The sequence below is a fragment of the Alligator mississippiensis genome, chromosome 9 (genome assembly GCF_030867095.1).
Source record: "Alligator mississippiensis isolate rAllMis1 chromosome 9, rAllMis1, whole genome shotgun sequence".
NCBI lineage: Eukaryota > Metazoa > Chordata > Crocodylia > Alligatoridae > Alligator > Alligator mississippiensis.
Genome location: NC_081832.1, coordinates 76780157 through 76902052, shown reverse-complemented (window position 1 = coordinate 76902052; position 121896 = coordinate 76780157). Strand labels below are relative to the sequence as shown.

At 48.0% G+C, this 121896-nt stretch overlaps 2 protein-coding genes across 2 annotated transcripts; both read right to left on the bottom strand.

The window, feature by feature from the left end:
* Positions 1 to 1108: 1108 nt before the first annotated feature.
* SAP30L (SAP30 like) lies at positions 1109 to 15914 on the bottom strand. The gene is given in 5 exon segments (XM_059733424.1): positions 1109 to 4349; positions 6553 to 6651; positions 8608 to 8683; positions 8685 to 8723; positions 15892 to 15914. Coding segments are annotated over 5 exon segments (351 nt in total). The 3' UTR covers positions 1109 to 4235.
* GALNT10 (polypeptide N-acetylgalactosaminyltransferase 10) lies at positions 14952 to 113112 on the bottom strand. The gene is made up of 12 exons (XM_014609916.3): positions 112894 to 113112; positions 70028 to 70130; positions 68991 to 69129; positions 64256 to 64422; positions 43101 to 43286; positions 40812 to 40995; positions 39903 to 40020; positions 29057 to 29164; positions 26968 to 27189; positions 25887 to 26003; positions 24173 to 24322; positions 14952 to 21872 (listed from the first exon to the last, which is right to left on the bottom strand). The coding sequence occupies exons 1-12, from the start codon at positions 113026 to 113028 to the stop codon at positions 21705 to 21707; spliced, it is 1797 nt and encodes a 598-aa protein (XP_014465402.1). The 5' UTR covers positions 113029 to 113112; the 3' UTR covers positions 14952 to 21704.
* Between the last annotated feature and the right edge of the window lie 8784 nt (positions 113113 to 121896).

Here is a 121896-nt window from a genome sequence, read left to right as displayed (position 1 = left end):
AGAAGACCCTGCAGTTTGCCATGCAGCCCCCTCCTTGATTTCCATGGATCCCTGCTCCCTTACCACTTCCAATTACCTGCCAAGACTTCCCCTGAGACTTTACCTTTGCATGTACCAGGAGACAAGTGCACGGACCCTCCCATTCCCACATCTATGTTTGGCATAAAACACCCATTGCAAACCCAGCGCCCCGTCCTGCTGCAGCGATGGGTTGCTGTCTGGACCGCTCTCTTTGCTATCACAACTCTTCTGAAATAAGCTCCTGCTCTGGGCTCTGTTGGCTCTAGATTTCCTATCAGAACAGCTCTGAGCCCAGCCGACCAAGTCCGGCTTTCAAAAGCCACGCGTGGTATTTTGCAGACCAGACTGGTGAACTATACCGAGGAGAGCGCTCCTAAATCCCCTGAGAGGTGTGACCACACGCACTGGGCTACAAGAGGAAAGCTGGTTCAGCCCTTGCGCTCTGCCCTTTTGCATCTCAACTGCCCAAGAAACACCGCGTTTCAGTGCAGCGGCTTGCTTGGGTCCGATAGGCAAGACCCGGGGATGCAGGCATCGCAGACTGGGCTTTCTCCCCCTCCTTCCCTCGCTGATTTGGCTAATTTAGCAACTGCACTTTCCATTCCTCAAAATGCCACCACCCCAGCCCAATTCCCTCGTTGCACACTTCGAGCTGCCCTGCTCACCCCCTGCAAGATCAAGGCATGAACTCTCCAGTGATTTTTTTGCTCCCCTCAACAAAAACTGATGAAGAGCAGAGGAGCACCGTTGCAGGATGAGATTAGCCCCCTGTGGGAAGCACGTCGGTGCCGAGCTCTACACCCAAGGGCTTTGCCTCTGAGAAAAAGCCCCGTAAAGCCAACTGAACTGCTTAAGGAGAACTGGACCCAGTGCTTAATTGTGGTGGAGGCCTTCTGCACCGGGGAGCTTCCACCCACCGAGAGCTTGGACCAAACCATCTTCCGAGGCCCTGCCACCCCCGCCCAAGTGCGTGGCCCATAGCCCTCTAGACAGAAACAAGTTTGTAAAACTGAACCCCCCCCCCCCCCCCAAAATAATAAAAGAAAAAAAAATCGAAACAATAAAAATGCAAATTTCAACCCTCCCCTTTGTGTGAGTGAACCAGGCCAACTAGAGCAACTTCTGCTCTCCCACCTGTCAACCAAACCCCATCCCAAAGCTGCTCCCCGTGTGGTTTCACACCTCTGAGCCTCAAAAACATTGAGGGTTTTCAAAAAAGGATTTATAAAAAGGCAAGGAAAGTTGGGAAGTACTTGTGATTGGGATGTGACGTAAGGAACCCAATATGCATGATGGCATGACACACGGTGACAACCGCATTGTTGCGTTTCTGGTAATCAAGCACTGAAGACTCTTCAAGAACCACAGGTTCCCCTGAATATGGTTGTTGCTGCTGAATTGATGTGCAAGTTCATGTTTTAGCATGGGAGCCACACATATACCCCCCCAAACGTGCCGGCGGTGCTCTTGCTGCTGTTTCTTTGCTCCGTCTACATTGAGAACAAGAGTAAGGCATTTGCCAATGTCTACGAGGCAAGAGGGTGCCAGGGACCCGACAACCCAAGGTTTCTCTGCTGCCAAGCTGTCTACCTTGACTGCTAAAGGCTGGTAAACAGCCCTTCCTTCACCATCCCAGCTCACAAGGCCGGTCTGTGAAGGATAACAGTTTGCAGAGTGAAAGCCACGATCCAAATGTGCATCATTTGCAGAAAAAGGAAGTTTTCTGGATCCTGTCTCTGCTCAAAAGCATTTGCGTGGACACCCCTGGAGCAGATGGAGCCTGCCCCTGTATTTGCTTGAAAAGAAGCATTTTGCTCCTGGCTGTTAAACAAGAGTGTGAGGGCGACACACTCATTGATGTGTGAAAACGAGGGGTGTTGTTTAATTTGGGTCTAGGCAAACCTGCTCCTGAACTCACTGACTGATTTTCATTGAGTCCGGCCCTCTGCTTACGTAAGCAGACTCTGCAGAAAACCACAAAGACCCTGCAAGGTGTCTGTCCTGACTCCTTTTAAATCAAGTCTCTTTTGATCGATGGAGTGATTTTGCCTGTTCATTATCAAAGGGACCACCATGGTGTCAAACATTTATGAAATACCAGTGCAAGACACTCCCTCGCCAACCTGCAGTCTCCTTTGCTGTTTGTGCCAAAGTCCTTTCAAGATAAATAGTAAGATGTTAAAATCCATGCTGAATCAAGCCTGTGAGGATGTCTGAAACAACCTGCACTGCCCAGAGCTTTGGATTAAAAGGGGACAGTCCTGCGACAGGACGTCATTCCTGCTCATAACACAGGGCTTTTGAAAATTGCTGATGTTTCTTCGACTTCCTTTGGGAATATAAGCAGACCCTTTGAAGCCGTTACAAATGAACTCGACTGGCTTCAAGCGGTATCACCTTCGCAGATGCATCTATTTATAAGTTCACGAAGTTAATGCTGGAGCTCTCCAGGTCTTGTTATGCGGCACCGAGTTGAGCTTGCAACTCTTATGTCGAGTTATTCACCAAAGCTAGATCCAATTTCAGAGTATTGAAATGCACTGCCAGCAAAGTGCTCACGAGGTGCAAAAATGAAGTTTATTTCCTACCTATGGGGACTTTTTACCATTTTGTGCCATCTACATGTTTCCCAGAGCCTGACGAAGGGACTTTGATCCTGAAAGCTTGCAGAAAAGGACAATTTTCTTGCCATTTTCCAGTTGGTCTAATAAAAGGTATAATTTTGGAACCACGAGTTCTAGTTTTTTGCATGTCACCAGGTTTCTCCACTTTTACTTGGCTGCTGAAGGCTCATTTGAGAATATGCTCACGAGGCAGAGTCCTGGCAGATCAGAAATGAATGGAGACATGAAGGTCAGACCAGCCGGGGAAAGGAGTGATGCTGGGAATCACAAGGCTCATCTTGAGTGGACTGGAGGTCACTGGAGAGCTGTAAGTCACAACGCACTCTCTTTTAGTCCCTTTTGGCAAAATAGCATTCTGTTGCAAAGGCTGGTAAGAGTACCACGGCTTGACATGACAAAAAAAATCAGCGTAATTTCAACTTCGTAACATTTAAAACATGCACTTGCAAAGAGGACCGGTGTGCTATGCAGGATTCGTCTTAGGAAAGGTATGTCTGATGCTTGTGAAACATTGCCAAAGACAGCGCAGGTAGATCCCGTCTCAAATATCATCCACTCGGGCCAATACACTGGACTCCCGAATGGCGACAGATCTACTAACCCTGTCCTGAGATGTCTGAAACCGAGGCAGCAGGTGTGTGATGTGGATTTGCTAAAGGCCAGATTGGGTATGAAAATTCAAGTCACTTGTGACTTATACCTGATTTGACACAAAGATTAAAGGCTGGTGCCTCACCCTGATGCTTCACCGACTGCCACTGAGCCTCGAATTCAAGAAATACAAATGAACTTGTGCAGACTAACAGGGACATCGCTAACAATACAATTAAACCAGGGTATTAATCTGTACCGTTGGCCTTAATAACTGCATGTTCTGAGAAAAAGCAGACATTTGCAAATGTCTATCTGAATTTAGTTGAGTACTGAGTTCTTAAATAAGGTAAAGCAGGTAGAAAAGTTTGGGAAGAGCTGTTTAACTTCCCTATTACACCAAATGAAAAATTAATTGTGGATTCAGCAGACGGTGCTCACCGCAGCAGGTCTGCTGAACTGAAGCACTGGCCAAAGTTGGGGATTTGAAGCACTGCCTTAAGGCAAGGTACTGCGGGTTCAGGTGGGAGCAAGCCTCAGACACGCTTCCAACCTGCGCACCTCGGTTTTGAATTATTCCTCCCCTGCTGTTTCAACCTTGTGCCAAAACAGGTGCCAGCTTTCGGGGTGCAAGCTGAGACCATGGAACAAGTCTTCCTTGTGACCTAAATTACATTCAGAAGATTTCCAGAAGTATGTGACTGCACCGCCTCCACAAACTCCGTCGTAAAAATCCCACCGATTTCTTTCCTACATCCTATGATCTTTATTTCTTCGTTCTAATGGCGCTGAAATGGCAAGTCAGTCTTCACACACATGCATGTTTTAACATACTCCTGGCCAAGAGTGTCTATATTTTTCAGTTATTCATATTTACTGCTTTTTAAAAAAGAAACCTCAATATTGTTTAATAGTCCATATAGGCCTAAAATGCATAGGATACAACCTGCTTTTTCAACACCTCACTTCTTCTTGTCCAAAGTCCATCTACTTTTCATTCTAGCTGCCTTCTGATTTCTGGTCCCGTCTGCTCTTGTTCTTCACCACGTAGATGAAGTAAGGAAGCGTCTCCTTCTCATTCACGGGGATATTCCCAAAGCGATGGCCGAGGGTCTAAAAGGACAACATTTAAAGAGGGAAAAGTTTGTGAATGAGAGGCAGAAAGAGTCAGAGCTACAGCATCATCTTTGGTCCTTGCGAGATGGATTTTAACTCGCCAAGCGTAACACACTTTTTATGCAAACATGCACCAATTACAACGGTCGGTTCTCATTTCCCTCTTCATTATAGCTGAAACGTGCGTGTGAAGAATTGCCTTGCTCGGTTAACAGTATCAGTACCCATTTACAAGTGGAATTTGGAAGCCAGGATCTCCTTCTGCCATAGTGAAATCATCTCTTCTAGGAAAGCATTACCAGAGATAACTTTGCATTATTAGTAGAAATCCCCTCAACTCCACTCCATGCTCAGTAAGCTTGGAGAGTATGTTTTCCCTGTAACTTGGTATCCTAGGGAAAGCTGATGAAGAGCTAAATCACCAAGCTTTGCTACGTGACCCAGAAGTGGCAGAGATTAATCACATCTTTGTCCAGATGAAAACGTGTTGGGGAAGCTTTCGCTGGAAGGAGCGCAAGGGGGATCCGCAATGCAGAAAAAGCAGGGATGCCAGCGGGAACGCTTCACCAGAGACCCTGGACTATTAGGCTGCTTTTTTCCCCCCGTGAATGTAAAAACCACATCATGAGGGCAGAATTACAAGATGCGTTTTCTCCTCTGGAGGAAGCGCCTCTTTTGGTACCCGACAGCTCCAGAACTGGCTGTGGATGCAGGTTGAACAATATGAATCTCTCCAAGAAGACTTACGAAAGTTGGAGTTTTTCTTACGGTGGGTTAGAAGCAGATGTCCAAGTCTCAGGCAGAAGAGATTCAAGTGCGGGAGCCGGACAGGGATAGTTTCATAGTTCCTAGGTTTCATAGGATCCAGCGTAGGGTCAAAGCTGCTCAAACTGCACAGGAAATCTGGGAAATGTTGGACAATTTTAAGTTAAGTTCCCCTTAAGGTTAATCTCTGCATGCATAATATTTTTGCTGGGGCAAGCAATGGGAATGCACTTCAGTACGCAGCGTTTGATGGCGGGGGGCGGTAGTTGAAAAGCTACTTACTATTTAGATAAAATGCCGGATCCACATGAACGAGGATGCAGACCTCACCCTTTACAATCCACTCTCTCACACCATGCTGCATAATATTATGACCTGTCATTCTGTACTTTAGCTTGAAAAAGAGCAATAAAACATTTAATAAAAACTGCTTGGATGCGCCTAAAGGCCTGTCAACTCAGCCAGAACAACACGAGCCATATGGTGGTAAAAGCCCTAGCCTGCAAAAGCAGGATTTCTTGAAAAAGGCAATCAGGACTCAGAATAGAGATGATCTCTTTTATTAGACCAACAAGATTTTTGAAAAAAAGAAAAATCTTTAATTTTTTTGCAAAAATCTTGGTCTAATAAAAGAAATCATCTCTACTACCTATGAGTCCTGATTGCCTTTTCCTTTAGACCAATACAGCTACAACATGGATACCCGATTGCTTTAAAGGCAGGGTTACCCTGAGCTAAGAGCAGATCTTCCCTCAGGACACGTTCAGAGGAAGTCAGGGCAGCAAGCAGAGATGCTGGCAGTAGCCTGAAGCAAAAGAGCTGGCTTTAGCCCCAGACAGTTTCCTTAAGGATCATCCCCAGGTGAAAACCATTCATTCCCATGTCTCTGGTGCAGGACTGAAGCAAACATCTCTTAAATGGGTTACCAGGCAGGTACCGGACGTCTGGATCATGGGAGGATTGGGCTAATGACTTTTCCAATAACAAGTGGGTATTAACAGATAATATGGACATTTAAAGTGACTGTTAAAATGTGAGCCAGGGCTTTGCTTTACAGTTGTCCCTAGCTAATGCTTGTAAAACTGCAAACAGTGGCCAGAAGAGCATCCCATTTTTTTTTATTCTATTTGCTGTTCCATTAAATTCACTTCTTTAGTGAAAAAGTAAGGGGAGGAAAAAAAAAAAAGTCCACGTCAAGATACCCTTTAGGAACTGACTTCTAAATCTGTTTGTCTCCTAGCAGGGGAGAGAGTTTATAGTTTTCTAGGAGGACATTTGCTGGAAATTCATGGTGAACCATCCCATACTTGCTAGTGAGAGAGTTGCAGCAGGGGTCAGTGGCCAGGAAGGCTGTGTTTGATAGGGATCATGGGATATACATTTTTGATAAGGGGAGAAAATACCACCCTGCTCTCTACTCTCTACTCCCACTTACTTCTGCTAGCTGCACCTCGTTGAGGCCGGGCCTAGTTTGTACTTCATAATGCCTTTTGTAACGTCCCAGTGTGTTCACCTGGAGCTGGAATCGGTCAACCTGGTAGAGATACAACAGGATAGGCAGGGAAAAACGGGATGAAAACTCGCTTCAAGGTGTCGGTCCATAATGGCTCTAAAAATAGCACTTGCTGACTTGACCTGGCTGCTCCTCATCTACCTTCAGAGCCACAGCTGCTTGCATTAGTGACAAACATAAGTATTCTTCATGCCCGTTAATGCCATCCAGCCAAAACAGCCTCAAGGTGAACGGGAAACTCTCTCGCGCACCATCAGCAGGGCTGTTAGCCAACACCCAGCCATGGGGACAAGCTCAATGACGCTTTTGCAACCTTGGCAATCCTTCTGCTCCCGGGGAGCTTAGATTTGCACATAAAATATTAGTTTAGCAGCCACTAAGGAAATTGCTTATGACAACACACACACACAGGGCTTTTTATACTGTGAAGAATCAAAGTCATGGATATTTCAAGCTGTCAACACGTGATTTCTACAGAGTGAAAGCAACCATCCATGGAGAAAGGGGAGGTGGAAAGCACATACAACTACAACAGGAGATCCTGCCAAAAGGCCAGGAAGGATGGAGGAGCCACTACTATGAAGGATGAACTGCAAAGTGTCTTCTCTTTCTGTTTGAAAGCAGTCACTTTTGCAATGAAATGCTGAACGTCACTTCCCTCTTCCCATCTAAGGCAGCGACTGCCAGACCACGGCACATGCTGCACGTGGCATGGGCAGCCTGTGTGCGTGGTGCGTAGTAGACTGGGGAAAAGGACAGGGATAGATAGGGCAGGGAGCAGAAAGCAGAGCAGAGCAAGTGGGGAGCATAGGGCAGTAAGCAGTGCAGATCCAGCAAGGGAAGGGGACTGGAGTGATGCTTTGGGAGGATGCAGGATTAATTTGTTGCATGCCTACCAAAAAAGCTGGCCCCCTCTGCTCTGGCTCACGAAGCCTAGCAAGTGAGCTTGTGCAGTCGCTATATTTTAGGGGCCAACTGGTGCCTGGCTCCTGTTGTAACTGAACCCAGCTCTGCATTGCAAAGCTTTGCTGGAGCGGTGGTGTCAGTGAGGAGGGCGAAGACCAGCCCCTTGCTCCAGCTGACAGTCATTCGGCGTGCACACCCAAAGCCATGCTGGCGCACGAGCACTTCTGCCAGGTTGGTTAACACCGTTTGGGGAGACGGTGTGATATACCAGCAGAAAACATCCCGGCCGCATCTTCTGGTACCCGCTAGAGGGCTCTGCGGGCACAGCTACAGCCGCAGGGGCGGTCAAACAGCCCAGTCCTCAACAGCGTTGTCAGCTGTATGCCAGAAACACAGCAAAAGTGAGCAAGCCTAAGGGTGCAGGGAGAAGCTTATTGCATATTGCAGCATCCCAGAGCGTAGCCACAAGTGCGTTGCATTCAAGGTGTAGTCTCAAGCCCTGTGTGGGCTGCCTCTGTCTCTGTAGTGGGATTGGTGGTAGCCATGACTTTCCAAAACGATGTATGCTGTGAAAAGAAGAGGACCCGATCAGTGCTAAAAAGATCTTTTTTGCATGTGCGTGTGCTAATGCCAGAACTGGAACAACAGGCCGAATGCCTCCAACACACTCGGCTGCGGCTGTGCACACTGGGTTGCAGAGTTGCATGGTTTCCAAACGTTTTTTTAACTCCCTTTCCATAAAAAGCGCTGAATGAAAAGTATCAGAGAAGATGCAAAGCTAGGGACTGACCCATCCAGGGGCAATGAAAGACAATAGAAAATGCTTTCAACGCACCAGGATCCTTCCCATCAAAATAAAAATTCTTCTTCAAGACACTAAACGCCTGTGGAAGTAACTCGGCTGCAGTTTAAGTGGAAAGGAAATATTTTTCCTGGCCATGCGAGAGCACTCTAATCCAATACACAGTTTTCCCCCCCGATTTCAGTGACTTAATGAGACACAGGCTTCATGAGACATAGCAAGCATCACGCAATTTCAACAGAGAAGACACCGTCTGGCGCGATGCTTACCTCTGGGACATCTATTGCATGCTCAGGAGAGTCTCCCCCATCATCGCTGGTCCGCCTCTTCCTTTTGTTTCGGACGCCGAATGAAATGCTTGTGGAAATCACTGATGTACAGGTGCCTTCACCTACGGGTCACAAGCGGCAAGGTAAGCTAGCACAACAGACACTGTAGTCAATTAGACACCAATACACACAGGACATCTATTTTAAACACGGTGCAGCAGCATGCAACATCATCCAAAATCATCCTGAATGACAGAAATGTGTGCGTGCACCGTTAGGACTGATGAAGGGAAATACAAGCTAATGAAGGACTTTTCCTAGTGGGGTAAACTTCGTGAAAAGCATGATTTTCTTTGAAAAAAAGGTAGTTAATTATTCAGCCCCTTTTTCTGTGCTTGGCAGGGGGGTTGTGCCTTCCCTTGAAAACTATTAGTGGCCTCACCGCCTTGAATGGGACCATCCATGTAGATAAAAATGCAGTAGGACAGACCCTTATTACTCCTATCACGACTATTTTTTGATCCCCAAATGCAGACACACTCCTGCAAAAAACGCATTATTTTTTACATTCGAACGCGGTCATGGAAGTGAATGTCACAGCGTAAATCCAGGGTTTTTACAACAGGTTGCTTCAGCTGGAGCTCCTAAAGTGTCCGTCACAGTAGGATGATCTTTAAGCAAGCTCCTTCTTTAGGATATATTTCCTGATAAGAGTTAGCATAGTCCTAAAAGGAATTTAATGACGTGAGGAAGCTGATGCTAGCGGACCACAGATTCTTTACCCCATCTCATATCCGTGCATTTCCAAGCATGGCGTATGCCCTTAATTCCATCTTTTCCACCTGTATTGTTATGTCAGTGGTCTGACTTCCCTTTCCACTTCTGTGGATGGTTCACACAGCCACAAAAAACATGTTCCTAAATGGAAAGACATGAGCGTGCTATGGTCAGGGTGAAATACCCAATTAAAAAAAAAAAAGACTAGATCTGAAGCTAAGTGATTCTCCTTAAAGTGATACTTTTTTCCTCTCCTGCCCTGTGAAAGAGCCTACTAACTGACCATCCATATCGTGGACAAATTCAGCTTAAAATATCTTCTAATTTTTTTTCAGGCATCTCAATCTCACGAGCTGCTACAGCAACAGGTTAAATGGACAGAGGATGCAATGCGTGCGGATGGAGTCCCGTGAAAGAAACCGCTGCTGAAGGGTGTTCGTACCCGAAAGTTTGCAACACACAATTTCTCCAGCTATTTAGCTGGTCTCGTAAAAGATACCACATGTACCCAAAACACCTCATCTGCTACTGAAGCCATGCGCTTTCACCCACGTGCAGCCGGATGCGACAAGACACCGCCTCATGCTGTCGCTACCTGGCTGGCAGCAGACACGCTCTGTACCCAGCAATGAACGTGCTTCTGATTCTTCCTTTTTTTAAACAAAAAAGAGATTGCATGCAATATTCAGAACAGATTGGGACTGTTTTTAAACTACCTGCTTCAAGAGAAGCCCAGGGTTTCAAGAATGCAAATACTTCCAAGGTAACTGCAGCAAGCTCAAGCGGGGGGAGAAGAATTGAAACCTCCAGGAGCGTAGCATTGTGCTCTTATCCTTATTGCATTTCCTCCTCTTAATTTCTCTTATTAATTTTGAAGCCTGACCCTATGCACCAAAGTGCTGGTAACCACTCCCTGTTTGGTGTGTACTCCCCAATTTTATACGTGTGCTCCTCATTTCACCATCTAGGTTATCAGAGACAGTATTGAATAGAGCTGGGCCTGAACAGCCCCTGAAAACAACCTCCCGGTCTGAGAGCATAATCGGGGCTAACTATCCTCTCGAACGTGATTTTTTCTGGGCAGTTATACACTCACCTTATGGCAACTTCATCTAGATCGTATTCTCCTTGTTCAGTTTGGAGAACATCGCATGGGACTGTTTCAATGGGATCAAGGCGTATTACACATACCGCTTCCCCCTGGCTACACCAGCTGCTCTGTCCAGCGCCGATAGAAATGAGATTGGTTTGATGCAATTTGTTCTTGACAAATCCACGTCGGCTGCTTCCATCACCTTGGTATCTTCGAGGTGCTTGGACATTGATTGCTAACATTTTTTTTTGTTTTTATAAGCATCTTTCCTGATACTCAAGTTAGCCCGGCTGATCTCGATTTTCCCACAACCTTCTTTTGTCTTTTTTTTTTTTAAAGATAAGTCTTTCCCCGATCCTCTGGGATCTTTCCTGTGCTCCAGGAGCACTTGAAAATAATCTTAGGAACGATTCCTCCAGTGACATGTGCTGAATTACCTTCAGACTTCTTCTTTCCTCATCGAATCCCTCCTCATCGGGTCTGAATCTCACCTCGTTTTGCATTGCTCTTTTACAAGAGCCAACCCGCATTTGTGCAATGAATTATTTACTCAGCTCGAATACACGCAGGCCAACATTTTCCACAAAGCCCTATGCGCTGCTGTGGTTATTGAGAACCAGAGAAAGGAGAACCAGTACAGAAAGAGGCAATTTATGCTCTTATTTGGCATTTGTATTTCTCCCCGTTGGTGACATCCGGCAGCCCGACTCCGGGGCAGGGGCCCAGGCCCTCATGCAGAAGCTGACCCCGCCACGTGTGCTGCATCCACACGCTCAGATGCCAGGACCTGTAGTTTCAGCAGTGGAGAAGACAGATAGAAATTGTTACTGCTCCAGCATTCATTGAGCTCAAGTTTAAAGTCTGCAAGCTGAAGCCATGACTGTTGCTAATCCAATGGTCACCGCAGGACACTCATTTCCATCCCCCCCAAAATACTAGCAACCCCCATCCCTACCTTGACGTACTCATACTGGCAAGAACTCCCATCAGATCACACAGAGCAATCCCAACTTTTGAGCATCTTTGTGGACAAAATAACGTAAAGATGCATTATGATAAATGCAAAATAATGTCTTGGGTAAGTCATTTGATGAAATATCCATGGAATATGGGGGTGGAATTAAACTTGAAGTTGTTAAAACCTACAGACACTTGGGTGTGATGTTTGCAGCTTCTCCATCAATGGTCACCAGGGTGTCTCGAGACGCAGGCCTCCCCATCACAAGTCATTCAAGTTGCAGGTTGAGAAGTTGATTTTCCCTTCACTCACCCAGGCAGTCTTTGTGGCAAGGAGCAAACAGCTGGTTCCTGGGCTCTTCTTACTCAAGGAGTGGTGCATGAATGTGGTTGCTTTTCCTGACTTGACTTGCAGGCTTACTTTGGAGAAAGGGGGGGGAGCTGCAACAGCGGCAGACAGTCTCAGTGTGCTAAAAGGGGAAGCAATCCCAGGTTAACTGCCCAGGTGTGTTTCTAACCCTGAATCAGCTTCCAGCAGGGAAGACTCTTGGAGAAGCTGGTCTGGATGCCCTGTCCTGGCTACCCTCGGTTATTTGCCATAAACATGAACCCGGGCAAACATCTCCAGGCGTCAAGTGGTGGCCTAACCCTCATCGTTCTCAGTGCAAACCAGGGGCCCTTGCTGGCATCAGGATATAGAGGGTTTTTCTTCTGCATCCCTGCTGGTGCAATAAGTGGGCTGTGGGCAAGACATTTCTATAAGCATATCCACTCCCCCCAAATCCCCACTCTTTATTTAAGCTCTGCATTTAATCAAGCTGTGGATTCAGCGTGACCACTGAAGACTGTTTTAATCTCTGGAGCATTTTATTGCTGTATCCACCGTCACCCTAGATCGGGCAACACCCAGCACAAGTGCCAGAGCATGGCACGCAAAGGCACGCACTGCCACAACAAGGATCAGGCCCCACCGCCCAGCCCGGCATGCCAACTTCTTACAAATGGAGGTTGCCAATGGGTGTTTTTGGCACTGCCTCAGATGGACGGCTACAAAGAGGGGAGAGTCTCCCCCCTTGGTACAGCTGAAATAATAAGATAGGTTTGCTCCAACGCTGTTCCCAAAGGGAAATTGCTAAATTGAATGTTAAATACCTGCAGGAACTGCACACACAACGATAGCTAGATTGAAAAATCTATCTGGGGGAAAAAAAAGAAAGAAAAGCAGGGAGGTCTGGTACAATTACAGTATCCTCTGGCATATTTATCTTCATGAGCTTTTGAGATTTGTCACTCCGCTCGACTAAAACTAGCTGCCTGTAAAATAAACTGCTTTGTGGAGACATTCTTTATTGGGTTCATCTCGCCAGCCGGATCGAGTAATTCTCTGTGCAAACAGCAAGGGGGTGAAAAACAACGTTTCATAAACCCATCAGAACAGAGGCAGCTTTATACCGCCGGAGCTGTAATAATGGTCTGCCCATCCCAGTCTCCCTAATTTGGTTAGGACGCGCGCTGCTCGGACTTCGAAATCTAACCGCGGCACTTGCCGCTGAAACGGAGAATTGGTCGGAAGGATCAACACGCCGCCCGCTCCTCCCTGGGGTGTTTTGATGCATTCACGCAAAATTTGGGCTATCCACCCTGCTCTTGTCCAAGGTGCTTGCCGGTGGGGTTTTCTAGCCAGTGGACACTCAGCTTACTGCAAACAGGGGAATTTCTTCTCGCTCCGCTCACTGGATCTCCCCTTTTCCATTAAAAGTGTGTGTTCAATTCAGGCTTTGTGTAGGGCGGAGCGAGAGCAAGACCTGGGCTTTGCCTTGCACCTCCAGCCTCCTGCAGATCTCAGGTTTTCTTTTTCCAGACCAGGCCTGGGAAGGACAACACGTTTGGTCATGCAGTTGTGTGCAAGCACATTAAGTGCATAAAAAACCACGGTGTGGCAGAATAGTCTCCCTCAGCACAGCGCAGGTGAGCAGTGAGCAAATTACACCAATACATTTCTGACACGCTTCTGAAGCCAGGGCTGGGTCACGACTTGGACCCTATAACAGGCCTTGGACAAGTCCTACACACTGATTTTTTCCACCTACCTGTGCAACCGCCAGTGTGGACACAGCTGGAGAGCTCACCACGGACGTGGGGCATTTATTTGCATTGGGCAGCATCTCTGTCTGTTGTACCTTTACCAGACGTCACCCGCCTCTCCCGCTGGGAACAGCTCTTGGCTGCGGAGCATCTGCAGCACGGCTGTACACGCATCGCACGCCTTCTAATCCGGGCACACAACTGAAGTGAAAACAGGGGTGGTCCAGATGAGCAAATCCCCAGGGTGTTTGCAAGGACAGAGCATGGGTATATCAAACCCGGCGGTCCCTGCTAGAGCGGCAGGCTCTTTTTTGGAAAGGACACTGTACCGTGAAAGAACCAGGGCCAGGTAGGACTGGGCACCATCACCGCGGGGAAGGGAAAACAGTAATGCAAGTGGGCAGTCTGTGGTGTAAGCAGAGCTGTCCTAACCTTGCAGGAAAAGGATACGAGCTACGGGAAGTCAGACGCATATGGGCTTCTGGGCTTTAGCTCTTTCCTCCCATAGCTACATACCTATGGGCAAACAGAAGAAATGTTTCAAAGCTGTTGAGTGCGGCTTTAAAATCGGAAGCTCCTGGAGAAAAACTTCCCACCTCCTGGCAGGTGTCACGCTGCCAGGGGCCCATCACGCTCCCATGGATGGGGGTGCCCAGGCCGCCACGGGCCCATCACGCTCCCATGGATGGGGGTGCCCAGGCCGCCACGGGCCCATCACACTCCCATGGATGGGGGTGCCCAGGCCGCCACGGGCCCATCACGCTCCCATGGATGGGGGTGCCCAGGCCGCCACGGGCCCATCACACTCCCATGGATGGGGGTGCCCAGGCCGCCACGGGCCCATCACACTCCCATGGATGGGGGTGCCCAGGCCGCCACGGGCCCATCACGCTCCCATGGATGGGGGTGCCCAGGCCGCCACGGGCCCATCACGCTCCCATGGATGGGGGTGCCCAGGCCGCCACGGGCCCATCACGCTCCCATGGATGGGGGTGCCCAGGCGAACTGCTGGGTTGCACCCTGCAGAAGGGCAAAGGAAATAGAAAGCCTGTCCCACTGAGTGCCACCCTCCCATATCTGGCAGGAAAGCCCCACGTTCAACACCCCCTTCTTAAGTCTTGATTACAGCAGCTTGCAGACTGAGAAGAAACAAAAACCACGTGGGCTTTTTCTAGGCAGAGTGACCCTACGGCCGGGCAGCGGCCAAAGCCCTCGTGTCTGATGGCTCTGGTGTTCCCAGGAGCGTAGGTGGGAAAGACGTTTCCCAGGAGGGTGACACAAGGCTGCCCAATGATCCAAGCGTGAGGGTGGCAGCAAAACCATGCTCTTGGCATGCCCCGACCAGGGCATCTGCTCCGTGAGAAGCAGGTGGGGGAGAAAGGGGAGCAAACAATTGCCGCAGCAAGAGCGAGTCACTTCTGCAGACATCGAGTGTCAGAAAACACATTAAAAATTTATTTTAAATATATTATAAAAGGAAGTCCATTCAACTTTTAAAAACACTATGCATTCTATCCGAACGATCTCCGACGTATGAAAGCGACTACATTAAAGTGCTAGACATCCTTTGCCCTCCCCGGCTGTTAGGAGCTTGGTCCTAATACGCGCAGAAATAAATATACACTGCTTTAAGAGGCACCGTCCAGTTTGAAAGTCAATAAGTTAAAATGCATGCAGTACAAGGAGTGAATGAACTCAGATCGTACCACCGAGGCCCCGGAGGCTGCATTTTAAACTGACATCCTAAAAGTTAAGGCTATTTGTTATTACCCTAAGGGCTAATGTTTTAATCTATTAGCTCGATTAGTTTGTATATCATTTCTTGAGCCACATTCACATTCATCTGCTTGCTAGCTGGGATAAGCGCTTTCCTCCTCATGCTGAACGAGTGGTTTTAAGACCTTGTGGTTCCTCCGTGGCGAAGAGCGAAACCTCATGCAACTGCTGGAATCGCTGCAGCCTCCTGGGCAACGCAGAAGCATCGGGAAAGTTGAGGACACAATGTGAAGAGAGGAAGAGCCTGGTCAGCGAGCCCAAAACACCCGAACAAAGCTACTCGACTCTGGTTTTTACGACGGCTCATGCGTGGGTCTCGGGGTGACGCGTGACACTGAGCGCGGCGCAGGGGCAGGTCACTTTGGGATGGTTCCACCTAGAAGCTGCAACCCAGACAAGGCAAGCACGCAGCTTAGTCGACGGGCGACGAGCCTGCAAGCGAAGACGACCCTGTGCCGCGGGATCTTCGCCTCTCGGCATCCCCAGTCTGGACGCGCCACACCGTTCCTCCGACGTCGCTCCGAATTGCATTCGCCAATTGTCACTTGGATTGAATCGCGCGACCCCTCTTCATCGGTACGTGGCAGGGCACTTACCGGAGGAGGTAAATATTACCCATGTTTACAGATGGGGGCACTGGGCACTCAACCAGCCGACCAGTAGCTGAGCTGGGAGCAGAGCCCCGGGGCACTGGGCCAGGCCGTCTCCCCTGCAAGTACTTGAAGCTTTGCAGAAACCCCGGCGGTGGCCGATACGCCTCTCCCGTAGGTTGACGACGCTGCTTTGCCACGTTATTAATCCGTATAAAATAAAACAAAAACAAACCATTAGAAGATCTTTGTGGCAAACGATCCTTTCAGAATGGAAACAGCAAAGCGCTTTGCTGGTTTTTATGTTTGGTAACGGCTGCCTTGGGCATTTAATGCTCCCTCCGCCGTGGGCTGTTAACTCACAAGTGCGGCACTCAGCCTTCAGCGTTCGGGTGCATCTCATTACTCGTCTGCTTGCGGGAACGCAGGGGCCGGGAAGGGCAGTAACGCGGCACAACGTGCACCCCTGACCCTCACGCACTAATGAGCCAAAACACAGCCAGCCGGAGGGGTGAACCCCTGCCAGGCTTGGGGGTTCGTTTCTCGCCCAGCGTTACGGGCCGATGGCTCCCAGCTGTCCCCACAGCCCAGCCACAAACATTTTCCATCCTGATTGCAGCAAAAAAAAAAAAAAGACAAATGAAAAGCCTGCTCCCCTTCAGCCAAGCGCTCCTCCAGGTCGCCCGCGTGGCTTCTACGCGAGCAAACCCACTGCAGTCGCTTGGCTCTGCAATCGCTCTGGGGACATGGTGCTTACGCCAGGCGGCTGTGCACCGAGCTCACAAGTGTCTTGTAGGCTTTGAAACAGGCCGGCTCCCAGAGAAGCACAGGGAAAGCTTGCTGAACTGCCTGATCCAGTTTAAATGCCGCGAGCAGCTGCAGAGCGGAGGGAAGACGACGAAGGATCAGAGGAAAGCACGACTGGAAGGGACCTTGCCAACTCGTCTAGTTCAGCCACCTGCTCAGGGCAGGAGCATCCCTGACTCGATCATCCCACCCATGGGTCTGTCCAACCTGCTCTTGAGAACTGCCCAGGATGGAGATGCCACCGTGTCTACCCATCTGTCCAACGCTTGACCACCTTCAGAGTCAGAAATGTCTTCATTTCCGACCTAAATTTCCGCTGCTGCAGATTTAATATCAGTAGGCCACTGCTGCTAGTCCTGTCCCCTTGGTCACAGAGAAAAGCCCATCTCCATGCAGGTATCTAAAGAGACTTATCAAACCATCCCCCACTGTCTTCTCTTTTCCAGACTAAATGACCCTAGTTCTTTCAGCTTTTCCTTGCAAGTCTGACTTCCCAGGCCCCTAAGTGTCATTTTTGTTGCTCCGTGCTAGACTTTCCATTCTGTCCACATGCTTCTTGAAGTGTGGGAGCCAAAACTGGACACAGGACTGCAGGGGAGGTCTCCCAGGGGCTGAATGAGCGGAAGAATCACTTCCTTTGATTTGCAAGTGATACATGCTCCTTTTGAAACAACCCAGGATGCTGTTGGCTTGCTTTTTTTTTTTTTTTTTTTGCAACAAGAGCACACTGTTGGCTCATATTCAGCTCATGGTCCACTGCTTTCTTGTTACTTCTGCATTACGGCATTTAAATGTTTTCCCCACGCTTCCCACGGATCCACGGTGCCGACTTTATAGAAGTCATCTCATTAGCCTTTCGCTTCGGTGGACGGACCTGTGGGACTGTCGGATAGAGACCTCGTGTCTGAACAGTTCAAGTATAAAATTGCAAAATCCTGGATGCAGGTTGAACAGATAAATACATGTGCCTTTGCCAGGGAGATCAACACAAACAGCAGCCAGCCGAGAAATCCTGCAATTCAACATCTGCTTAACTCCTACTCGGGGCCGAGAAGAGGCTTCCATCTTCAGCCTTCACATCGAGTGTGATGAAAAGCAATTCGTAGACAACCCAGTGCATGTAGAAACCCAGGGGCCTCTGCATCTTCCGACCCCACCTTGCAGCCTCTTGCCCTCCTCCCGTTTGCACATAAAACTGGACATTTAAAAACACGCACACGCACACACCCGAATGGTAATTGCACAATGCATCAAGCTTTCTTGCAGCTCCCTGCCCCCCCGCCCTCCCTCCCTCCCCCTAGCCCCCTTCACTCTTGTCCAGCAAGGCACTAGGAATTGGTTCAAGTTTAAGCATTTGCTGTCCATTTGCATTTAAAAAGGCACGTCTTTATTTTAAGGATGCTGTATTCCTCTTCCATGAAGCCCAGCCCATCATTCCTCTTGGGGAAGGGGAGAAAAAAGAAAAAAAACCCCAAAACACTCCTTTCTAAAGCGCACAGGACACCAACCCCGTCTTGTCTGCTCGCAGGGTCGGGCGTTAGCACCGCTATGAAACAAGCACGAGCTGGAAGAGCGTTCGGTGCCCACCTACGTCCATGCAGGTCCCAGAGCACCTCGCGGGCATGATGCCCAGTGGTGCTTCAAGCAGCGTGACTTATGCAGCCAAGGGTAACGCTGTAAATAACCATTTTGGGGGTAAAAACAAAGAGCATGTGCTTCCCATTAAGGGCTCGATGGCGTGAAAGCCCCAAACTTGACTCACATGCAAACATGAGGATGTCTATGGATTCATGCCTAAGCAATTTTACTTATAAATAACTAAAAGTAATTGGAATAATTAACTGGCCTGCCCAGCAGAAGCTCAATTAAAGATGTGGATGGTGAAATACAGTTTCTATTTCTCAGTCAGCAGGGGGGCTGGCAATGGTAATACTACCCATTAGTCAACAAAGCCTGTGGGGTACCGACACGTATAATTAATGCCAGTAAATTAACAGATTGAGGAAACCACCAAACCAGCAGGCAGAGACGCTGGGAATTCACAGGATGCTCCACCCAAAACCCAGTGCTTTGTCAAATGGGTCAGCAACACACCTGGATGGGTTAGTTTTGGAGAGGACAGCTTCTCGGCTTCTGTGCCGAGTCTGATAGCCACGGTGCCGGTGTTAGCGGGCACGTGTGCATCAAGCAGGGACTGCGTTAAGCCCACCTACCCATCGGGCGCAGGCTGCCAGCCAGTTTCTCTGAGCGCAATTCAGATTGCTGACTGGGAGGCAAAAGGCTGCCTTTCCTATCGCTACCTCCTCTCTGCAGCCAGCATCTGCCAAAAGCTGAGCAATGGAGAGCTCCAAACTTTGCTCGCAAGGTGAGCCCAAGTACAAAGCCAGTCACATAACTCAAACAGAAGCGGATCCTTTCATTAGGTGAGGAACTAAAATGCAGGCACTAATGTTACTAGCTGCAGGGGAATGACCTGCCATAGATTTATAGATCATTTACCGACTTGGTGTCCCTATTATAATAAACTGGTGCCATTCTCATACAAACGGCTTCTTGTTCCATGGGTACTAAAACATTCATAAAGACATCTCGTCAGGCCATTTAGCGCTCGGCAGTCAGTACCGCCAGGCTAACGAAAGCATTAATAACTTTGAGGAAGCACCCAACAGACATGCAAAGCTCTGGAAATCAGTGCTCTCCCCCAGGGAAGAGGAAGGGCTCCCCCCTACAGACACTCTCAAAGCAAAAGGGTCCCTTAATCAGCTAACGGTGACCCGGTGCAACGTGGGTCTGGGCCCTACAGCCTCCACCGCTGGAGCTGGCTGCTGCTCTTGGGGGACCAGAAACACGGCTCAAGAAAGGGCACTCGTGTGTGCCACGCTCTCCTCTCCGCCCTCCCAATGGGGCACAACACAGCAAGCGGCAGCATCCTAAAATGAAACCTCCACCCACTCCCATGCACGAGTAACCTGCACTGAAGTATGTAGGCATGCCAAGAGGCATCTGAGGCCCTCCCAAAGTGTTGCAGCATGAACGGCTGAAGTCCTGCCTTGTAGGAGAGAGGGGAGCTGCCAGGGAGCAACCTCGTGCAGCATGGTGAGGAAGAAGCCTGGATCATGGAGCTTTTTTTGTTGCTGTTATCAGGTCTTCCTGCAACCTCATGGCTGCTCTTCCCAAGCCAGTGGTTCAGCCCTTCCTGATGCCCATGCCTTCCTTTCCTATTATGCCTGTGGAGACAGCAGGTCAAACTGAGAGCTGGGCAATGGCATGGCAAATGTGTGTGGGCAGCATCTTGGCAAGAGTTAACTGTGGGGTGACTTATGAGTCCTGCCATCACCTAGAGCTGGTCACTGCTCACTCTCTGCTGCAAGCATCTACCACGAAGGTTTCCTAGGACATGAGTCGAAGAGTGGATGCCCCACCTGACAGTGTGGCCAGAGGCCCAGCTCACCAGCAAATCCCAGCAAAACCCTCTGGCTATTTTCGTTACCAATAAATCAAGATGAGCTAGTCCCAAATCCCTATTGCCCAGCACCCAGTATACTCCAGACAGCATATTAACTTGCTGCAGACATCCAAGAGGCAGAGCCCACCATGTCCTTAGCCTGCACTTTCCTTCCTTTCATCCCAGTTCTGAATCCTGCTTGAAGCAAAGAGGCTGCCCATCACATGAAGGGTACGTGGCAGTGTGACACGGGCACGAAGACTAATGCTCTGAAGCAGTGGCTCTCAACCTTGTCAGATCCCAGGCACCCTCCATAACACTTTGGCATTCAGCAGCACCATTGCTTGAAATCTCTGGGTCTATCTTGGCAATCACGTGTAGGTGTTTATGCACCGAATAGTGCTAGTATTGCGTGGCATCTTGAAAAGGGTCTCGTGGCATCCCAGGTGAGAACCGCTGCTCTAAAGCCGTGTCCTCCTGGGGGGCTCCCTAACAGTGGTGTAAGCTCCAGTATTTACAAGGGGAACAGCCACAAACTACAGACAGATGAACGATAGGGTCATGGAAGACCAAGGCCCATGTATAGCCCTGGAGCTGGATTCAGCAAAGTGCAGCTGTCTGTACTCCGTATGAATTTGGCTTTAAGCCTTGAAAAGAAAGTGGGGCTGCTCCCTGGAGCGGGCTTTTCCTGCACAAAGCCCTGGGGTGCTCTCAGGCTGCCTCCTGCTCCCCGGGGGCTTGTACTCGGTGCTTTTCGTCCTTTAGAAGTACAAGGTGCCACGACTACCCGAGCTGCAGCCTGCAACATTGACAAGAAAACCCTTCCCTGCTCCTTGGCACGGCAAGACCCAGTAATGGGAGGCAGACAGTAAGATGCACGGATGTTTCCCACTGCTGCCCACCATTTACAGAAATGTGTTTCAACACCTGGCCCTGCCGCCCCATGCAATACATCCCTCGTACTCATGTCTTCCTCTGGAAGATGCTGAGGAGGTCCGAGCTGCCCTGGGTGTATTTTAAACCGGGCGGCACAGAAGACATGCTCCGTGCCACGTTTGTTCTCTGTTCTGCTGCACTGGAAGCCCGTGTCTATGTGCCAAGGTCTCCATTACACGGGCCCTGGGCTGTATGCTCGAGTGCAAGGGATGCCTAGAGGTAAAGTGCCTATCTGGAACCGTGGTGGCAGAAGGGGAGGGCAGCACTGAACTGCGTGCAGGGCACAGCGATCGCTCGTGGCCACCCCAGCTGGGGAAGGAAGGACCCCATCCGCACTCAGAGCATATCCTGCAGTGCCCTCTAAATCCAGAGCTCCGGCTCCCACCTCGGCCCCGGAAACAACTCTGGCCAAGCCGCCTGCAATCTCACCGTCCCCGCAAGAGGATGCAGCATCTTCAAAATAAAGCCTGGCCTGCCCGCCATGCCCCCTCCTGAGATTCTCCCTTTTACCTTAATTACCTATTGTTTTTAAAAAAAATTACTCTTAGAAAAATTTTTCTGTCACCCTCCCCAGTAAAAACGTAGAGCTGTAAAATAGAGAGAGCAAGAGCACGAGAGAGATCTGCAGTCTTTAAAGGTCGAGGTTCCGGTTAAATTTTTCCAGGACTGTTGAGTTCATGTGTTCAAAGAGCCACTGCTGGGTGGGAGAGGAGGGGTTGCAGGTGTTCATGAAGATCTTACGGTCGCTCTCGCTGCAGTCCATGCAGCTGCTGCTCACTGGGTGGTAGAGCGTCTTGTCCTGAGGAAGAGAGATGGGGAATGAGTGTGCTGGGCAGGTTTGGTAAGGAGAGCTCTTGAATGTGGGAGTTAGGGATTAAACCTCGATGTCAGAACTTCCTAGACCTTAACTGCTGGAGGCTGCAAGTGAGAGAGGAACAAGGGAAAAAACTCTGGCCATGCCCTATTCACTCTCCCGTTCAGCATCCGCTGTCTGCCCCTGTGCGATGCAGAAGACTGGGCAAGATGGACCCAGGACTCATGAGAGGCCCATTTGACTACCATTGACCTAGCACTATAAAGTTTTCAGGGGAGGGTGGAGGGAAATTTCCTTGGCTTTTCCCCCTCCAGCTGTTTTACCCCTCACATTCTCTTTCCCTCTTTCCATCCTACTCGCGAGCTTCTTGGGGGCGGCATCCGTACAAGATGGAAAGGACCTGGGGATTACAGCATTTAGCCAAAAGCCTTGCTTAAAGGTTTATGCTCTTGAGGAACAAAACCTGTCTAACTGGTCTTAAATGTTGCAGCACTTGACACTGCCTGTATTAATGGATACCACCTTTCCTGTGCAGGACCATCCTTTGCATTTATAATGCTGCACCCAGCCTGCATGTGGGTTTCTCCAGGCGTGGTTTCCTTTGGGAGCCTGGGTTGACCGTGACTGGCCCCTTGCCTCACTCCTACCTGCAGTGGCGTACATCAGATCTCCTAACCCCAGCGCCAGCCCTCGAAATACCCCAGGTCAGCTCTGCCTGTGCACTCAAAATACCAGAGCAGCGCACAGCTGCTTGGATTCATCTGTCACCATGCTGCCTTCCTCCCCCCCCGGGAGCCAGGGCCAGGTCCGGGTCTCATGACATCTGCTCTGGAAAGCAGAGCGAACTCGAAAGCTGCCTCCTGCTGCCTGCAGGCAGATGTTCTGCCCCAGCCTTGCCTTGTGCTGCACATACTGATCAGAGAGGCTGCGAGGGAAAAGCCTTTTAATTAAGAGCCTATTCACCTGTTGCTGCACAAACACCATTTGCAAGGTATTAATAAAGCTCAGCTGTTTGCGGCAAGATCCTCCGTGTTACTGAGCAGCGGATGTGACCGGCTGCAGACCAGGCTCTGGGCACAGGCAGTACTGTGCAGGCAGCCAGACAGGGAGAGGAGGCACAGGTGGGATGCCCCCTCCTTGTGCAACGGGTCCCAGAGGGCCTGGGCTTCTTGCTGCTCCTTTCCCTTTCCGAAGGGAGCAGCAGGGAGCCGGTTCTCGCAATAAGGGACACCAAAGGGGATATCAGAAGCCTACCCCTGTATGAGCAACAAGGGTAGAGCTACCTGCCTCCTGAGCGAGGCCAACTGCACTCTTGTGAGCGCACGTGACACGCATCTGTATTGAGCTGTGAAGACCAGGCAAAGCAAGGACAGACCCTGAGCTGGGGATGCAGGTGCTCCGCCGGAGTCCTGGGTCTGGTTTTGGGGCCTGAACTTCAAGAAGGGTGTGCACAGAATGGAAAGAGTCCAGCAGAGCAATGAAAATGATGATTAGGGGCCTGGGAGACAAGACTTACAATGAAAGGCTGAAAGATCTGGGGTTACTTAGTTTGGAGAACAGATGACTGAATGGGGGGTGTTGATTACGGTCGTCAAATAACTGAAGGGTGATTACAGGGAGAATGGAGACGGACTTTTCTCTGTGGCTGTAGGGGACAGGACTAGGAGCAATGGACTAGAGCGACAGCAGAGAAAGCAGATGGGAGATGAGGAGGAACTTTCTGACCCTGAGGATGGTCAAGCATTAGAGGGGGCTGCCTAGAGAAGTGGTGCAATCTCCGTCCTTGGAAGTTTTCAAGAGCAGGCAGGACGGACCTTGGGCTGGGATGGTTTAGTCAGGTTCGAGTAGGGGCTTGACTAAAAGCCCCGGCGAGGTCCCTTCCAGCCCTATGTTCCTATGCACTCAGGGCTGCTGTGTACGCCAGTGGCTCCTGGCCTGGCACTCACAGCACCAGAGCGGAGGGTACTGGCAGCTGCGCTCTGCAAAACAACCATGTGTGCACATTGCTTTCACTCTCTCCAGTGACAAGTGGCTTTAATGTTCTCCCTACTCATAAGCTGTGCTCCTGGAGGAGTCCTGCCTTCAGGCACATAAAGGCTATGCCCACACCCCTCCTGATAGCACCACCTTTGTTACTGCCAAAGCGACAAGGATCTGCCTAGAGAGTCTCTTGTCACAGCTACATGACTAGCTAGAGAATAAAACATGAGCTGTTCTCATAAGGAGCCCCGGGAGACCACCGAACAGCCTGACATGTTCATAAGGAAGTGCACGCATGCACTCACTTTTCTGTATCGCCAGAGCTGGTTCCCCTTCATCCCGTGGCAGTCGTAGAGGGTCACGGGACTGCTGTGGGAAATGGCGTCGAAGCAGAACTTCTTGGTGTGCTGCGGGTCCCCGGGACGGATGTCCTCTCGCCAGCTGAACGTGAACACCTGCCAGGACACCAGCATGTCTCCATCAGCACGTGGGAAGTGAGGAAGACCCAAAGTTGAGGAGCTGAGGGGGTGTTATTTTGCCTACAGAGTAGGCTGCTCTTTATCTGGGAAGCTCTTTTCTAGGAGGGGAGGGAATAAGCCACTGCTATGCTTGGAAGCTCTGGTGTTGGATGCAGGGGTCGGGAGGCTGGGGTACGTCTGCACTGCAGCCGGCCCAGTCTCCATGCTGCTGCTGCCGACACCAAGACCCGGTGTTGCTGACTTGGGGTCTAACGATGCCTGTGGTCTGCCCATGCAGCCGCTTGTGGGATCTGAGATCAGGCTGGTGCTCCTCAGGCCGTGAGAAGCTGTGCCATCCGCCTGGCAGGAAAGGCAGCTCTCAAGCGGCCCTGCACCAACACCTGCCTTTCTCTGATCCATGCACATGCCGCCCTGATGATGGACCGAAGGCTGTGGCAGGGAACAAAAGGACCAAAGAGACTTGTGGTGATATTAGACAGGGCAGCAGCTCTAGGCAAAGCCTGGACGCTGGGGTAGCAACACGCACAGAGCCGAGTCCGGCTGGGAGTGAGTGGTCTGCAGGGAAAGGAGCTGGAGATGGGAGATTGCAAGGGAGCAGGAACACTTCCTGGAGCAGCAGAGAAGTGGCGTGGCTTCCTCATGCTGCTTTGAATCCAGGTGGTCAGTCCTGCTCTGCTCTCCCCCAGCCCAAGGCAGTTTGCATCCAAAAGAAAAGACCATTATCATTTAGGAGCCAGTTAAACACAACCCAAATCACGGTCCTCCTAGACGCACACACCCACACACCCACCGCTGCAGCCAACTGCTCCTGGAATCCACTACCAGAGCTACAGCCCCTTTTTGATCCCCCCCCCCCCCCGCCCAAAACTAGTTTCATTCCCAGCTTCCTTGCATCCAAGTGCGTGTACAGCAGCCTCCGATCTCCTCATACTGAATCCACTTCCACAGTCACAGATTGCTCCATCACCGGCCCTTGGCTTTCTAGATCTCTTTTCAGCTCAGCTGCTCCACGGTACACAAACTAAGCCTCCCCTCCCGGTTTGTGACAATAAAGCTGTCATTTCTGGCATGTCGTGCACCCAAAGGGCAAGTCGATCATCTGGCTAGTTTCATCTCTCGCCAGCAATGACCAGTAAGTGGTTACTGAGAGTGCCTGCAGGCTCATTCATATGCATGAGGCATCTCTTATCACATCTTCCAGCGGAGCCTTTGAAGTTAATATTCACTTTGTTACCTATCATGACTGCCTTGTTACCCGCTGCTGTCATGATGTTGGCATGTTGTTTTCTCCTGCTTCAACATCAGGGTGAAAAACTCCCTAAGCAGCCTCCGAGGCTCCAGACCCCTTCCCCCTGATCTTTCCTACGACACCAAGAGCCAGAGCCTGCACCAGAGACTGTCGGTTCGTCTGGTCCTTAGGCCAGTGGGTAAGAACCCTTTCCATTGCCCTGCGCTCCCATGAGAAGTGGAGCCACTGCAATATTTACAGCCCCAGGTGAACATTTAAGGACAGTTAAAGATGGAAGGAGGGTTCAGGTACCTGCACGTTGTTCCAAGCTGCCTCCCCTCTGCCTTTCACACAGGTTTCCAGCCGCAGCGGGGCTCCCAACGCGCCGTGTTTCGTGTCTACACACAGGCCGGTGCCCAGATTCCGGATCTGCAACGTTAAGCGACTTATTAGTTCTGCCGTTGTAATCTTTGTCCAAGCGACGGTTGAGAAGCAGGATGATTTGAGCATCTGCCTCCAACAGTGGCTGGCTGCGCGACAGCCCAGTGCCAGACCCCTTCTGCTATTACACAAGCGAGCTGGCGGCACTTCAGCTGCCGGGAGGCATGCAAGATTGATAAGGCAAAAATACGATCAATCTTAAATAGCCCAATAATCTGCCTTGGGTGTCCTGCGCGCTGCAGACGTGTAAAACCTATTATTTCATCATGCGCCGCGGACCGAACCTGCATGCTTATAGCACTGTTTATCTCTAGACCAGGAGCGCGTGGGGATCCAGGGATACTTGGATAAGCTGTTAGGAAATAACCGTTACATCTGCACATTACTACAGTGATAGGCATGGAGCAAAACTGTAACTCATACCCCAGTACAAGGTTTAGCCACCTGTTGTTGCTTGAGAAGTTGCATCGTAACAGCTGATGTCTGCACCTGACTCTCCCCATCACTTTTAATGCTATATCTGTCTACAGCTAGAAATCACCGTCCTTGCTGACCTCCATTTTTGCAGAGGGAAAAGCAAAGGTGCAAAGCTAAATGACTCACCTAAGCTCTGCCCAGACACCTGGGTTGTTTCTAGCTCTCCTGCCGAGCACCAGGGAATCGTTCTGCCTCCCCCGGTGTCACGCGCTGTACAGAAGTGGGTCAGTATGCCACATCTCCCCGTGGCTAAGCACTCAGGGAATGTCATCTAGGGCATCTGCTCTGTTCCCCAAGCTGGCCGGAGCAACCAGAACAGGAACGCCGCTCTCTGAATCACCGAGAGCCGGGGCTGGGGAACACTGATGCACGGTCTGCTTGCGGGAAGGGGGCAGAGCGGTATCAGAGCTCCCAAGAAGCTCTCCTACAACCCCGTGGCCAGTCAGCCCCAGCCGGGCACGTTCAGCGGCCTCACCTCTCCCCACGCTGCAGCTGGGGGCTCCACCGGTGGGTAAAACTTGGGCAGGTCCCAGGCCACCTCGTTCATGAACCACTTGAAGCTCTTGCAGTTGAGGTTGCTGCGCAGCTCCTTCTGGGAAGCCACGTCCCCGGCGGAGAGGTGCCGGTACTCCGGCCTCCGCTGGTAGATGTACTCGGCGTACTCGTCCATCCACACCTCGGCCACACGTTTCAGGTTCTGCGCAGGCAAGAGAGCGGGGAACAGGGGGAAAAGGGTGAAACGACTGTCTACATGCCTATGAGGATCCCAAGAAGAGTCAGTGCCTGGGCTTGGAAAGGCTTTTTATTTAGATGCACACTGCCTCTCAAGCTGGAGAAAGCAAGCCCATTTTTATTACACCCTTGTACCCAGGGGCTTATAGGAAAAGATTTTTTTGGCTGAGGTCAAGACAGACTTCTGGAATTCAGCCATCGTGTCCGGCTCCCCGCAGTGATGAGAACAGCATTAGTCACAAGTTGTTAAAAAAAAAATAACAAGCCTGAGAGCAGAACGAGCGACACCAGTAAATGCCACCAGACATTTAAAGGCCTGAGATGAAAGCTTCCTGCCTCTCCCGCTCTAATTCAGGCTGCTGCATCCTTTCTGTCTTCCTTTCTGAAGCCGATTTGCGGTGCCCGCTCCAGCAAGCATCGGCTCACACTGCTCTCTTCTCCACCTTCAGCTCTGCTATAGAAAGAGCTATTTAAGGGAAACGGGTCTCACATGCTGCATTCAATGAAAATAACGCCGAAAAGCCCAGCAGCCACGAGATCCTTTTGTGAGCTAACTCGAGCTCTGTGCTATCCCTGGAACAAGAGTCCTGCCTGTATCTGGGAGAAATATGGCTATTGACAGAGATGCAGCAGCTAATGGCACATCTGGAACGACGGTCACTGGATGGCTCCGTCAGTCTTCCCAAATGTTGCGTGTGAACAGCTGGATGGACATCGGCACTGACCGCCACAACTGAGCTGCCCAGTGACAACAGGCCAACACGGACAGCCTGATACCACAGGTACAGCAGGACCTGAGGGTGCCATGGGGCACATCTCCGAGCCACACACACAAACTACCCGATAGTTTCCAGGGAGGGTTCGAGCGTAGCGCAGGTGGCACTCGCTCACCACTGCATCGTACAGCTGCACTGCACCAGGCCCGAACTGAGCCCCAGGTGGATGCACACTTTAGCCAAAACCATCCCCTCATCTGGCTTGTTTCCACAGCTTCCCACTGGACTGCCCTGCCTGTCCCCAATTCCCTTTGATGTCCTGGAGGAGCTAAGGAGGAACATCGAAGCATTGCAAGAGACTGTGCGCTGTGAAGACTTCTGATGTCTAAGAAGGCAGAGGACAGAAGAGCACAGGCTCGCTTCGGGAGGGAGCCACATGGTCCAAATCCCTCGTTAGCCCAAAGCCCATTTCAGCCCGTCAGGACAGGGGCAGGAGGCAAGCTCGTTCTGGGTGTTGCTTTGCAGCCTTGTTCCTATAAAACCCGTTCCCAGCAGAGGGCACCATCGCCCCTTCCCAAAATCTGCGCTCCGCGGCCAATTTTAGAGAGCTGGCGCGCAGCGTGCAGGCTTACTGCCCTCCCTCCCTCTCCGAGCTAAACTAATTAAGAAATCAGACTGGACAGGCCTTTGCATCCTGCAGAATTATAGCTTGCTTCTCCCGTGCACTGTGAGGCTCGCGGCAGATATGTCTTTCAGCGCCTAAGCGGTGCTACCCCTACTCCGAAACGTGCCGCTCCCAGTTTTTAGCTCTCGGGCAATTGGCATTTCCTCCTGAGAAAGCCACACTGTACCTTTTGGTGGGGATGGCGGTCCAAGTCACAACTATATTGGCCCTAAGACTTTCCATCACGGCCAAAGTTAGCTTCCAGATGCAATCAGACATGCTCTCAGCAAGGGCGATGGGGAGAAGTGTGCCTGCCCTCGGAAGACGGGTTTGCTGTTGCTATCTCCATGCATGAGACAGCTTAGATGAAGCTCAGCCTGGTCAGCTCCCCAGACGTAGCTGCCCCTTTGGCACCCAAAGCTGCAAAGGAAGTTAATGAGGAGTGTGCTCACCCGTGCCAGGCTGACTCCGGTCGGGACCTTGTATGGCACATATTTCCTGTAGATATGGCCCACTCGGGAGCAAGGGATGTCCTCCATGCGGCCGCTGCACATCCACACCTGCGGGAGGGCAGAGAGGGGCAGACATGCAGTGAGAACTCGCTCCCGATCCAAAGCCCAGCTTCCAAAAGCCAGAGAAGAAAAAAAACATTCAACCCATCTCTGTGCTTTAAGTCGCATCTTCTTTGCCAAACGCCCTCTTGGTATTTTGCAAACCTGACTCCCATTGCCCTGGCGCTCTCAATTTAGGCAACGTGTTAGCCAACTGGCTGCACAGGCGCTGCCTGTATACTCGGCCATCAGTTGGCAAGGCCCAAACAATGTTGAGCATCGCAGCCCAGTGCTGGCTTAAGTTAACGGGGGTGGTTATGGCACACAGGAGTCATGCCGATTAAAAACTGGACCCTTGTGCAAAACCCTGTGCTCCATATCCAATAGCCCAAGGCAAGCAAGACAGCCCTGTAGTTCAGATAGTGTGGTGCACAAACTCCTTTGAAGGAATTATTCATAAGCCTGCCTAAGCTTCAAACCAGAAAATACTGGCTCCTACATGCCTCTGTGCTCTCGCTGGGTACCAGGGTAAGGTCTTGGAAGTTGCCACTGTGATTTTAGTGCTGGCATGTGCCCTTACAATTAGAGGAAGTCCCTGCCTGGTGAAATGCAATTACCTTTAAAAGCCCTCAAAGTCAATGGGAGAGAACATGAGTTGCAGAATAACGACCTGATGCTTGATTAACGTCAAGGTGAGGCCAAGAAGTTTATTTTCCAGGCAGAAAGCATCGAATCTGTGCCAACATCCTGCAACAACTTTCTTTGATTCCTAGAATCATGGCTGCAGTCAGAGGGAATGAAGTACAGCGACTGCCGGTCTCTGGGCAAGCAGAAGAAAGCTTTTGCAGGGGTGGAAGGAATACATCTGCATGCTTCGTCAGAAAATATCTAATCTATTATTGACCAAAGCACCTTACATTTTTAGAAAGGGGCTGCTTTATGACTCTGTTTGTATGTTTTTCCCTCTAAAATGCTGCCTCAGCAAAAGAGCTGGGCAAACATTTTAACATCCCGATGGATGCTCCATTAAGGGTATTGCTGGCTCCTGCTGACTTTTTAAACAGCTCCTTCCAGCTTTTGTTCCCTACAAATGAGTCACCGCTGTCTTGCCCTTCATCCCCTCTTCGTACCCAAAAGCACTATGCACATTTCATAGCTGATGTTACAAGTCGACAGTGTTATTGGTCCCTCCATTAGTCACGCCTGATTTGCGCTGCTGCAATTCACTGGACAGTGAGCGTAGTAAAACAGTCTCATGTAGGGAAGGCCATTCATTAAATGTCCAGGGCTACAATATTCACTATGTGGCAAGGACAAGCAATGTTTGGCCAATGCTTCTGCATAGTCCCTAGCCACGACTCTCACGTCTGTTGAGTGTTGTCTTTAGCCAACCTCCCCCCGCCATGCCTAACTGCATCAAGCTAATGAAGTTTTGTCTCTGTTGGGTCAGTTCCTGCGGGCAAAATCCCACCAACTCGGTGCAGACACACGTAACAATTATACCAAGTGACGGGGGTATACGTTGCTCTGATGCCACTTACATCTGCATGTTCCTACAGCAATGCAAGAGTCGCAAAACCCCTGCAACCATTTCAGTCCGGGTCAGCTACAGCAACTTAGCTGGCTTAATACACTGCCGGAGGATGCAGGACTTCTCACTGATGCTCAGGCCTACAAAATGGCGTTTTCAGTCTGATCCTAATTGCTGCCGGTCCATCTTGGGCGCTGAGCACAGGGCAGCTGCTACAGATGAACATGGTCTGAAATCACCGTTATAACTTCATGCTCTTCTATCAATAGGTGCTGTTGCAGACGAAGAAACTCCTCTCTCTGCAGTGCAAGAGGGCCTGCGGCTGGAACAGGATTCTGCAGCTTGGACGTACCGGAGGAAGCACTAGCAACTGAGAAGCCTGCAAAGATAGGCGGGTGCCAGCCCATGAGCTGACTCAAAGACCACCTTCTCCACCCAGAAGCATGGCCTACCTGTGAGGTGAACAGGGGCCTCTCTCACCCAGCCTACGTTGAACCTCCGCTGTCCTCTGACCATGGGCCAGATGCTCTCCAGCACTCTTCTAGTGGGGATGAGCAAGCTTGGAGAAGCCAGGCGAGAAAAGCAGGCTTGGCCTATGCAGCCTGGCAAAGAAGATCTCAGCCACGATGGGAAAATACCATGCATGATACCGTGTGATGACACGCAGCTATACGAGGTCAGGTGCTGAAAATGCATGGGGCAAGAGATGGGGCTATGGACCTACTTTCCGCTCGCACTGTAAAACATCTGGCTGGCGTGAGTCTATAGCATTAGGCAGATGCAACGGCAAAGGCCAGCTGGGTCCTCTGAAACTTTCCAGCAGCTCCATGTGCTCCAAGTGCCGCCGCAGCCCTCCAGAAGCACGCCCGCTTCCCATTCACTCGTTGCTGCTTTGATTTATTTTATTAGCGAGCTGCTTTGTGCGGTGACAGAACTCGTCGCAGCCTGCATAAAGACAATTACCAGTCCTTATCTATAAAATGGGAAGGAAATGGCAGGGGGAGTGTGACATTCATCAGCAAAACAGAGCTAACAAAAAGCAGCAGAAAGTTAGTACTAACGGGAGGAGGGAACCCCCCAGATAATTAAGGACTTGTCGAGGAATACATGGAGGGGAAACAAACCCTGAGCGCCAGAGCGAAGGGAGGAAGGCAACGCGCTCTGCTTGGTTGTTTTAAAATAAGGGCACGGCTCATCTTCGAGACATCAAGCTCTGTAACAGCGCTGGAGCAAAGTGCAGAAGACGCCTTCCCTTTCCGTCAGGCGGTGTCCTGGGAGTGCACAGCCTTTATCCGGACTGACTGCTGTCTCCCCATTAACATCGGAGCTGGGGTTTTCTGCACGGCGCCTGAGCAAATATAATCTCTCTTGGTTGACGAGACGGCAGACATCCGAGTTCCGGTTTGATGAGCTGCGCTTCTCAGCTCAAACAGCCATTTGCTAAAGCTCCTCGAGGACAGCTAAATCCAGTCAGGGAAGCCAGTGATTTATGCAGGGAGCTCATCAGGTCGCTTAAGAGAAGCGGGGCCCTGCCATTTCCGAAGTCCTGAGCTCAGAGGCTAATGCACACGACTTCAGTGCAGCTGGGAGTCCTTCTGCCTCTGAAGTCAGTGGGAGTTTTGCAGATGACTTGATCGCAGCTAGGACTAGAAACAAGGCTGAAACCATGGGCTTGTTCACGTGCTTGCACAAGGGACACCATTCCCATCTGTTCCCGGGGACCGAGAGCGACAACCCGTATACGCAAAGCCATGGGGGGTCTTGAAAGGAAGCACAAGGCAAACCTTCAACCCCTCTCCCCTACCCCGATGTTCAGCAGCTCCACTCCCCTTCTGCCGCTGCAAAAAGCAGCATCAGACAAGACTTCAGGAAAAAAATACAGCTGCCATTAGTGCAGGAATCCAAGTGATTTGGGCACACGGGGTTTGCAGGTCCTGAAGGCTGTGTCATGATGACATGCTTCCCTAGAGGGAAGTCAAGAAGTTAGCCAGGACCGAGAGAGAACGGTTTTCTTCAGCCCAGCATGGGAAAAAGAAAGCAAGGGGCCTGGGAGCAGGAAAGGGAGAAAGTTGCGGCTTGTGCAGGTGCTGTTGTGAGGCCCGTGGAAAGGAAAGGAGGATCACAGCTCTCCGACGAAGGGAAGGCGAAAGCCACGGGAGCAGCAGGGAAGAGCAGCTAGGACCGGTCTCAGCCCCACCGCTGTGAGCATCAGCTGCCCCCAGAGCTATGAACTTCTTCATCCTCCCCTGACAAGACACTAAGGTCGTTCAAAGACTCGGCACAACACGCCTTCCCCAGCAGCAGGCTGCTCGCTGCCATCGGGAGCATTTTACACCATGCCAGTAGCAGCTCCCGATAATTGCTTCCTGGGTTGACACCCATCTCCTACCTGGTGCTAGGTCAGAGCCTCCTTTGGGACCAACCTGATGGAGAGGCCACCTCTCTACTCCAAATGAATGGAGGAGGAGAGATCCCTTCCCCACTTTTCATGGGAAGCGGAGACTGCACAGAAGGAAGGAAGATCTGCTTGGACTCAAGGAAGCGACAGAAAGCCTGGCCTGGTCGAGGCCGGGCCAACGCAAGAGAGCCGACGACTCGGCGGTGCATGAAACCGCTGGATGGAGGCCACCCCCTCCACAGCTGTGCCCGAAGCCTGGCACCTGCGGAGAGGCCAGCGGAGATGGAAATCAGCCAGCTGCTGCTCCAGCAGCTGGAAGGGGAAGGGGAGCGAGGCAGGCAGCACTGCAGAGTCCCATTCACCGGAGAACACGCCACCTGATTTATTGCTGTCGGCAGCAGAGAAGTGTTCACACGTGTGCTTCTCGGGGAGCACGGGGACTTGTGACCCCCAGAACCAGCGCAGAAGGCATTACCGCTGCTGACCAAGACAGCAGGGCACTCGACATACAAGCACAATATTTCCTTGTCCCCGCACCACCTCGGCACCCTTGGACGGGAACAGCGGGTGCTTGGATTTCTGTATAGGGTGACAGCCTCCTTATTTATAGCCAGATGATCCCAATATGGAGCCCTAAAAATATGGTTCAGACCGAGGCATCAAGGTCAGGTGCTTCCCAACCTCCAAGTCCAGGTGATAACGAAAAAAAATGCAAGGAGGCTGGCGAGCCATGCCTTTGCCCTTCAGAGGCTGCATGCACTCAGCCCTGGGACTGTCCACATGCAGCTTCGACTTCTCATCTGCTCCCCCTGGCCTAGGCATCAGCACTGGGATCACCTTTCCTGTGCCCTTGATTTAGGCAGTGCAGTGCAGACTATGCACATCTGGGAACAAGAGCCCTAGAAGGACTAACGTAAGCAGAGGATGGGATGGCAGATGAAATCAGGTGTTGGCAAACGCTCGACAAGGTAACAGGCTGGCTGGATCTATTTAAATGCCTGGCACATGCTGGGGTGTTCTGAATTAGCTTTAATCTTGGGAAGAAAGTATTTAGATATCTGCGCAGGCTGCACAGCATGGGCATCTGTTGAATTTAAAGCAGTGTTCAAAAAAAAAAAAATATATATATATATATATAGCGGTGCTATTAAAGCCACGTTCAGGCAAAGACATAATGCTTCAATTCCAATGCCAGTTTCTACAGCGATGACGCATCCTCACCCCACCTTTGGGTAGTCACGTCCTCTCCAAAGAGGTAACGCAGGGGTGTTGGATGTATGGCCTGTGGAGCCAAGTCATGCAGCCTGTGGGCTCTTGGAGAGCCCGGAAATTTGGGGTGTGGCGGTGTTGACCCTCACAGCAGCTTCGGAGCATGCATCCTCTTGCCTCTTCCTCCTGAGCTGGCCTCATTCTCCTGTTTTCCATCCATGTGGTCTGGGCAGAGCAGGGGGAAGGGACAGTCATTGCATGGACAGGACATTTCCACACTTACTATACGAATACCCAGGACAAACCCTAGCACAGCCTAGGAGCTTCATCTTGGCCCCCAGCTGAAACTTAAGCCTCTACTAAACACGAGCTGCATCCTCCTCGCCATTCAGGCTTATCATCGCATCAGATTTGGGTGGATTTGCACACAGATGGCAAGGGGCAGGTTCCTAATCAACAGGCACACTTTGTGCCAAAGTTTCGAGTCCTGCTCCAGAGCGCAGGGGCATCACAGCTCTGCAGGCAAGTAAAAATGCCAGAACTGGACCGGGGCAAAGCATTTTCCCCTCCAAAACAAATCAATGGGCTTGGCTAGCAGCTTCCAAAACAAGCCAGCCTGGAGACACCATCCAGCCCGGGCGATTGCAGCCTGAATTAAGGTTGGCAAACCGCAGAAGGCCCTGTTTGCAGTTGCTTAGAAATAAAAAGCACCAGGTAAGCATGGCAGAGTTGCCAAAATGCACCCATCTTGTGCTCTCAGGAAAGGCTCCCATCTCTGCGCCGTACCTGGGCGCCCAACCTGCTCCAGCTGAAGGTGGAGGGTTTTCCTGCCGCTGCTCATCACGCTGCAGGCGAGCGCAACACTTTGCGCAGGTCCTCCATGAAGCACATTATTTTCGTGTCATTGCTACCATTACCCTAATCTGTACCCGGCAATTAGGGATGCTCAGATAACAGCCCAGGCCTCTGCACAGGTTCCAGGGATTTTATTCTTCCCCTGCCCTTGCCTCTCTCAACCTGTTACTGCTGTACAAACAAATCTCTCACTTTTGATAGGCATCAGTGTTTTCAGTCTTCCACATGGACACATAGCTTTCCTATTGTTTGACAGTTAATTACTTGTTAATGAGCCCTGCTGCTCTGGGATCTATTAGCTGGTATGTTTACACTGACTTACGGCAGCTGAGGAAAATGAAATACTGCAGGTTTTTGCAGAGGCAAGCAAAAATTGTGACTTACAAAGTTTTTAACTGCCTGGAGACAGACTTTTCTCCTCCCCTCTGCACTCCTTTTCCTTGTACTTCCCGGTCGTGGCTCTGGACACTTTTGGATGACTCTTCTCCTGTACTTCGACAGAAAGCTCTTGCTCTGTTTGTACCATACCTAGCACGGCGGGTCCTGGGCTTTGACAAGGGCTCCTAGCTGTTAGTGACCTCCCCACCCCAATTTAAAAGACAAGATGGCAAGCGATTCAGGAGACCTGTAGCTAAACTGGCTACTCGTGATAGTTTTCAAAGCAGAAATGCAGGGAAAGATTCAGCTGGACAAAAGTGGTCATAAATCTTCATGGTCTTCTGCAGCAAACACTTCCAGTCCACCTGCATGCAGGATCTTTGTCCCACCACTGATGACCTTCTCCGGTGCATACCGCATGTTCCCCAAAATCTGGAGGACCTCTCCTTCCCCCCACTCGGGTCACAACACGCACCAGCCTAGTTAAGCCAATTCTCCCTTTCCTGTCAAGACCAACAAAGGCATTAAAGGACCAAAGCAACTCCTCTTTGGTGTCAAGGAAACAACCGTTCCATTTCTGACCAGAAAGGGCAACCCTCTTTTCTTCTTCCCCCACGTTGGGGTTATTGGACTTGTACCATGATGCTCCACGGGTTACCAGCCATGAACGTCTCAATGGAGAACATCCCAGCCCACATTTTCTACATCAAATACCAATTGCACAATCCCTTAAGCTATTAGCAAGGGGCAGGAGCAGGACAAAGCCTTGCATTACAGCGCTGAACATGAAAGGAGCATCCTCTGTGAATAATCTCTGGAGCAGAGGATCTGGAGAGCTGGCCAGTTGTGATCTGCATCTGAAGACTTGCCCCAGCTTGGAGCAGTTCAACCCCCTTCCCTTGCTCATCTGCCCACTTTGAAGATCTCACTTCTCTTAATAAAATTAAATCCCTCTCCTGGTTCAGGCCGAGTGCTGTTTGCCAAGCACCAATACATTGCCTGCTGCATTTCCTACAGAGAAGCCAATGCACTGCCGCTTGCTTTCCGAATGGAAAAGCAACTCGAGGACACCGGTTTGTCTCCTCAAGAAAGCAAAAAGCCACGGCACTGCCAGTTCCTGTGCGAATGCTGGCTCGTTATTCTGCTTTTAACGGTGCTGGTTATTAAAATAAAAACATAAGCTGCGAGAATCAGAGCACAGGTGCAAATGGATTTGCAAAGTGTGAACTGCAGCGTGTACATGCCTGGCGGGTGGAGGGGGATGGAGGCAGCTGTGAAAGCAAGAACCACCACACGCAGGCATTGGTAGCAGAGGCAGCCTGGTGCAGGGGTCCGAAGGGCCTGTGCCCACAACACAACCGGCCTGTACGTGCCGCTTGGATTAGGCTAGGCTAGAAATCTGGCACTTATCTAACAGCAAATGCTTTTCATTGCCATATAATCTGAAGCTACATAGGGCTTTTGACAGGCATCCATGTCCATACATAAGCACATACATTGAAGGCTGCACCCAGGGCCTTAAATGATTTGACAGCATCTCTCTTAACTGTAAAATCTCAGCTTGCTCCTCTAGGTACAAACATAGCCCTAAGCTTGCCAGGAAGTGTCAGAGCTTCATAAATTCTCTGAACAAACCTCCTATTCTTGCCATGCCGGCAGAATTATTAAATCTATCAGCCACAGATGAATGTATCAATTTATCTTAATTTCTGAAAATACACTGAGCCTCTTTCAGTTAAAACCTCATTTTTCTGCCACACAATGGAAGAAGAAAGGGGGTCTTTGCTGAGATTAATTAGAGGGAATTTAGCCCGCCATAAATTACCATCTCTGGACTGAAATAAAACGCACTGTGTTTCAGAAAGGATAAGCAAACAGATGAATGAAGTAGTCTTATTTCCTGCAGATCAAGCAGCACGACTGTCTGTGAAGGCATTAGAAAGACAAAGGGCTTGCATAACCACTGTCATCATTCTCGGAAACTAGCGTTTTCAAAGGGGACCAAGGGAAAGAGGATGAATGCCACCTCTGCCCCCTCCTGCAGGGAATTGCATTACGACACAATTTCTTTACACATAACACGGAGCAGATAAATGGATCCGACTGTAATGGCATCTCCAAGGGAGGATTTATTCTTCCTCCTCCCAACCAAGCGAGGACAAGAGACCTCCAATATGGCTTTATTACTTTGCCTTCTGTAAAGAATAGGAGAAAAAAGCGTTGTTTGTTGTGCGGTAATTGCCCGATGAATGCAGCTCGATCGGTCTCTGAATGCCATCGAGTCGCTCCGATTTGGGAAGCGACTTGGTGAAAGAAAGAAACAAGACAGGACTGTTCGCTGGGGGAGGGACTCTGGCTGCTTCCCCCAGACTGTGCATTGTCTGTCTAATCGCCCCCACCATCTGTTGGACCCATGCTGAGGCCATCTAGTTCATTTTGGTGGCACCCCAGACCATACGCCCGAGAAACCCTAATGGTGTCTCTAAAAGGGAACTGTAAATTAAACCCCCCGAAAAGCAGAATTAAGCAGATTTCTTTGCCGAATTCCTCCCAGGCTCAGGGCGGGGCAGGGACGAGGATGACGTTCAGCACAGAAGTCAGCTTGCACGAAGCAGGGGAGTTGGTGAACCCTCAAACTAGAGTGCATTTCGACTGGCTCAGTCTCTCAACAAGTAACCGAACCTCCCCTAAGCCAGGTGAACAGTCAAAGTCATCATACGCTACTCTACCTTCCAGTTCCTGGGGGTTTCTGCAAGCAGAGTTAGTGGTCACCATCTAGTTCCTAGCAGACAGGCACCAAATCAATCGCTCCGAATGGTCTAAACTGGTCTCGCTTTTCTACATCAGGACAGAGACCAGCAGCTGGGTCAGTACGGCAGTGCCTGCATGCTGGGCCTTGTCCAGGTGACAAAAAGGATTGCACTCTTTGGGGTATGTATGTCCACATTGCACAGGGCAGGATACTGCAGACACACCAGGGCTAGCTCAGGTTATGGGAGCATGCTTCTTGGGTAGGATTTTCCCCAGTGGGGCTCTGTACTAACACGGCGAGGAGGCTCCTGGTACCCGAGATCAGTTGGCATCTGGAACTCTTACAGGAGTTAAATATACCGTTGCATTGGGTATTGCATTTAAAAGCTGCAAGATTTGCGACTAGGAAGACAGCGTGGACATATACTGTTGCATTGGGTATTGTACTTAAAAACTAAGAGAGCAATAAAATGCAGTGCTTCAGGATAAGAACTGGCCCCCAAGGTGAGCAGCACAGAAGAAATTCCCCTTGCTGTCACGTGTCTCGTGCTTCCTGCCAGGGTCCAGGTACTGGCCTCAGCGAAGGACTGGTTTCATCCAGGGTGGCAGTTCCCAACTCTTACAGGAGCTCCAGAGCCAGGACAAAATGCACCAAAGCAAAGCATCCCAACATGCACGGTGAGAGGAGGGGAGGGTTTCTATACACCCAAGGCTGACAAAGCACGCAAGATACAGGGCACTGCAGCAGCATCGATAATAGCAGGTTTCCTGAGATCTGGGAGCGTCTGGGTGTTTAGCAGTCAGTCACTTCTAGGCCAGGAATAGCTCCTTTGTACGATGATAACTGTGCCCTGTCAGAGCTGCTCTCAGAAATTTGGGAATTGCCCCCCTGGATGAAACAAGTTCCCACTGAGGCCAGTACCTGGACTCTGGCAGCGGCCAGACGCAGAAAGCACGAGACACGGGACAGCAAGGGGAATTTCTTCTGTGCTGCTCGCCCGGGGGCCAGTTCCTATCCTGAAGCATGGTAGTTTACTGCTCTCTTAGCTTTTAAATACAATGCCCAATGCAATGGTATATGCTCACACTGTCTTGCGGGAATTCCAATAAACTCATGGCTTTGTGACATCCAGCGGCAGCGGGTTCCAGTTTGATGGGGTCGTGTACATGCTACTTTACCCATGAGCTTTTGCATGTTGGGTTTAATGAATGTCCCTCTGTTCTTGGGCTGTATTTCCATTTACTTCTTCTTATACCCATTTTAAATATTCTCTTCCTTCCTTTGCTAATCCATGGTCAGACAGCCTCACTAACTGGCGTTAGGACCAGCCCCCTCCTCTGTAAATGCTGCTCCTAGCTTAGACCCTGGCGGTGCCCCTGACATTTGTTCTGTTCACTATAAATTGACTAGATCATTAATGCTTCTTTGTTTTAAACATCCTTTTATTACTGTGCCAGTTCTCTTGCACATTATTCCTTCACCTCCCGGCCCCGACCCTTCAAACATCCTTTCGTTACATCCACACATGCAAGTTCACGAGATAATTTGTGCTCTGTGCCTCAGAGCCTTTCTTTTCAAGATCTTTTCAAAGCAAAAAAGTAGTTTCCAGAGAAATGTGGCTCACCTTAAAGGATATTTCATACTGTTCTCCTCCCCATATCTCCAGACCTGCATCATACCCTCCCAGCTCCCAGAACCACTTTCTATCGACTGCAAACAGTCCTCCAGCCATTACAGGAGACCTGGAGGAAAAACCAGACTCCGCATTACAAACATTAAAAGACACAGAGCCCCCGCTCGACATCATTAACAAGGAAAGAGATCCCATAAATATTTCTTGCCTCCCGCTCCTGCCAACCGAGGAGCTAAGCTCCCTTTGGAGTGACTAAAAGCCACTACTCGGGCTGCGTGGTTCACTCTCGAGTGACACAAAGCCTGCTCTTACCGACAGGGACTCAGGTTACAGATCCCCTGCAAGAGGCCACAAACCAAACCCGGGTCCCATGGCAGGATTGCGGTTCTCCAGCCTTCGGGTGCAGAAGTTTGACAAGATGCTGCTGTCCTTTAATGCCGGCAGCAGGGCAATTTGTTAGAAAAATGATTTCTGCAATGCACTGTAATCATCACAATTCCCCCTAATTAGCATTCTGCCCCCCCCTTTTTTTTTGAACCAGGGAACAACATACTTCACTGGCTGCAGCGTGTTTGCTGTTTTTGGCACAGCGTTGGGGGTGCTAACGTGTCTTTGAAGGATCCTGGTAGTAATTGACTGTATTAAATGTTATGCATTACGACTTTAATGAAATATTAACTTCTGCAGAGATTAGGTCTGCAAAAAAACAGCCGTAAAAAGGAGAGTGTTCACAGCCACTGGCCTGATTGAAGCCTATTACCTAACAACATAAGTAACTGAGAGAGACAAGGGTACCTGACTGCCAACTCGCGACTCCCAGAAGACCGAGGTGTAAGCCAACCCTGTAACAGGGCACCTTTTGTTAGCCAGCTATGAGCACGCTGCATTTCGACAACTTACTCGAAAGGGTCACTGGGATCAGGTTTCTGTAACTCGGGTGGAATAGGGATCCGCTTGTAATACATCTCCCAGTCAAATGCCCCCCGCATCGCATCACCCGCTTGGGTCTCGTAGCCAAAGTGGTCGTGGTCAATCACGTCGATCATCGGGCACACGATCGTCTTGCGGTTCCGGGCGATGCGGTCTGGGGGAAAAAAAATTGACAAGACTGTTAGGAAAGGTCCTACCAGGTGCTCCCCTTCGCCGCTAATTAGAAAATATTACATCTACAGCTTTAGGTTGGCTCCTCTTAATACATCTTCATGAATCATGGAAGCTGCCTCAATCAGCATGGAGGACTGCTTCATTTTACTGTATTTCTATTGTTCCCCCCAACTGCAGGTGGGCAATTTGGTGAATATAACAGTCTAGTACGGGCTAGAGCTAGGTGCCATGAGACGCCCGACACACCTCCGCTTTGATCTGGGATATTGCTGGTTCCCAGGAGGCTCCTGCTTCTCTTGGACAGAGGAACCACCTTGCACCAACTTACCTGGCGTTTCATGCATTTGACATCCCTGAAGCATTTAAGTCATGCTGATTCTACAGAAATATCAGGCGCTAATACTACAGTGAGCGTCACTAAGGTAGCAGAGAGAGAAAAAACCCAAACCTCTCTCAAACCCACCTGCTACTGCTTCACGTGGCACGGTACATACACAGTGACTTGCACGTACTCAGTCCATTGTCCCTGTTTTGCCATGAGACCTGGATGGGAACCCTGCTTGCACTGGTCCAAAGCTACCGCGACAGCACACTGTGCCACTTCACCCCAATCACCTTTCCAGTGCTGTGCTCGAATTGGGCAGGAAGCAATTCAGACTAATGGCATAACGAATCTTAGCAGCATCTAGAAATACAGCTGTGCCTCCCCCTCAACCTCTTCTTTCAGCTGAACAGTGCAAGACAGGACTCATTTCTGCCTAAACATCTGGAACTTCTTAAACACTGTTTTTCTTAGCTAGATGTTGCCTTAACTAGGGGTTGGCTTGTTTAAGAGCTGAAGCAGCAGATAATATATTTTAGACTCCATTGCACTTTTGCAACAAAAGCCCTTTTTTATATAAATATAAATAAAATTTGAACGGCATTTCGGCTAATTTTGTTCCTATTCCCTGGGGTGCAGGAAACTGCAAATATTTTACGCTGTGCAGAATTAATACTCAGTGCAAACCTGACGGGCTGTGAAAGCAGCAGCATTACCATTTGAGAATCCAGCTGACAAGTCTTCAGCTACGTTTTTCTCTCCATGTGCCTCCTATTGCTGTGTCTTACTAGACCGCTAAAATTCCCACCTCAAGGGTGGTTGCATTTTAATGGCACAAGTCACTTGCGGCAGGGTTGTGAAGCACCTGGATTAAAAATGATGTCAAAAACCGACCGCCGTGCAACCTGAAGTTGACTGGATGTTGGAATCAGGCGACTGGCTTCGTGGGCCCAGTCCTAGGAGGATCTCCAGCACCAGTCCTGGCACGGCTCACGCAGCGAAAGGAGATTAAGTGGCATCATCCCGCTCAAGTTGATTGCTGTGCTAAACTAGGTAGCAATTTGGCATGAGTAGGAGCCTCTTTTCAAGGAAGTCCCAGGATCAGCGAAGTAAATGGGCGGCAGGTCAGAACTAAGATGTGCAGGAAATGGGCAGAGGATGTCCTTTGTTTAACAAGTTACGTGCAAAAGGAGTTCTCCTTATGGAGACTGAACACACAGGTTCAGGGCATACGTTCCACCTCTTTGTACTGCCCGTCCCCCAAATAGTTCCCACGTGCCTGCAGGCTATGAAGATACTTTAAACGTATTTCTCCATAAACAGAGTTGAGTGCTTTTCAAAACAAAAAAAAAAAGAGAGAAACACCAGATCCACTTTGCGCCCAGCCACCAGTTCCTCTCCCCAAGCTACAGAGTGACCACTTAAATGGCCTGTTTTTCCAAGAAACTATCAATTATGCAAGATTTCTCTTACAGGGGAGACAGGCAAACATGATCTCTGCTTTTAATTCAACAAAACCAATTTAGGAGGCTATTGGGAGCTTTATGACTTGCACGGAGAAATGCACCGCGCTGGAGGCTACAAGGTGCTGACCGTTCTCCTTGGGTTTTCTTTAGAAAGCCAGGTTTCTGGCTAGTCATTTATTGCCTTCTTCAGACGCTTCTGAAAGAAAAGGGCAGAGACCTGGACAAACAGCAAACCAAACGCTGAGGTCTATCAGGCCGAAGAGCAACTTTGGACAACGTTTCCAGTCGCTTCCTTACCTAGCAGAGGCGGTAGCCAGTTGACGTTGGCCTCGCAGTGAGAGTCCAAGAAGGTGATAACGTCTCCGATTGCCACAGAGGCACCCAGCATTCGCGTTCTTATTAATCCTTCTCTCTTCTTGGTTCGGAGGATCCTCACGCTTGGAAACTGGGCCATATAATCCTCCAGGCGCTTCTTGAGATGTTCTGTGGGTAAAAGAACCGAAAATTCAAGGTGGCAGCAACTGCGCCTTTAAAATGTCTTTATTTTCTCCCCATACCTAAAGGCTATTTTTTGGGATACAGTACAGAGCAGCTTTTAACTACTGCTTTAACAGGAAAGAGCTCCTAAACAAGGCAGAAGGGGAACAGCAGCATGTATTTCAGCCCACAAAGTTGAAAGTTCACTTGCGATCTGGACTTTTGGAGATGGACGCGAGAACAAGGCAAGTAGTGACTCGATCCTCTAGAACAGCTTAGAGAAAGCCAAAAACCTCATGGGATTAGTTTTCCTTGAATCTTGTCAAGCACCCAACGTTCACGGTCGCTTCTGCACAAGTAGAAAGTGAACCCCTCTCTCCCCTGCCAAGCCCTCCTCTTCTACAAACCGGCAAGAGAAAGGGATGTGGGTAAGTGTGGGCAAGGCACTCGGATGCTCTAGTGCCCAGGGTCGTACAAGCAACTCCAGATGCAGGTATGGGGAGAGGCGTTTCCTGGGATGCAGGGAAATCCTCGTGCCACTGCGCACGCTCCTGGCCAGCCCTCGGCTGGGGTATCACGGGCCGTTCTGGTCAATCCCCTTCCAGAAACATGAATTCAAAACCAGCCCAGGGGCAGAGAAGGACTACAGGAGCAGTTCTCAGCCTTTCTGGACTCGAGACACCCCTCCATCATCTGTGAGCTGAGTGGCACCCAGAGTCCAACACAAATTTAGTGATTACAGATTTATCTGTCCTCTTTGCAGAGGGGCTGGAGGGATCATTCAGGCCTGAGACTGCATTTATCTATTTAGCTTTATCTGTGCATCTCCTCCTAGATCCTGGCACTCTTCAAAGGATCTGGTGGCACCCTGGGGTGCCCCATCATCCTGCCTGAGAACTACTGGGCTACGGAGATGGACGGCTCCTTGCGGGGAAACTAACCAGGCTTGGCTTGCTCGGCCTAGCAAAAATGAAAAGCAGAGAGGGGATGTGATTGCTATCTATAAATACATCATGGCAGTAAGCCCCAGGGGGGAGAAGAGAGCTACTTACACTGAAGGACAATGTTGGCAGAAGAACAAATGGGTATGAACTGGCCAGGAATAAATTTGGGCTGGAAATGAGGTTTCGGCTGATTAGAAAGGTCTGGAACGACTTCCCAAGGGGAGCTGCGGGTACAACTGCTAGTTCGACGGTGAAAGGGATCATCCGACGTGGCTGCCCGCAACTGCAGGGCGCTGGACCGGAGCCAGAGGGGTCACATCGACTCTCTCTCGGGGCTGGCTGTGTGCATGCTAGCTCCGCTCCTACCAAGCACTCGGGAGAGGCTTTTATTCCTCCTCTAAGCCCTGGCGTCTTATTTTGGGCAAGCACAGGCAATCATGGGAGCTAATACATACCTTGCATTTCAGCTCTGATGCTGCCATCATCTTCAGTTAGTGCAAACCCTCTTGAGTATTCAGCCCTTAAAGTACTCCTGGTAGCAAAGTACCCCCCCCCCACCCCCAACCAAAACCTCCTTTTTGGGGCCTGATTTAAAACCTCTGGTAGCTTTTCATGGGACCAAGCTCATTTTCATGTTTGTCTGATGTATCTGTACAGCCGGAGCAATTAAAATATATGCACAGGTTGGGTGCCTCAGTAAAACCTTTACTGCTTCATACTTTCTAGCAAAGACTAATTCTTTCTCCTTCCTCTTTTCAAGTCACTTCTGAATAGATCCTCTGCAGCAAGCGGGACTTAATTTTCTCTAATTGAGTGGCTAAATCTTTCAAAAAAGGGACTCTGAGACAAGACAAGATATTTATAGTATAATAGTCCTCATGCAGCACTGAACAGGCAGTGACTGATTGGTTTTGTTTGCTTTAAATGATTAGCAAAAGAAAAAAAAAACCCAACAACTTTTTGTTATAGCACAGACTGATGCGACTACATTAAGAAAGCAAAAATCCCCCAGCCCCACTCTACGTTAAGAAAGAAAGCAAAATCCCCAAAGCCAGCCAAACCCACACTCAAGCTATAAACTCTGCTTGGTCCCAGCTGCCCCGTGCACAGACCAAAGCAACCATCACTGACAGAGCTGACACCAATTTATATAATAATAAAAAGAGGAATGCAAGAGCTATAGGTCTTGACCCTCCCTATACCGACTCATCGGGATCACTGCATTTGCTTCATTACAGGCCCATGGTCATTACTGCATCCCATGAGCTGGACATAAAACGTTAACGAGTCTCAGCAGATCTGTTGGAGCGTCCCAGGAATGCAAGTGTTGAGGGGCCATGAAACCACCTCTCCTTCTCTATGAGAGGATGAAGGAACAGGGCAAATGTCTCATGCTAAAGAGCTCCGGTCCCTCTTGCTTCTTCCCTGCACATACTGTCACGCTTTGTACGTGCTGGTGTTTGACATCTTGCAGGCACGCTCCACATCGGGGCAGGTGCACCAAGGGCGACATAGGCAGCCAGACTAAAGGACACGTGCTTCCAGCAGTGCCTACCTGCAAGGGCATTACTCCGACTCGCTTGATGATGCTGGTGGTGACAGCAAGTGGGAGAGCCGAAGAGAAACAGCCGAGGCCTCGCCACGGCTCTGGATGCAGCGTGAAGGCTGCTTTACAAGTAACTATTGCCAGAGATGCGTGGATAATTAGCAGTCATTAATGAAGAGTTAAAAATGAAGGGTTCACTCTGCTAGCACAAGACAAAAGGGTGTTGGAGGAGCAGAATTTTGTCCAAGATCCTGTTTTCGCCAAGGCACCAGCAATTTTGCCCCCTAGGTCCTGGTACAGCAGCATCCCAGGGTCGGGTTTTTCAGGGGCATTATAGTCGGGATAAGCAGCAACGAGCACTTCCTTCCTCCTTATCAAATTGCTCCTATGGAGCATCCATATAAATGCATCTGGGGGCAATGCAGCAGGTGATGTTATAGGTAGTATTGTCTGCAGAGGTAAGTGAACTTTAAAACAGCCTTCTACTGCTGGCTGTCTGGATAAGGGCCGATTCGCAGGAGCAAAAAAGCCCCGTTTAAGACGCTCTCTCTTTGTATTTACTGTCCTCGGCATGTAGCTGGACCTCCCACCTCATTGTTTTGCTTCTAACCATCAAACTGAGTAAATAAAAGAGCAGCTTGGAGCTACAAAAATCATTAGACTGGTCTTTTCTTCACGAGTTAGAGTCCCTTGGAAAGGTAAAACGTGCAAGAATTCTCCCCCAACAACCAGGACGGATTTACAGCTACCCACAACGGCTCAAGCCTGCCTGGCTGCTAGCACTGCATCGTGCATGGCCAAGTAATGCAAAGCCACACAAGCTAGGGCGATCCTTAACCTGTTGCAGTTGATAGGAGAGGCTCTGAAAAATTAGGAGCTACGGGCCTTCCTGCCCAGGTGGTGCCCGTGCACGGGATGCGGCGCTCCGTCCTCTGCCGAGTGCGAGAGGCGATTCCCCATGGCTCCATCCAGCTGCTACGCAATATTTCACTAAACACTAATCCTAAATTTGTGATGAAAGGCAGGAGGAGCTAGCAAGGTGCTCCTGCATGCTTTCCTCTGCTCAAGAAAGGTGACAGCGCTTATTAGACAGTCCTACACCAAACTGAGCTGCTGCTTTGAACGGGAAAGAACAAAAGGAAACCATGCCCGAGCTACCGTTTCTCTCACCCCCTCCTCCATCTTCCATCTCTAGCAACATCATTATGACAGCATTTTCAAATTTTTGTTTTTTAAGAAGCCTCAAACAAACACGTTTTTATAAGTCGGCATTAACCGCTACAAAATTTTATGGGGCTTTAAAAAAATATATTATGGCACCTTGTCAGACTGAGTGATTTTTATTACAAGGGCAATTTTCTTTAATGAAAGTTGTTAGGTAAACTGGATGAATTCCAGTGGCTGCACACAGCGCGCAGAGTAATACAGCATATAAACGAGTGTAAGATTATCTGTAGATTAAAAAAAATAGGCTGGTAGCAGGCTGACAGGCTTTGTAATAAATATGATATACAATTTATATATTAACATGACTAGTCAGGACTACTTAAATCGTTTGTTTGCTTGATTTTGAGCTGTAAATAAAGCTTCGCCCAGAGGAGGAGCAGCAGCTCCAATAAAAAGGACTGCTTTCAAATTTCACCCGCTGAAAATTGGGCACAAGAGGTCTTCTCCTGGCTCAGGTCCGTGTGCATCCTTCATCCCTTCCCTTCCCTGGAAGCATGGCATCCCGGTGCAAGAGCTGCTTCCAAGTGGCACGAGGCTCATTGCAGCACGGACAGCCTTCCCGGGCTGGCCATGACTCCGCTCCGCTCGCCCAGCTTGTGGTCAGGATATTGCATCCTTACCCAGTCAAATGGTGCCTGGCTGTCAGGAGGAGAAAGGGTATTTTGTAATCTAAGTCGCTCTTCAAAGGCCCGACGGGTTCCAGATTCGATGGGTCGTCTTCTCCCAATTTCACTGAAAAAAGAAAAATCGGCTCAGTCGGCAAGTAAGGAGAATAAACGCTATTTATCCTCGTTGCCAACTGTGCCGAGTCGGCATCTGACAGTCGATTTGGGTCCATTCCACGTCGTGCCGCCATGCAGGATAATGGAGCTATTGCCCTTGCTGACTCCCATGCAAGCCCAGGGGTGGGTCGATAGCTTGTTTTTGCTGCGACGGGAGTTTCTGAGTAAGTTGGTTTCTCACAAAGGAGCTAGAGAAAGAGAGCCTGCAATCCTTCACCTTACAACATGGTTTTAAGCGGCAGTTCTGCCACTGCTTTGACTCAGAAACAGATATTCCCCTCACATGGGCTGCTTCGGAGGTACCAAAGGATTATCTCCATTTTGGGCTCAGCGTGGTTCCAAGCAGCTTGGCAGACCAGAGCAGACCGCTACGTGAAGCTTCACCAGGTTATCTCACCACAGGCCAGGAGCTGGAGATAGTTGGTATGAAATATCAAACGAATATATGCTCAGAAACAGCACTGAATGATATCAGGTGCATGCCCTTCCTTCACCCGTACGGCCCTCGGACGGCAACGCAGAATACGCACACCGTACTTTACAGGAGAGCTGCGGTCATGCCACCTGCGGCTGCTGCTATTAGCTTAAGGGGCCTTGAAAAATTAAGCCGTGTCAGGCCTGATGAATACTTGAGATGCTTCAAGGAAGAGGCCTGCGCTTCAGAGAGAAGGTGCTATTCTTCACTGAGGTACAAGGGCTGGGGAAGATGCATCACAAGGGAGATTTAAGCACAGGATGCATCTCAGCTAACAGGTACGCCTCCCCAGAGCAGAGAGGCTGGGAAATGGGGAATGCAATTTGTGGTTAACAGACACCAGGAGCGCTGAGGTGCCATAAAGCATCATCAACTCTTGCTGGTTTTGTGTTTCAGAGGAAGAGAGCTAAGTGCTCTGTGCAATTCCCCATCACTCAGCTTTTGACCATTAACCTTACACCACTAATAGCTCCCACCACTGGCTCGTGCATTCGTCCCACTGCACTTGGACAATCATCTTCACAACGGATGCATTCAGCGGTGCAAACACTTGAAGTCTAGTCAGGAAAACACCACCTGCTGAGGAGGGACACGTGCAAAACAGGGCTAAATGGCAGTGCTTTGGCTGGTGTGAGCTCCAAGGCCAGGTGTGCACAGCCCCTCAAATCGCTTTGCTTCCTGCCAAGTGGAGTGGAAACGCAGGCAAAGTATTAACACTGATTTCAGACGCAACTCCATCCTTGTGCAAGTCAGCTGAAAACGTTAGGTATGCTGGATTTTTACAGCCGGAGCATGGGAGAAGTTACCTCGCCACCTTTTTAGAGCCAGGAGGAAGTTTCTTTTCAGGCGTTCAATTTGACCTGCAAGGTTCACGCAGCAGAAAGCACGGGCTGCGTTCTTCATCCGCGGGAGCCTCCACCTTCCATTCCTCGAATTCATCTGCCATATACAAATTTACATGCCCCCAAGCACTTTGCATTCAGAAAATGCTGTCCTGAAAGAGGAAGAGGGCCAACATCTCCTTGATAACGGCTGGCTTCTTGCATCCCGGAGCAACGTATCATTTCCGATGTGTGTGGAACCAGCGAAGAGCGGGCTGTCGAAGCACTATCAGGAGAGACTGCCAAGCTGTGCTTTTACAGGTCCAGAAAACTGCTTCTGCACGCAGCTGAATAGCATCAAGGGGACACGGGGGCTGGAACAGGACTGATACGGGTCCCGTTTTGTGCTCCGAGCCTCCGCCACGGGCCAGCAGTGCCAACTCCAGCCAAAGCGGAAAGCTGCATTTTCTCCAGGGGTTGCTTTGGCCAAACCTAAAATGCAACTGTCTGCTTTTCATTTGCTTTCCCATTATACCTCCCAAGTTTGCCCCTTTGCTTCCAAACGCATACTTTTAAGATCACAAATGGTTTCATTTATTTAGATACTTGGTTGGGCTGAAGGTGCTGTTCAACAATCGAAGGTTGAATTTCTCCCCTTCCTGAATCTAACCACACATCTACAAGACAAGAGCTCCCTGAAATAAAAAGCATTTTATCATTGAAATTAACTCCTCTTCCCTGGTTTGGCAAAGATGATTAATCCTTTTAAACACGGAAACGTGCTCTTATCCAAACAGACGGCAGCTACGCTACTCTTCATTTTCTTTCAATGTTTTCATGCTCCATGCTGTTGGTGGGAAGGATAATAAATTGGTTTAATAATCACCAGGCTAACACCATTTCCAATAATAGCAGGTGATCAAGCTGCTCATAACCTTTCCCATTTTTCCTTCAGCCTTCCATGCCACGTTGCTCTGGGATGCAAGAAGCTGGCCATTATCAAGGAGATGTTGGCCCTCTTCCTCTTTCAGGACAGCATTTTCTGAATGCAAAGTGCTTGGGGGCATGTAAATTTGTATATGGCAGATGAATTTGAGGAACGGAAGGTGGAGGCTCCCGCGGATGAAGAATGCAGCCCGTGCTTTCCTGCTGCATGAACCTCGCAGGTCAAATCTTCATAGAAACCACGCGTGCTCACCTGGATGGGGCGAAATAATGACACCTGCTTCTCTGAAGGGGTTCCTACCGCAGAAGTGCATGCATGGAAGTCAAGTCCTCCACGGGATTTGCAATCCCAGCTAACACGGGGCAGGTCACAGAGGAGTTTCAGCAGCTTCAGAAGCCCCTGACTTCCATGCCCCGTCCGCAGCACAGGAGGGTGGGTCTGAAGAAAGACGGCCAAAAAACCTTTACACGTGTTGACCAAGGAGCTTGTTGGCATCACCACTCCCTGGTTGATTTGTACTAAGATTAAACCAGACAAGACAGTTCTGAAGATCTTCACATTTGCTTCATCTCCTTCCAGCCAAGGCTGGCATGCTTTAGAGCCCTATTGAGGAGAAACAAAGCCCTTCCTTTAAAAAGAGGCACAAGTCTTGAAGATCAGGATTCAGATGCCTGTGAAACGAGATGCATCTCCTCCACATCCAGTTCTGGTTATCTTCGAACAAAATGAACCCTGGCTGGATAGTGCATGAATGCACCTAGGTGCTATACAAAGCTGTAGATGGGCACAGAGTATGGAAGGGCATACCCATGTCGCTCCCTCAGTAGATGCCTTTTATCTCTTCCTTGCATACACACTCCCATGGGAGTTTCCTCCTCTCTCTCGGGAGGAAATGATATATCTACTTATCCTTCCTCTGTTTGAGTTTTCACACTGAAACCAACAGATCATGAAAAGGTGAAGTCCAATTACGTTGGCTCCATCCGTTCGTAGCTTCTGTGAGCATCGACTCTAATCACCATGTCGTAGTACCATGAAGGGAAAACACATAACACCGTTAACTTATTCTGGAGTTAAAATTCTCGTTAGTTAACAAGCACTCTTCATTTCCCTTCCTGTTTTTATTAAATATACATCAAGATTGAAGTATACAATTAAAAGCTGCTTCAAATCAAATGGAGTCAGTAGAAAAAGATGATCTTTATGCGTGGTTAAGCAGTCTTATTTTTTTACTGATTGCTTTTAGCATTCAAAAGAACACTCTCTGTTGCCATAAAAATGAGACGGGTCCTGTTTTCTGGTTGAGAAAGGTGTTTGATATGTCACAGTACAGCACATAAGTCACCTAATGCTCAGGACTCGTACACCTGTGACCCGGTCCTGCTCAGAGCCCTTGAATTGGCATTTATATCCAGTGACCCCTCAACCCTTTCCAAACAGTTGTTCCTGATTAGCCAGTTCCTTAATGAGAGGGAATGTGTGCATTCCCATTCAATGCCAATATCCCTTTCCCGCACCTAAACACTTTGTGACCACGTAATGCTGATGCTTTGATGCATTAATAGTCTGAGCCATGACTTGATGCCCATGGTATCCGTGCTTGGTGCCTTCAACACTTCTGCAACTGGGTTAGAAGAATGAGAGATCAAGCTATACCACATCTGAAGAGATGAACCACCCTTATTTTGCATTAACAACTACATTTTTGCACCTATTAGAAATGAACACCAAATACTGGAAGATTGAATATTTGATAGTGTATCAAGGACGTCAGAAACCCCCCCTCAGATTTGCTGGTGTTGTAGCTGGGTGCTTAGAGAGCTAGACCTGATTTTCACATGATTCAGACAGACTCAGGAACAGATCAGAAACCCAGGGAGAAAGGTCTGGCCGGTTGCAACAGCGGAGCTGGTACAAATGAGCATTTCACGAGAACAGCTGGTCCTAGCCAGGGCTACCTGCTCTTTCACCATTAAAAAAGAAAATTAACTATGCCTTGAACTCGTAGAGTAACAGCATAAGGCCAAGATGGGCAGGGAGGGATGTGGGGGAGTCAACTGAAGATCTATGGATGAAGAATTAAGACATTTAAAGTATTAGGAGTATGTTGCAAGTTGTTCAAGATTTTGGGGATTAGAAATCTTAGAAACTTGCATAAGCTTTCTGCAAAAGGCAGTCCTTACTGATTCAAGTGGTGCAACTATTCGCTTTTACCACCTCTATTCAGCATTTCTTAGCAAAAGGGATTGGACCTTATCCAAAACAGTACAGCAATGGGAAATTAAAAACCAGCACATACGTTTAATGAAAAGAAAAAAATCTATTCAGGGCGTCAACCTTGAGACAGGATAACTTTACTTGGAAGTAACTCCAACATGCAATTTAGGGCCAAAATTTAAACCTGCCTGTGCTCTGATGCGGCAACAGATTTTAAACGCTTCTTTTCATATTTAAGCGACACAGGAAGATCCATGAGCAATAGTGGATTTACAGTGATTTTTGCTCTATAGCTACAACACAGTCTCAAATTAGCCAAAGCCTGGTTACAGGAACAGGAATTATTAGAGTATGCTAACTTAATTAATATCCACAAATGGGAAGAAAACAAAGCAAAGCCATGTTTGGCTTGTGCTCCATATGTTAGAAACAGAAAACATTATTTGGCAAATAGAAAGATACCCAATCTGGTAGGAGAAAAAAAACCACCCCTCAGTCAAACATCTGACATGTTACTGCAAACACTGCCGTGTCAAAAGCAGGATTTTATAGCTTTGGAAAAGACTTGACAATTTTCTTCAAAAACAGATTTTTTTTCCTTTACCACCCCTTCTTAACTCATTTTTGGAAAACAAAGATAGCTAGTAGAAGAGGAAGCTGCAGACGTCCAAGCCACTTACATATGCACGATGGGTCTTTCATTTGCTAAGTGCACTCAGTCCTGAAGTGCGTCTTGGGTTGAAGCAACCCGCGCTGATACCAGAACCAGAATGCCCGGAAACTAAACTAAATTAAATAAAAATTGCCTGGTCAACTACCATATTCGCTTGAACCGCGTGGTATAAGGCCAGGGGTCTGAGAGGGTTTGCAGGAAGCTATTAAGTTTGACTTATTCCCAGGTGTTGTTTCTTCTTTTTTTTAAACCTGTTCTGGCCTGTGTTTTCCAGCTTGTCCCGTGGGAGACCACACGAGCACCACACGTAGTGCATTTGGGAACAGGACAGCAACCTGAACCAGATTATGCAATGATTTTGTAGCAGCTATGAGCAGAGCAAGTTGGGACTTTTTTCACAGATTTGTCCAAGCGTCACTCTGGTTCCAACAGTCTCGATGCAAAGATTTTTAATTACAGAAAATTTGGGGGTTGAAACGAGTTGGCTTTGAAATTTAAACAAATTTGCTATTAAGCAAAAGTTTCTAGAGCCAAGATTTGCAATGCTGATTAGAAGAGCTTTACTGTTCCTGCCATTTCCAACCGGCTCATAGGAAGGGGAGCCCACCTCCGTCCCGACTCTACCTACAAGCAAGCTTTGTGACGGGGACAAGGACCAACGGAGCCGACACCAACCAACTTCAAGGGCTCCACCGCAGAGCACGGCTGCTTCTATCAAAATCCCTGCATTACAATTCATGCTTTACCAAGGCTGTCAGTAATGCCTGTTTAGAAAACACACTATGATTAATCGATAATAGACATCACACATATAAAATATAACTGAGGGTGCTTGCATCACATTTCTAATTAACTACTACAAAGAAACTGCTGTAAAGCATGAAAGTACTGATTTGAACTGCAGCTGGCAGTTATGACGCTATCTTATTTCTAGCAGACGAGGACACTTACTTCAAGGTGAGGTGAATAAATTAAAGATGTTTTGCTACAATCCACCACTAATGGAAGCTACATCCATAGCAGTGTTCACAGCAGCAAACAACGTCGTTAGCCGATGTTTAATAAGCTGTAACAAGAATGAAAAACCTGCTTCAAAACAATCTCGCTTAGTTAGCCAGACATCCTTCCAATGGCATGGTAATTAGCTTAGAAGGACATCGTTTGACTGTAATAAACTGGGACCCTTTTTATCCACCCCCATAGCTCCCCTCTCCCGAAGAGTCTTCCAGCAGTGGGCAAATGATCTTCCACTAATTAACTGTACGAACTAAAAAGTAAACTGCTGGTAAGCATAAAACGCACATACCTGGCTTTGCGACACGCTTGCTAGGAAACATACTGGGGGCTCTCTCAATGCCCACACCTCCTTTCACGTGCCTGGGAACCCAGACAATATTTTTAATGCTCTCTGGCTATTTATGAGATTTTAAATGCTCCAGTTCTCATTTCAATGACTTTCTATCAAGGCACATGCACATTTGGGTGCAGAAATAATACTAACCATCTTCTAGGTTGGAAGAGTTCACATGAAGAACGAGGCAATATTACGCCAAGATGAAACATCTGTCAAATGAGATCATATTGCTACAGTGGATTTTGGATCCAGTGCCAGATCGACTGGTTATTAACAGGAATCTAAAGTCACATCTATAAAATAGCAGTCAGAGGGAAGAGAGAGGGAGAATAAATTGGTTAGACCCTCTCTGCAAGGCAAAGCAAGCATCCTCGCTGGACCGTTAGCTAACGTAGCTGGGACACCCCAGGATGCCAGACGTGCTTAGTTCACAAATTTTACTACCACGCCAATAAATGATGTGCTGCCTCTTTGCAATGCTGCTGCAATGTAGAAAACTACTGCTGCTTCGAGATGGTGGGTAACATTTCCAAAAAGGGCTCAGGTGATTTATGGGCCCGAGGCTCATTAGACTTGCAGCAATGATCCCTTTTGAAGATGGGACTTAGGCTCCACAACTAAACTTACTCTTGAATTAGCCATCTCCACACCGGTAAAAACGCTTTCTTACACAAATGGCTAATGCATTCAGCACCTTCCTTCTAAAGCGTTTAAGGGCTTGCAGTGTTCGAATACGACTTCAGATCATTGCAGCTCTGATCATCAGCTCTGGCTCTAATATTTTGCTCCCACCTACAAAACCAGCTGCACGATGAGGGCAATAGCGAATCCCTCTGGTTGTCCTCTACGGCCCCAGCTGCAACGCATCATTCGTGTCCTCCAACCCCTCCTGGCAATGATGGCTGTCTCAAGGTAGTCATAAGGAATAAAGCTGAGACAGATGCCCCCTTCCTTGAAAGGCATCTCTCAAAAACAGGTGAGTAAACTCTGATTCTCACTGAAGTAGCAGACCTTGCAATGCAAGTTGGCCGAACAACATGGATTATAATGTCTGAAGCTCATTCACCTGCAGCTCGACTGAGGTGCTATACGCCGTCACCTGCTCACAGTGCTCCTCTGCTGTCTACATTGGGCAGACGGGGCGATCGCCACGTGAAAGAGTGAATGGGCATCAATCTGACGTCCAGTCTAGCAAGACACACGAGGCTGTGGCAGAACACTTTAACGTCCTGGACTTTCCATCGCTGACCTCCGATTTATACGGCAAAACTTTAAAAGCAAACCCAACTATGAAACTGCAAAACAAGGAGCCATCCACAGACTGGACTGTGTTAGGTGGGGTCTGAACCAGGACTACCGATTCTTATCCCATTACCCAGATTAGCTTTTGGGAAACCCTATGGGTTTATTACTTGTTTGCCTCTCCCCATCCTGCCCCCTCTTCCCACCCCATTTTTCTATTCAAATCACACTCTACTTGATGCGCTGCTCTGTGCGAGTCCCTTCACAGCATCTGATGAAGCGAGCTCAGGCTCATGAAAGCTTAGGCTATATGTCTCCAATTTAATTAGTCTATAAAGTGCATCTCTTCCCTGCCTTCTGCCTGACTTCAGACTAACACGATTAACTACCTCTCACACCCGCTGTCAGATCTCAGTACAAGGTACTGAGCCCAGAAACAGGCAATGGGAGGCTGGTGGTTTGACACAAAAATATTAGCAAGAATATGTTCTACAATAGCAAAGAAATCCACTCCAATGAAAGACAAGCCGAGGAATGTCCGATTTGGTCATATTTCCAGTTTCCTTCAATATCCGAAAGCGTCAATCAAGCGCGGCACGCAGAAGACAAGGGCACACGTCTCTTTAAAATGTATCCAGGAGCCTTCCTAGGAGTCAAAATAAATTTGAAGGAGTCTAGAACTACTTCCCAAGGGAAGACAACTGCTTTCCTTCTTTGACTTTTAATTTACAAAAAAGAAAAGAAAAGGAAATTGATCTTTTGACAGGTCCTTAGAGAAAGCAACCTCAGAGTAGTAACTGAGAGTTTTGTTCCTAGGCATTGCTAATAAAGACAGGCTGACATCCTTTAAGAAAGAATACAATAATGTTAAAAAACAGACTGCTGGCAACAGAAACATTTTTACAAGAGGCAGCATGTTAGCATGATTTATGTCAACTGTGAGTGGACAGCATAGTAAGGGTTAAAAAAAAGAAAAAAAGAAACTTAAAAGGATGAATTCAACATTTAGTAAGGACAAACTGGCAACAGGCAATTGTGATCCATGTATAATTGCTGCACATTTATAAAGATGTACTAACTGCATGCACTCCAGCGCATCTGAGAGAGAGAGAAAAAAAAAGCCTGCCTTGTAAAATGGCTGTGTCTACAGATGAAAAGATAATCCTTTTAGCTAGGTAAATCCTTTGCCATTCCATTTAAAGATTAAAAAGAAATTAAAGCATTAAACCTTTCCCCATTTGAGATATTAAAAACATGGTTTCTCTCAATTAAAACCCGGCACTCGCGTCTAATGGACTCGGGCTATCTTCGAAACGCACCTGATGTTGCGCAGATGTCAGATGGGCCGTAGGTTCGACGCATGCCGCCTCTGACAGCGCCTACCCACCTCCGACGCCTGGGCTCGCTGGAGAGAAAGCAGACTACCACATGGCTGTAACTGCCCGAGCCGCCTTGCCCACGCCTGCTTTCCTATTCAGGCAATTCCCTTTGTGCATCTATAAAAGTCGCTGTTAAGGGGATGGGAAGGAAGGAGACTAACAAGTCGAATAAGGACAAAGGACTGGTTGCGAGCGTCTCTGGCCCAACAGGTGACAACCACCCAAGGTAATCGAGCCTTCCCCCGAATGACGTATGGACAAGGCTAGAACGCGGGACGAAGCTGGAAAGGGTTACGAGGCCGCGGTATGCGAAGGCTGTAACGGAGAAAAGAGCCCCTATCCCCGAGGTGAGGAGCATTTCCAAGATGCTTTTCAAAGTTTTGGGACAACTAGAACTTGGAGCACCGAGGTCCCCAGTAAACGGCAAGGTCTATAATACTCAACGCAGCTTGCTGTCGAAACAAAACCTGGAAGAAGCGGTGAAGGCAAGGCGACAGGGTGGGGTGGTGGTGGGAATGGGAGTGGGGGAGGCTAGAAGGACAGAGATTCCCATGACTCTCCAGCTGTGTTTGCAGAGAAAAAAACAAAACAAAAAAACCCTCTTGGAGGTAGATGAGAAAGTTCAAAGGATCCAAAGAAAATGTCAGTTTTAGGCAACGGGGAGGGAAAAATGCTCAGTTCCAGCTTCCAGGAGGTGCAAAGTCAAGGGGTTACCCAAGGAGAGCCCCCACCCAGTCCCAGAGGCAGGACTAAAACAGCAGGTTAGTGCTGTCCCATCCCTTGCATTTACCCCAAGCCCTTTTTTGACCATTACCAACATACGTGCACACAAAAAAAGGCTAAACAACAATGTTCACTCTCCCCTTACTTGAGCTTTTAGCTCACTTTGAACGCCTGCTCTCAGTTTTATTACAGCATAAAAGGCCCCCCGTCTCATATTTGATCTGTGCAAACGAAGGTACAACACCGCTACGAGTCCCAAGTGATGCTCTAATTCTCATTCCTTAACAAGGGGCGATCCCCAAACCTCGCACGCTCTGCCAGTTGCACAAAAGCTGCATTAAAAGCGAGCGAGCGCGGGATGTCAGTCATCGGGCAAGTGACTGAGCATCGAAACGCGACTGATGTACGGAGTTTCAATGCCGAACAGAAGCCATTGATTTCTCTTCTATTAAGCTGCGTAGTGAAATAAATAGGATTTATCAGAGGCGCTTGCGAACCCCCTGCGTGGTTTATACATTTCCATTTGCACATGGTGTGTTTTTTTTAAAAAGCCAGCTTGCACAGCAAGACAGCTCTTCAAATGATTTTCAGCAATTACATCACAGCCCTCCAGCAGACAGCAAAGCTTCGTCTTGAATAATTTAAAAGTTTCCAGTGCTATGAAAGGTGAAAAGGGAGAAATACACCATGTTTTGCATTTATGACGAGGCTGCCAAATCCAAGGCCGTTTCATTCCAGACAGAAAAAATTATATGCCGGTAATTACTGTAGCATTTCAGAGACCACAGGCTCCCCTAGATTGTTTTACTTCTTGATGACTGACTCAACTTCTTCTCTGGGATAAGTGTGGCAATGAGAATTATGGGCAGGCACAAGTGTAGCAGGTAACTCAGTGTCATCTTCCAAGATGTTCCAACTCCCTAACTCCAAAGTTTCCCCTTTCCTGAAAACAGCACTCTGCTGGTGTTCAAGTCTCGTCCCTGGCTGGAAGAGTTTTTGCTTGTGAAAGAACACGAACAACACGCACCACCGACGGGACAGAAGAGTGTGACCTCCGGCACGTAACGGTAGCCCGTGGGGTGTTCCCCAGCTGCACGTGCTACAATGCTCCACAGACCAGGGAGGAGCCAGAAGGAGCCAGAGGCTGATGTTCGTCAGACCAGGCTGTGCAACCTCAGCGTAGGAGAGGCAGCTTCCCAACTTGGCAGGCATGCACCTGTTAAGGGCAGCTAATTTGGGAGAGGAAAACCCAGAGCAAATGACACCAGAGTAACTGCGCTGTGTGTCTGCATGCTGCTGGCAGTGCGAATACCACTCCTATTTCCATTCAGTCCCTTTGTGAACTTACCGCAAGCTCCTGGGGGGTGGAAATGCAATCAAGAGGACAGCTCATGCAACACGGATGGTGTAATCGCACGGGCGCACACAGGAGACAAACTATTTGCTTCGCTCAGGACCAAGAGGCACCAGGTGGATCACAGCTTCTGACCTTTTGCCATCAGGACCTGGCTCTGAGCAGTGACCTAGAAATAACTAGCTCCCTTGGCCATGATCTAAGCAAAAGCAAAGCCGGCTTGCGTGTTAACTCCTCGCCCACCTTCCCCATACAGTAGTATGGACACCTTTACCAGTCAGCAGCATTATGAAGCAATCAAAAGGCAAACAAATTCAACATCTGATAGTCCCCAGGAGACGAGTGATGTACATAGGAGGGGGGAGGAAGAAAAAGAGACTCTTCGTTGACTTAGGGCCATTCCGATAACAACAGGCTCACAGGGATGTAATTAGTGCCCCGCAAGCCAGGATATGAAAGAGCTTAATTTAACTCAGATCAGAATTAATGAATCACTGTTGAAATTAAAACATGAAGCCATAAATCCACGTAGAGCTACCTTAGCTAAGCTTTATGATCAGGAATTCTGAAGTCACGATGCACGCTTCAGGCATCTGGATTTTCTGCTCACCCAGAAGGGCTGATGCTATTAGGTTTACGAGCACCTGCAATAATGAAGTGGATGTGTGCGGGGCCTGGGAAATGCATGAGTCCTGTTAAGTCTCTCTACCTGCACACTCAACTGAATACCAAAGTGTCTGCTGAGAGGTGTATGCTGGACAGATTGGGGCCTCATCTTCCAACAACATTTTACTGCTCCTCCATTGCAGCTAACAGAAGTGACTGAACCTACTTTAAATGTCAAACATTCGTGGTTTGTGCTAAATGACTACAAACATGTCCAAGGAAAGGGTTCTTTTCTGTTCAGGAACAGACATACTAACTTGGTTTATCAGGAAACAGCATGAGGGCTATAATGCTCTGGTTGCCTTACCAGGAATGTGGCTTAAATGCTGGCAACCAGCTGTGTCCAGGTAGAATATGGGCAGGCAATTATTTCGGGCGGAGGGCCGCTTACCAAGTTTTGGCAAGCTGTCAAGGGCCACATTTTCCTCTGTGGTGCTAGGCAGGGGCTTCTGGTTGTGGGTGAGGTGGGGCTGGGCAGGCATTGCTGCTGGGTCCTGCCACTGGTGTCCCCTGGGTCCTACTGCCCCTGGCTCCTGTCATCTTTGACAGGCAGCCAGGAGCAAATAAATACTAGTTTTCTAAATTTTTAGGGGCCCTGCGGGACAGATAGAATGGCCTAGTGGGCTGGATCTGGCCCCTGGGCTGTATTTTGCCTGCCCCTGAGGTAGAAGCATCTTTCAAATAACAGCTCCAAGTCACATTTTTTTTCCCCCAATAACAGAGCTGAGAGACTAAACTAATTGTTTTTAACTACTGTTTCATAATCCTGCTTTGGATCATGACAACCTGGTGAAGAAAGTTAGGGCCACAAATTCCATACAACAGGCCAAAAGAGAGGCCCTGTGTCAACAAGAACGGCAACTTAAGAGTGCAGCAAAGCAAGCTGGGCCCTCACACAATGATGCAAAACCCTCAGTAAATATTTAAGCGCGCTTTCCAACAGTGACCGTTTAAACAACACGTCTTTTTAGAGAGTATCCTGATCAACCCATGGGTTATTGGCTGATGTGCTTGATCAGAACAGCTTCTGATTGGCTCCGTTATGCTATGGGCATAGGAAAGCAGCAGGGGTGAAAAGCACAGCGCGCTGTATTTGCAAAAAAAGGAGGTAGTGGAGTGAGAAATTGAACATTTTAAAAATCCTGCTTAGTAAGGCTTTTCCTGCAAGATATTAAAAAAGCCTGGTGCAGTCAGAGCAACCTGTTTTGGGTTGAAAAATGTAAAGTGCTAAAGGTCACAAAACTGTCTCCCTCCCCGGCAAATTAAGAAATAAATAGCTGCTGACACTTCCATGATTCATTAGTCTGAGAGCTCCATTAGTACACGACAAAGCAGTTGGCTCTCATGGCAGGCTGCAGACTGCGGTGTGGCAGCTACCAATTAAACCCAAATATGTATTTCTTCCATTTCATAACTACTTCTGCCAGCTCATCAGTCGCCTTCCCCATCTCCCTGCTCACCCTGGCACCAGGAACTCCGAAGCGCTCCTTCAGCTGGAAGCTCAACATGGATGAAAACAGATATATTAAATATCTGGCAGGGAAAATAACTCGTGGCTGCTCTCTCCATGTTTCCATACCAACTATGTTAATCATAAATGGGATCCCTCTTGCTGTAGCATTTTATCCTGAAATATAAAGATTTTCTTATCTATGGAGAAGCTGAGGAGGAAAAAAAACAGTGGTACAAAAATAAGTGAGAAATGAAGGCCATCTTTCTTTGCAGATAAACTCGCACTAACGTAATGGCACAGCTGAGCCAGCAACAGGGAAGTGCCCAGGTGAGCGTGGGACAGCCCCGTGCTCAGCAGCGCAGTACAAAATGCTTGGATGGGGGGCTCCGTGCCCAGCCAGCTTCTCTGCAGCTGTGCAGCTTTTTAAAGGGCTGTTACTAAAAGACAAATCAAGGAGACAGTGTGCAGGTGCTCTAAAGTTCAGAAAACCCAAGCATTGGGCTGCAGAATGCAGTATCCAGTATTTTATTATACTGCTTACAGGAGTGACCTCTGGACAAAATCCGCTTTAAAAAATCCCTACAAATATGCATGAACCCCTGGCCTGCTCCACATCCACTGTGTGCCTGTTGCTCTTTGCACCTGCTATGTGCCTTTTTTCTGTGGGCTGTGAGCTTTTTGGAACAAGGATCACTCATTAATTATACTGTGTTTTTCACAAGAGAGTCCTGATCACGACAGCATTAAAAGGAGGGCAGCAATTCAGGAGGGATGTGCGCTGGCAGAAGCACATGGGGCTAATGACTGGCACAGCCACCAGAGTCGCTTTTAGTTTTTCCAGACCTGCCTCATTCAAGGCTCTGAGCCATTACTCCCAACTCTTAGGAGGGCTCAAATTTTAGCAGACTGAATTCGCTCGGATTTAAAAAGGATCGATAAGTTGGGGGTTTTGTATACAGCCGCTCTCACCCATTGATTTACGTGCTGGCACAGCCGAACCAGCTGTCATAAGTCTCGAGATGCACGGTCTCCGATTCTCAGCCGTTTTCACATTTGGGCAAGCCTGTAGCGATGTCAGCGCTCAGACTGGGGCCGAGCCCAGTGAAGCGACACAGCCCTTTAAACACTTGAAGGGGAAAGCTTTGCTGGAGAGATGCACAGCGGTTATTTTTCAGCTGTTCACTTTTTGACTGCTCAGTCCCAGGGCCAGTCTTGGATGAATTTTTAATACAGAGGCGCACAACTGAATCCAAGCTGCCCATTTCAGGATTTGTTGCTGCTTTTGCCTCCTCAGAAGAATTCTATTTAAAGAGCGAGGAAGGGATTTGGCAGTCATTTCAGGGAGGTTAAGGGAGAATACCAATTGGTGTCAAAGCAGATGAAGCCAGCAAGAAAAGCCACTGCGCAGAACAGAGGAATGAAGTTTCGAAGAGAAACAAAAATGTTCTTCATCCTAGACAGAAGCCGTCCTCCTGTGCAAAGATTAACCAGGCAGTAGAAAAATCTAACTGGTGTTTGGTTTGGTTACGACTAATCTGCCTCTAGCGTGCTACACTGAAAAGCAGCAGAGAGGTCCTACTGAAAGTGCATTTTCTTCCTAGTCTCAAAATGCTTTAAATGTCATCGAAGCCATGTAACTACAGCTTAATGAGCTTTTCAAAGTACCATGTTATGCTCGCAAGCTACTGGAAGTTGCACTTCAGAAGAATCAGTGTAGCTATTGGGCAACAGGACAGGTCAGTTATGTACCAGCTGGTTTCAGAGGGCATTTTTTACATGACTTTCAGAAGCACAGGAGCCATTTCTCACCTCAGTATTTTTTCCCTTGGAAATCTCTCTCAACAACACCTCCATACACAGAGCCCTGTGTTCCTTGTGCACATCTGTATAGAAGAGCTTTAAGAGAACCTTGAAGCAAATAAGCCGGAGACTTTAGCTTCTTTAAGAATTAAAATAGAGAAAACTGAATAATTAGTAGACCAGTCAGATGAGCCAACAAAGCTGCTCTATCATCTCCAACTATGGACAATGCTGGATGCATCCGTAAGTATAAACTCCGTGAGGTTTTCAACTGTATAATACACTGGAGGGTGAGGGAATTAATTCTTTCCTATGATAGTCATTTTATGCCATGAAGCATAGAAGCTACTAGCCTTTATTTTATCCCTTCTACTTAAGCTACAGCTTAATTTGTACAGCATAGCACGGGGTGGCCCAAACAGTTCAGAAAGCATAAGATCTTTTGTAATGAGACTGGCACAACTGCAAATTAAGCTCCAGAGTTGCAACCACAAGGCTCGCTGTATTTTCTGGTGATAGCCACCGTAAGTTAAGCAAGTGCATATGTGGCGCATGCATCCCAAAGGTGTCAAATCTGCCTCTCCGTACTTCAGTTAGGGGCAGAAGTAGGAAACAATTTTACGGGTCTGTAGAAATGAAGATGGGAAGAAAGCAACTGTTCACCTTAGGGTTGCACTGTGAAATTCTTGCTGAGCAGTTTGCTGAGACAAGACACTTGCATGCCATAGGCAAGTGGGAGGTCAGTCCCAACCTACGGGCTACTTAACCAACCCTAGCAAATGTTCTCAGGCAGTGCAATATCCATTCCTTGAGGTTTTGTGCACTTGGAAGAGGAGTAAGGGTAAGGAAGAAATGGAGGCAAGTGTGTAGGATACAAAGCCAAGACATGCGTGTTGTGGATTTTCCAAATGCTTCTACAGAGGTTAACACACAAAAACTGATCCTGGCAAATGGGCTTCAAAAATTCACACCAAAACCGCAAATCCCTTGTACAGGCGAAGAAAAAACTCAAAATGCAAACAGGGAATCAATGTTTAAGGAACTGCACGTGAAGTGCGTAGGAGCAGATCTTCCATCATACATGCCAACGTGCGCTGAAAAAAAAAAATGTGCATGCATCTTATTTTGCTTAGCAATGAACCAAGCCCGTATGCAGCACCGTGAAGCACTTCTGATGCCATCAACAACTAAAGCCATGCAGGAGCAAAAGGAAATGCAACTTTTGCCTTGTTTTAAGGTTCAACGCCACCAGCAAATATCACAGGGGACACTGAAAACCTAACACTTGGTCCACAGCAAATATCAACACTGCTTCCCTACAATATACTTCTATGAATTTTGTCAGGTAGGTGTAAGGGGAGATAGTACTGTACCTCTGTCACTAAAATCATCCACCAGCACAATCTCCGCAATCAGCTCAGGCGGGGAGCGATTTAGGACACTATGCACTGTCCGGAGAAGAGATGACCATCCTTCATTGTGGAACGGGATTATCACGCTAGTGTTTGGGAGCTTCTCCAGATACAGCTTGTTCTTGCAGCTAGACATGGATAAAAAAAGGTATCAATGAGCTAAACAAAAAAAATTCACCAGAACTGCAACAGCAATTACTGGGATAAATCCTCAACACCCGATTATAGCTAGGATATTTACCCATAAAGCACCACTCTCATCAGTCAGTGGTGAATTTTCTATAGTAACAGACTAAAAGTACCCATTCCATAAAATTAAGTGGCATTAACCTGAGAAAATGTAAGGTGCAGAGATAGCTCATCACCGGCCAAATGTGCTTTTAAAAGGTAGCTTCTTTTATAGCTCAAAACACAAAAGTCTCTTGCCTATTTTCTGGTTCCTCTGCTTTAAGTTTCAAAGAGCAACTTCTCTAAAAGAATCATTTCAAAGGCTGAGAAGCTCAGTGCTGCCCAAATTTAAAGGGCCTGCATTTCAGAGGCTTAATACCACGCTATCATTTTGCTTTTAATGTTCACCTAGCTGAAACTTGGCCATTTCAAGCTGGATGGAGACTTTCCTGAGCAGCTGCCTTCCAAAGGTAGAGCAATACACATACATACACACATATTTTATATACATATACATACATACACACACACACACACACACACACATACATACACACACACACACACATATATATACACACACACACACACACACATATATATATACACACACACACACACACACACACATACATACACACACATACATACATACACACACATATGTATGCATGCATGCATGCATACATACATGCATACATACACACACTATCCCAAATTAAATATTAATATAAAGATATAGATACAGATCTATATCTATATATCCAACTTGGGATAGTGTTCTGTAGGAATACATTCCTATAAACAGCCACAGGGACCAGTTTCTGCCATTCAAGAGCATACCTATGATTAAACTAAAGGCGGCAAATACCTCCAGGGTAGTGTGAAAACCTGGTTAAAACCCTTGTGAAAGCAACCCATGCTTTCCCTCTAGTCACCTAACCACAGCACCTATTATTCAACCTTTTTCCATCTGCAAACATATTCCAAAGAGCTGGATTTGCTTCCAAGGGCTGTCAGGGCCTGCTCAACCAGCTGTTTCCTCCTGATTGGAAAGGTCTGTTTCAGTTTTCCTCTTCCTTGTGTTTAAATGATCAGACTGGCTTGCAAAGAGGAGCAGGGTTCTCTGCTGCTCTCGGTTTTCACCTGGGGCTTGAGGGATTGGGCATCAAATCTACCTGCTCCTCTTACTAGAAGCAACGTGGCATTGCTAATACCTGGAGAGACAAGACAGGCTCTCAGGTTGTTAGGGTCTCGTCTGTAAGCCGCCTGCGCTAAGCTGCACAGCAACCTAATCGAACTTGCAGCATGAAGGGCCGATGGGCTCTGACAGGCTCAGGGGAAAGCCGTGAATTTTTACCACCAACGGATAGACAAGCAACAAAATAATTGCATCTCTTTCTCTTGCAGCTTTGAGCCTCTGGGTGGGAGGAGGAGGTGCCACTTTGAAGAGTGCTTCTGAGGCCAGCGTCAACACATTTGTCATTACAGCCATCATTAAGCAGGCTAGCTGGCAGCAGTGCAGAGTACAGGGAGGGAGTGCTCAGCATCATTCCTCACAAACACAGACAGAGCAATGAACGCTCAAAAATTGATGGTGTACCTGAGTAATGCTTGAATCGCCTCTTGGGGACTCGCATATGGCTTTGTAGATAGCGACAGCAACATAACTGAAACCTTCGGGGAATCTTCCATTCATTCATCTCTGTTGCATTAATATATTCGTATCTATGGTCTTAACACAATCGCTCTGCTGTCGATGACAAGCGATGACTATAAAGCATAGGTCAGAAGGTTTCGTCTTTATAACAGCTCGTGAAACTCTTGGTTGGTCTGAGTGCCAACTTGCACGAGATAAATGATTTGCTGCATAATTGTAGAAGATTCAAGGATTGCAACTTTGTGATCGACGATAAATTCCCCAGCATTAGAAAAACCTGTCCCTTCACTCTTTGCTAAGCGTTCATAGTTTGGGTACAAGCAAAGCCTGCACATCAGTCATCCTCCTGGAATAGTCTTTGCTTTGTAAGAGACATTTCTCTACTGACGCTGCAGACAGAGAAGACTACAGATGGTTGATTTGGGGGAGGGTGGGAAAAATTGGCTCAACTTCATTAAGATCTCTCACGTCCTCCAACTACATTTCAACTCTGTACAAAAATACCGTTTGCTACTGGCAGTAGCAATAGGGAAAAAAAAGGCATATTTTAATTCTGTGCACAAGAGCAGTAGCGGTGCATTTTTGCTGAAACGAAGGATTGGTCACCCAACTGCTGACAGGCGAAGTTCCCTTCAGCAGGGATCAGAAGTCTTATATTGTGATGAATGGAAGCATTTCCAGTTAACTCAGACACTGCTTCTGTCTGAAGTTTGCAAAGCTGCCCTGAATTGGTTTGCATATGGAAGATTAAGTATTTATAAAATGCTGCACAGATTTGCGGCACTGTCCCCTTTTCGGTGCTACTTCCAGCTTGATTTTTCAATTATTAACCTGTTACTTTAGCTCTGTTTTAATCCTGCTCAATGGATCAGATATATCGTCCTGTCACTACAGGCTTTCGTGCAGTAAATACTGCAAAGCACAAAATGTTAGCTGAAAAAGATGATGAAGATTGCTAAGTGAAACGCTAGACTTTGGAGGGAACAGAATCAGGGCCGCTTGCACCAGCTTCATTCTCCCCCCATCCCTTCCAAGTTGTTCTTGCAATATATAGCACTGACTATTTACATGATTGCTAAATATTTTCTCCCTAAGGGATCCCCGTCTCACTCAGTGCACGGGATGGATCTGCTTCTAGGGTGACATTTTTGTCCTTCCCTCCTTTACTACCCGAGGAGGAGGTAAGTAGCAAGTAAGACGGGACTGAAGAAAGAGACGGGATTGTTTCATGGTGAAGACAACCGAATGCCCTACCCTGGCATCACTTGTGACAGCTTAAACCAAGACACTTCACTTACTAATTTCAACTGGGGATTGGAGTTGGAGCTTCCACATCTTAAACAGAGAAAGGAAAGGAAATAGTAGTGAGGAGTCAGCATCAGCCCCTTACGTGCCGTTAGGGATGAGCCTATATATTGAATTGTCAGGTGAAGGGAGATTGGCATCGTCTAACACTGAGAAAGTCTCCGAGCCCCAAACAATCCCAAATAAATAGGAGCTGAGCAGAGTCCAAGTTCGCTGAAGCTCACTCAGGGGGTTTTCAAAGTAGATCGACCAGACCAGATCTCCTAACATGCTCCATTTGATCCCCTTCCTTTCAAATACTTGAGCTGCACTCCCAAAATGATGGGTTATGGGGGACTGGATTAACACGTTTCTTTTTATACTTATAATTTGAGGAAGGCATCTGCACAGGCTGCTCATTTTTGCTCTGATTGGTGCCTGAAAAAGCCTAAGATTTAGTGAGATAAAACTGAGAAAGAAAAAAAAGAAAGTTTTAAAAACCTCAAGTCTAATTTGCTTTCAAGTATAGATGTCTTAGATGAAATTACTGCCATCAGGATGAGAAAAAAAAACCCCAAGCCACTTTTCATAAATGAAATTTGCATTCGGTATCTAAAGGTAGCTTCAGATGATTAAGAACCACATGCACTCTACAATTAAAAAGCACTGCAGGGTTTTGAGTAGAAAAGGTTTAAATCCTCACTCAAGACTTATTCCAATTGCCAAGGAGACTCTCCTTTAAGTTCAAAGTCAAATATGACTCATGAAAAGGAAAAGACGTCCTAACATGTGGAGTTCAAATTCAAACAGTTCAGCCGGAACCAGTTCTGACAGCCAGCTTTACAATCTCTGAAAAAGGTTATTATAAAGCCATTGGCACTTCTGACCAAATTCCCTTTAAACATAGTTCATGACATCGCTCACATCTTATTGACACGTTCCAAAAAATTAGTGTCCTCTCCTAGATAAATGCGTCTAGGTTGGGAAACTCGAATCATGGTACAACTACACGGGGGATTAATGGTTTATAAAATTGCAGCTCACCTCCAACTGGTCACTTGGGCAAAACTAGATCAGATAATTAGTGATAGAGTCATTATTTGACTGCTCTTCAGGGCCATTTGTCAAGTAAGCCAGGCATTTAAACACACTTTCCACTGGACAGTGGAAAAATGAAGTTATCCTGTGTAACTGCTGCAGTTGCTAGCCATTTCAGTAGACTCAAAAATTCAACTGGCATCAAAAAAGACCTCAGGGTTAAGACAGAAGGGCAGGACGCTTCCAGGTCAGGGTTGAGATGTACTGGCAAGTGGCTGGGGAAGCTACTACTACTGCTCACGGAGCATTTGCTCTGCATATAAATGTAGGTTTTCTGCGATCAATCAGCACTGTCCAGGTGCACCCACAAGTAAGCGTGCTTATTCTTTTTTGCCTCAATTAGCATGCCCAGCATTGTATAACAGGCAGCAGGACTGCGGTTCTGAAAGGCTCACACACAGGAAAGTCCAAAATAAGAAAGGGAGAATAAATTCCCACAGGAATTTCCCACAACTCTCACTCATGCAGGTGCAGAGCGGTACTCACTTGGGGTGTCTGATGTCTGGAAGAGAGCGATTAAGGGAAATTCTATCGCTGACAAAGATATTGAAGCCATTTTCCCTGTACGCTTGGTCTACTCGCTCCGCGTCCATCATTGGGTATGGTTTACCTTGCTCTCCATTTCCTGTGGATGGATACAAAGCAAACATGCATCATTACTGTTAATTAGTATTTAAACAGGCCAAAGCCAGAGCCATAAATCAAATGGAAAGCAGTCATCTCCTGTTGTTTGAGAACACTTCCAACACCACTGCTTGTTAACTCCAATTGTGAGCTCTGAAACGTGCTTAGCGCTACGCTGAGTGCATCAATTTACCTTTTGTTTTTAAAAACGGTAGCATGTTTTGCTATAAACCACTCGGCCGTGAGAATAGGAAGCATTAAGCTCTTCATTCTGACACCAGAATTAAAGGGACACTCGAGACCAATGAGAACAAAATTGGATCTGCAACGTTTCTTCTGGTTTGCAGGTGGGAGCGCCTGCACACGGTATAAATATTCCTCATCTTTGCCTCGTTCTTCAGCACAGCACAGAGGCCGACATTCAACAGCAACCTTGACAAAGCTCTTATGACGAGAACAATACAGTTTGTGCAAATACATGGAAATGTATAGATCACATCCCTCCCCACTGGAGTCCTTTTGTTAAGAGAAGTTAAGCATTTGGATTTGACTCTCAAACTATGCTAACAGCAGAGTCTATAAAGACTTGTGTTCCTAGGATTCGTTCCCCACTTCCTACTCCTTTCCTGGGTCTACCATACCTGTCCGGTTCATAACGATGCCTGTTTCTTCTCTCTCTATCTTTTAAAATATCACTTGCCTCAGAGCACCACCACAGACAGCCCAAATTGCTTCATTATTCGTTACCACTTCTGAACTAGCAAGAGCGATGTGAAAAAAGTATCCTGAACCTCTCCCTTGTCGTGGCATTGAGCACGTCGTTCCATCTTCCCCTGGCTGAACAAGGACCTGTGCTATTTTATGAACCGTTGTCAATAAACAGGTACGGTCTTACACACCTGTGCGCTCCAAGTCCCTCCTTATAGCTTCTTTATCATGCCAGTCCTTTTTCCTTTGTCCATCACCAAAGTACAGGTCTTTCCTTTGCCTCATGTGCGAGCCCTTTGAAAAAACACAAAAGATGAGATGCATTAAGCATTTGCAATCCCTTTTCAACACCCGTACAGCGAAGAGCCACGCTCGCTCCTGGAGGTTGGCAAACCTGGAGGAAAAGATAGCTTTCATTTGCAGTTTTTGAGAAGCGAGGCTGTCCGGCATATTCTGCTTTCCCCCAAACCACTCATGTATTCCTCGCTGCAAAGAGGCCGATTTTGGTATGTACCATCATGGCTACAGGACCCACAGCTTTAATCTGTGGGTTCATTAAAAACTAATTTTCACTTTTAAAATATCTAATAAGCCTTATTTTCTATTTAATTAGCAATAGAGCTTCTTAATGGGTGACCTATTTCAGGATCATTAGTAATAAGCATACTGTCATAACTGAATAAAATCAGAACAAGAGAGATGAATAAGATTAAGGCAACCGTCCATTAAGTCTCTCTCTGCTCCTCTTAATAGCAAGCTTTTACATGTGGCATGACCCTGTTTTGAACCCCGGCACAGCTGCTGCTTTTCATGATAGCTTTTGAATTTCAGGAGCAGACTTCAAGCGCATCAGGTATATGGGTGTGCAAGAGAAAGAGCAGATGAATAAAGAGGTAGGGTGAACTCAGGCTCAGAGGCAGAAATTGTAACATTCGGGGACTAAACTTTAATGAATCTCAGCCCAGAAAGTTTCCTCCTGAATTTGGGGAGAATAAGAATATGTAGAGTTAGGAAAAACAGATACAGATCTAGTTTTTGCCAAAGATGTTCACATGATGTGGTAATACACCACTATGTATTAAAGATGTATTTCTTGTTGCAACCACATCATATACACAGATGTTTAAAAACAAAAATTATTAACACTGCTGTGGATCTGATTTTTTTTAAACCCTCCTGTCCTGCCCAGTGAATACTTTTACAAATTTCTGGAAAAAAATAAGAGGTGCTATTTCCCTGCAGGCTGGGAGAAATTGTAAAGGCCAGAGAGCAGCACGCGGATATGTGCATGCATTAAAAGAGGTCTACATTATTTCATTTGTACCTTTTAACATAAAAATGTCTGTCTGTGCAATAAAGGAAAGCGATGGAGCTCACAGCCTGGGGAGAAGCATCAGAAAGATGCTTTGGATTTCAATTCTTGCAGGAACCATTTAGCAAACTTACTTGCGAAAGCCTCAAATCATAAGGCCAGACTTATGTTCTGCATACCGCCGCTTTCCCAAGAGCGCAGAGACCCTCTCAGACAATCCTATTACTCCAAGGGCAAAACACACCAACGCGGCACTGATATTTTGGTCCATCTTACAGGCTTTGGTCTTGCGTGCACAAAAAGGATAGCGGGGTTTGGGCGCTGAAGGAATTTCACCTGCTTAACGACTGGCAGAGGATAAAAGAAGTCATCCCAGCATGGCTGGAGCTAGTGCTTTGGATGTCAGCGGGTCTTATTCAGTCATATGCAAGCAGCTTCATTACTTCTCTACACAGCGGCTGAATAATGCAGCGTTCTGCTGGCTCACGCCAGCCAAAAAAAGTCCTTGGCTCAGCATCTTGCTTGTCCTGATAGCAAGCCCCGCCCGCAAGAGGCTCTTCTGCTTGAATAGATAACTTACTTACCAACTCATCAATTTTATGCCTCAATTTGATTGTGAAAAATCCATGCTCTCACGACGCTCGGTTCATCCTTTCCTACCCCAATAAATCCTTGCAAGGACAATGGTCACTGAGGCTTCGGGCTCGTATCGAACAACCGATCAGGGACAGGAAGCCTAACCAGAGACTCGGGCCACTTGACCACATGGCAACCCACCCATCTGACAGGTTTAGGACCCCTGGACGCCACGTGCTGTGGGAGAAACCCCATGAAACTAAACTATTTCATCTCATTAAGAGTGATGCTTTCAATGCTACAGAACAGGAATGGGTCCATGACACTGGTCTGAGCTGTTGCTATAATACCCTCGAAATGTAAAACTTGCTGGGCTTTTGGTTGTAGTCATGTTAGTCGAAGGATGCAGGCAAGGTTCTTTGGGAAGATGTGATATCTTTTATTACACCAACTGCATAGTTGGGGGAAAAAAACCCCCATTCAGCTGGTCTAATAAAAGATATCACAACTACCCAAAGAACCTTGCCTGCAAATTTAATGCTTAGCATTTCTAGGCCCTGCCCTCGCCCCCGCTCTGGTCCTCCCCTTGCAAGCCGACACCACGTCCTAAAATGTCTAGATGTCTTATCAAGACACTCTGAGCCTCAATGATGTTAACAGGTAGCACGCGTGGAAGGACTTTAAGAGGGTTTCTGAGGCTGCGGCAAGGCTTGCACAGCACACGCACAACACCAGCAAGAAGCAGACACCACGGGAAGTTTTTTCCCCCACCCCACATCGGCAGCTTTGAATGCAGCAGAAGCCCAAGGACCAGCCGCCCTAGGAAAGCGCGAGCAAAATTAGTCCCTTCACCGTGACCGATCGCTGGCCGAACTTGGTACATGAGAGCACGCGGCAATCTGGAAGATCCACGAGCAACAGCCGGAAGCAAGACAGAGTCCGTTCAGACCTATTTCAACAAGATCAATGCCTTGGTGGGAGCAGGAAGTCAAATGCAGAATTCATCTTTCAGAGGCGGCATGTGATGCTTCCTTCCAGCTCGGCCGCCTCAAGACGACGGCAGAATATACTGGACAACGGTGGCTCAGGCATTTAAGCAACAGTTCGGCCTTTCTAATAGACTTAGCAAGTAAAATCTACATTTTGCATGAACTAATCCCACTCAGCAATGGCAGAGGCCAAGGGAGGATGAAGAAAACAACTCTCATGGCATGAAGAAGCTGCAGAGGCAGCTCCAGTTATTTTTGGCTCCAAAACCTGAACGAGTTTGTGGCACAAACAACCAGGCTCTGTCCTGCCACGATGAAGAAATGCATGCATCTCATCTGCCGTATTTGTAATTATTCCCAGTTTTTCCGAGAGTGTGCCACCACTACCTATTATGACTCAATCTGCCCAAGGCAAAATAAGGTAGTTTCCTCACTTGCAAAACCCAGTTCTGCTGCAGGACTGCTGTGTTTTTCTGCTTTCTGTTAAACAATGCTGGCTTTGCTCGCTAGCTTTTACATTACCGGTACATACCCAGGCCAATCCAAGTCCTGGAAAGCTGGGGGCAACAGGACAGCATCCTTGCCAGGAGAGTTGTACATAGAGCTGCAGACGCTTGCAAAAGGACTCCACCGGACACTTGAGCAACTTGCCAAAAAGAAGCCACAAATCAAGACTGGCCTTCTGAGCTCCCGCGGCCAACCGAAGCACCGTTTGCTGGGCTCCTCCATCCATTCTGCCGCTCGTGGCGAGTCGGCGCTCGTTAGGGAAGCACCTCTAGAAATTTCCCGTAATCTTGCACTTGTCTTCTAATTCTTGTTCTGCAAAATGAGTCAAGGGCTGGATGCCAGGAGCCTGGCACAGCACTGCCTGTGCCTAGCACAATGCTGAGCGTGCAGCAGCCTGAGCAGGTGTACGGGCTCCCGATGGGATGCCTGGTGGGCGCTGGGTGTGTCTATACCGTTTCCAGGTGTCCCTGAAACCATCCCTCTCCCCGCAGCCCAGAGCCCTGATGCATGCCGACTCCTGGAAAATGAGACGATGTACCTGCCTTTGAGTGACCTTCAACACAAGCCCATAAGCACTCCTTGGAGTGCAGCGAACACTGCAAGCACTGTGCTCGAGTCAGGATGAACCTTGCGCTCTCCTTCACTTCTTGAATGGTTTCTGCACGGTGGCAGAGCTCTGGCAGCATTTGGTGGTGATGCTCAGGCTGCCCCGAGAGCATCTACTGGACTAAACCCCCCGGGGTCTCTCTCCTCCTTCCCCTGCAACTCATGCCCGTTGTCTTCCCTTGGGCCTCGCTGCCTTGAGAGAAACGTGAGTGTGCGGAAAGAAAAGAGAACGCATTACATGGAAGAAGGGCAAATGTTAGCAAGTTCTGGATAGACTCACTCTTTTATGAAAGCGACCGTTAAGTCTCGCAGAACAGGCTGATTGCACAAGATGGACACATCAGCATTATCCTGCATTTCTGGACCTCTTTGATCTCGAGCAGTTATGCATACATTATTCTAGTCCGTTCCAGCCAGGAATGCTCCATTAAATTTCACTCAGTTCAGATAAATGTTATGAAATATTTGCTTTAATTGCACCACTTAAGACAAATGTTTTCCAACATTCAAAAGGGGTTTTGGAGGTTGCTATTAAAATGCTATTTAAAAACCTACCTGAGTCACTAACACAAATGTCAACAAGAATAGCTGCTGCATGTTAGTCCTAGGAGAACGATTCCTCCTCTGCTAGCTCAAGAAATCAGACGAAGATAGCCTGCCCGTTTCAGTGAAACGTCCCAGCTTCCTCGACATAACGTCGTCCCGGTTCACGTTGTTTCGCTATTACGCTGCGGCTCTATTAGAGAACATGCTCGTTTAAAGTCGTGCAAGATTCGGTTTTAACGTTGTTTGGCCACCGCTTGCTCGTAGCCAACTACTGCAACGTAACCGGACTCACTTAACATCGCTTCGCTTACAGTCGCATTTTTCAAGAACGTAACTACGACATTAAGTGAGGAGTAACTGTATTCATAGCCTGAAAATATATTAGGCTTGTGATAGCAACTGCAGAAGACCGCTCAAGTCAGGCTTACAGGTCACACGGGCACTTTTGTGGTGCACCGCACTGCTTTGTGAACTTTGAGATTCAAAGGCATTTAAAATATAGCATTTTAACCTTTGAGCCCGAGGAAGGTAGCGTGAGCCCGAAAGCTTGCAGAAAAAGATTTTTTTTTTTTTTTGGTGATTTCTTAGTTGGCCTAAAAGGTATCATCTCTGAACCAAGAGTCTAGCGTTTCTGCCTAAAAGGTATCATCTCTGAACCAAGAGTCTAGCGTTTCTGCCTAAAAGGTATCATCTCTGAACCAAGAGGTCTAGAGTTTTGCATTTCATATTTCAAATATATAATATGCTGGGCATATTTAAAACATATGTGTACTTAGCTATACAAGGGTGGGATGCAACCTTGAGAACGCCACGATTATGAGACGTCGCTCACGCCAGCATGGCAGGAGAGCACAGATTTGAAGCCATGGACCAAAAAGGGCCTGGGATTATTACAAATACATACAACCATCCTTTTCATCTGGCTATGGGGACCATTGGTGACATGGATGGTATTTTGTTACTTGAGAGCCAAAAACCTCAACACAATGCAACTAAAGACCAGACTGCAACTTTTAACAGCACCCTTCAAGGAGGCTGCACGGGATTTATTTTCATTATGTAAATTAAATAATTGGATGACACCCCTTAAGAGGAAATTCTGGACCGTCGCATCTAAACACGCTGTTACACTGGACAAATCTCTGGGACCAAGTTGAGCTTTAACTTAAAAAAAATAAATGCCTCTGGGGGTATAAACCTCTTTCTTAAATGTGACTTTAAAGTTCCCCGGTTCAAACGCAGGTCGTGCACTTTCCCATCACATCACTGGACATGGCTCGTTTTCGCCCAACAGAATTAGAACAACGATGTCCTTTTTTTTCGGTCTCGTTTTTAAGTCAAAACTTTTCACCTTACCTAAGCACAAAAGTCTGCTTGCTGACAACTGCAACTACAGAATGGAGAAGCGTTTCCAGACAGAGAGGGGTTTTGTCCTGAAAAAACAATGCCTGGGCATAGGTACAACGATGCACGGAGAAATGCAAAGCTGCGCAAACGTGAAAGCAAACGGGGACCGTTACGATCGAGTCGAGCCTCGGATACACCCAGGTTGTGGAATTCCACTTAGTAAATCCTGCAAGCCAGCCCATGCCTTCTGCTTGAGCTCAGGCATATTTTCCTTGCCTTGAAAACTTCAAGTTGTTTACCACTAAGAAGTGATTATTTCTCTAGCGATGTCTTAAACTAATCTCCTTCCCCTGCTTCCATAATTCATTTTTACTGAAAATGAATTAAAGTCGAAAGGCATATTAAGCGATACATTGAAAATGGATTTAGACAGATTGCTGTAAATAGCCTCTTCTGTTGTCTACCGCGCTTTTACTTAACATTCTCCGCCAAAGGAATCGATTAGCATTCAAAACGGCCAAACGCACGCAAAAATGGAATTTTAATCTTTTGTTTAATCACTATTTAGTGTGCCTGGCTCCAGCCCGAATAAAAGAAGAGCGGATGGAGATGTAAGCCAACTGTTTTCTGTACAAAGGGGGGGGGCGGGGAAGAAAAAAAAAGAAAAAAAGATTTGTTGAAGTACATACTCTAATTACAACGCCGCATGGTTTTCAAAACCTGTTTAAACATTTGTTTGGGCCGAAATCCAGTCGAGTCAACCGAGAGAGCAGCGGTGTGCGGGAGGTTCGGTTTTAGCGCGCGTCTCGTGCACAACCGCGTTTTCCGGCCAAATTGTATTCGAAGTCTTGGGACCAAACAGAAGGTGCTAGTTATTCGGCTTTTTCCAGAACAACCAGGAAGAGGTGGAATAGTTCCCTCCGCTTTTGCAAAAAAAGAAAAAGTTGAGTCTTGACATACAGCCCCAGCGATATGCTTACATTTTAAGTAGATTAGGAGGTTATAACCATGAGTTACAAAGCACAGGAAAGCTTTAGTTAAGAAGGCCTAAGTAAAGGTTGAGCTCTTGAACCAATCTTGTCTACTATTTTAAACCTTTAAAAAAATAGCTATGGCAGGTTGGATTCTCTCTTCAGCTGTAGACAAACACAATCCTGAAGGGTGGGAAGGAAGGGTGTTTTCTCTCTTAGAGTTACAGTCTGAACTCTCTGGGGGGGGAAGAGGGATGGAAGTAGTCAAGAAAGGGGTGCTACCTTAGGGCTTGCTCAGGAAGCTTGCATCAGACCAGTCTGCTCACCGTACGTGCAATGCAACTGCTGAAGCAAAGCGCTCCCAACCCTGCTTGGTTATGCTGGCTTCAGGTAGTTTTCTTGGTCAACTGTTGCAGCCATGCAATTCAGCATTTCTTCGAGAAAAGCATTTCAAATTTGGGGCAGTTATTCCACGGTGCGGTGGTCCGACGGTGAAGCTCAATGCTCCAACGGTTCTCACACTGCATCAAGAGATGCAATCTAAAGGAAGTCTGGAGCCTAGTCCAGCAAACTCCCACGTTAACGTGCTTGGCCAAAGCCGTGTTGGGACAGATGTCGGCACCGGGGAAGACATGGAATGAGGCTATGACCCTATGAATGAGACCAATGCACACAGCCTTTGCAGCTGAATAGGTCTGGATACTCCAGCAAAATGGAAGAAGGGGCAAGAAAAATAAAACAAGCATTTATTTCTGCAGTGCCTTTATTTGGAGAAGTTTTACCTATCCGGATGCTGTTTCTGAGCTCAGTTTCCTAAACCGCAACTGGTGGGACAGCACCGCGACTCGGTAATGGGCTGACTAGTGATGGTGGCAGAACATCTGGACAACGGTGGCCGTGTTCCTACAAGCTCGTGCAGGGACTCACCCAGGATGCGCAGCAGCAGAATACCAAGCCAGGGCACGGAGAAATCGGAGCAGCATGCCGTCACGGCCACGTGGAAGCTAGTCGCGCCTACCTGCAAGCACTCAATAGTGAACAATTTGGTGCTGGTAAATCAGCTCTTGGGGCCGTCGTCACAAAGCTTTGGGATGCTATTACAAGGGTGCCGTATCTGCAGTCAGCAGCATGCAGACGGTGCAGCGATGGCATTCCCGAACTGTACAGGGAGTCCTGATGGGCAACATGCCTATTCTTTGCTTACACCACAAATTCAAGCTCCAGACAGCTGCGAGATGTGGACGAACCCTCACGAAAGTTTCATCAATAGTAATGTGGGGTGGTCCAGAAAGGCCCTTAAGGGTTTTTAGAAACATGTGCCTGTTTGCTAGAATGACCAAGGGAGTTGCTCAGACTTTTTAAACAAGAAGTTCTCTGCATTAGGGGCAGAAGATCCCATTTTGACCCTTTGGACATGTTCCAGAAAGCCATCCCCCCCACGCACATCTATGCCTTCATTGCTAGGGGTCGGATGAATTTTTAAGTTTCTCTAACATATCTTTTCACTCCTGTCCCACCTTCCGTGGTAGAGAGCCTGTCTCCCAGTTTTTGCTGCCGAGTGATCTGTGGCGTGTAACAAAACATGACATCTTCAAATCAGCTTACAAACCGCACCCTGGCCTAAAGGGTTTTGCCTTAGACTTGGAAAAACCATGCAGCATGGAGCCAAGGTTGTCCAAGGCAGAGGTAGCGTACTATCAGAGAGAGAGAGAGCAGTGCTAAAACCCTGCCTTATTATTCAAATGCTGATCAGGTAGATAAGGGACGGAGGGGAGAGGTTCATTTTTGAAGCCTTATCCTTCAGCTCGTCAAAAATGTAAAAGCTATGTTAAATACGGTCCTTCCTACGCTCAACATTTTAACCACCTGAGCGCTGAGAAATGCAAACCTGTGTATTCTGCTAATATCTTAAGAAGCAAAAGTCATTGGGCATCAAGTGTAGCGCTATGCCCTACGCTCTCCCATCTTGACTCTCAGTTTATTCTTCATTTGCTCTATTAAGAACCATTACTGAAGTATTTTCTTGTCTACACTCACTGGTTGACTACTTCGCTCCAGCCCCCCAAACGCATGATGCTTTTTCCCCAATATAAGTCGGTGCACAGCTCTATACAGCTGAACACTTCCCTGGGTTTTGGCACATCCAGTGGCAGCACAGCTGTCTATATGTGCACTACCACTGTAGCCCTGGACCATCTTTTTACTTGCTAAAACCCAGCTGGCCTATTTCGTGGTATTTGCTTGAGTAGGATGCACGTAACTCATCGCTTTAATGTGTCCCTGCATAATTTGGATGCAGCTTTCCATCATCACTTCCCCATGCACTACAGCGTCTCGAGTCCCTCCAAATAATCTATGCAAATCTGCTTCTCTCCAGGAAGCAGAGCTTTCTTGGAGGCTGGCCCAAGAGCGCAGAATGAGCTCCCACAGGAATTAGGGAGCATTGCAAATCTTGCCATCTTCTTCTGCATGATGTGTAAAACCCATTTCTTCCTCTTGGCCCTCTAGCCAACGTACAGCGACGTGTACGGTACAAAATCCCAAACCGAAGGCACTCTTCTGCACGCGCTCCCCCCCGCCGAGATCAGAGAGCAAGTCGGCCGTGTTAGTCACACTGTGTAATGCACTCCTGGAAGGTGATCTTACCCGGTGACAATGATCATACAAGGTTTAAAAACCTTGCAGAATGAAAGAGTCATTTTCTAAATTGCCGTTCAGAAGATGCGGATTCTTTTTCTACACCTTTTTGCTTCATTTTCTTGACGGATTTTGAAAAGCTCTGTATAATCTCTGGGACCTGTCAACTGACTGTGAGCGCTTTCATCTAGCTTCCCCCCAAAGCTTTGCTTTTCTGTCGTATTTTGTCTGGTGACCTGTGCTTGGTTTCTTCCCAGATCTGCAATTGAAACCAGTTATGAATCCCTGAAAAAGTACTCTGGAGTTTTCTCCCAGCATTTACAGCTAGTCTCACGCTGCATTTTATAAAACCAGACCATGCCTTATTGCCCACGGAAACAAAAGATCAAACCGCCTTGCTGATCAGTTTGTGAGGAATTCAACATTCAACTCTCCTTGAACAGCAGCTGTCCGTCAGAAGTGGCATATGTCTGTGCTTCATTTATCTGTAAGAAGGGGCAAGCGATTCCTGATAGAAGTGGCACAACACGGCACAGCACGCTTTGAAAAACTGACTTTTGGGGTTAAATCTCAGGATTAGAGAAGTATTTCTGCACATGCAACAAAATCTGCATTAAGATTTAATAGAGGTGCAGAAGGCGTAAGACCGGTAATTACACCGTTTGTACAAAGCTCCCTGTATTTGAACTAAGAAACGCCTGATCAAATGATGAGAGTTTTAAACCAATCCAACGCTGAATGGTGCTTCAAAGCATCCTGAATGCTAGCCAAGTATCATACCTATTGACATTTCATTAAAGGATGCTGCAATGAGAACGCCCCTTGTGTTCAAAACACAACAGTTTGCAGGAGTTCAATATATATTCGGGGAGTACTCAGGCAAACTAAACCGAGCCCTCTGAATAGGTTAAATGACGATCTGTATGCAGCTACAAAGGCGACTAATTAAAAATCCAAGAGTGTCTAAACAAATCGGTCTATGAGAACGTAGCAGATTCCACAAGGAACCAAGCAAATATTTTTACTTTCAAGGAGTAAAGGCCCGAGATGCAGCAAGGGAGGCTGCAAGACTGGTCGATGGGAATTTGGGAGTGACCACAGGAGGGAGAAAGAGGGTAGCTATAATATTTTAACTGCTAGTGAACTGCAGAGGGAAGAGACCTACCTAATGACCCAGGTAAAGATGGCAGATCCTGAATTTAGGTTTTTTTCTCCACCCCCCCCACCATGGGGTAATAAATAAAACTAAACGAACCCTGGCACAACTTGTACAAACTGTTGGATTTGGTCTGCAAATGGCACTACTGGGCTAGTCCCAACGAAGAAGAGGGCTGTGTTGAAAACTGTGCATTTCATGGTTTGAGGCAGACTCAGCCATTTCAGTGTGAGCTTGCCAACAGTGATCTTGCGCCCTGATGATCGAGGCAGTGGTCTTGATTAGGTCTGGCGAGGAATGGTCAGCGCCCTGCACAGCAGCACGAGCGCCACAAGCAATTTTGAAGGTGCTTTGCAAGAAAACACCGAAGAAGCATGGACCATTTCTGGCAGAAATATGGCCGCGGCCCACTTGATCCATTTGGAAATGGGGTTGGACCCAATGATCTCGCGAGGTCCCTGCCAGCCCTAACATCCATGACATTTATGAAAAAATGCAGACTACCAAAAAACCCCACTGTCCTTAGGAGGAGCAAAGATTTGTCAAGATGCACAGAGGATGCCGGTCTACAGAGAGGATGGCCCTTGACTTTTCTTTCAAAACACTCAGAAGCAACGAATTTTGTCTGATTTTGAAAGCTATGTGCAACTCATACCAATAGCAGCAGTAGCCCATGGAAGATCACAATGGCAAGACGGCGCCGCCGCTCCCATTTCACGCCATGTCAAGTTATCAGCTTGCTCATTTCATTTCATCCATCTCTTGCGTTCCTCCCCCTCTCCCAAAATGAACCATTTGAAAGACATAGGGAAAAGTTCAGGTATAGCAGGGTTTTTTTCCAAAGCCTCTGGTCTGAACCAGAAATCACAGAAAACGAAGCTAGAAGGGACAGAGAGATTATCTAGCCTTTTTGCCTCAAGGCAGTATTGACTGTAACTCTTACTGACAGGTGTTGGTCTAACCTGCTCTCGAAAGCCTCTCACGATGCAGATCCCATAACCTCGCTCTACCCCCGATTCAAAGCGCTTCATGGGTATACTGCGACTACTCGAGGGCTACTGAGTGGCTACCGTCTTTGCGTCCCGTTTCATGCTCCTGGCCCCGTCTCAGCAAGTTATGGGTTGCAGGGCTTTGCAATGCACAGATAATGGAGGTTTTCCCTGTTTTTTGGTAATGGTCATTGCAAGTGTTTTCGTGCAAATTCTCCGCTTGACGGATATAATCCCAGGCTTCACTTCCTGCAAAAAAGTATCATGTTTGCCAATATCGGCAAACAGAAAAAACACTCGGCGTCGCATCTTCTCCCCCAGAAGTTACTTGAAGACGATGGTTGCTCGAACAATATGCAGCACCCAGTGACAGCAAGTGTGCAGATCAATCATGCTCCAATCAGAATCAGACTTTCTGCTGTTGCCTAGGTTACCTGAACATGTAGTTTTACCACATGGTCTACAGTTCCCTATTTACCTTCTCCGTTCCTCAAACGTACTCTTGCTCCGCTCGTCTTCCCGAACGCTCCTTCGGCAGGCAGCAAAGGGAAGAGTCCTGCTGCATGCTGCAAGGCGAGGGAAGTGCTGGGGACCAGACGACAAAGGAGAGGTGTCTAGCAAACAGCGTTTAGGTCCAGGGCCGGCTACAATTTCCTCCCGAGACAACCAGCCATAATTAAGGGCTCTATTACTCAAAGGAGTCAAAGCGAGACCTCAAAAAGCAGTGCCCTGTGTGCAAAAAACAACAAGCCACCCATCCCATGCCATGATTTTGGTCTTTGTGCTATTAAATGGTTCTGGGGATGTACTATGAGATCAACTAGGCTCCGTACAAAACACAACCACCGAGCACGAAGCTGATGTGGCTCAGAGCTGAAGGGACTTCAGGATAAGGGCAAAGCTAAAGGCTGCTCTTTATTATTGAAAACAGGAGATGTGGGCAAAGCTCCTTAAGGGATTTAAATAATAGTCAGGGCTAGTTGGGAACAGCAACCCCTCCCATCGACAAAGCCTGGTCTACATTTCCATAGTGTTGTGTCTGTGAGCAATGCCTTGTCCACGCGTTCCCCGATTCAGAAACAAGGCAATGCATGTGCCTTGGAGCGTGCACTAATGGGTATATCCAGGATGGAGAGCCCAGGATGTTGCCCCGTTATCAGAAGCTGGTAGGGAATGGGCAAGGCATCACAGAGGTGAAGATGTATCCCAAAAAAGAGCACATTGCAATCCAAACAGCCTCTTACTCTCCAGAGCGAGTACCTGCTCTTGCTCTCCCACGGAAGTGGCTTCTGCAGCATCTGGACTTGGAGTCCGAGCCGTCCTGGACAGGAAGGGAGCGGGGTGGAGGATGCGGGGATGCTTGTGTGCATGTTCCCGATACCAAGGTTTTGGGGCTCTATCCTGCACAGACACTTCATGCACCCTTATCAAGCCACCCGGCTTTATTTTGAAGGCACAGCTCTTTTATTTGTTTTATTTGAAGATGGAGGTAAAAAAAAGTCCCAAAAGTTGCTTTCATCAAAGCCAGGTAGAGCAAGGTTGAGATTTTTCCACTGCTGGGGTCCGTGCTATCCTCCCAGGCTTTATTCTCCAGCGATGCAAATCCCACACCTTGGACAGACAGCGTATTAAGGACCAAGCATTGAGAATAGCCTCAGCCACGGCACCCAGAAGTGTCCTTTTTCTGCATGGATAACCCTGCAGCTCAGGAAATGCAGCCCTCCTGCCGACGTGATGGCTGCAACCCCCCGTTTGCCTACCATACTTGCACCAGGCCCGCTGAGATCATTTCAGTTGGTAACTTCTGTGCAGCAGGTGATTGCTTTAGAGAGGATGAACTTTCAGGATGTAAATTCCAGCTTTAAAAACATATTTTTTTTTTAATCAGACATTCGAAATGTCACCTTCAGCCGTTTCAGTCTGAGCAAACGGGAGCTAAGATATGCTGCTAATATTAAAAAATGATAACAACCAGTTCTTAGTACCACAGGAATTCAAAGATCAATCTTTGGTCCGCATAATCAGTCTACCAAATTGCTCTTTGCTTATCCAAAATCTGTCCTGGAAAGAGCTGTTCTTCACTGCCCCAGGGCTACCTCAAGTCCTGAGGGCAAAAGAATAATAATTTGAGGTGAAGCAGGAGCTCACCCTGTAATAGCTAGCTCTATTCAGGCTGCAGCCACTGCTTTGAGCAATCTTTTCATCCGCAGAAAGGTTTATACACTCAGAAAAATCACTTCTGGTTTTACAAAGACACCTAAGCATTTATTTCACAGATGCATGGCCTGAGATTTCTCCAAACCATCGGACAGATATTAGAGGGCTAAACACGCCATTCACCATTTTTGCATTCCTGCAACATAATCTTGGGCGTGCGTGTTTCTCTGCTCTGATTTACATATGCAGGTAAACACCTTAAAATACCGCCCTGGCTATTGTCAAAGACAGCTCGGTGGTACGAACATTAAAGCATCTTGCAATGCAACCTTTCAGCTAAAGTGACCGGCTCAGAAGTTCTGACCGACTTTGCTCTAATGGTGGATGTCACTAATTGCATCGTTATGTGCTCCATCTGACCTTACTAATAATCACTCATGCTTCAAATCTGCTACTAAAGCCACTATTGTAAGCAATTTGCCTCTATACAAAATCTTAATTTCATGCTCTGTAAACACATCTCCTTGTAAGGGACCAACCTACCTATAAAGATTTCTTTTGGCGGCGTGACGACCATCCTTTGTGACAAGTGTTTCAATGGCTTTTAGTTTGTAGCAACACCTGTTCCCCCACCAAGATGAGACAAGACAAGACAGGAAGGACACAACATCCATCTACAATGACGTGTAAACTGCAATAGTTTTTCAATTAAGGAGCGCTGGAATGAATTTGCAGCGTCTGCGGAGCACAGAACTGGGTACTCCTAATCCATGTGCAATCTGGCCACAGCAAAACCTCCAAGTGGCATTTGTATTGCTGTAATAACTGTGTGCGTTGTGACATTTCAGCAATAATAACCATGGTAGAAATACCCTCTGCATGGTATTTCTCAGAGGAAAAAAAACCACGCAGGAGTCCAGCACGAGGAAGTCGAGTTAGGCAAACTTCAGATGTTCTTGGGAAGGGCAAGACAGCGAGCACAGAGTAATTACTAGCAGGAAACGGGTGCAATATCCTATTCTGCAGCTCCACTACACGGCAGGCCCACCCTGCACGTGCTGCTGATGAGATGGGAGAAGCATCATGCAGCACTGCTTAATTTCCCATAAGCAGCTTCAGTCGCTCTCAAAACCAGATCCAGACAAATACGCGCCGACTTGCTGTTAGTTTGGCGCAAGCCAAGGCCACAGCAGGAACCACTCAAAACTCCCGACTGGCAGATGGGAGATGAGGGTTTGCAGAGCAACAACTTGGCACAGGGTTTTTTGGGAGGGCGGGGGGTGTTTTGTGTCGTTCTTCAACTCGGCGCATTTAAGCAATCATTTGCCGCGGAAGCGTGCAATGAAAACGCAGCAGGCGGACAAGTTACCGTTTACTCTCGGAGAAGGGAGACAGAATCCCAAATACGCCTAGCTTCCCTGTGCTAAGAAAGGGCAGCAAAAGCCTATTTGAACTTGAGTTATTAGAGACGCACGTTGTGAAGCCAGATTCACATCGCTCCATAATTCATAGCTAGCCTGAATAGCGAAAAATTAGCCTCTGTGCTGCACAGCAAGCTGTCAGCCTATGAAGTCTTGCCAGAGTATGGGAATGTCCTTTTTTAAAAACATGCACAGAGCAATGAAGTACCTCTCCTCCTGACAAGGCTTTTATTTCTCTCATACCTTGATCCAGACCTATTTTTGCAATGCCTCCTCCTTCACAGTCTTGCTGTGCTGCACGAGTCGGCCCGACTTATTTCGGAGATGCTCTCTTCAAACTAGTCTCATGCAATAAGGCAAAGCGTCTCGGTGCTTTACGGCTTTAAGCGATGCTCAGTGATTAGAAAATACATTTATGGTGCTACAGAAATGCGTTTAGTACCGAGACAAGGAAAGCGCACTCTCCCAAGACCTGAGCCTGCAGCACTGATGCACTATCCATTACAGCGGTTGGACGTGTCAATAATCCCAGGAGTGGGGTTCAATCAGGGAATCAGCAGGTGTCGCAGCATGGCTCTCACATTCATCGTAATCAATAATGGTTAATAGCTATGGGGGGGGGGGGAGGACAGCCAACTTTCTACCCCAGCTTCGTCCCTTGGCCCATGCTACGAGCATGGCACCAGTGCTAATTTATATGGAAGACACCAGGGCTCCTACCAGGACCCCATTTTGAGAACTATCAAAGATACATTACTGGCAAATTTAATACTTTGCCCAAAATGGGATTAACGTTGAAGGAATTACTGAATTGGAAACCAAATATCCCAGCCAGTGGGGTGAATGCAGCTCGAGCACATCCGACTTCAGGCATCTTTTCAGCCAAGTAAGAGAATACATGAAGGTATCGGAGATCTCATACTTACCAGTTTTCCCCTGCAACTATACGGAGCCAACGTGGACCCTCAAGCCTCCTTGCATCCTCTTTCCTACAACAATACTCATCAATTTCCAATTTTCATTAACTTTTAGATTCATCAAACCGAAAGGTTAAAAGCCATCGACTCCTTAAAACAGAAAAGATGCTTACTTTAAACTAAAGAAAAACCTCACTGCCAACTTGAAAGAAATCAATAAGTGCTTAGTCTTCAGGTGGGAAATGCAGCACGCAGACCTGCTTAATTCAATTCAGATTTAAGAGTCTTGTTGGTTATGGGGGTTGATGCAAACGGCCCCAAAACACTTTTTAGAGGCACTCACTTCAGGGCAGCAAGTCCCCGCCACCATTTTCAGTGGAGACCCAACCGAAGATGAGCTCAATTAAATAACAGGAGCTCCACAGAAGCCGCACGCTCCATTTAAATAATCTTTGCAAGCTTCAGAAAGACCACTGTATGCTAAAGTGGCAACACGCACGGGGTTAAAGCCTTCATTGCTTAATCCTCCGTCCACAGCCAGGAGCGTTTTACTAGTGTCTGGAATAATTTATACAGTGGCTCTAATTATAGGAAGCTAAAACATTTCATCCATGAAGAGAAGAGCACGAAGTGTCTTTTGTACATAGGAAAGACCATAACTCAAGAGAAATAAATTACTTTAGACAAGCCAAGATATCCCATTTAAGCCAGAGGGACAGGAAACTACCCAAAACCCAGTATTTAAAACAAAACCCAACTTCTTTTTCTCCTTGTCTCAGCTAGAGGAAGGATCAGAGATCACTTTTCTGTTGCCGAGTAGAAGAAATAAGCCAAAGTTGGCCCCACTGCTCAGGATCTAGAAGTAGTTGATGTAAATCAATTTTTCTAATCCTTTCTACAAAGGCAGGAAATGTTGATGCTTCTAACTTTATCTTTGTTTTTAAATGCTTTCTAACAAATCCCCTAACTATTACTTGTCCTTGCACAGAAAATATTGAGCGTCGAAGAGGCACATCCTCTCAACAGGGGTTTTTAAGCAACATATAAATGATATTCAGCTTCACTTAAATCCTAATTCTATTGCAGAAGAGCATAACATTAAATATCCACTTCCCACTGCGGTCTTCCTTGGGAAGGCTAGCAGGTGATTTGTGGAAAGTTTTGCACAGCGCATGTTCGGATGCTCTTAGCAATGCACGAAGCAGTCGTATTTGTGCTACGTTAAGGCAGGCATCCTCGGAAGCATCTGGTCACGACGGGAAGAAAACCCAAACTTTTGCAAACTGGTATTTTATTCCAGAGGCAAAAATGACAGCTGGGGGTGGGGGTAAAATTTCTAACTGGCTAATGTTCTTGCTTGTACATCCTTATAATGAAGCATATTTACATAATAGATGTTCTGCTTTGTAGTTTGTTTCCTACCAATGTCACTACTCCTATCGGTGACATCCGCTGTTTTAATTGCAGAACCCAAGATTCGCTACCCAAGAAAGAGCAGATCAGCACAGAAGATGCATAATGTTTTCCTAAGATCCCCACTCCTGCAGTGGTATCTGCATTAGTGTAAGGGTCCCTGTGAACAGGCTTGGGCCTAAAATGCTTTTTCAAGTTGCAGCCCAACTTTAGCAGAATATTTCAAAGTTGTTGTATCGCAATAAATGACAGATTAATAGCAAGCTGTGCACAGGAGCCGATTCAATGCTGCTTTGTTTTTTTCTTTACATTAAGATTATTTAAAGGAGAATTTATTTTCAACACAGTACTTATGAACTGCCGCAGCAATTCTCCCCACCAAGTCAAGAGTTGAGTGCATGGGTTGTTGCAGACTCACTGTTCAGTGCAAGGAGATGGACATAAGGGAAGACAGGGTTTTTTTGCATTCCTGAAGAGAGCAATTAAGCAACCACAGCAAACTGAGAAAGGATTTCTCAGCAACACCACGTGTGCTAAAGGATGGGAGGTGTAGACCTGGGTAAGGACCTGGACAGCACAGATGTCCCAAAGTTCATGCATGCGCTGACATGACCTCCTTGGGTCCAGAAATCGAGCCCACAGTCGGCGCTTGGGTGGGTGTATCAGGTAAAACTATTCCAGATGTGCAAGCTCCTGTCCACTCCCAAATATGTCAGCCTGGCCCTTTAGTAAAGGTACTCCTTACCACGCATCCTGACCTTAAACAAGCACTGTGTCACGGGGGAGAGGAGGAGGAGGATGGAAAATCAACCGCCTCCCTAACGCTCCTGACCAGTGATGCTTGTCATCTGTCCATTATCCATCAACTCTGCTAAACACACACAAAGCATTCATGCAGGCAGTGAGAAGCGACAGCCGGGCTTGCCACTTGTTCTTCATGCCATTCATTTCACTGCAGAGACCGATGTGGACATGAGCCTGTCCAGAACAAAAGCACGTGGACCAAAGCAGAAGGCGGATAGCGCAGGTGGGCTTGTCCCATAAGCAGCAGCCGCCGGGAAAAAAAAAACAAAACCCCAAATGGTATCCTTTAACTTACAACTCCTTACGTTACTCGAACCCTTTTCTGTTATGCTCTTTGGGACATGGCAAGATGTCCAGCCCCGAGCACGCAACTCGGCGCCAACTTTGCTGAAGCAACCCACCACACTGGAAAACTGGACTGTCACAAATAGACAGGCATACACCCAGAAAGCATCAAACCAGCCTTTACATCGTTAATTTGCACTGACAGGAAGTAGCATCTTCTGCTCCTAGACAAGTCAGAAGACTCTGCTTGATTACATTTTCTTTCCCCGGCACTCGTGGATGCCCTCGTTTAGCTGCAACCAATCAGTAGAACATCAATGCTCCGAAAAATAAAAGAAAGAAAGAAAAATCAGCGTGCAGAAACAAACCCTTGCTGTCTCCAAGCATGAAGAGATTTGCTGGAAGGATTATTTCTAAGCCATTTTAAACACCGAGGTGAAGTTGCAAAATCCAAATCATTAGACTGGCATTTGGTTTGATGCACCTCCCTGCCAGAGGGCACAGGCCCTGGTCCTTTGAGACAGCAGTCGGGTCCAGGCTCCTGTTGATGCCCGTTGATTCTTGCCATCTCTAATCCACTTTTTGTACTTGTTCCCCAGTGCCAGACAGACCCCGGGGATCTGGAGGAAAGCAAACTGGCTGATGTTCGAGGGGATCAAGGCCTTGAGGTCTCGGGGTACAGGCAAGGAGTGTGCCAATGCCTGTCAGCTACCTTGTGTTGGAGCAAATTTGTGCAATGCTAGATCACACAGTCATGGAAAATGAGGGTTGGAAGGGATCTCAGGAAGTCATGTAGTCCAACCCCAGGGAGGTGAAGGCTGCTATCAAATCCCACCTTGGTCTTCTCTTCTCCAGACTCAATCAGCCCACTTCTCTCAGCCTCTTCTCACAAGTCCTGTGCCCCAGTCCCTGAACCATTTTTGCTGCCCTCCACTGGACTCTCTCCAACTTGTCCACATCCTTTCTATAGTGGGGGGGCCAAACTGGACACAGTACCCCAGGTGTGGGCTCACCAGTGCAGAATAAGATGCACCTGTGGGTGCAAACCTGCACCTAGATTTGATTCAAGTCCCATATATTTATTTGCAGCCTTCAAGCTCAATCCATATTATGATCTGGCAAGATCCTCCTTATCGTTACACAGATGCTATGAGCTGACCCACGGTGCAGAATAAAGGGGAATAAATCACTTCCCTCAATTTGCTGGCAAGGCAATGCAGCCCAGGATGCCCTTAGCCTTCCTGGCAACCAGGGCACACTGTGGACTCCTATCCAGCTTATTGTCCCCTGTCACCCCCAGGTCCTGACCTAATGTGCATGGATCAAGTACCTACTTTTCTGATAAATACTCATTCATCTGCCTTTCCTGGTCCCTTCTTCCACTGCCAACTGTTCTGCAGCATATAGATAAAATCAGATGCATCAATTATGAACCATTCTTCACTTGGAATCTGAATGCAACAATTCAAGCCGTGTAAACGGTTCTGCAACAAAGGAACGTGGTTCTCATTATTCCCAGCGTGGAAAGCTTGCTTTCCAGAAGACAAATTCAAAATGCCTTGCTACTTACGTGCTGAGAAAAGTTAGCAGATTTGCTAAAGTTTGCCAGAAAGTTCAGGTCAGGGTTTGGGTCATCCTACAGCCTGAAACACTCACCGATCATCAGCACCTTCCCACAAAAATCAGTCATCTCAGAAGCTGTAAGCAGAGCCACGGTAACTTTAATTTACAGGCAAGAGGTATGTAGCAACAGCTGTCCCCAAAGAGCAAAGGGCCACAGAAGGATCCTTTGAACAACAAAAGTCTTGGCGAAGGGCTCTTGCGTTCCCCTGGAGCTAGCAGCTTGGTGCAAAAAGCCTAGTTTTCATCATTTCCTCAGACAACACCGAATGTAACATTTACAGAGCCGTCGGCTTCCAGGAGACATTTGTCAAAGCCCATTTAGAAGTGATAATGCCTAAAACATCTGTGGCTGGTTACAGTACAAAAGGAAAATCAACTTGTCCTGCCCTAGCGCCGTGCCAGGGTTTGAAGGGGGGGGGGGGGGAGGAAAAAAATCAAAACCATATGCCTGATCTTAGTGGAGTCTCAAGTGATCTATATTTTTTAAGGTAACTTATCATTAATTTTTAAAGTCCCACGAATTTGATTCTGCTAATTGGATGTCTTGGCCTTTTTTCTGATAATTTGTAGCTCCCATAAGCCCGGCTAATGTGGATCGTGTATTCAGCCAGCATTCACGCTCCCTCCGGCAAGGAGCCAAAGGACTCGGAGGTTTGCAAAAATGCTACGCGCAGCACAGGTGCCTCCCTAACCCGGCCTCCCATGCCGACTGCTCGGTCGGACACGCGTGTGCGAGGGTCAGACAAATAATTGCTCTGCCGGTTCAGCTGCAACCAAGTTGAAACGGTCAGGTTTTACTGCGCCAGACAAACCGTGCTGTTGCACCTCAAACAGCAAAGCATCAGATCCGAGCTGCGACTCCAGAACAGCGCCTCGACGCCAGGTTACAGGGCAGTCCAGTCGTCCCAGTTTAAATCAACGCGCCTACTGGTGCAGGGACTGGTGAGCTACGGGAGAACAGCAGACTCCCAGCACTTTGGTTAATCTAGACCAGTGGCTCTCAACCTTTCCAGGTTCAAGGCACCCCTTGGAAAATGTTAGCTCTTAGTTTTGATTCGTTTTTTAATTATGGAGAAATAAGACAGCGGTTTTTCTGTTGCAAAGGGCAGAACTGTTTTAACGCCGCGGATTCTTATGTGAAATCGTCGGGTTTCTTTTGAATCGTGTTTGCACACGTAGCCGTGCTAAGCGGGACACCCCACAAAAGGATCTCAAGACACACAGCGTGCTGCATCCCCTGGGTTGAGAATCACTGATCTAGACCCAATGAGGTTTTTTTCTTCCCCCAGCCAAAACGACCTGGGAATTTGGGTCAAATTGGCCATACAGCTTTGGAACACCCCAAACTACATTTGCAATCGTGGCATATGGATTCAGGGTCAGATCCTGTACTGGCTCCTAGCGTATCGATCTCAAAATTAAACAAAAAAAAAAAAGGCTGAAACCTCAGAGTTGAGAGATGCACCTGTAGGGTCAGCTCATAACATCTGTGTAACGATAAGGAGGATCTTGCCAGATCATAATATGGACTGTGCTTGAAGGCTGCAAATAAATATATGGGACTTGAATCAAATCTAGGTGCAGGGTTTCAGCCCCAGACTACGCTGGGTCACCAGCCGAGTCCTGCTTTCTTGCAGCCTTCTGCTGCGGGGTGGGAAACGGGGAGAATAAAAGCCTACTAGAAGCAGTATACCTTCAAGAAACACGCAATTATTTTTTCCAATTATTTTTTACTGCGGCCAAAACAAAGCATGAAATTGCTTCAAGCTTCCCTTCACCTGCCCATTTTCTGCAGGGGCTTCGAGCAGAGGAAAATACCCGTCACAAGCCGCTGTGCAAGACTGGCGGGACAAGGCAAGTCTGGAGAAGTGCATTTCTACCCCGCGGCCTGAACTCTCTGCAGCTTTGCAGATAGCACCTCTCAGAAATTAGGTAATTCGGGATAGAGGCTCATAATGAACAGCAAAATAAGCATACCAACAGACTAAGAAATTAATTCCCTCTCCAAATGAAGGCTGTTTACGAAAGAGATGCTATCAAAGTGAGTGGCAAGAGAGGTCAAGCGCTTATCACAACACGACTCACTCACTTTTCTAAAAAAGCAGAGTTTTCACCAGTTTCAGATGGATCAAAGCACTTGCTTACAGCAGCTGTTAGATAATGAAGTGATGGGCCTCTCTTCTCAGTCCAAAACCCATGTTGGCCCACGCTCAGAGGGACAGCACACAGCAAAGCTCATCAGTTGTATAACATGGACCTTACTTTCATAGTGGCACCCCACGTGGCCAACGGCTCCAGCAGGCCACCCTGGCATTTACTAAAATGCATTGGCATTGGCATGGATGTGCTGGTTCCCTGCCGTGGTGGTTGACCAGATTTCTCCTCTGATCCACAAATATCTATAGGACCCAGAAGAGAAGCACGGTGCAAACTCACAACAGGGGAGCCAACTTCTCCTCTTCGGCCGCTTGACCAAGTGCTGAGCAGCAAAATCAGGAAGGTTATTTGCAAACTCAGGAAGACAAACGCTGCGTTGACTTAACCTTCCACGCACGAGTCTAGTGTCTCTTCATAACCTCAAGAGCTAACAATTAAAAAAAAAGACAGAAGCTTAATTTTGAAGGCCTCTAATGGGCTTCAGCAGGGAAATAGGTTTAATCACCCTGAGCAAATAGCTTTTTCAGACTGTTTGGTTAATGCAAGTCCAGCATATATATTCTATCAAAAGATCCCATCTGCAAAGTCTTTTTGGTTGTACATGTGTTGGTTTAAGACTCGCCATGCCTGAAGAAAGACGCTTGTGCCTGAAAGCTTGCAAAAAACTTTTTTCCCCAACTATTCAGTTGGTTTAATAAGAGATGTCTCATCTCCCCAAAGACGCTCATTTGCAAAGTCTGATGCTCCACAGTGCTCTTAGAAAGGAGGCACGGTTTAGGCTACGTACCCTGCCCAGCCACTTGATCCACATTCAGCCCTCGCAACAAGAGCCTTTTCTCCAGAGGCTTCATAAGAAGTCAAGACAAGCGGATTTCACCTGCTGGGTCCAACTCCATTTACTAGAAAAGGGTACAAGCTAGGTAATGGCTTCCTCATGCTAAGACAATTAGTTCAAACCGTATATGCCTTGGAGTATTTGATGCATGTGCAGGTTGCTTTCTTTGGAGAGAGGGGGAAAAAACCCCTCATAAATACCAGAGAGCGACTTAACGGCAGCATCAGTTCACAAAATGCCGAAGTGCTGCAAGAGGAGAACGCTATAAATTTCACTCCGACTCGATGGCTCTAGCCAACTATTTTGTGGGTTACAGATTTAGCTGGAAAGGAATTTACCACTGGGCTCCCAAGGTCTTCAAGAAATGCTCAGGACATTCCTAATAGCTTAAAATACAAAGTTGAAGAAAACTTTTAATTAAGCAGTCCTGGAAAATATTTGCAGAATCACGTGGAGTCGCGGGGAACGCAGGAAGGCTGCCAAGGAAGTCTCCACATCAGGCGTTCTCAACCTCATTAGACTTGAGGCGCCCCTTGGAAAATACTAGCTCTTCGGTTTTACTCATTTTTTTGACTGTACAAAAAAAGTGATAGAACAAGGTTTTCTGTTGCCAAGACCACAACACGGGAAAATGTTTGATTTCCTCCAGAGCCAGGATTGTACTCAATATTTGCATGCAGAGCAGTGATTTTCAAGCAGGGTGCCACAGCGCTCTGGGGTGCCTTGAGATCCTTTCAAGGGTGCCCTGCAATATTAGCACTGCTACATGTGCAACAGCAATTCACACATTTCAGTGTTAAAAACAATTGGAAGGGTAGCACAGGGCCCAGCACAGGTCATGTTCAACATTCACCCCCTACCCTGGGGGTCTTCCCCTACCCTGGGGGTCTTCAAGAGGAGGTTGGATAGGCATCTAGCTGGGGTCATCTAGACCCAGCACTCTTTCCTGCCTATGCAGGAAGTCGGACTCGATGATCTATTGAGGTCCCTTCCGACCCTAACATCTATGAATCTATGAATCATCTATGAATTCACATCCTTTGCAGATATACCCCATGAAGAAGGCATTACCTACACTATGGCTGCGCAAGGCTTGACTTGCAAGACTCAATTGCTGCTTGCCTGTATACTGAGAAGGTACTAATGCACAGGTCCATTAAAGAAAGCAAGTGAATCGGGGCAAGGAACATCAAGCACCACTAAAATGTTGTATAGCCCCTTTCCTCCAAAAAAAAAGACTGCCTAAGGAAGTCATGGGCTCTCCGTAACTTGGAGGTGTTCAAGAAGAGATTGGGCAGCTACTGGTTGGAGAAGATCTAGCCAAAGTTATATCTATTTTTACCATGGGTATTATTTCCCGTGCTTCTTGGGTTTTGCCAATGGATCCCGCCAGACCCCTCTTTTTCTGCTACAGGTACCAGGGTGTTTTTTAGCCTCCCCAAGAGACATTGCAAGTTGGCTAAAGCTAAGGCTGGGGACTTCATAGACATTAGGGCTGGAAGGGACCTCAGCAGATCAATGAGTCCAGCCCCCCAACTTCAACTGGGGTGTGCTGATTCTCCTGCTAGGAGCAAAGTGGAGGTTCCTGGTTAAAGGATTGTTCCCCTCTGCTCAGGGTCAGACTGACTGGCATATTTAGGGTCAGGAAGGATTTCTACCCCATGCTCATATTGATATGGACTATGGGGGGTTTTTTGCCTTACTCCGTAGCAGAGGATGTGGCCGTCTACCCGGGAACTCTTAAGCATCTACTGAGAATATTTTATAGAAGCAGGACATTGACTGCCGAGGTTTCCCTGCTGTACCTGTGGCAGGTTTGGGTGTTAGGTCTAATGTTGCATCAGGGTTCAGGGTAGTCTCATGTACAATTTAGGTTATGGTTGTATGGGATGATTGGGATAGGGATGATCCTGCCTCAGGCAGGGGGTTGGACTAGATGGCTTTCGGAGGTCCCTTCCAGCCCTACTTCTCTATGGACGATAACTCAAAGCACTTGCTTGCCACATGAGCCAAAAGTAAATCATCCCTTAGTTGAGGCGGCATAGCCTAAATGGCTCTTCCCAGATACAAATGAACTTTCCTTTGACGATTTAGGAACAGGGGTATGCCTCCCTTGAAACGGGAACTGCACAGAGCTATTAGAGACACAGAGATGGTTTATTTGCAGTAGACAAGCCTTCTGCTGAAGTGCTATTTTGTCACATCCTTCAAATTCAGCCTTTAGAAAATGGGCACAGAAGGTCTCTGTAGCAAGGAGATGAGGGTTGAACTGTTTATGCATGCAAGGATCCAAAACAAATGCTAATTTATTGATATTGGGATGCCTTTGCATACACACACGAACCAGAACAGCTTGATGCTGGTAGACTAGGGAATAATACCAACCTGTGCAAGCCAAACAGATTCACCCTTGCCCTACCCAGCCTTATTACTGTGCTCCGGGCAGATCCACCTTCCCCTCCCCATCACCTCTCCGGGAAAAGCAACGCTGGCAAGACAAGAGCTGATGGCAAAGACCCAAGAGCTTGCCGTGCTCCGGTACTCCGATCCCAGCAGTGGCATGGCTCGATGTAGAGGATTTAGCTAAGCTTCTGTCGTTTGACTTTAACTCCTGCTGCAAGCTAAGCTACTTCCTCAAGAGTTCAGTGTTCGAGGAATACAAACCGGCATTTGTGGCTACTGTTTCAGCCTCAATCAATCTTTTTGGAAAGACGTTCTGGAGTTATTTTGCTAAAAGCGTACTGTTTAAGTGCTTCCACCAGTCTGGCTGCAGATCAGAGTAATCTCTCGCGGGCTGGCTGCAAGTTGCGTCTAAGCTGTTTTGCAGACAAGTGGAGAGAAACTTTTTATGGTATAAACTAAAGCCCGCTTAGCTTTCAACTAAACAAAGACACTTCAATGTGGGGAGATGCATGGGCAGCTTTGAGGAGCCACGGGATCTTGTCTTAACCCTAGTCCTCCCTCCCGACCCCGCGGGGTTTATACCACAAGACCTTTGGGACTGGCACTCGGTGTTGTGTAAGGAGTTTAGCACACTTCATGCAGTACGTGGGACTGCTACGAGTGAGTGCTGCCTGCATGCACAAACCTGTTATCTCACAATACTGGATGACAGTTCATTAGATTTAACGACACCCAAATGCCAAGCCATTTCATGGGATCTTCCACATTAGCCACCATCCTCCCTTACAGACGAGGCTGCTATAAAAAGTTTCTCAAGCATGAAATGCTTTGCCTCATTTTGGGAAGCAAGATCTAGGGATAACTACTAGGTCCTCCTCGTGCCGCTCCGAACCCCTGCTGTTGACTGCACGCAGCCGAGCACGGATCCGACAACACACGTGACAAATAAAACACGCTAGGCCTGCAAAGACGGATGAAAGGAGTCCTGAACGCGTGAATTCAGCAGCAACGAACCCGCGTGCAGAACTCGTCCCCGGGCCTCCGTTACTGCAAGCATACGATGAAGTTACCTTCATCCATAAAACAGGGTGGAGGAACGGAGCAAGGATTTTCTTTTCTTCATGCCATGGACATAAGCAAGTCATCCTGAGAAAAAAAATCTAGCTGCCCTTAGAGAAGGGAAATCTCTGACCACTGGACAATGGCCTTGGATTAAGGTGATTTCCCTAATCCAGAAAAAAAAAAATTACCCCTTTTCCATTCCAGGCTAATTCCTCCCTGGGGTAAAACCATGTCCTCTCTCAAGACAGCTCTCTGTTCATGTGCAGTTACTCCAAGTCTTGCAGTCTCACGACTCTCCATCTTGGGGCAACTCTTAGTGCAACTATACGGCCAACCAAGGCCGATGAAATTGCTAATGACTATACACCTACTTGCACTAAGAATGCACCCCAGCAGTTGGTTAACGAACCAGGCACACACAAATGCCCTCATTGTAGTTAATTACCGCTGAAAGAGGAAGGGATGGCTAGGGTGCTTTACTGCTACTCTCCAGATCAAAGCCATTCCCTTCACTTTTCTGCCCAGAACCAGCAGTCTTTGGAGAAGCCACTTATACTTACAGCTCTGTTAAACAGGCGCCGTGCAAGTACAATCAGACCCAACCCTGTGCAAACAGGTTCGGGATGACCCCGATGTCAAGGAGTGCAATAACACTGCAGAAGCCAGGCTGTCATTGCGAAGGTGAGCTTCACAAATGAAGTAAGCTGATAGCCTTCTTACTGCTATCAAGGGGCTACAGATTTAGAAGCCAGCTTCTTTTACAGCTCTAACAAGCTGTGAGGAGGAGGGAATCAGACCCAGGAATCTCATTTCCAGGCCGTGAGAAGATTTAGGCCTGAAGGAATAGCAATGCATCCAAAGGCAGTCTCTATACATCAGACACCGAGAATCCCTAAGATCTTCAAAGCTCTGGGTTCAGTCCCAGAGAAAAATCCACCGTCCCTTTCAAAGGAAACAGCAGCGAACGGGTGACATTATAAAGCCACCTTAGTATATTCCCAGAAAAATCACATTTTTGATACGGGGATCTGCAAGCAACTGGATGCGTAAGGTTCTTTCTAAGGAAACACTACAGGAGAGGAGGATAAACAGATTTCCAGTCAAGTGACTTTGTTAGAAATGTTTTCCACTGACTTAAACATTTTTCCTTACAGCTCTGATCAAGTCTCGTTTGTGCTACAGTAATGCAAATACATTCCTGTGAGGCAGTTCTGTCCCCAGCAAGTTTTGTCCTAATTACTGCAATGCTCAACTCTAACAAGACTATCATTGGCCAGCACACACACAGATTATAGATCTATCTATAGCTATATATAGATCTGTAGATAGATAGAGATAGAGATAGTTCAATCCATTTAAACATTTCTATGGAGGTCTCTCACTTAGAAGCTGTTAAAGCTTTTGTATATGTAAAAGTTTTAGAAAATGTTATAGCTTAGACCAGAATCACAGCAGCCCCTATTTCAAGGCAAAAGTACTAAACTGATAATTTGGATTTAATCGGGAAATCAATTACCTTCTTGCTATGGCCCTCGATAGGAGAAATGCCCATGTTATTGCCCCAAGCAGTACTAACCGTGAGCCCTAACTGCTTTCTGAATTTCAGCTAATAGTTTTGTAAATGGTCTTGAAGCAAGGGTGGAAACTGGGGTCCTCCATCTCCCAAGCCGCTGTCCCAATTGCTGGGCTAACCTTGTGCTGGAAAGGCGGCAGAAGACGACATCTGGAATTTCTTTCTGCACAAGGCCCAGCTTCAACAGGAGAGGAGGCATCTTCCACACCAGATGTGCCAATAGCCAGGAGCTCAGGGCAGGCCCCTGGGAGGTGGAAGATGTGCTCTTCATGCCAGCCAGGCTTCCCTAAACCCAAGGCTCACAACCTAGAGGCATGCGTGTCAATCTGAACCCTGGGATAAGTGGAGCATCCTCCCACCCCTTGCATGTTTTAATGAAACTGGCCACGGCCACTGCATTCAGCATGGAGTTGAATGCAACCGTGTCGGTGTGCATTAGGACTTGCACCCCTCCGATAAGGGCTTAGGGATAGCAAATATCGACTGGCAAGAGGTACCAGCCAGGCAGCTCTGCTTTGGGCAGAGGACTTCCAGTGCTTCAGAAACTTCACTACCCAAGCCAGAGGTGCTTAGTTAGATACTTTAATTACCTATGGGGATAGAGCAGGGGTGTTAAGACTGCACTTCTGGATTGAGGAAGAAGGTAGGTGCCTAAACACAACCCCTTTTTTGAGCCTACCCCCTATATTCGAGGCCTTCCGATTCAGTCCAGTCGAAACAGCTGAAGTGTGCAAACGATAAATGGATGCAGAAGGCAAGGAACAAAGCTCCACAGAAAACCTGGCTTTATGGTAGAGGGTAATTAAGGGAAATTTATACGCTACGCAGAAAAAAGTTAAATTGGGAGATGTCCGATCAAGTTAAACCTAAACCGACTTGCAAAAGACATTCAGAGAGAGCCTTTAATACACATTACTCCTGGCCTATTTTAAAAGCAAATGGAAAAGGCACTGCATGCCTTATTTTATATTTTGTCCATTCAGCTTTTCACTGCGCAGCTATATTTCTCCCATTTTATCCTGCAGTGCTGGTCTCACTAATCACCAACATATGTTCCAGCATGGAGCATTTCCTCTGGCAAGCTTTAAAAAGAAGTGGTGTCACCGAGTAATGTAAGCATTGGCAAACACGGTCTGTCAGTTTTAGTTTTAACTACTATAAAAATAGTCCTCACTGCATTAGGCAGGATAATTCATACCCTCTAGAAATCATCTTGAAATCAAGTTTCTTATTTGTTGTGTTTGTTTTGCTCTTTTTCGTTTCTGGAGAGCAGGTTTACATTTGTATCTTGTGTTTAATATTCTCGGGTTAAGCTAACATTTGAGTTTTCATGCAAGGCTATTGACAGTTCCCAGTAATGTGTAATTACAGTGCTGCTGCTATTTCCCCTCTGTGCACCAGATGTGGTAGCCTCTCAGATATCTTCCTCCCTATTCTAGACCATCACAATGAAAGCCATAAGCACTTCTCCCATCCCCAAAACCCAAGAAATCCATTCACCGGTGGCCATCAAGCTTTTCATGGATTACCCTGCACTGATAACATCCTCAGTGGGGATAAAAAAAGGAGAGTCTTGGAGAAGTTTCCAATTTTATCTTGGTTCCTTGCTCAATTTTTGTGATGTTTTTTCTCTTTGGATTCAGCTATTGCAAATCTGTATTTGCGGGGATTCTGCATGTCTTCCTTCCAGGGGATCCTGGGGCAATGAAGATCAAAGAGAGTGCAGTTAGATTAACTCGAGTTTGCTTTACTAAATCCTGCATATATATCCCCATTTGGAAACCGAGGACTGGAACCTGAAGAGAGGGAGTCATCTGAGGAAGGGCATGGGGCTCTCTCAGGTCTCTGCCAGGAAGTTTAGACGAGCAAATGCACCCCTTGGCTGACTCCACAGCCAACAGGTTTGGGATCTTGGGGGTAGTTGTCTCCTGAGCTCGGTGAAATGGTTGTCAGAGATCTGTACAATGCCTGACCAAGGACCCTGAGGATTAGCTTAGGTGATGAAGTACATGGTTCAGCCTGCTTGGGAGTACCCAAAAGGGGAGAAGAGGAATTGGTTCTTCATCGGCTAATAGATGGGGACGGTCAAATATACAATAAGGAACACCAAAGGGTCTGCTAATGGACTGGTTTGGACAGGGATGACCCCGTCTCAAAAAGGTCCTACTTCTCTATGAGTCTATGAAACCGAGGCTTGGGGTAAACTGAATTTTAAGCTGATACCCAAATGGGAACACTCACTTTGCAGCTCAAACGAGAGTAGTCACGACAGGGAGCAAGACAAGGACCAAAGAGTAGGAAGAGCATGGCAGTCGTCTGCATACGCTACCTCCTCAACCTTGCATCGGATAGCACCTCCTTGAAGGACCGCACGCACGCCACGAGAAACCTGCTAGAAATGCTGGAGAGCGCAGGAACCGTTCTTCCAATTCCCGCGGCGGGAGAGAAGGAAGTGCGCTTCGCCCTTTGGTTTTGCCACGAAACCTAGCACTCCCAGTGAACAGCACCAAGGAAATCTTCACCCCGTAGTCTGAAGACCTTCTTCGCTACCGGCCTGCTGCCAAACCCCATGGGGAGGCTCGAGCCAGAGGCAGTCTCAGCTAGAAGAGACTTCAGAGGGGGGGAAAAATAAAAAAGTTGAGCCCGAGCACAGCAATTCCAACATGAACAGAGCATTGCAAGCCGACCGAGGCAGAAGCGGGGAGGGGATCTGCTGGAATACACAAAAATGCAGATGAAAACCTAACCTTACCTTGCAAAAGCAGGGGACACCTGCACTGAAGAACAGGAATTGGGAGCAAGAAGGGGGTTTCATATAATAAAAGATATCAGATTTACCCAGAGAACCATGTCTGCGTATGTCCTTAGACCAACGCGGCTACAACCTACACCACTGAGAGCTCAAAAGAGAATTTAAAGGGTGGTTGAGACTGTATTTTTCTACATTTTAATACCCCTGCTTTAGAGGCAGAGGACAGGCAAAGCTCTGACAACAGAACAGTTACATCCTCAGCACTTGAGCAAAAAAAACCCTCCAGGTCTCATTGTATGCACTTGGTCCCAGATATTGTATAACAAAGTTATAATTACTGGGAAATACTATCATTGGGTAGGTTCTGACTACACCTACAAGGAAGAAATCACAGCCAGTGCTTAGCGAAAATTAATGTTTTGAACTACAAAAGCGTAAGTATATGCTCAGCTGAGCACAGAACGGGCTCCTTTACACGCATCGCTCCAACAGAGATACGCTTAAGCCATAATTTAACAGCTCCCTCCGCAAGGAGCACAGACTGGTATAATTAATCCAGATTCTGTAAAGCGCTGGGTTTATCTACCCAGTAGTGTTAGCGAGGGGGTGGGGAGTGAAGAAAGATTGTGCACAATGTGTTTGCACTTTAAAAAAAAAAAAAAAAAAATCACACCACCACGTTTCCCCAGCTTTATAGGGCGTTTTTCTATAGCTTAAATTGCTCATGCTGAAAACTGCTTTATGAAACTCTGTCTATTCCTCAGCGTGCCCTAAAATCCTGAAGCATTAACGGGCTTCGATGATTCAAGGAAGAATTGGAAAGGCTGCAAGCAGGAACATAACTTCCTCCTTGCAGGCTGACCTGTCCCTCCAGCCTCCTTCGAAGGAACGGTCGTGAATCAACAGCGGCTGTGGGAAAACAGCCCTCCACAGAACCATAATAGTCTACAATGAATAGTTATGTGCAGGTATCAATTCTGTCCTGGGATCTTGAATCGCATATGCTTGACGCCCGGCGGACAGCTTGCAAAGGAAAGCATTGCTTCAAATTTATTCTCACTGATGGCGATTGGGAGACCGGGCCCAAAACGTACTCAGCGGAGCATTAAGACTGATGCTTCATGGTGGAAGAAAAGGCAAAGAGACGTCCTGGCTTTTTGCCTATGCTTGTTGAGGGTCGGGATGTAGCTGCTGCTTGTTGGAAGACTTTTGGAGGGGAGGAGAGAGAAGATAACCTGCTATGTACAACAAGACATTTCCTTGAGAAGAGACTGGCCTTTCCTGGGACTTGGCCAACGTGGACAGTTCAGCTTCAAAGACAATATAAAGTCAAAGACCTTCTGCCATGTTACAGGTAATAACTTTGCCTGAAAATCTTGATAGCAGAGGAGCAGGTCTTGCTTTAAGAACTTGATATTTGGATTCCTTCCCTGTGCCCCCCACCCAAAAGCCAAAATTGTTGCTTTTATTTCCTGCAATCCAGGAAAATGCAGGCTGTTAAATGAAGGGAGACTCTTCCAAAGGGAAACAAGGATTAAAGCCAACCAGAGCATGTGTGGTATGGCAGGACATATGACTGCTGGGATCAGATCCCATTGAACACCCATTTTAACAGCTGCCAGTGTCCTTAGCAAGATTTGCACTAGATACAAGGATTGCATCTCTACATTTCACATGGGAATTCACTCCATTTTGACATGAACAATTTAGAGAACAGCTGAATTTTCCATATATATATTTTTTTTTCTTTAAAAAGAAACATAAACCTTGTTCTGCAAAAATTAGTATAAGACGCTCTATTGAAGTGTTGCTCTGGCAGGCTCACTGGACTGGAAGACGGGCCAAAGACAACGTGGCTCAAGCAACAGTTCAGGGCATGCCCTTGAGCGAAATTACAGGTGAGTCACTGGAGTTTCTGCTATGAAATGTATGGGAATTCAGGATCTGAAGTCCATGCACCCCGGTCTCTCATTAAAAGGAAACAGTCGTGGAAATGGAGCCAAGTTAAGCAGGTATCAGGGATGTGTTCTGCTTAACAAGGATGGACATTATTATTCACAGCTTTCAAACTTTCTTTTCCATCCCAGTAGCACGGTCAAAAGCCAGGTAAGCACTGTATTAGACTGGAAGAGGAGGAATCAGGCTTCCTAAAAATAAAGGGAGAACACCTCAATCTTGGATGCATTTTTGCTCGGGAGTCCAGCCCCAAAACCCTCCTTACTCCACTCTTCGCTTGCTCTTTTGCACTGAACCGAGACAGCAGCGGAGTGAGCTCGTCCGCATGGGAAAGCTGCGCCAATCTCACTTAAACCAGCTGGAATAATCCATTTAAATGAGTGTGAACCCGTGTGCAGGTTCTGACTTAGGTTTAACCTTATGCCAGATTAATTTAAGCCTGTTCCCAGAGAGTAACTAAACCAAACACTAAACTTACTCTGACGTGAACTGAGCGCCGCACCTCCTTATCTACGGCAGTTTCAAATTCCACCTTTCATTAAACTGCTACAACTTTGGGCTGACAAGGTCAAGGCCACCGCTTACAGTTATTTGAGACTACCTGGAGGGAAGCACAGATCTGTGTGATACTATGAACCGCTGCTCTGGGTTCGAGTAAGCAGACACCAGACACCTGAAAACTGCAGGCCAGCACAAATAAAAAGGTGAGCGGTATCAACTGTCTCATCATTTGTCTCCATGCTCAAGTAGAGGGGACGTAGTTACCTAACCCTACCTAGATAATCGCTGAAGGGGTAAGGGAAAAAAGTTGCACTTCTGTTACCGAGATGGAGGATAACAACAATTCAGCAGCACCTTTGATACCAAAATGAATCTATCCTCCGGGGAGCGGCGGCATGAAGAAGCTGTGTACACACTGCTGCGGCTGTAGTTAGAAATCTTCAGTAATGCCAGACTGAAAGTTGCCCTGCGTGTATGCTCCAGATACTTCCTTTTAATGCTGAGATGGAGACTGGAGCAAGAGGAAAACATGAGAGAAAGGAGCAAAGAGGAGCAATGTCACGGGCTTCACAGCTTTTGCTCCTCTGCAAAAAGAGCAAGGGATTTAAAAGCTGAATTCTGCACACCTTTGTTCCTAAAAGGCAGGGCAGAGGAGCTAATAGCTTTGGCAGGGATCTTACACCCGTACACTTGTAATAAGGGGCACGCTCTCTGCACTGGGAGGTTACACACCATGTTAAGACTTTAGCAACCTGCATCACTAGCACAACCCGTACAAGTGGTTCTGGTCAAGTTACTTTTCTACCCAAGCCCATCTGAAAAGGGAGAAAAAAAACCCTTTGGTTCTCCAGTGGCCCATTGTACTATACATCGATTTACTTATCTCCTGCTTTCGACACTCATTTGTCAACCCTTTTTAATGCAACAAAGGAAGTTTAGTCCAACAATGCACCCATAATGTGATACCCAGTACACCCTACACTTCACAAACCTGGATAGATAGACATGCCTTTTCTTATAACTTATCCGTGATCTAGCCAGGGTAACATAAGAAATGCAAGAGATCCCACTAAGAGTGTCTGTTACGCAGACGGAGAAGTACTCCGACACGGAGAAGGAGCTATGCATTGAATACAGCAAAGCAAGCGACACTTCCTACTCATTGGGCTCTTGGCAGTCCAAGCAGGCTTACCAGATTTGGAGGTAACACTGCAGGTTGCCTCTTAAGGCTTTCATTTATTTAATGAAAAAGCCTAGAGGAAATTCATGCCCAAGAGACGAGATGAAAGACCACCCGAGCAAAGAGCAAAAAGATTTGCAGCTGCAGAGAAAAACCTCTATTATCTTCCACTAGGATAATACTGCATTGTATTAAATATTATACACTCTAAAGCGCCCAAGGTGTTAGTGTGGTGATATATTTATCATCTTGCAATGACTCTTTATCCACCTGCTCTGTTCACAGGTAATAATTCCTACCTCAAACCCCGCTAACACGCCCTGGGAGCTACAAGTCAAACCGGAGCTTCTTGCATATTATTTCCTGTAACGTGGGGTGTGGGCCAAATTATACCCGCAGAGAGCCTCCATGCAGCTCAGTTGTATTGGACGATTTTGAAGTCATTGAACCTGGGTGCTGATCTACGTACCAAGGTGGCTGCAAAGGATCTGCCGTGCTCGCAGAACGGGAAGGCAACGGACAAACAAATGCAGTTGCTGGAGTCGGATAACTTGCTCCTTCTGCATATTCAGAGACAGCTCTGTTGCAGAAGTGCATTACCCACCATTGTCACATAAATTAAGCAATTTCAGAGACATTATTACACCCAATATTACTTCCCCTCCCCCCCATTGCACAAGTGGGATGAGCAGATTTGCAAAACCAGCACTGTAGGAAGAGAAGAAGTAGAGAAGCAGAACTAAGGTGACCAAAGAGGACACAAAAAGCAATGAAGTGACTCGAGCTAGTACATTCAAACCGTGCCAGTTTACTCAGAAAACCAAGCCAAGCCCTTTCCACGTAATCAAGGAGACCAGCCAAGGTCTTACTTCCCATTGTCCAGAACTTATCACACAGCCACATAAACATTTAAATACTTTATTTGCAGAAGGATGGAGGTATATTAGCACGTGGGCCAAACTGCGAGTGAAAAGCGAGCAGGATTGCCTGGTTTAGATGTACTCTAATAAAACTGTGCGTTAGCATTTAAGAAGATGGTGGAAAACGTTGAATTAAGTCAGAGCAGGGCTGTTTTCAACACGGTTTTGTGCATAGCCGAGTTGTTTATATCCTGGCCTTTCCATCTGAAATGCTTCAAACTGACTGAACCTTATGCAATATATAATTCTGCTTCTACTGACATATTGGGCACACTGTTACTATGCAACATCTCTTGCTAAAATTCAAGTTTCTGAAAGGACTCGAAGGCTACCTGTCTGTGCTGCCTTTGCAAGCTACAGAGAAAGGTTATGCAAAAGCAAGAAGAATAAAGAGCGCTTGTGCAAGGGACTGCCATTCACGGGGTAAATGCAACCACTTTGGCTTTCAGGTCACACAGTTTCTACGCGACTCACCTCAAGACAAAGGTGAAGTCCTGAAGTTTATTTGGACAAGAGCCCTGGTAACATCCAGTGCCATGTCAGAATATTTCCATTGTGATGCACATAACTAAGTACAACTATCAAGGAGGGGAAGGTAATAAATTGTAGCTGCAAATCCTGCAGGAAAGATTTGGCATCAAGTTCTTTACGTGAGTCTAGCAGATACCATAAACTAAGCATTGTCATGGATGGTAAGGAGCATCCAATTAGGGACCGTTCATTCACCTAAATGGGTTGATAAACTATCTAGGAAGAGGATTTATAACTCCAGCTGCATATAAATCTTATTGACTGTCAACATCTGATCCATATTCATAGGAAAACTGGAAAAGCAAACGGCTCTTAAACCGACTCCTGGACCACATGGGTTTCACTAACAGGATGCAGAAAGCAGTCCAGATGTTTCACGCCAGAACAATTTCACAGCCTTAAAAAAAGACCTGCCTTTGGCAAAATGAAGAGCGGTAGCCCTTGCAGTCCTGGGAACCAGCACGCAGGGTGGGTTGGGGGGGGCTCAAACCAGGCATATGGCAAGCTGCAGAAGCACCAGGTCTGTGGCAGAGGGAAGGACGGTCTCAGCCTAGACACCTTTATGCTGTGTGAGCCCCAAGAGACAGCCCATTTGTTCTCTTATCTCTTATCTCAGCAGGACTGTTCCTGCCAAGAGCAGCATTACCAGCCCTGGTAGGAAGGGCCTGGATACCAGCCAGGTTCAACTCCTCACCCCACCCCAGCTCTGTCGGAAACTCTACTTCTGGCCTAGCCACGGTAGATGGTTTAGCTCCTCTGGATGTGGACGACTCCTCTGCAGCCTCACCGATAGCCCCACGTTTGCCCACCGAGACTTAACCTTGCAGCAACAAGGAAAAGCTTCTTTCGTTAGTCAGCAAAGATGCTCCATCCAATTTAACAAGCCTGGGCCCAAAACGACCTTCCCTGTTCCGCCCTCCGCTTCCACAGCCCCACAAGTACCAGATCTCTGCGGGATCAGCCCACGCCGAAAGCGAGTCGTCCTTATAACAGGTTTGCTCGGAGGTAGCACTTGCTCAGAAAGCATGCTGTAAACAAAAAGACACTTGGTACTTTAAGGTAAGGTTTTCAAACCCTGAGTTACGAAGGTGCCTGCTAGCCAGAGGGACTGAAGACGTAGCTGGCCGCGTTAATCTGAGGTCCGGTAGAAGGTAGGGTATAACTGCACCTTAGAGATGAAAAGTAAAAATATATTTACTGCATCAGATGCTGTAAAGAAGCCAAGAGGGAATTTCAGCAAGGTCTAAAATCAGCCCAACGGCAGAGGAAGAAACACCAAGGTGCTTCCCAGCCTCTACAAGACAGCTCTTTCTTAGGGAACCAACAGGACTCTAGTACACTAGTACCCAACCTTTGGGCCGTGCGCTGGAGGAGTGGTGCAGGGTCAGCCCATGGGCCGGAAACTATGCGAGGTCAGTCTGTGGGTGCAATCCCATATGCTGGCCCAGCCCTGTGCACCAAATGCACCCATGTACTGACCCGTCTCCGTGCACCGGGACCTAGTTGTGGAGCGAGCTCATGAGCTAGGGTGACCCAGTGTGATCTAGCACACAGGGCAACGTTATCCAGCCTGCAAGGCTCCCCAGATATTATATATATATATTATATAGATATATTATTATAAATATGAGTCCAGATATTTGGCGCAGGGGAGTGGAAATTAAAGTTGCTACGGCTTTCCCAGCACCAAGTTACTAGACCCAGGGGAAGCCCTGCAGGCGAGACGTCACGGTGCCGTGGCTGGAGCTTGAGCACCACTGCTTTAACAAGTTCAAGATCGTAGTCACAGTCTGCAGACTCCTCCAAGATCATCCACTGCTAGTCAGGACGCAGCTCTCTGTGGTTATCTTGTGCTCCGGCTTCTGGTTTTTCAGGTCCTCTTCTTCACGACTAGCTCTCCCCAGCGGCAGTGACATTTCTTGACAGTTTTGCAGGAGCCCAGAGGGGGGAAGAGCAGAGCCTGGTTCATTTCTACCACCGACCTGAACAGCAGCATCGCGGTCTGGCTACGGACACAGGGAGATGGCACAGTAATGCGTCCCATTCAGTTCACATTCAGAAGGACATCATTGCCACTATACAACTTAAAACTTCTCTTCTCCCACAGCCTACAGCTCGCAATCTCAAACTCCTGGGGAAAAGCGCTTTACTTTCAATGATGTTTCGATTAACTCATTTATAAAAGTCCTGACAAACTAGCTGAAAGTGGATGCATCTTGCTTTACTCTTTCAAGCTAACAGCAGAGGGCACCACTCTGAAAAATCACCTGTGTGATTTATGTAGTTTTATCACATGCCGCTGAATTCATAGACTACATGTTATAGCTACAGCCAGCTAAAAGGCTGCTCTCTAAAGTGTACACAAAAGCAGATAATAGAAGCTACAGAGACTGCAGGGTAGCCAGTTTGCAATCATCATCCTATTTGGCCAATCTGAATACGAATTTTACAAAGCGAGTTTTCATGCCCCGAACCCCACCCCAAACTAAAGAATATAAAATCAGAAAGGAAAAGTCGGTGTTTAAAAAAAACAAACCCACGTTCCCTCCATATGCGACAGATCTGGTATCTTAAAGAAGTGCAAGTAGGTTCCCCAGCTGGGACCTTTCGAGAATGGGTTCTTGGCCAGCTTCTACCCAGTGTACGTGAGCAGGCCACAAAGCCAAGCGGGTAATAAGGAGAGATTACTGCACCCCAGGTCACAAGCACTCCTAATCGACCCTGGGCACCATCAGCAGTACCCCCTCTTTGCTGCTTAGGATAGGAAGCCCCAACTCAAATTGCTGGCTTGCACATTTGGCCAGCAGGTCACGAGTCTGGAAACAATGGTGTCCCCACTAGAGGAGAACTTCAATCATTTGCACTAGTCAGGGCAGACCCAGCGTGCAGCAGCAGTGGCAGATTAGCAAGTGCTGAAGAAAGTCTTCAGGGCACCATCAAGAGCGCAGGTGGGTACCCTGACAGCCCCAACGTAGCAGCACAGAAAAGTGTGGCTCTGCTGCAGCAACAGGCAGTCTACAAATGCAAGCGAGAGAGTGGGGGAGTCAATGGTACTTTGCATTTAGCAGGTATACACACACATCAACTCCCCTGCCCCCCCATCTGCATCCCTGTTTCTGCCAACTACAGCATTTCACTTAATATTTGTATTTGCAACTTTTTTGCCTTAAGCAAAGACTTACACATTTTGCCGTGCAGGTGCCCTGAGATTTGCATGAGAGTTTATTTCTAAAGTTAGCTGCTAGAGCAGGAACGCAGCGGAGCTAGCGTGCCGTTTGGTTATCGGCAGAAGTGCTGGAACACCTGTAGGCTGAGGAGTCCCTGCACGCCGCTGTTACAGGTGCTGAGGTATACACTGATTTTATAATATCTAACAAGCAATTATACCAACGTAATGGCGCAAGGATGCTTCTGAGCAAGCAGTCGTAGAACGACTCGTAACATCAATGTCTCTAGTGACATCTGCAAAGCCCACGACTTCTTACGGCTTTGTTCTTCCACAGAAAATAATAAAAAACCTTCACATTCACTGCTCCAAAGCACAAACCCAACAGCAAAAATAAAGAACGCCAGCAGATCTAATCCGCATTATTAAATCAATACCTTCTTTTCAGCCAGCCTTATGTTTCACCTGCGCATGCAAATATGCAAGCGATTAGCTGTCTAGGCATTTAGGTGGAAACAATTTAACATAATCTTTCCTAGAACATATTTACATGGCCTGTGATTGCTTAATTTACTGATGCATTTGTCTCAGGCACTAGAAAGATTAAATAGGGTAAAATCCCCTGTACGGATTGGTTGCCCTTCTAGAGGTAACATGAAGCACAAAGATGAAACCCAGATGCGTCCCTATTATGATTTAAAGTTAAAAATCACTGGTGTTGCATCTTTGTTCTAGGAATTGCTTTTTATATTTTTAATCCGACCACTGCCGAGAAGGTTTTTCTTCCGTGCCATTATTTTGAAAGATGGAAAATTACTTAGTGAAGGCGATGTTTAAATAATAAAAAAAAAGGGAACGAGACGAGGCAGAAGTTTTATTGAACAGTTCAATTTCCACATCATATCAAAAGAGTGTTTCAGATTCCACAAAGCCTTTAGACCAGATCAGCCGCCACAGAGACAAAAATCAATCCTGGAAATGGGCAAATAACCTTTTTTGCCCCACTGTCTAGCCTACCGGATCTTTAGGACCACCGTCTTCTACAAGATTATAATTAGAAGTCGTGCTCTTAAATTCCTTGCCCTGGCTCCAGGAAGAGACGGCACTGGATAATACCAGGACGATTATCTGATTTACAAGCTGGAAGATGATAAATCAAGACAAAAAAAACCATGAATGCTTATCAAACCTGATAAGAAGAGGCCAAAACTGGCAAGTCTGAGGAGGTACCCTGGTCCAATAAAACTTCCTAATCAGCTAGGGGACACATCTGTGACAAGCATAAAACATTGCTTTTGTTTTAAATCCCTTTCACTTGAAGTTATTTCTTCCTAGAGAACCAGCTTTATCCTCATGGACAATTCTTCCCCCCTCCTTATAGCTGGAGCAATCAACTCCTTAAGGCCTGATTCTGCCAAAACGGACATCTTCCCCCAACTTGACTCCGACTTTCCCCATGGGAGTCAACAGAGCGATGAGAATATAATACAGATGCTTGCAGGACAGAGCACATACTCCATCCTCCCTATAAACCCTCACCACTCTTGGATTTGATTTAAACCACAAACATATTTCCAATTACGGTATATACGGCAAGATAGATTATGTAGCCTTTGCCCTCCCTCCGCGTGCAGGATTTTCCCTTCTGTTTTTTCTGCCTTAAAAAAAGAAAAAAAAGAAAAAAAGAAAGAGAGACTGATTTACAGGAATTAAAAATAAATGAAGCCAGCCACAGATTATGATCGTGAGCAATGTGGGACAGGGAAAATGGGTTTTCTGTTAGATAAAATGACAAGCCTGCTGTGGGCACTACTATTCGGCAGTTACCGAGATGTCCCAGGGCCTGTCAACACTAGTGCTAAAACCATTCCTCTCCTCCACAGCACGCCATCCAAGCTAAAGGCGAGGCTAAATTTAGTGACATTTGTCAGAAAAATAAGCGTAAAAAGATTAGCAGGAGGAGAATGCAAAGCATCAACTCCACTGCTCAGTCCAGGGAGCACAGAAGTCTTGCAATGAGAAAAACTGAATGACACAGGACAGAGGAAGGAACTGAAAGGACTTATTGCTAGTCCAACGCTGAACCATGCTAGAGATGATTTTGAAAGGCCAAAATAAAAAGCCACCTTAATTGGCACTGTCTTTTCAGCCTCTGAAGACTTAACTCTGGTTAACTCTTATGTTCCAGGAAGGACCTATGAAGACTTCCCTGAGGATCAAGGCAAACCTTGCCTTCTCCAAGGGGTGACAGGATCTCACATTACACCGCTCCGCAGATGATGCGAAGCTGTAGAGCAAGGGCCGGAGTTTATCAGTGCTCAGCAAAACAGAGTCAGGACATGCAACAGAAACACAAGTGATAAGGCAGCAGCGGTGCTAAGCACTCCAGACATGAAATATTCATTGGGTATCATCCTAAAAAACCCCTCAGGGCTGCTTGCAAAGTCCCTACACATGCACATGCCACGGGGCACTGGCTACAGGCCCCGACACAGACAGCCCCACCTCACTAGCAGCTGGGAACAGTCCCGGGGCCACGACTGCAACCAGCCCTTGCCCCCACCCAGCTGGATGCTCTGGTCTGCAACCAGCTTCCTTTTGGACTGCTCTCGCCTGCTTGCACGGCCCCGCGAGCAAGTCTCCCGGGACGCAAGGACTGAGACCCCGTTGAAGGATGGAGGACGGAGTTGAAGCGGCTCTGTACAGGGGGGAACCCCCGGTGACAGCACGCAGAGACATCCGGGGCTCTGACCCACCGTTGAGCCACAGCCAGAACGGGAGAGGAGAGAAAGCCAGGAGGGAGCTTCAGGCAGGGGGTAGACAGTTTAACGGGGGGGCTTGGGGACCCACAAAGGAGCACCAACTTCCACCTTCGCCTTCCCCATAGGGGTGATGGAGCTTGGAGAGGGGCATCGGGGACCTCTCAGACAGGCCCCGGAGACCTTCTCTGCTCCCCCAGCCCCAGGGACGGCTGGAGGCAGGGGGCACAGGGCCCACCAGCAAGCTCCCACGTCCCTAGAGGAAGTGAGGGATGGGGGGGCCCGTGGCAGGCAGGTTGGGGGGCAGCTTCTCTGTCCTCGTTCCCACAAGCAAAGCACAAGGAAAGAGGGCACGGTCCGTCTCCTTGCCAGCCTCAGCTGGAGGTAGGGGGGGGATAATTAATTGTCCATCACCCTCATGCAGAAAAAGGGCTGCACCCCATGGGCACCGCAGGCCCTCGCAACCCGGGCACCGCGTGCAGCCCCCTCCCTGCCAGGGCAGCTCCCTCTGCCCCCTCCCCACACACACACACACCCCCCCCCCCCATCCCCACAGGGGCCGTGTGCCTCCCCTCCCAGCACCTCCCATAGGGACAGCAGCCGTCCCCCTCCCCCTACACCCTGCACCCCCCAGCCCTACAGAGGCAGCTCCTGCCCCCTCCCCATACATCTCCCATCCCCTACAGGAGCAGCTTCCCCCCAGGACACCTATCCCCTATAGGGGCAGCTCTACAGGGACACAGCCCCCCCCTTCTCCCCTACAGGGGCACATCCCCAACCCCCCCTAATTGGGGCACGTCCTTCCTCACCTACAGAAAGCGCTACCCCCCTCACCCCTTATAGGAGCAGCTTCCCCCCCACCCTCTATCACCTATAGGGACAGCTGCCGCCCCGTCCCCTACGGTGGGTGTGCACCTACACCCTGCCATCCTCTCTCGGGGTGCTCTGCGGGCTGCTGCTCCCACCCTATAGGGGTCTCCATAGGGGCCAGACCCCCCGTGCTCACCTGCGCGGGGCTGGCGGCGCCGTGGGGCGGGCGCTGGTCGCGGGCGAGGGACCACAGCCCCACGTTGGGCAGGAAGACGAGGGCGGCCAGCGCCAGCCCCAGCGCCTGCAGCAGCCGCTTCTGCTTCCGCCGCATCGGGCCGGGCCGGCCGGGCTGGGCCGGGGGCGCGCGGGGGGGGCCGGCGGCCGGATGGAACTTCGAACGCGGCAACAACGGGCGGACGCGGCACTTCCGCTCCGGGGGGCGGGGCCGCCCGCCCCTCCCCCAGCCCCGCCCACTCCCCCGCGGCGCGGGCCCGCCCCGCCCCGCCCCGCAGGTGTGCACGGGCGGCGTGCAGGCGTGCAAATGGGCTAGGCGGGCACGGGGAAAATAGGGCAGGGGGCGAGTCGTGCAACAGAAGAGTGCAGAGCGAGGGAGGGGGGGTGGTGAGAAAGAGCAGTGGTGCCAATGGGTTTGGTGTGCAAGGGGGAATAGGGCAAAAGGGGGAGTCGTGCAAAGGGAAGAGAGGGGGAGTTGGATCGGTTCGCTGTCGTGCGCAAGGCTAGTTATGTGAAGGCAGCGGTAGTACAAATGGTTGCTTGCACGTGGGTGGAAGGGATCCGTCATGCAAGAGGAACAAGCGTGCAATGACTTAGTGGGGCAAGGGGACCGGTAGTGCAAAGGATTCGCTGCAGAAGAGGGGTAATAGTGTGAGGAGGAGGAGTGCAAAGTGTGAGGTGTGGCAAAGAGGAGCAGTCGTATAAAGAATTAAGTGTGCAAGCGTGCAAAGGGCCAGTTGTGCGAGGGGGCAGTACAAAGGTATAGCCATTGTGGGGAACAGTAGGGCAAAGGATTAGTCATGTGAGGGGGCAGTGGTGCAAAGGGTTAGTTGCACAAGAAGGGAGCCACAGGGCACTGGGTTATCCGTGCGAGGGGGCAGCAGTGCACAGGGTTATCCGTGCGAGGGGGCAGCAGTGCACAGGGTTATCCGTGCGAGGGGGCAGCAGTGCACAGGGTTATCCGTGCGAGGGGGCAGCAGTGCACTGGGTTATCCGTGCGAGGGGGCAGCAGTGCACAGGGTTATCCGTGCGAGGGGGCAGCAGTGCACAGGGTTATCCGTGCGAGGGGGCAGCAGTGCACTGGGTTATCCGTGCGAGGGGGCAGCAGTGCACTGGGTTATCCGTGCGAGGGCGTAGCAGTGCACTGGGTTATCCGTGCGAGGGGGCAGCAGTGCACAGGGTTATCCGTGCGAGGGGGTAGCAGTGCACTGGGTTATCCGTGCGAGGGGGCAGCAGTGCACTGGGTTATCCGTGCGAGGGGGCAGCAGTGTACTGGGTTATCCGTGCGAGGGGGTAGCAGTGCACTGGGTTATCCGTGCGAGGGGGCAGCAGTGCACTGGGTTATCCGTGCGAGGGGGCAGCAGTGCACAGGGTTATCCGTGCGAGGGGGTAGCAGTGCACTGGGTTATCCGTGCGAGGGGGTAGCAGTGCACAGGGTTATCCGTGCGAGGGGGTAGCAGTGCACAGGGTTATCCGTGCGAGGGGGCAGCAGTGCACAGGGTTATCCGTGCGAGGGGGTAGCAGTGCACAGGGTTATCCGTGCGAGGGGGTAGCAGTGCACTGGGTTATCCGTGCGAGGGGGCAGCAGTGCACTGGGTTATCCGTGCGAGGGGGCAGCAGTGCACAGGGTTATCCGTGCGAGGGGGCAGCAGTGCACAGGGTTATCCGTGCGAGGGGGTAGCAGTGCACAGGGTTATCCGTGCGAGGGGGTAGCAGTGCACTGGGTTATCCGTGCGAGGGGGCAGCAGTGCACTGGGTTATCCGTGCGAGGGGGCAGCAGTGCACTGGGTTATCCGTGCGAGGGGGTAGCAGTGCACTGGGTTATCCGTGCGAGGGGGCAGCAGTGCACTGGGTTATCCGTGCGAGGGGGCAGCAGTGCACAGGGTTATCCGTGCGAGGGGGCAGCAGTGCACTGGGTTATCCGTGCGAGGGGGCAGCAGTGCACTGGGTTATCCGTGCGAGGGGGCAGCAGTGCACTGGGTTATCCGTGCGAGGGGGCAGCAGTGCACAGGGTTATCCGTGCGAGGGGGCAGCAGTGCACAGGGTTATCCGTGCGAGGGGGCAGCAGTGCACAGGGTTATCCGTGCGAGGGGGCAGCAGTGCACAGGGTTATCCGTGCGAGGGGGTAGCAGTGCACTGGGTTATCCGTGCGAGGGGGTAGCAGTGCACAGGGTTATCCGTGCGAGGGGAGACGCATGGCCGCAGGCTGGGACTTCTGCAACCTGGGCTGCAGGGCCGTCTCGCCCGTTACAGACCACTCATTATGGGCATGCCAAGGACCTTATCGCTTCTCTTTTCCACGCCCGCCGGAAAATAGAAGCAACTTTTACTACCATAAAAATGATCCAGTAAAACTCGTTTGGAGAGTCTGGGTTAATTATCTCCTGAAAACCCAGGGACAAATAGCGTGTGTAATAATTAGCAGCTGGGTTTTGAGCCTGAGAACAAAGGAATTCAAAGCTTCCCCTCTGCTCACGCCGGGTGTGGTAGCCAGGATGCAACGAAGGTGTGTGAGAAGCACGGCTAAAGACCTCGCACCTGCCTTTAGGGATCCAGCTCCTCTGAAGCATGGAACATTTTTCCTTCCTCTTTGTGGTTTTGTGCTTTACAGGGTGGTTTTTATGAAGCAGCTGCCGCAGTCCCTACCGTCACCCTCCTACTCCTCAGGAACCAGAGGCACGTGGAGCGTGCAAAGGCCAAGTATTGTAACCTTGCCATCCTTCCCTGGAGCACAAGCACGTCTGTCCTTGAAGCCCATGTCTAGGTAAATGCAGACATAAGGATGGTCCAAAAAAAAACTTTTAGGAAAAGTTGCTATTCCTGCCCGTTGTGGCGGTGTGCCTGCGCCTGGTTCTTTCTGGGCAGAATGAACGCCCACATGGACCAATTATAGGCTGGAACACAACAGACCAATTAAAGGATAGAGCACTATTTTCTTATTGCAATAAAAGCATCACCTAAGATCTGACAAGGAACAAGCTGGTGCCAATGTGGATCATTGTATGTTGGTGGATGGAGTCACAACTGCGTAGTCGCGTGTCCTAGGATCCATATTGCAAACAGGGAATGAAAGATCTTTGGCTCACAGCAGAGGGATTTGGGGGGGTTTTTTTGGTTCGAGGAGATCTGAGCTCTCTCCCTGATGTGACTGTAAAATCATGAGCGGCCACAGTACATAGCCTGATGCTACACGATGACCCGGAGTTTGCTTCTGTTTGAATATTGCATATCATTACAGCTGTCATCTTGCACTGTTTCTTTGACCCCTGAATACCTGTCTTGAGAGCTGGGAACCCGGGCCTTATTTCAGGACAGCCAGCGGAGTCCAACTTGAAATAGTCTGAGTCCAGTGGACGTGACTTTCTGACTTCTAACTGCAATGGGGTGGCCGAGTGCAGCTGCGACCAACAGAAAGCAGTGGGGAAAGATGATGTGCTAATTGCTTCTGAAAGGCAGGGTAGGTCCTCTGTGCTGGAAACGAACATACCCATGAAGCAACGGTCCTGTTCGCTGGAGTTCAGAGACGTGCGGGGTACAAGCAGGCGCTCGGTGATATTTCATGTCTTTAAAAAATGAGCAGTCTACAAAGCACGAAGCACATTAAAGTATTTAAGATGTGCTGCTTTGGCAGCGGCAAGGAAGCAGTGAAGGGAAACCGAAAGCGTGAGTCATCTGCTGGGCTTAAATGGTGCAGAAGGCCTGTGTGAGGCTTTCTGCAATGGAGTGAATTGCATCCAAAGTGAATAAAAGCTCACCCAGCAAACAGAATAGCAATTAATATAGCACACTGGTAAACAAGCTTAGAGGGAGCGCTGCGTGCGCCTTGTAAGCAGACTTCCTCATCTGGCTGTGCCACGGATCCATCAGCTGGCATTATGGATGGGCCTGATTGCCCCAAATCAGTTCTCTAGCAGCGGCTCCCATTAGGGAAGAACGCTGTTTATCAGAATAGCAATTAAGTGGATTCTACTGCACCACGAACTAGATGATTTATAGTCATTAAACATCAGTTTGAGAAAAAAAAAAATCCTGTAGTAGAGCTTTCCAAAAATAGGCAATTGATTCATTTCTTAAATTAAGAGCAAACAACCCACGTCGTCATGAAGACTCTCGGCGAGCAGAACAGCAGCATGGCGTGGCTAATGGAAATATCAGATCGGTGGCAATCCAACGTCCTGCTGGGGTTACAGGGAAAATAAATATCAGGTCTCTGGCAATGGAGACTCCTGCTGTTACATTTTTATTTCCTACAACAACAAAATAAATCTAAGAAAAACATTACCACCAAAAAAAGAGAGAAAGAGAGAGAGTTTTCATTATTTTCCAGAGATGAAAAGATTTAAACGTAAATTTATTACACAGTCCGCTAGGTGGCACCTTCCAGCAGACTTCGGTTTCGTTAGGTAGCAGCCAAATTATCAAAGAAAACATTTAATTTAGAGAGTAGGTTCCAGCTTCTGAGCTAAATACGTGTTCGGGTGGCTTGTACTTTCTTTTTAATTAGCTCCGCCAATTTGTCACCGGCTTATTTCCTTTCAGAAATGCTAATGTTTCTATTGTCCCGTCGTATATTCAGGGGCTACAAAACCATGAATTCACTTTTCTTCTGTCTTTTGAGCTAAATGTATTCTCTGCCTCATCACTGAATCACCTCCAGTGGTGCGGGGAACAGTGCTTGGGCCATTGCTGAATAATGCATAGCCACTAAAATTGCACAACAATAAAGAAAGATATACAGGACGTGGCACTTTCTCTATGAGGAGATGAGTTACAAAGCTACACGGCCCCTGATTTAAGACTGCAGTACTATTCGCCGGCTTGTACTTCTGCATACACCGTGCTCACTCCTTGGCTCATACAAACACGATTTCCACGGGGATGTGGAAGAGCGCACAGCCTTGCAGGTACTCGCGCGCAGGATTGCAACCTGCTCTTGGCAGAACACATATAAAAGACATGACGGCACAAAGTTTGCAAGTTAAAACTAAAGTAGGAGCTGCCTCATCGCATGTTCAAATTTAGGGACCAGAGCCTGCTTGCTATATTCAGCGTTTGTTTCGTAAGCTGACTTCAGAGGAGTTGCAACGGTTTGGGCAGAGAGCAGGATTTATCCCGAGCCCCATGTAGATCAATGTTGTGCTTGCTTTCTGGATCACTACATCATTTAAGAAGTTTTGCTGAAGACGGACGGACAGACTGCCTGCCTGTTGGCAAAGATGCTGAAAATGATTATTCCTGACTTTAAACTTAGACCCGAAGTCCAAACCACCGGCTCTACTCATGCTGTAAGGAAACCCCAGAGTGGTTCCTGGCAAAATCCTTTATGAACCTGCTGTCCCACCAACCTCAGAGAAGCCACATAGGAGTTTCATGGGCATAAATGAGAACTGAATTTGGCCCTCACGGTTATTTGTGCATGGCTTTATGTGGACGGCAGCGATTCTTACATGTGATTCGGTGGGGTACGAGCTTTGGGCAGCATGAAGTCATAAGTGTTATTAGCCTCTTCGCCTCGCTAACAGGACAGGCACAAAGGGCCTGACCCCTGCTGGCATCACTCTGCTGAAATAAATGGCCTGATGCACGCCACCGGGAGGTCTGCCAAGAAAAGTGGGTTTGAAAAGCAGCTCCTAACTCTGATTCCTGCGGGAAAAGGCTCTCCGACCTCTGCTGACATCCCTCCCACCTGGTCACAGGTGTCAGTCCAGAGCCCAGGAGCCCTGGCCCGCTGCACATTTCAGCACTGCAGACAGCTCCGGGGTCACTCCTAGCCCTGCCTGGGTCTCACCAGGTCAGCTCGTTGTTCCCAATCTGTGGTGCGGGTACCATCAGTGGTACGCAGACAACCTGTCACGTTAACAGATTTATTAGAATTACCTTATATGACAAAAATTTGCTAGTGGTACTTAAGGTTGAACTGAAAAATTGGCTGGTGGTACTTAAGGTTGTATCGTTTTAAGTTGATGGCGCGTGCAATCAATCAAGGGTCTGTCTAATCACTCCTTATTCTTCTCCTCCTTCCCAGTGAGATGCCTTCCAGTCTGAATCTGATCCCGGACATCCATGCAATTAAGAGTTTTGTAAGGGAACTACAAATCTGTTGTATGAGTGAAAGCGGGGCTCTGCCAACACAAAGGCCATGACTGCAGCTTTCTCTGCATGGCTAGACCCATTCAGAGAGCTTACAGGAGGAGCAGGGGGCAAAGTGGAGGTTCAGCAACTCGTGCTATAACAATGACTCTCTCCAGCTTGCTTCCTGAGCACTGCATTTCACCGTTTCCATGGGCTCCTGCTTCTCATGATGTGTGCCCTTGTTGCAGGTGAACACGCTGCTTCTAGTTTCTTTTAGTACAGAGCAGACACTTACTTTACACCCCTGGCTCTGTCACTGATGGCACAATGTCACAACAACAAAGCACTATGCCTTTCGTTAACACAACTCCCCCCTCCTTTACCAGGGTATTGGGTCTGGATTGCACCTCTCAACCCCTCATCCCACCTGCAAAGGCCTGGATGTGGAGGGTCTATGCAATCAAGGAGGTGTTATTTCCAGAATGGGGGGCCTTGTGTTCAAGGCATAGAAGGGAGCACCCTCTAAAGAAGATCATTTCTTTCTGGATCACCCAGAAAGAAGGAAAAACCCTCCAAAGCAGGTCATCTCTTCCTTTGCTGCTTCCCCAGAATTTAACGGCAGGTTTAGAGGATGGAAGAGAAGCTGCACTCAAATTTTTGACTTGTTGTATGCAACTCCAGCAGGATTCATTGCTTACATGTGGAACAAACCTGGATTTTGATTTCGGGATAGGAGCAAAGCACGCAGGTGTCAAATCCTTGATGGGTAATGCAATCCGTGTCTCTAGCTGAGACATGCTGGTGAAAAACAACCGTCTTCTGCTGCTCTCCCACCCTGGGTCATCTGGGCTGGGCAGGTTTTACAAGGTAGTGCTCTGAGATCCCCCAGTGAAAGGTGCTGTGGGAACAGCCTCGTTAAGAGACATTAAGCCAATGATGCTGTGCAAGAGGCCAAAGGGGCCTGAAGAATACTGTATGTCAGCCATGGGAAAGGGCCAGAAGGGCATCACAAAGGCAGACCAGCATCTCTGGACATATTCCATAATACCCAGAGATGGCATAGAGCTGAGAAAAGGAAAAGACCTGGGTGGGAAGCCCATTTCTCCTTCCTTCTTACTGTCTGTATGTGATGGTAAGTATGATGGTTGCTGGTAGGGTCTCCTGTGCAGGGCCAGGTGGAAGCTTTGTCCATACAGGGGAGTGATGGAAGTGTAAGGGTCCTTTGATTTCCTTGCAGGGATCCACCACATTGCAACTAGCAGGAACCAGGCTGTCACTTCTGTACCATCCAGGTGAAGGGGGAATGGGCAGAGTGGTGGCTTCATGCCCAACTTCTGCCTCCACAATGCTGTTCCTTGCAGCCACGACAGCATGGCCCTGGGATACCAAGCTATGCCAGGAAATGGGGGAAATGCCGCTCAGTCTCCCAAGTTGATCCGTGCTCTGTTTCTGGAAGCTACCTGTTGTCTGCTGCTCCGCAAAGCCCCGGTCCAGACAGCGTGTCTTGTGCACGGCTGCGATCTCTAGCCTCTGCTCTGACATGCACAGACGAACTCCCTCCTGTCTAACCTCTTGCAGCCAGGGCAGTGCGGTTTCCCCCAGGACTTTCTGCAGCCTGGAGTACATGCACACATCGCCAAATGCTGACTTTCATATCCCGAGGCATTTAAAACCCAGCTCCACGCTCTTGGTACAGTTTGGTGTGCTGCCCCTGCTCTCACCTTTCTGCAAATCTCATCTTACCCATGGAAAATCAAAGGCTGTTTGAGCTGCAAGAGACACAACGGTGACACGAAGGGATTTTCTTGATGCTGTTTCCTTCCTTGCCAGTGTTGGTGCAAGTTCGACGCCAGTCTCATGTGAGCAGAATTGATTTGCAGTTTTCCTGATGAAGGACACGGCGGTTCTGCGTGGGATTTGGGTCACCTGTTGTCAGGAGAAAAATGCTCCGCTGCTCAATATCTCTGTCATTCTAGCCAGGCTCTCTGCAAGATTAAGACTGATCACGACCGACGCACTTTGTGATGTGAAAATGCAAAGACATGAAGAGCTCAGGGAGTGGGAAGGAATAAATGCACTTGAAAAGAAATCACGTGCCTGGAAACCATGAATAAATTGACATCTTTCCTCCCCCCACAATGGAGCTGGCAAAAAGAGACTTGTGTGAAAAGGCTTGGGTCCGTGCCCTTTGGCACAGGGAGCACAGGTGTAACGGGGAATGGTTTAACTGGTCTGACTGCAGGCCGCATGATCGTGACACAGTTCTTCTTACTAGCCCACCGGGATTAGCACTGTTTATTGTGAGCAAATAAATCCCCAAAGTCAATGTCAAAGCCCAGTATGCTCAGTTCAAGCACACACAGATGCGACTGTTGAAAAAGAAATGCTCTTTGGAGCCAGCCTTGTTTCCTCTTGTGTAGGGCCAGTATCTAGGAAAAAAGTTTACAGCCTGGCAGAGGGACCAGCAAGGGCTATGTCCTCTGCAGGCCAGCTCTTGTGGGAAAAGAGAGGAGAGACAGGAAAGTGGCCTAAAACACCAGCAGGTGTGAAAGCAACAGATGTGTTGGAGGAGTTTCCTGGAGCCTTGCACTTCCCTGCCCTTAAATTGCCTAGATTTCATAGATTTCATAGACATTAGGGCTGGAAGGGACCTCATGAGCTCATCGGGTCCAGCCCCTGAATAGATAAATGAGCTGGTCTCTTAACAGGGGCAGGAATTGCTCCCAGCTAGGTACAGCCCTGAAAGGAGGGATGACAAAAGTAATGTCAACCATCTGCACTCAATGCTGGGTTCTGAAGTAGCTGCTACAACCCAGGAAAGAAACCGCAGAGTTATTGTAGATCTCTTAAAAGGTCAGCTCAGCATGTGCCGGTGACCAAAAAGGTAAGTAAA

Excerpts from the sequence above, each read along its gene's own strand:
- GALNT10 (XM_014609916.3), bottom strand. The coding sequence starts at position 113,028 with ATGCGGCGGAAGCAGAAGCGGCTGCTGCAGGCGCTGGGGCTGGCGCTG. Across the intron at positions 70,131-112,893 it reads GCGCCGCCAGCCCCGCGCAG|GGCTCGCACATGAGGCAAAG; the intron begins GTGAGCACGGGG and ends GTTTTTTCAAAG. Across the intron at positions 26,004-26,967 it reads CAGCTGCAGCGTGGGGAGAG|ATCCGGAATCTGGGCACCGG; the intron begins GTGAGGCCGCTG and ends TTAACGTTGCAG.